We start from the raw sequence: 128,328 nt of genomic DNA, 5'->3' as shown, positions 1-128,328 counted from the left end.
GGTAGAACCCAGATCAGACATTACAGAGATTTCATGAGTGTCCTTGTGCAAGTTATTTAATCTGAGTCAGTTTCCCTGCCTGTGACAGGAAGAATAACATTCAAAACTTTTTTTTAATATGTAAAGAAGCATGAGCGTGTCAGATTAAAATACTTTGCAAATAATTTTATAGCATTAAACTGAACTTTCTGATTCTGTGTTGGCTTTCTTTTTCCTTTTTTTAGTTGGAACTACTATTGCTCCAACTAAACTACTATTTCAAGCATTGTTACTATCTTGAAAGTTCTTGTAAATTTTCTGGAATTACTTGCTTTGCTCCACTGGCAGGAGAATGAGGTAGGTGACCCATTTTATATGAAAATCAGTCTTGTTCAGCTCCTTGGTCTTGGTCGTCATCTGCTAGAGATCTGAGTTTGAAAGATTACATAGAACAAAAGTCTTCCATGGAGCCCTAGAGCAGAAGCAAGGAAAAGAACTAAAGCTTTTAGACTTCTGCTTGATGTCTACTTGCTCTAACATATACTTACCTTAGCAAGGGCAAACATAACTGTCCACAAGGAGTTTTGAAAGAATGTTTTTATTTAATCTTTTTTAAAAAAACTAGGTCCACTAGTCTCCTCACCATGTCTCTGTTTTTAACAGAATAAAAAGTGTCATCTTCTATACATACCTAGTCTCTAGGAAATCTCACCACAGAAGTAATATTTTGTTCAGTACTTGAAATTTTTTTTAGATTCAGTCTCTGTCTGCAGCCCTAAATATAAATTTTCCTGATTCAGAGAAGGTTGACATTTAAACCTTATACAGTCTACTAATACTCATGCAGGTTGACTTTGTAAAGTTAGTTAATCAGTTCCTATGCATAGTGGTGGTCAGACTAAAAGGAATTTATCTGATATATTTTTCCATGTTCTGGAGACACTTCATCCCTGCAGAGTACTGGATAACGCACATGACAGCTGCCAAATTGTAGGTAGTCTGTGTGTTTTGTTGGGGCTTGCATGCTGTCAGAAAGAAAACAATGGAAAGCTTCATTAAATATTGTATGACTGGTATCTTTTCCTACTACTTAGATTAAAACAAAAAGGTAGTTATTTTACCTAGTGATTGACAGGAGCGTACTCTACCCCCTTCAAAGACCCGTGTTTTTGTATAGAGCCAAAATATGTTCATTCCAATTATCTAAAACAGTTCTAAGAAAAGGGACATCTCTAGAAAATATTTTAGATATTAACTGTACAGTTAGGCTCCTGTCCTGTAGTGTGTGAAACTCATGTTTAAGTGCTTTCTTTACCACATCTGGAATAACTTAGCATAGAAAAACTGAGCCAAGGCTTAAAAGTGAGTCTCTTGTATTCTTCTCAGCAGTGTATCCTGACTGGATGGGGGCTGAAGGTAAGCATGCGCATGTTTTCTTGACACACATCTATTTCATGAAAAAATCCTAAAGATTTTTTTTTTCTTTCTTCAAATCAGGAGAGGAATTGTTTCGAAACCTGAAACACTTAAACAGACAAACAAAACCCTAAAGCAGTCAACTTCTGGTCGTATCAGCTTTGTAGCCTGGTAAAAAGCATCTTTTCTGAAACAAAATCCTGTATGTTTTCATTGTTGTCATGTGATCTGAACTTCAGAAGCAAGATTTTTGAAGGGTTTGGGGATAGTAGTTAAAGTAGCACTTAGTAAAAAGGCACTGTAAATTCTCTCAGCTTTGTTCTTCGGATGGTCAATGAATAGAAAATATGAAGATACTGTATGTTTATATAGCTAGCAGAAAGAGGAAATCTTTGATATTAAACAAAATCATAAATTCAAAATAAGCGTTGAATAGTAGACCAAAGGTTGGAAGAGAATGGTGCTCTAAGCTAATCCAGCATTATTTGCAACTCCGAAATTCTTTACACTGGTTCATGGAGATTTCCTACTGTCTTGAACTGTTGCTTTTTAAATATGGAATATATCTGGTGACAAATGTAGAAACCTGAGAGATTTTAAACTATGATCTTTTTTTTCAATATCTTCCTGACAGATGATAACCCCTTAAGCAAGCTTTGTCATTGTTTGTAAAGAGTTGTCACTTAATGCAAATGCTCTTTAGACTTGGACTGTTTGTAAGCTAAAATTTAATGGCCTTAACCTTAAATGACAAAAGGTCTGCATGTATATTCTGTGAAAAAGGACCAGGGAATGGCTATGACTTTGAGGGGGAAATTTCACTGCAGAGATCTAAATATGCAAATTATGTAGGTCTTGCAAAAATAAGAAGACAGTTTCCAAAACAGTGTGTGGCAAAACTGTAATATATGGGAGATAGGGGAATATTATCTACTATAAAATGATGTTGCTTCCTTGTAGAAGAATTTGCTATTGCTATTCCTCATTTGAAATGGGAGATTCATGCTTATGATCCATGTGAGAGTGGATCAAGGTGTCACTTGTTAGAATATATAGATGTTAAAAAGAATAAACACAATGGAAGTGAGGGAATACCTGAAGTACCTATTTCTCATATCTTAAAAATTGAACAGAAAGAGGATATTATTGTAGTGTTTGCTGAAATATTTGTAGGATATAACCTATTTAACAACTCCAGTGCTTTTTTCAGCTCCAGTCCGAATTAACTGTCAACTGATCCTTGCCTTTGCAAAATTTTTTCTTTTGATTAATGGCTTAAATGAACTATTCTCTGCCCTGTTATTTAAAATAACAACTCATGTTGTAGAGATAGTTAACTAAATCATGGTGGTTTTGTTTTCGCTCTTTCCCCCAGTCCCGATAGTGTTTTCAAGACAGCTTCCTATGTATTCAGTGATTGCTACGCCTACCTTTTGACATTCTTCAGTGGTTTTTTTTTTTTTTTTTTTTTTTTTTTTTTTTTTGAGATCCTCACACAGTTCCAACACAGGCTCAGGCATGTAGATCCTTCAGAAATGCTCAGAGAGAGTGGCCCAATTTAAATTATCTATTGAATGCTGAAACACAAATTGCACATGAAATCCCCAAGCTTCTAGGGTCTCTGGCAGGTCACATCCTACCAGTCACTCAAACATTTAGTCAGTGCTACCCCCATGCACCTATGAAACTGAGGCTGTTTGACACCTCTGAGAATATTTCTCATGTTAGATCTGTTGTAAATGAGCACATGGTCCAGAATAATTAATGGTAACACTTCAGTCCTTTTTTGACAGAGTTGTGTTTCTTATGCAGTTTGTGCTGGTCTGTCTATTTAACTGCAATCAGCCATGCCTGAAAGACGGGAAAGAACAAGACGGACAAGTGTGTCAATGAGTGAACCTCTTTTCTGTAATTAGAAATGCACAGGGAATAAATTATTCTCTAATTCAAGCTGTCCAGCTCACACTAATAATAACAACCCAAGAAGCAATCTGTTTATAAAAATTAAAGCTGAATTTGTGAGACTCTTTAGTGCAGTACAGGATTTACTCTGTAGTCTTGTTCTAGTTTATCATGCTTAAAGAGCTCTATCAAGGCACTGCAAATGTTTCAGGTTGGACTACACAGTGATTTCGGGAAGCATTTTTATCGCACAAGTCTAGCTAAAACTGCCTTAATCAGAGTTAACTGTAGCAACTCTGGGCCAAATTCTTCTCTGCCAAGCTAACCATAAATATGGAACAAATGTCATAGAAATGAGGTATGAGCAAACTTGGCTGAAGACATTTTTACTTCTGTGGACACCTGAATACTTTTGCAATCAGTTGTCTTTTCAGTTTGCAGGGGAAAAATCTTTTCTGTGGAGGTGCTAGGCAGAAACTTAGCAAAGCTTTGATGATTTCTTTGTTTGTTTGTTATATTTTTCCGAAGTATAGTTGAGGTGTGATTGTGGTAATTCTCTGTAAACACTAGCAGGCTGTAGTTGTATGTCCAGTGGCAAAAGATTTAATTTAGGGTGGGCCTTAGAATTTTCAGACTGTGATAATATTAAAATTCAAGAAATCGGGCAGGGTATGAAGGGTCTTAGTTTCACAGCCTTAAGACTAATAGCTAAACTCTTTCTTCTCTGGGCTCTTGGGCAAAGAGAGTGAATGGGATCATGAACTTTGAAGACAGCTTGAACTTTTGGGCTCCAAAGTGTCTGACCTAATGGACTTTAATTGTTTGTTGGGATTTATTTAAACTTAGGTTTTAATTTTGGCTAACTTCCAATTGTAAAATCTGATAACAAGATGCAAGAAGTCCGTGCTGGTGAGTGCAGAGCACTCTTACTTCAGTTTGGAGTTAAGTGGAAATGTAACATCTCGCAAGTATAGGAGGAGTCAGAGAACTAGCTTTCTAACAAAGAGCCTAAAAATGAGAGTACACAGTCTCCATTTAAAACTGGGAAAGTAATCAGGTCTTGGGATTAGAAATTTTACTTATCCTCCTTGAGAGCCAAAAGCTATCAAGAAACTGCTCAGAATTTGAACAGCTGTCATAAAGCATCCCTGACATTTTTAAGCAATCTCAGATCTTTTGATGAAGAGTCATGATAGTAACTCTTATTTTTGGAACGCTGAAATATACACAATGAATTCTCTCTGTCAGATAACATGCCTAAAAAAAGAATATTAACTATGAGAAGTCAGCCTAACAGGTATTGACTTTTTTTTTTTTTTTTTTTTTTGTAATTATTATTATTAAATCTCAGCAAATCACTTTAGCCATTTTATTCTTCATACAAAGTGTATGCATTAGGGTCAGTTGCTGATCTAAAAGTATAGAACAGATCTAAGGGAGGGACCAAAAGCTATCTAGTTTTTTTGGCACTTGTATATACATTATATATGTGTGTGTGTGTGTGTGTGTGTGTGTGTATATATATATATATCGTGTATATATACACACACACACACACATATATCGTTTCAAACAGAGTAGAACAAGCTTGAAGAGTCACTGGCCAATAATTCAGAGTACCTAATTAATTTAATTGCAAACCATGAAATTCTCAAATTAATTTATTATTCAAATATATTCATGCATTTCTCTTCCCCCAGGGCTTTCCCCCTAAAAATCTGCCTTTTCAGTGCAGCTCTGTTTTGTGAACGTCTGAACAAAAGAATAGCCATGCTATAGTCAAACCAGTGATCCTTCTTACCGTATATAAAGGAAAAATATAGAACAGAACACGATATCCTTGTGGTAAACCCTTCCAGGCATTTAAGCTTTGGGAGTTAGCCTGTGTTCTGTGTTTCTCTTTGTTTGAATAGCTTCTGTAACTAAATGTTACTAATTGCCAGTTTAGCATGTTACAGTTAAATGTGCAGTTTAGATATTTGTATTCTGTTCGTATTTGTGTTCAGCATATCTGTGCTAGTACTTGTGCTCTTGCAGGTCTTTACACCTTGCTTTGTGATCTAAGATAAAGTCAGCTGTGGCCTAGACTTTCACTGATCAGGCTTGTAGAAATAGGAGGAAGGACAGAAAGGATGAAGAGAAAGGAGTGACAAAACCCTTAACTTTACAGGGTGAAAACTCTTCAAATATTATTTTGCAAGAGCAACTGCTGTCTTTCCTGTAGGTTTGCAGTTGAACAATTAACATCAGTGAGCTGTGCTAACAAAAGGAGGTGGGGACAGAGGGGAGGCATCCAGAGCTTTTCAAGGTGCAGCCTCTCAGTACAAGTGTGGGGTAAGTCATGTGCTATCAGAGTTTGAGTTTTTCCTAAGTCTGCAAAAAAGACACCTAGTTGACTTGAAATTTGCTTTTGGATCTATTAGTAGGAAATTCTTTTCATAACAAATAGTACAATCTTGTTCCTTCTTGTTTCAGTAAAGCTATGCACTTGCTGTTTTTCTGAGGAGGAATTGGGACTGACCTTTTGTCACATGACAAAGCAATAAATAAAGATGAGTGGATGCTAACACCTCAATTTCCTATACCTTCACATGGACTTAAACCTCTCATCTGACCTAACCTCAAAAAAGTGTATGTGACTTAGTCTTCCCCCCTCCATTTTTTTTTTCTTCTTCTTCTTCTTCCCCTCCTTGCCTCGTCCAGTGAGTTCCACCTCACTAATGCCTTCAAACAAAACTCTCCAACTCAGGCTTCCTGCACATCTCATCAAAAGCACTTCTGCTTTCCCGGCTCCCTGAGAGGAGCTGTCACCCAGCCTTGCTCACCGTTGCATTATTAAGCATTGACTAGAAACTAAGAACTCGGTGGAAACTGTTTTCAAAGAGTGTTTCTTTTCAATGTTTGTGAACTACTCTCGAATTTGCTTCTGTGCATGCAGGTGTGCGTGCTTGCATTCAGTGGGGATTTGGTTACATATTTCTGTGGGAATCATCACTACCTACATCCTTGCACGCTCACTGCTTTGTCAAATTCACTGTTTTTGCAACTGCCAGTTAGATGATGTCTCTGCTGCATTTGAGGAACAGTGGGGACATCCAGTGGTCACATGGGTTATAATTAATTACTCCAGATCCCGTCAGTAAGTTCAGATTTCCAAGCTTTCTTGTTTTCTCAGTGTTTGACTTGTTTTTCATCATAGCTCATTATGCTGTAAAGTGCCTGACAGAAGGTTGGGTTGACTTTTCTCTCTTTTCCTTTTCTCTTCTCTCCCCCCCTCCCCCAATGTCATGTTGTTTCATACCTATCAACAGCTGAAATCAGGAAATATGGTCTTTCTCAGAGGAAAATGGGAATATTTTTTAGTTGCATTTGAAAAGGAGAAGGTGGGAGAAACAATAAGGAAATATTAGCTATCATTTTGAATGCATAACACTGGAATAATTCATCAATAAATGTTATTGTTAGGGGTAATAAGGAGTTTTTTCAGAAAAAAATTGTTGGGAAATCACAGCTGAAACTTCTTATACAACTCTTTCAAGTTATCTTATGCAAGACTCATTGGTTCATGCAGAGTCTGTAGTGAGACTGAGAGGAGCTGTCATTCGCTTTTGTCTTCGATTCTGGTGGTGATCAAACTCAGGCACTGCTCGTTAGGGATTCTGAATCTTCCATTTTACTGACTGAGTGGGCTCTTCTGGAGTAATTCTCAACAGGTTAGATAACAGCCCAAAAATTATTTTTACTTAGTTGTCATAGAATAAGAACGTCAATGAATTTCAGACATTTACTTCATAGGATGGAAGAAGTTTCCTGCCCAGTTCTGTTTAATGGCTACGTGTTGTATGATTGTGCAGATGAGTCCTTCATGCACTTAATACAGTTTCAGAAATGGCACTGGCTGATCTTCAAGTTAGTAACATCAGCATAGCAAAATGTCTATCTGCTGTGCATCAGTATTGCCAAATTTGCTTCCTGGTTTTGTTCAGAAATATGAAAAAAGAATATTAACACCTTGGGATCAAGAGAACACACGAAAATCTGTTTTTTTTTTTTTTCTTTCAGAAAAACAAAACAATTTGTGATAATTTGCAGTAATATTACTATATTCCACTTACTCCATTTCATAATGGAGAATGTGATGTTTTTCGTTGCCAAACTGCAAATTAATTGAAATAAAATCTAATTGTCCCTCTGCAGTTTTTTGTTTCCATGTTGAGATAAAATTGATGGACACAATGGAAGAAATTTGGGCATAGGCTTCTGGCATAATCATAAAATTTATTTAGGTTTTTTTGGAAAATTTTTTTTAATATTAAAAATTATTTTAAAATGTTATGATCCTTTAAGTGGAGTGCTTTTGGATAATTCCTTCTGGAAAGGATCTAATTGTCTGATGAACACTTTAGAAGGGAGTTCTGGTGCATCTCTTGACAACTCTTCATTAGGCTTCCATGTTGCACCTCGGTGGCAGGGACCAGTATTAATACCTTAAATGCGTGAAAGAAATATAATGCACAAGTGAAGCAAGAGGGAAATAATGAATTTAAACATAAAATTGATGAAAGATTAGGATGAAAAACAGGGAAAACCCTTATAAAGGAAAAACATTTATATAAAATGCATTTGTCATGTGCATGAGTTGTATTGAATTTTCTTCAGTTTATTTGTGAAGTGGCATTTGCCTTGTGCCAGCGTAGCATGATGGTCAAGCTTCAGCACATCCTTGATTCTGGCTGAGTGATGGAGAAGATGGGAATGCAAGGTCGAAAAAATTGCGGTCTTCTCCCATTTTTCTGTTCTTTGTGCATGTTCTCCCATACAAATTCATATTCAATCCCTAGTTCAAAAAGTTGGATAAATGTAGTAAGATAAATAATGGAAGTGACTGAATTTATGTAAGGAATGAGCACATACATACCCACCTTAATTTCTAAAAACACTGTTCTCTTTAGGCCAGCCATGTGCTTTTTATTGCCCTATAGAAATCATCTGAATATTGGATTGTTCTTACTGATACCCACCCTCAAAATAAGCTAATTTCTAAAGGCTGAATAAATTTTATGTACACAGGTTTTACATGTTGCTGACAAAGCAAAATTGACTGTTTTCATTATTCCTTTAAGAGAAAATAAAATTCTAGGGTATCTGAGGGGCTGCTTAGGAAAATTTAGGGCTATACATTCTGTGTACCAGGCCATAAATCAGTTCAGTAGCAGAACTAAGACTACAAGCCAGCTCACCTGTTTTCCTCCTCCACTTCTTTCTTGAGGGAGCTGCTGCTTATACTTAGTGTCTCCAAACAACCTACAATGATATGCATTTGAAGTTCTGCCAAAGGAAAGTGTAACAGTGTTTGACAGTAGCAGATATTGTGAAGATAGGGGGGTTTTTTGTTTGTTTTTTCATTTCTTGAGATAAGCCTTTCCATTTTTGCTTGAAGTTTTGCTTGATTAATGCATTCATTAAAGAGGAGTGACGGTAATGATTAAACAAAAACATCTTTAAAATGCAGAGTTCATTTCAGCCCATTTGGTTTTGTTGCACACAAATTGGATTGGCATTGCATCCTGCACAGCAGGTACTCCACTTGAAATCAAAGACAGATGCTTTTACAGGATTAGAAAGGATATCTTGAGGGGTGGAGGAAGAGATTGAGGTTGGGGGGGTTGGGTTTTTTCCCCCACTTTTTTGTAATAATGGTAAATGAATTGTGATAATACTGCTGTTCTGTCTGCCTCAAGTACTAATAATATTGTTTGCTTACAATTAAAAGGAAATAAAAGCCCCATTGTAACTTGAATTGTTAACAAATCAAGAATATTTAATTATAGAATCTTTCCCTCATAAATAGCTAATGATACCTGAGTCTATTTGAATTTTAATGCCAAATATCTCTGAATGAAAATATTTGACTGCTGAGTCATATCAAGCAGGGACATTAAATGCTTTTTTTTTTTTTTTTTTTTTTTTTTTTTTAATCCAGCAGTGTAAATGTCTTTTAAGAATTTCTCCAAGAGCTTAACCTAGTCTCTGCTGAAATAGAAACCTAGTGAGGGGGCTGCATCTTGTAAAAGATTGTAGCTGGTTATAATAAATACAATCAAAGCAACCATATCTTGCATGGGAGATCTCAAAGAGCAACTGAGTTTTGTGTGGGAAGTGCTAATGGTGCTGATCTCCTGCAAAATCTCTGCAGTAAGCTGGCTAAAGGAGCAGAGAGGGGGACAGGTGTAGTGTCAATTCTGTGGTTGGGGCTGCATGTTCCAGTTGGAGTTGCCATTTGGGTTGCCCTCGAAGAGGGGTGATCTGCATGAGGCAGAAGCATGCTGTGAAAATCAAGTCTGGGTGAAACATCATATTGAGCACTCAGAGCCCGTTTGGCAACAAACTACAAACCAGGATTTCCTGCAGAAAATTTTGAGATGGTTTGGCATGAAAGGTGACCATATCATCGTGTTGTCTTATGGGATCAGTACGCTCCTGAGTTGGTGTATATGTCTAGTATTCTGCTGTACCTGCTCATCCAATATCTCTGCACATAACCACCTTTCTAGTAGTAACCACTATGGCTTGTGTTGTTCACTGCTTTCCACATAACTGTTCCATTCCATGTTTATGGCTTTCCAAAATATTTACTTAATCTCTTTCTAAAGATATAGTTCAATGAGCTGCTTCTGCCTCTTGAGACAAAAAAGCATGGAAGGAGAAAGGGTTTTCCCATTATAAAGATAAAATTTGCACAATATTATACAGGAAAAAAAAACTGTATTATCTTTAGTCAAAACTTGGCCTGACCAGCACAGAACAGGTTTGAAGGGAGGGGTAACTTGCTGAGAAAATTCACTCTCTTTTAGTGTCACTGTTAGAATTTCCTTTTTTTCCTTTCTATGTCCAAAGATTCTGATTATGTTTGGGATTCATTTCTGCATGTGTTGTTCAAGTACAACAGATGAAGTTTCTCTGACCCCCAAGACTTATTGGTGTATTTTGAAACAATAATAAATTAAAAGAATACTGAAAAATGCAAGAGAAAGATCACTTATTCAACCAATTCCAACTGTTAGTCAGTTAATGCATTTTGATAACACCATTTTGTGTAGTTTGAGTTTCACCTCTGCTGCTTCTACATAATCTCAGTTATTTCTAAACCATGAAAATCATGGCTGAGTGTACTCTTGTTCAGGATTTAAGCTGGGTTCATTTTGCTGCCTGACTTGGCAAAATGTTTAGTGAGGATTCCAGATGCCTGGCTTGCATGCCTAAGTGTGTGGAGTGACCAGTATGGTTTTTCAGCCACAGAACTATAGCACTATGCTATGAAGGAATTTTATTACTGTTATTACATTTCCTGTGTTGCCTTTTAAATGTATATGGTTTTTGAAAGCTAAAATCTACATTTAGTTTTTGATGATCAAACCATAGTAACATGTGACATTTAATCATTCAGGACTTTACTGCTGTGGAATACTGAAGTCCAGAGATCAGCAAATTAAAATTACAGCCCCAGACTCTTACCTGACTTTTCTTCCAAAGCTGCTCTCTGTTGCAAATTTAACTATGCTTTTTCTTCTCCTAAATCATGCCTTTTTGAGATTGTCTATCATTAAAATCCTTATCTGTTTTCAATGTAAATTCATAGACTGGTAGAGTGATTTTTTTTTTTTTTGTATTTCCTTTTTTTTTTTAATCTCAGAATAAAGGATCAATCTTAACCTAAATAGTTCACACAACATAGACCAAGGGAATAAATCAATCAGCTTCTGTCGTGTACTTTTTTCTTGTTGTACTTGAGAAATATACTTTGTCATTTAACTATATGCAGAGCAATAACTATTTGTTTTTCACAGTAACTTTTTTCATTCAAGTCTTAGATCAACCTACAGATTCCTGAGGAAGATATTCATTCCTGAAGATGACAGTTTTAAAGCAAAAATTTAGGTCATTTGGAATTGCAGAGCTAGTTTTCCTATCTGTAATGGATAATAATGATCAATATTCTTGCCTAAGAAGTGACTCTACTTTTTCTTCTCCTGTTATTAGTATATGAGTTCTTTAAATGTCTGAGACTTTCAAAAAGACCTTATTAATAAATGTTTGCTTTCCTTTGAATGTTTGAGATATATGGTGCATTCTTTTAAATTCATGAACAGAGAAATAGTTTGCTTACTCAAGAACAGCACCCCCATTGATGAAACATGCAGTATTTATCATTTAGGAATCAATTTAATTGCCTTTGATTATGAAATTGGCTTGGGTTTTTGGGTGTCAGCCACCAGAATTTTTAATAGCACAGATGAATTTTTCATAGAATGAGAATGAAAATAAATTTAAAAATTATGAACTTGAAGATAGTTTTCCACTGTGTATTCTTCTGTATTCCTGCTGGAAATCATTGAGTCATATGGTGTTGTTACTTGCCAGAAGACCTGTCCAGGTGGGAAGTCCTTCTATCTGTATTAGCAGAGGCTGTAGGATGCCAGAAATAGGGAAATGGAGACAATCTTGAGATTTCCCAAAAGTCAATACAAGAGGTATGTGATCAGTCTTGCACAAATACGTAAGAAGCAGCTTTACTTCTGCTTTGGGCCATTTCAGATCCACAGCAGAGATATGACACAAAATGTTTGTATGCGTGGTTACAAAAATGCACATAGACAGACACACTACAGAATTTGGGGGGGGGGGGGGTATCTTTTTTGAAAGGACTTTCTTCCTTTCTCCTCATTCTTTCAGGTTCCCTCTGCATAAGAACCCATGTGTTTCCTGTTAGACTGATCTGTGTGCTTCCTAATTGTAAACACTAAATCTGAAAGGGTAGCAGAAGCAACTGAAGAAATATTGAAACTTTCCTAAAGTCACTTATTAGCATCATGATGGCATTTAGTATCTGAAAAGAACCTTTACTTTTGCTAACTTGGAGCTTTTTTGAGCACAAAATGTGTAGGACTTCCAGTGCCTGTCACTAAAGCAGTAGAATCCCCCTCCCCACAGGTATCAAGATTAATTCTCCAAGAATGGATATTTGCATGTTGGAGGAGAATCTACATCAATATGAGGCATCTTTATGCCATTTTATTTGTGACCAACTGATGGTTGGTTGTGGCATAATTTTTTTTTTTTTTTTTAATAATGAAAAAGCACCTCTTAACCCAAATTTATTTGCTAGTACAGAAAGTCAACTTTTGCATCTGGCTATAGAATCACATATTCATAGAATTTCAGTGCATATTTTACGGTTTTGTTTCTTTTTTTCAGTCTTTAGTTCTGTGGTCTGAATAATAACACCTCAGAAGTTACATTTAGAGAGATTCAGGAGATTTTTAAAAAATGTTTAAAAAAACCTTTAAAAAATAAAGGCTTTGAAGATTATGTGGGATTAAAAAAAATCATAATAGTAAAAAAGCTCTGTGCTGCTGCTTCTGCTGTTTGAGCATTGATTTCCTGGCTGGATTTGTTAGGTGTGTGTTTTTCTTGTTTGTTTTTTTTTTGTTTTGTTTTTCTTAGTACTAGGGGAATTTATCATGCATTTTTTTTAATGCTATTGATTTTTATGATCATATTACTGTGAGACTATTCAGCAGAATGCCTTTTTGTAGGCTTTGGGAAACTATTGCTTAATTCTAAATAAAATTTTTAAATTCTTCATATCTCACACATAAAATACAGTGATAAAAGTGAGGGTTGCTATTGGATTTCATGTTCTGTATTCCAGAAAAAGAGAAAAATTTGAAAACTTATTAAAGTTTTTTGCTTGATATTATTTTTGAGAGGGAAAAGCTGTCATGAGAAAGAAGGAAATAGGCATTGGTGTAATTGCTTAGATTTAAAAACTTTGTAAAAGTGGTATTTTTGTAAGTTATGCTGAAAATGGTCAGAATCTATGCTTGCCTAAATGCCTCTAAAATTTAGTTCTGAAGCCAAACTAATTTAGAATAATAACCAAAGAAAATCTATTTAACTGACATATTAGTAAATGCTGACTTCTTTTAGTGGTAAATGCTGTGTTTGCTTGTAGCTGTCATAGAACCATGTGGATATGTTGTCTGATAATAGCTGTATTTTTGACTTACCTGTCAATTCTGATAGGATGTACTGATGGTAAGTATGATTTAAAAATGATATAAGGATAGCGTATATGTCTGCCAAGGACAGTTGATAATGTATGAGTTAGTTGTATATTGTTTTGTAGTAAGGTAAATTTTTAATCACATTGCTTATATACTTCTTCGGTGAAGGAAGTAATTGATATTTGGGACACAGAGGGACATAAATATTTTATTCAATCTCCTAAAAAATAAAAGGAATCATGTGGGTTCTTTCATGAACTTATATGTTTATAAGTTTTAAGATGAAGGAATTTATTCATGAATGTTGAGAAGCAAAGATACCATCAGCAACAACAGCTGCTAAATCAGTTGAGACGGTAGTGACTTACATAGTTTTGTTTTAGATCTGCTTTTACTTTTGTGGGAAGAGAGCTTGTAAACACTCTTCTTTTGAAAATAAGTAAAAATCTCTGGAGGTGGTGACACACCTTTTTCTCTTAGTTTACTAAACCCTGTCACCAATGTCTGTGTTCACATCCCTGTTTGGCACTGAGAATATGGTATAATGTTATCAATATGATTTGCAAGGAAAGTATGGATTTTTTTAAAGGAACTTTTTTTGAGACACTAATTGGTCTTACCTTGACAGAGCAAGGGTGGCTGAAACTAACTGAATAATATGTGCTGTTTTCTGTTTTTTATTTTTTTGTTTAAAAAACAAACAATAAAACAACCTGTGCTTTTTGTAGACTGAAAAACCTTGCTACACTGAAGCCATGACTGGTGCTTCTGGACACTAATGTGACAGTAGCATTATGTACTTAATATGATTGTTGACTGTTTTTAAGGCTGAGTATTCAACTATTCAAAAACAAGAAAAGCATCAAAATGATAGAACAGTATTTAATTGTGCAGCTAAGAGTGGCAGCAAGCTACGTGCAAGTGGCAAGCATTAGACACTATAGGTCATTCAGAGTTAGAAAATAAATACATCCTCCAAACCCCTTTTACTTGCATCCCAAATTTCTCTATGAAACTTCTTATAGTATTTCTTAAAGCCCTGCTCTTTCTTTCTCTCTCTCTCTTTTTTTTTTCTTTTTTCTTTTTTCTTTTTTTTTTTAATGGAAACAGAAGCATGAAGGCTCTATAGGAAATAGTTTTGCTTGTGTTCACACTAGCTATGCCAGGCCACATCTGCAAGCAGCAATTAAGCATTACTATAGCTAGCCCTGCTGTAACGTACCAGCTTACCTGGGAGAGAGCTTTGCACCTGTGATTAGGGGCAATTCTGATTACAGTTAGAAACTGAGATGATGCTGCAGGAGAAAAAAAAACAAGAATTCATTCTAAAGGGTTGCAACTGCCTTCTTCCTTCCTTCTTTAAAAATTAACTATTAAAAAATCTCCATCTATGCATGCACAGAGTCTGACACAGCCCCACGGAATGGGAACCAGTGAGGAAGAGGGAAGGTAGTATGGATGCAGGATGTGATGTGAAGGTGTAAGCATCCTATCAAATGTTGTTAAAAGGGGGTTGTCAGCCCTGTTAGAGCCTAGCCCCTTCCCATAACTGCTTGCCTAGCTGGGTGAGAAATGTTGTTGTTTTGAAAAGCTCACCAAAAAGCCAGTATAATAGGTTCTGTTCACTAAATCTGCTGAACACATTGTGTTGTCCTCTACCTGTTTATCCAACTTTGGTAAAACTACCATCAGTCCCTCATGAAAATCTTTTGCTTAAAATCTGTGGTGTCTGTAGCCTCAATTTTTTTCCCTTGTTACTGCTTGCTGCCATTTGAGCACAGCACACTGTTCAAAAAGCCTCTGAAAATATAGATTGGGTGATCTGTCTCTTTTAGACCATTCAGTGATGAAATTTCTACTGTACTACTTTATTGTGACATTACCTGACTAGATATAGCCATTTTCTGACCGAGAAGGGAAAGAAGCTGGCAATGTCTACATAAATCGTGTAACTCATTTCATGCTGAGACAGAGGTTCCCAAAGGGAGATCCTCTGGGACGTTTCCCTCCTCGACAGACAAACAAACAGAGACACAGCCTGTTTCTGAAGGACAGAGCTGATCGGTTTTATAACGTTGCTGTTATTACAATAAACATTTGTGGCTCAACTATTGCATTTTATTTTAACAAATATCTCAGTCGCTATTAAAATTAAATTTGAAAGAAATGCCCCCTCCTTGCATTCCTGCCTTCCTCCAAATCACATAGTATCACCATTGGACTCCAATTTGTGGGAAAGAATGGATGTCTTAAAATAACATGAAGCAGGACCATTCATGCCAAAATTACTACTTTGTCTGGCCCATTTCAAACTTATTGTCCAATAATAGTGTGGCAGCTGTCAGATCAGTTTGTGAAACCACCACTTTTGAAGAACTCTTACTTTGTGAGCTGTTCACCCATAGATCTTAATGTGCTTCTTATAAGGAAGGTAAAATTTATTATCCTTGTTTTGCAGATGGAGGATGGCAGTCTTTAGAGATAACTGAGTAGTAGAACTGGACAGGATTTTTCGCAAAAACTATTTCTTTTCTGAAAACATTGATTCATTAAAGCTCTCTTGCAAAAGCATATGCCTTGATGAAACTTCTGGCATAGAGTTTTTCTTAAGTCTGGAATAGAATTTAAAGGCGGAATTTCTGTACAAGCAAAAATGCAAGCATGGATCCAACCCTCCGTCACTATGCAAGGGCCTGAGTCACCAAGCTAGCCAGTCCATCTCCTATCAGTCAGAGCTGTTACACGCTGTATAATTTACCGCCCATGACAAGTGGAAACTGTGTAGCCCAGTGGGTGATTTTGTCTCTACTTTGAGTCTGACAATATATGGACTTGAACTTAGGTCTCTAGTTACCCATGTTCACATCCTAAACTCTGAGCCTTTGGCATGTTGCACCTTTTTCCCCACAAATTTTTAAAGTTTTCTTTTTGCTGAAAAGCCAGTGCGGCCCCCTGAGTCTCCCCACCCCCCAAGAGTTTGTTTATTTTTCTTAAGCCTTTGGTATGGCATCAGCATCAGAGCTGAAAAGAGAGTGCCAGTGCAATGCACTGAATCATGGAACAAGGCTGCCTGGTACCTGCAGAATGACCCATTAAACCCCAGAGCTGCAAAAGCCACTCTTCCCATGGCTTGCTGCTAATTCCAGTGAAGAGACCAAATGATGAATGAGCCTCAATATGGTCCTTCAGAGCAGACCTGTAAGGCAGCTTGAAAGAGGTTGCAGTTCTGCTGTGTATGATTTCGGCTGCTCTGTAAATGCACAGAGATCGTAGTTCAAGGTGCAGTATTATCTAGGGTTGTTGCTTGCTGTCCTCTCCAGATCCTGTGATTTGAGTCCTCTCCGTGTGATGGAGAGTGGGGAGGGGATCAGTTTTCCAGAGTCTGCTTTGTAAGACCTGTAGTCCATTCCTTACCTGTAGGCTGCACAGGGCTCTCTTCACACTCTCACTAATCAAATTCTTGGGAATTTCTTTTGGGAAAAATGTAAAGCAGTATAAAATAATGTAAAGCCATGTAGATTGAAGAGTTAGAACTCAGATACATTAATTCATACTTGACAAGGAAAACACTTTGTTCTAGTTCTGTCCTACTTGTAGTTCCTGGGAAGCAACTACTGACAACACATCCTAGAAATCAATAACTCTGTGTATGCATGGTATTTTTGGTGAAGTTGTATCAACATCCTTACTGCTGTTCAGAGCCTTTAGAAACAGGCTATTACTTTTCTGTTGGAGGCTTTGATCTGCGATGAACAGCCACAACATTAACAATAATATTCTGCGCTTTCATCGTACCTGCTACATAAAGAACTCCAGACTGCTTTATGGGAACTGAATTAAGTAACCCGATACATCTGAACTGTGGATAGGTTTGTCTGTCTTTTCACAGATGGGGGAACCAGAGATCTGAAAGACTAGGTGATCCTCCCATGGTCAGGTGGGATGTCTGTTGCCCACCAGGGACTGAGAGCAGGAGTGTCTGCTCCTCCAGCATGCCAAGTGTGCTCGTCTGCCCTTGGCACCTTGCAGGACAGTGCTTCCACCTCCTGACACTCTGTTACCTGCCTTGCCCACATTACTGCTATTCCACAGCTAGGGGCTCAATACTCCAGGAATAAAATAAAATGTAAAAAATTGCTACCTTTTACATTATAGCTGCTTTTTTCTTTCTTTTTTTTAAGCAGGCCTTTATTTTACTTTTTTGCATGCCCACTTTTTGTTTTCCATCTCTAGCCAAAATACCTGGGACTATGTAGCTAGCAGATTGGTGTCTTCTGGGGTCTTTTCTCCTTTGATAAAATGCTGCCAGCTGTTCTGTATCTGCTACTTTATATCCTTCCCCCCCTCTCATATATAGCTACCTATATCATATAGGAAGGATCAAACAGTTTTGATTTTCCCAATGATACTGCGAAATGCAATATTTATCACAGGTTACTCACAGAGAAGAAGAAAGGAGAATCTAAGACTGTTCCCTTCAGCTGTGTTTCTGTCAAGGCACAGTGTATGTCCCAGTCCACTTCTGTTTTGCTCAGTGTGTTAGTTCTGCTCACTACAAGGTGTAATGCAGCAAGACTGATAAAGTTGGTTGCCCACTGGCCATGCGAAGGAGAAAAACAACCAAGGCTGGTTGTTAGTTATCCCCACTAAAGTGCTAAACAAATCTCCCAGCAGCTAAACTCCCTTCCTTTTTTATTACTTACTGTACCTTGTAAATCAAATATTTATTAACCGAAAACAGCTTTGCTCACTGACTGATCTTGCAAACGTGGGACAAATCCACCACAGCTGGCTAGTAGCCAATTGCTTATTCAGGCTGCTAAAGGAAATCAGCCTGGTGGAAAGACAAACTGTGTGATGATTTTTTTTTTCTCCCTCCTGTCTTTCTTCACAGGAACAAACTGCTAACATCACTACTTTGTCTGCCATATTTACCTTCCATGGAAATGAACATGCCTGAACGAGGTCACTACTACTCTTTTGAAGAAGACTTTATTTTTATCGTGCCTGTGTCAAAACAGAGCTTTAGTGGTTTGAAATCGAACGAGTAGACAGAGATATTGTTTCAATTAGCATATCAGGTCCATCACCCGGTGAAATGAAAAGATCCTTTAAGCAGCTGTTTCTGTGATTACCCTCTGATCATCTCTTACTGTCTTCTGTCTGCTTGTGAATCCGTGGGGGTCCTCAGCAGTCCGGTTCCAGCAAGCTGAAGCTCTTGAATGTTGAGGGATAGCAACAAACAAAGAACAAAACTAAATGCACACTCACTTTCTCTTTTTCTGGAACCGAGGCTCTAAAATTCAAAAGGGCTTCGCATCATTTCAGCCCTTGATTTTGTTTGCTATAATGGAGACAATTTGCTGGCTATTGTCTCATGAGTATCCCTAGAGGTCGGTGAGAGGCAGCACAGTTGCACTCATTCACTGAAAAAGAAGCAATAGAACAAGTGGGGATTGTAGACATTTGAGCAACTCCAAAAGGAATAGCCCATGGATACTGTTTCCATCCTCAGTAACACCAGAGTCAACTGCTGTAAGCAAACACATTCCAGTAAACAGTCACGCAGGAGGCTGGTGTTGTCAGCAAGTCAGGCACTTAGTTTTCACTGCCATATTTTGTGTCTGAGGATCCAAGCCTCATGCCCTGAAGTTCTGCTCACTAGCTCTGCACTGGTGCTCCTGTCAACTGTGATCGCAGAGATTTCACAAGTTATTGCCAAAAGAACTTGGAATTTTATCAATGCTTTGCATAATCACCTTCATTCTCTCTGGCACTAAGGTAAGAGGGTATACAGAGGTATACCTCCGAGCAGCGTTTTGCAACCAGATTCTTGGTGTACATTTCTTTTTTCCCCAGTGTGCACTGGTTGCTCACTTTCCTATGTGAGGTGCCATTGAATTGGTAAGTCCTGATGTGCACTGGGAAGTCATTTCTTGCAACTTTTGCTGCACTTTGAGCTTTTTAGTATCTCTTTGGATCTGTATAGCTATGTGGAAAGTAATGGTCCTTCCTGGTAAAGCACATGGGTTTGCCGGACCACAGTATGAACCTCTTCTCTCAGCCAACTGAGGAGCAAGACAAGGTCATCAAAGGCTAACAAACAGGTCTTCTGACCTGTTCCCTTTTGAAATATTGCTAATATTTTCCCTGTTTCATTTTTTAACCTTTGGATAGTTGAAGATGGATATCCTCTCTCTCTTTAATCACTTGCTAATCTGGAAATATTTATATATAAAAAGTCTAGGTTTTCTATTTGTGACAAGACACATGAGCATTACTGAGTAAGCAGTAACTGCAACCACCACAAATCTCTGTGTTTGTTTTATATTCACCAAGCAAAGGTAGTATATTTTATAGTGAGTGTTAACAAGATGGTCATCTGAGGCTGCTCATTCAGATAGCAAAATAGCCACCAAATCACTATTGCTTTTTTTTTTTTAATATACTTATTCAGTGTGTAGGGACTAGTATGTTAAAAGATCACTGCATACTTAAGAAGAGTGGAGTAGAGAAAAGCAAGAAATCCGTAAAGAACTGCTCACAATCAGAGCATATTCTGTTTAAGGACATTTTAAGTAGAAGATATTCTATTTAAGGACATTTTAAGATTTATGTAATATTTTTCTGCCCTTTAGTATTTAAAAACTTTGTGATACTTTTCAATGTGATATTATCCCTGGCTCCATTGCAGGTTTGTCTGTCCATGAAAGCTGATTTGATTGATGAAGGCACAGATATAAATCACAATAACTGGTTAGAATTCTCCTATGTGCAAATGGTCTTCTTCTGTACTAAGGATAGGTTTCTTCTTTGTTTAACCTGGAAAATAAGAAAAGTGAAGAACCTCTTTCCCAACACAAGCATACATGCTGAGGACAGTACAATTAGGAAGGGAGAAGCTAAACTGTCTGCCTGTTTCCTCACAATTCCCCAGGTTTCACTTCCAGGCTGTTAACATCTGTCTGTGTACAGTGTGTTAGTTGGAGGACAGCACACCTAGACCTCAATGGTATTTGCCTTTGAGGAGCCATTACAAATATCTACCATTTTCTTAGTTATTGGTTAACTGAAACAGGATGAATACAGTCTGCTTACAAATCCCAATTCCTGTCCTATCTGATGAATACTGAGCTGCCCTGCTGGGGCCAGGATGTTTGTCTTGCCTAAGGTAACTGGTGAATGAGGATGTGATGGGTGTCCAGTTGTACAAAACAAAACAAACACTGAAAGGTCAAAGCCCTGAATTTATTATGTACCTATCCTGGGTGAGAGCAGGTTTATTCTTCTGCACAATTTTTAGATTTCAGATATCTTTCCACTCCATGCCAAGACATCTGCCAGCAATTTAGGAAATGTTTTCAGGAAAGCTCAAAAGTGTGTCCAGAATAGTCTTATGTTTACACCCATGGGACACTTACCTAGAAATGCAATTTTCGATCTTTGTTTGCCTACTCCAGACTAGATGTTTCATCCTAGATAAATATAAAAACCGGAATGTTCTTGCATGAACTCTTCTGGTTGCCATGAATTATTGCTTTGTCAAAAATAGAAAAACCCTTCTTGTGTCGTGTATTGTAATGAATAATTTCTTGTGTCTGGGAACAGGTCTTGTGTTCAATTAAACTAGATATCATCCAAAGGTTCAGTGCACCTCTCACAGAAATGTGTATTTACTTATCATATGCCGTTAATTCTGAAATTGTATTGTGTTCTTTAGTTTTTTTTTTTTTTTAATTTGCCTAAAAGTGTTCCTGACTTTCTTAATAGTGCTCTCTGAAAATGGAAAACACCAACCATAGGACCTCTGGGACCTCTTAACTTTGTTATTCATAGTGTTTTGGCTAAAAGGATTTAGGTTGGAGCAGAGGCTACTTAATTGTTTTAGTTGGAAAGTGAATTCCACACGTGAGAAACAAGTTGACCCTTGAATTTTTCAGTTTCAACCAATCCATAGGTGTGCTACAGCATGAGACTGCAGGGTTTCTTTTGTTCAAGCTCCTCTTTTTCTATAAATATATTTATGAAAAGGCCAAACTATGCCCAATTTGCACCTGAATAACCCCAGGGAAGTCATCTAATTTGTTCTTTGTAAATATGGGGGTGGAATTTGCCTGGAGGACAGGGGAGAGGAGAGAGAGGAAGGTGTGATGAGAGGGCTCTCACTTGTGTAACACCAAGTAAGGAAGGAGAAACACTTCAGTTGGGTGTCAAAACCAGATTAGAGAAAGAAAGCATTTCCCACTAATTGGTTTCTAAGCGTTGTTCATTCCTCTTGTCACCAAATTCAGTCACACCTCTGGGAGCACAAAGAGCTGCAGCACGCCTGAATATGGCTTCGTCAGGTTTCTTAGCATACTGTCAGCGTCTGTGCTGTTCAGTGACTGTGTTAACCTTCGGAGCATAATATACCTTTAATGCAGTTGCAGGAGAACTCCTAGGATATGTACCACATCCGTGAGGATCAAACTGCTGTTCCTGGGGGAGCAGATGGCTCAGGGGATGCTGAGCGTGGGGAAAGAAAGCCTTTCACCTCTGCAGCAGGGAGTAGGGAGCTGATGGTTGTGAGCTGAGCTGGGGGCTCCTGTCCAGTTCCCAGCAGACAGCCCTGTATCAAAGTCTGCTGTTTCTGATGCCTGTATTAGCAGCTAGAGAGCCGGCAGGAGAGCTGGTAATGAAGACTCAGGCACTGATTTCTCATTCAGCGGTAGCGCTGCTTCAGTCCTGGTGAGCAGACCTGACCCTGGCTGCTCGCTTCTGCCCCTTGCGTTACTCTGGCACAGGGGTGTCTCTGGCCAGCGATGAAGTGGATGAGGGAACTGATCCAGCTGAAAAATAACCTTGGGCAGGGCCTGGGTTGGCAATGGTTGTTTGCAAGCCAAATCAGCTCCTCGATGCAGCTGACTATGCAGCCAGCTGTGCAGCCAAGCAAATAGGTATTACCAGCACGGTGCAAGGGAGGAGATGAAGAGCAATCGACCCCATGTGGGCAAGGCAGGAGGGTGAGGGCTGGACAAACCTGTTCGATTGCAGCAGAAATGTGGGCTTGAGCTTGCTGAAAGCACCATCACCCTGAATTAGCTGGGGAGCTGCTTAGCTCAGCAGACAGAGGAGGTTATGGTGCTGCTGCTCATGCTTGTCCTGTCCTTGACTGAGCAGAGGATTTCTGCTTCTAGGCCTGCCTTGTGCTTTTAAGGAGCATGAGCCAGTCCTTGCAGGAGAGGAAAGAGTGGGAAGGCAGAGTTTGCCTGCTCTCATGTTTCACCAGTGCAGTGAACTGGCGTAACCCTGCAACCCGAAGGCCGCTTCAGCGTCACACTCGGTGATAGATGCTCCACGCGTGGTACCCTGCTTCATTTATCACCATGCTGAGGGGAGGTAATGCTGGCACGGAGCAGCCTCTGCAACTTCTCCCCCTCCCTTTCAAGTGGCATCATTAGCTCAGAAAAACTTCTCCAGCGTCTTTCTCTCTGTATTCAAGAGGCAGTCAGGCTGGTATCCTCCAGGGAGGGGACAGCAGAGGGAGGGAAAGAGTGACAGATTGGCAAAAGGAGCATTGTAACTCTGACAGCTGTCGGATGTATGGGAAACAGCGTTGGCAAAAGGCAGCATTAGATGTTCCTGCTGCCAGCTAATGGTGTCCAGTCGTGTGGGTTAGTCTAACAAAGACAGATAGTAATGGATTAGCTGTACTAGAGCAAATGCGTTATTGGCAAGTAACCATTTACAACCTACTGTGCTCTTCCACCCAGAATTTTCCTACTAAATTTCCTGACAAACCGTTGCCCTAGCACCACCTAGCGTCCAGCTTGGCAATTCAGAGGCCGTTAGCTGGGAACTGGAGCGAGTTGGGGAGGGAACAAAAATAAAATATAGGGATTTGTTTTCGTTTTTCTAAGCTGACATAAGACTCCTACAGCAGTTTCAAAAAAACATCAGTTGTAACTACCAAATGACTGCTTTGGTTTCCAAATCCTACTATCTTCTTAACAAGATAGTCTTTCTCAGATTTCTGAAGTCTCTCCATGTAAAACTGGGTAGCAGGTGGGGACTGCACTCCCTCAGTAGGGAATGAAGTTGAAATTTTCTTTTGATTGAAATATCTTGGTTGAATGAATGAGGAGCGCAGAGGTATCAAGAAAAGATTTCAAGAAAAACGCAGGTTCTTAAATGTAAGTGGCAAGGCAATACAGTGGTTAAAATTCTGCTGCTTAAGAGCACCGGATTATTTCCAAGAGGCTGGAGCAATGGAGAGCAGTGTGTGCTGCAAAGAACTGTAAAATTAGACCACAGTACACCTGGCAGTACTAGCTGGCATGTAAAGCAACAGAAATTATTGCAAAATGTCCTACTTCTTCTGAAATCAGAAGCACAACAAGAATGTTGGCACTTCTGATTCCAGTCTCCAAGCAGCGCCTGTCATCAAACTTTACTGCCAAACACCAAGTTTATTAGCATTATAGAGCCAGGAGCATGCATTTATATCCCTTCTGTTATATTACATCTACAGGGTTAAGTCTTGCAGTTTGTAAAGTAAAACTCTGTGGAGCAGATTAATTACCATACATAAGAAACGACTAAAATCTGACAGTCACATGTGTCCAGGGAAAGGCAGCCCATGAGAATAAGATAACAATGAGAAAAGCATTGCTCTGGGGACAATTTTACCAAATTTTCTGTGGTTTTGCTATGGTGTGCCTCCCCCTCATGTCTGATCATAGTCCCAGACAGCAGAAACAGTCTTTCACTCACTTTGATGTATGCAACTCAGGATCCCCTGTGAGCATATGGCTCTCAACACCAAAGCTGTCTGCTTATGCTGTCACCTGTGGACAGGCCTAGTGGTTTGGCGATGAAGGTTTATTAAAAACATGAAGGCTCTCGGTAGGTCCAGAATCAATGCTCTAAGGATTCTTTGTCTTGCTTGAGTAGCAAGCTCTCTGGCAATGTCCACATTAACTTCTAAAGGGAAACCCTGCTGGTTGCCAAAATCTATTAATTCACATCACTTTGCCCAGATCTTGCCATCCCCATTCCCTGCCCTGCAGAGAAGGGGGGAATGCATCATGGAGGAAACCAGCACTGGTTACCAAATATTTGGAGGACATATTTTAAATGATCTCTGCTTTAAGATGGAAGAGTAGAATAGATTATTACAAGAAGAAGAATTAATTTCTGAAAGGACCTTTCTTTGATGATGATATGCTTTGGAAAGGAGAAGAAATAATTACATGAATAAGATATATCTGCCCCTTACGAAGAGATGGGATTTCTGACGTGTGGTTACCCTAGCCCCTGGCAGCTGCTGAGTGTGTCTGTGCTAGCTGACATGTATACACTCCATCTGAAGTTTGTCACTTCACAAGTGAGATTGTTAAGATTTCGGGTGGGGATTTTTCATAGCAGATGTTTTTCTTCACTTACCATTTGTTTTAATTATTCCTGATGTTTTGCCTATCAAATTGCACACTTCTTCAAAGGAAAAGGAATAAGCAGTTGTCATAACAACAGAGCTCTTCATTACCACAGGAACCTTTGACAGCTTTATTTAAAACATTTTAAAAAATTAAAAGAAAAATCCAAACAATTATTTTTATCAGTCCGATTCATGTTCTTCTTAAACAGATTACTATGTGTTCTCCAGCAGTTACACTGTGAAGGGGAGTATGGCATGAATATTTATTATGATGTAAACTTCAGAAAAAAATAAAAAAGTGAGTTTGTTGTCTTCATGAGCTTCCTGTGGCAATAGCTTGCCTAGAGTTTTGATTAGAGTGTTTTACATGAAATTTAAGGATGGATTTTGTCTTTTTTTCTCTTCAGTACACATGTGAAGTAAAATGATCATAGTATGAAATAAAAATACCAAGATAGTCTTCTGTATATTCCAGTCAATGATGTCTTCTCTTTTCTAAGCCAACAAAGGGCTATTAGAATCCTGAGGATAGAGGAGGAGTGTTTTGTTTCCTAAAGGTAAGGAGCCATTTGTGTTTGCAAAAGTTTAGAACTGAATCCTCATTTTAGTTTTCAGTTCTCTGAAGGAGATTGGGAAAAAAGATGATAAAGTTTTGCTGAAAGTCTTAGAGAAGAGGGAGCCATAGGGAGCTGTTGCTTACTGCTTACCCAGGCTACCAAAAAGTAAATAGTTAACCGTGAGGTGCAACCCACATGGACAGGAAGAGGAGAAAGATCTGAGAAAAGGGCATTGTCTGGCCAGATGAGAATAAGAGGGAAAATTTCCTTCTTTTTTAAAAAAAAAACACAAAAGGGGTAAATAGCTCCCAATTCCTCCTGTTTAACTTGTGCTCTCAATTTTGAAAGATGCTTTTCTTGATTCACATTCTAATTTTTCATATGAAATAAAGGCTCAATGCCTTTCATCTGTTCAAGGCATTTATAGTATCCTTAGCAAAAAGATTTTTTACAGTAAAGTGAAGGATAATACCAGAACTGTTAAACTCATATCACTTAAAATAACTTACATTTGTCCTCAGTTTGATCAGAGATGTTTCTTGCTGGGCGTAATCAACAACTTAATTCTCTCTCTAAGAATGAATATCTGCAGAGACCTATCATTCTGTCTTCCATCCATAAAAGAATATAAAAAGCAGCTGTTGCATTTATCTTAAGAAGATGATAGCCATAAATTGCCTTGTCTCACAGGCATTTCTCCTGCAGATGTCCATATCTCCTCTGTCACAGTGATGACCATGAAAAAAATAGGGAAAATTCCAAAAATATAAGGCCAGACACCTTTCTTCACAGAAATAGATTGCTTAACATTAGAGATAGGTTGACCACAGTATCAAACAGCTTTTGGACTGAGCCAGTTTTGTTTAATTTTTAAAAAGGACCAGCTACACACAGGAGAAATTGTTTCATTCCAGGGAGGAGGTGATGGGGTGCTTTGCATGTTAGTTTCCTTATAGCCTACTTTATCTACCCACAAGTCGGGTCTGACTGCTTCACTCTGATGGGAAATATGGCTGTGGCTCTCCTGTTACATGAGACGGTGTAGGGAGTTATTATTTAATTATGACAACTACACGCATACAAGACTTTGCATTAGGAAACACACATACACCATCTGCTAGATACCATGATTTAGCTGTAGGCGTACAAGAGCAGAGTCTTATGAGCATTAACTCTATTCTAGGAGACTATAAACGCAGGTCTCCTTGCACAGCACTGCCGAGGGAGGCATTCAGGGAAAGAACATTCCTCGATGATATAGTCATTACTGTTTCAGAAAGACGTTAATTTTTACAATAAATAAGCTTAATCTTTTTATGCAGATCATTTTAGAAAATAAACAGACCATTTTTATGAGCTACTTAGAACTGGGGCTGGGCTGGGATTTGCAGTAAGATCCTGCATACACTATAAATTGTAAGCAATTTTTAATTCCTAGGGCACTCACTGCAGATCATTATTTGCTGTTGTTTTCTAAATAACATATAGATGCAACATTTTTGTGTGTGTTTCAAAGCATTTAGAAAGCTGAAACATTGGTTAGAGGAACTAAATTGCCGATTACTAAAGAAAGAAAAGGATTACAATCCATACTCTGAGCTTGTGGTTTTAATACAGGATCTTTGTTCCTGGAGAACTTGTATGGAAAACCCCTTGAGTTTCAATCTGGTCTCCTCTGCCAGCCACTTCTGTAACTTCAGCAGAGTTTAGCAAACAGACGGTCAATTCTGGTACCTTTAACAACTGACCTCATTTGCAGAAAGTAAATAATAAGGTAATTTTGGACTCAGGAGAATATTAGTAACCTGTCTTACAAGGGCTGTAAATAGTAACATTTAATGATTGTATGAGTCTCATGTGAATTGTTGATTGAAGTTTGCGTGATTGATGAATGGGTGTTATCTTAAGAATAACAGAGATGCTGTCTTCTTGATGAAGTATTAAAGAAAGAAAGGAATTTACTGGCCATAGCTAGTCATCTAATGTCTTACAAGCAAATCTTGACAGGATACTGATTTTTCCTTTTGGGCAGCTTGAGGATGAATGCATTTACATGACAGTCTCTGTTTTTACACTGGATATGGTATCATTTCCTGGCCAGTAAGTTTTACAGGTTTGGTAAGATTCTGTAAGGAAGCTATATCATCCATTACCAAAACAGCTTGGCTTTTGGTGGGGAAAAAGTGGCCTGCGGTTTGAGCTGCCATGGCAGACCTTGGATGACGTGGGCTTGGTTCACTGATCTGCTGTGTGTGTGTGTTTGTGGCCAAAGCCTGGACAATGCTGTTTAGCCTGAGCCTCAGTTCCTCTCTTGTAAAAGCGCAGATCTCATTATTTCATTTGCTCTAACTGTGAGAGTGATGCTCAGGTGCTGTGGAAAAGGGGATCACAGGGATGCTTCAGTAGGTTGGTTTGGCTGCTTGCAGCCATGCAGGTGTGTCATTCCACCCCAGAAGTACCCCCATTTCCACAACTACATGTTTATGTTAGTTGTTAGCTACTTTCATTTGAACCTGTGGCCTGAGTTTCAGTAGGATTGCATTCTTCTTGCTATCCCCTGGCCAAGCACTTGTGTCTCACAATTAAAAAAACAAAAAAAGATATCAAGTGTGCCTTTATTATTGGAGCCTAAGGAAATCCTTGTGGCTTCTGACCCCTGCCTTACCTCTCCAGTTAATACTCCCACTGCTGGATACGTGATCCTACATCAGGCAGGAGCCTGGGCTTGCCCGTCTAGCCCTAGAGATAACAACGACTAATACAAACACAAACATCAGCTAAGGACCTGTGTTAACAACCCGAGCAGTGAAACCAAGGCTGGAGTGAACTGGCACTGAACTGAAGCACTTTGCGTGTCTACTGGCTGTAGGGACGTACCTGATATGTGCTGAATGTACAGCTCTCCTTTTACGTTGTTACGCAGAGTAATCCGGGATTCTCTAAACCATGAAATTGTCCAAAACACTTACTCATTTTAAAAAATTAGTTTTAAACAAATCAAGTTCTAGTTAAAAAAACAAGCACAAGTAAATATCAGTGGGTTTCTTTGATAAGGTAGGTAGAGGATTTTTGCGTTTTTTTAAAGTGTGTTTTATAATGTAAATATAACCTGGGTGAGAAAAAGAAAAAATGTTTTCATCATGAAAGGGACTGTAATTCCCAATTAAACAATGTCTAATAAATGTTGGTATTGTTCAGTCACTGTGGAGGCCACCACTAACATCGCACAGTGTGTAGGCCCCCAAAGCTCTCGTTTGTTTCTAAAGCGATCAGGTCACACCACTCAGTTCCCCCCAATTTATTTAAATCTGTTACTTTATTTCAAGTGCTAATTATCTCTCACAACAAACAGAGCCTTGTCAGCTGCAATTACTGGCCTTACAATAGATTATCAACAGAAAAAATGTGTCTTGAAGCAAGAAGCGTTGCCTTGGTTACCAACCCAAAATGCTCCTGGATTGCATCTGTAACCACCATTTCCTGATTATACCTGAAATATTTCATCAACAAGGCCCCTCTTTTCCTCCTATATTAGTACAGCGTATCATGAGCCAAATTTTACCCTGTAGAACTTTCATTTAAATTAATGGAAGGTGCAAGTTTAGAGCTGGCAGTAGATTTTTTAAAGTTCAAAAAAAAAAGTTTTATATTTTACATGAGTAGAGGGGGATGGATTTTGCTCTTGGAATTAGTGTATAAAGAAATAACTCATCTCTCTTCGCAAGTGTTATGCCCAACTTGTAGAAGAGAATAGGCTCTTGTCCAGTAAACCAAAGCAGGTGTGCTTACTAAGGGCACTCTCCCTCTACCAAACTCTTCAACTTGTATGAAGAGTTGGCATAGGCTAGAGAGCCTTGGCCTCGTTCTAAATCCAGTTTTGAGGATATTTATGGGAGAGGCTTTGATTTGACTTGGCATAGGGATAAATGTCAGCTGTGAAGAAAGAGTGAGTTTCAAGTTCAGATGAGAAGTTTGTAGGTTGGGTACATCTCTGATTTTGTGTCACAGAGCCAAAAGTTAAATGCCTGTCATTGCCTAAGAAATGTGTGCTTGTCTTCCATTTCATGTACAGTTGCTTAAAATAAAAGGGAATCAAAGTTAGTGGAGTTATAGTGCTAAAACTTAGTGACCCTGTCACTTGAACAAGGTTTCAGGAATGGTTGTGGAGGTGTATCAGCCTCTAAAAAGGAAGGTCCAAAAAGGACAGGGATGCCTAAGCAGTAGTTCCGTGAAATGTAACTGCGTATATCCTAAATTGAAGTACAAAACCCCATTTATTTGGACCCCAGCTTGTCACTCACAATCTTTTATAGGCAGTTCTCTCCTTATAAGCTTTCCAAAAGCCTCAAGTTCTACTATCGCACTTAGAGAAGCTTCCTAGTCTTAAAATGACTGAACAGCTTGTTGCTTGTCTTTATGCCTCAGCCTGGTCAAGGTTTGCAGACTATGTATTTGTACGCTTGCTTCTCCTGAAAATTTTGAGAGTGTCTACCAGATTGGATAAAATGCCATGGAAGCCTCTGCTTTCCTTTAAATTCTGTCTTAAAGTGGAGTTTTTCCAATCCTGTATAGTGGCTGAGCATTGGACCATTTGGCCAGAAAGCAGGTGTTGGAGTTCAGTCATCTCCTCTGCCTGAAGACACTCGAACCCCTTCCTCTCATTGCTGTATGTGTGCCTGCATTGCCAGGATGGGACCTGCATTTCCTGGCCTTCCTGTGGAGGCTACGCCACAGCATAGAAGAGAATCAGCAGTGAAACGGGGCAGAGAGAGGGAGAGAGAACATAACTAGCCTTGTGGTTAGGGCATTTAGCTTTAAAGAGGGAGTCCTGAGTTCGCATCCCAGCTCTTTCTGTATTTTACCCATGTAAAATCCATGTAGTGTAAAATACACCAAGTTCCAGGAGGATGCACTGGGACCAGAAACTCTTCCTCTCAGAGGAATGCTCTAAATAATAATCTGAAGAGTCATGTTCCCTCTTGCTTATGCACACTCTTTCTCCTCTCTCCCCAGCCCAGTTAGTATTGAAGCGCTTGTGCTTTTTAGAGGAGAGCTTGAGTGGGAAGTTCCCCCTCCTTCACTCGCAGGTGTGCTACGGCACCCAGACGTGCACACGTGCTGGCACGTACACGTCCTCAATACCAAACCGTAGCCTGGTGATTAGGATAGGACATGTGGATTTGAGTCCCCTTAGAGTGAAGAAAGACTCAAGTCTGGATCTACTGAATCTCAGTTAAGGGCTGAAACACTGAAAACTGTACAGATAGTGGTAGCAAATAAGGATGAGTCCTGCTCCTGTACTGGAGGCGTGAAGTGAAGTTAACAGCTGTGAATTGCGTGCAGAGTAGTGCTTCCCCATACTTATGGCCCTCTGCCACCTAGCTCTTGGTTAGCTTCTCATTGAGTGTGTTGCTAGGTTTTTGTGGATGACAGTCTGATACCTGTCACTTTTTTGGGCTCTTTCAGGTCATTTAATGGTGAGGCCAGGCATGTCAGTGTCAGGCAGGTGAAGAGCTGAGGTGCACTGACTACTCAATGCTAAGTGCACTTGCTTGTTCCCCCAGTACCCAAACAAGCCTGGGCAATTGTACTGTTTTGCTTAAGTCCCTTTCTGCATAAAAACCTTAAATTGGCACAGGTGGAACTGCTCTGCCTTACACAGCTGGTTTACTTTGTGTTTATAAGTAAGGTCTCATTTGTGCTCTGCCTAGTACCACAGTACCAACACAATTCAGAGAGAGTGAACATCATTCAGTTCACCCATGTGTGTCATTCACAGAGCTATTTGTGATACTCTGAATCTGTTGCATTTGGACAACGGGATTGACCAGCTACTGCTGAGAGCCAGGCTGGCCAGCAAAATGCCTCTTGTTACAGTAATGCCTAGGACTGGAAAGGCATAGCTCAACTGTCAGTCCAAGCCAAGTGATGAATTGTCATAAATGAGGGTATATGTATTGATTTCCATTCTGTGACCAGTGGGCTCTGGCTCACATCACAGAAATTATTCATATTATTTACTACTTTTTTGGGGTAACATTAGCAGGAAACAGAGACTAAATACAGAGGCCAAGTCTGTCCAGTTTCACAAAGCTGTTTGAGTTTCTTCTCAGACCCCATAGGTTCGGGGCATTCAGACAAGAGGTGTGGTTTCTCAGAAGGGCTCAATCAGTGGGGCTGTTGACCGACCAGCAATCTGCTACTGATGTTTCACTGCTAAACTGGACATGCAGGGTCTAACATGCAGCTCTGAAGTCACTGCACATCCATCTCTGAAGTCTAATGAGCAACTGAAGAAGTTTTGGTGCTTCAGTAATGTGCTATTGTAAAAATAACAGCCCTATTAAACCAACTCCCTTCCAGTCTTCCCAAAGAGGAAAAATGAAATGTAACTGTGGGAGGCTTAACCCACCTGTCTTTGTGGGTTTCTCCCTACTTATGCAGGCATGCAGCAGAATGCGTAGGTCTTCACCCAGTGCACCAGGGCAGTGACTGCTGCCACAGCGTGCAGCTGCTTTCTGCACAGGTCATCTCTCCTCAGCAGCATCGTGGAGCAGAGGAGGTGACCCCGGAGGGGCAGGCAAGAAAGCTCATAGGCATGGCTCCGTACTCTGTGAGACCACTAAGGGCCATGCCAAACCTGCCAGCAGAGAGGAGAGCAGCCGGAACAATCTCCCAGTTGCGGCTGCTAAGGCAGCAACCTTGACCCAGCGGGCAGTGTCACTACCAGCAACTTTATAATAAGAAAAATGCAATAAAAAAATGCTGTCAGGTCCATTCTCCCCTGGCGCTGTGCTCGCAGACCCTGCTCCAGCTCGTGCACCTGCTGCCCTGGGCCTTCCCCAAGGCAGGGTCCATGCCTGGCCCGGCAACCTGTGAAGGACAAGGGGACCCTCTCCCTGCTGCTGCCGTGGCCGAGGCCAGCTCACCTCCTGCCCTGAGGTCATCAGCCATCTCGTGAATCAGTCCTGAGATGCAAACTGTTTGGGCCCTAACCCTTGTCACTAGGATTATAACTCCTTGATTAGGTGCCTCTTCCTGGAAACCATAATCCTAGGACTGAAACTGCCCTCTCAGCAATTCAAGGCCAAAAAGGGTTGCAGGTAGGTGCTCGCGCCCTCCTTCTGCTGGCTGCACCCTGGGGGTACGCGGATGGCTGCAGCTGGTGTTGTCTGCCTAGATGAGCACGTTCTTCGCTTTTTAAAGTGAGAAGTTAAATAGCCAACAGTTGCTCTTCTGCTCAGGTGAGTTGTGTTCCTTTTTTTTGCGAAGATACCAAGGTTGATTATGAGCATTAGAATGTGGAAAGCTTCACTTTTTAGCACTGAGCAAAAAATAGATGTGAAGACAAAGAACTTCAGTGATCTTTTTTTAAGATAAGGGCACGACAGCATGGATTTTGTAATGTGAAATTGTAACCCTCTGAGGACTGGATTCAAAGCCTGTTGAAGATGATGGGATCCTTTCAGTGTAACTTCATGGTCTTTGAATCGGCCTCTGCATAACTGATTTGCAGAAGTTTCTGCAAGATTCAAATTCCCTCATCAACACTAAAGGCTGAGCTGGGACAACCCCCCACTTCATGGAATTTGGTTCATCTTTGGATAATACTAAATCATCACTGACAGAAACATCACCCCTGAGTCAATCAAAAATTACTTTGAGGAACAATTTTGTATTTCTTCTTTGGAATCACTAGCTAGAAATAAATAGAAGGGGTTGGGGTGAGGGGTCTGCAGATTATTGGGGGGTATACTCCAGAGTTCCCTCTTTGTTTAAGTTTTTCATCCCCTCGATTTTCACAGCATGAGCACTGATCTGCACTCTCTGTGTGAGTAGCTGGAGTCTTTTTATCCAAGACCAAATATAAATATTTCCATAAAGATGAAATTTTAATGTAAAGCTTTATGACAAAGGCTGTTATTTCCAGGCTGGCATTAACAAAGAAGAGCTGCTGTGGTTTAAATGGAAAAATTTAGAGCTGATTATAAAATTTCACAGACACAGCTATGAAAAGTTGATAATACTAGGGAGAAAGTCCTGTCAGGGATCAAAAGGCAGACTAGGAAACTGGAAACAAAGTACAAAAGTGCACAGGTAGAATCCAGCACGGAGTCATCATGAGAATGTCACTCTTGGTCGTGTAATAAGGCTCTCTCAAGGTATACATTTCTTTAGGTTAGTCCAGGAAGCGAATGGAGCTGAGATGCAGCTCCTTCACAGAGATGTTTTGGCTGTTCCAAAATGTAATTTAATAATTCTAAATAAACAGAAGTTTAAATAAAAATAGATTGTTTTAAGATGAAGTAACTAGGACTGAGGAGGAGTGCTAGGGAGAAACAGTAGCATCGAGAAGTCTGGAAATACAGAGGGGATAGATTTAAGATTCATTCATTATGCTCCTGCCAAATTAGATTCTTCCCGTTTTTTCCTAACCTGAGCTTTAGCACTGTTTTCTATAACACCTCCTCAGATATTCTAAATGCATGCTTGGGAAGTAATATATATTAATTCCTATTGGTCCTTGATATTTTGTGTGTCTAATAGTACTCCATGCCTCCGAGGAGGATAGTTGACCGCTGAGTATGACTTACAGGACTGCTCGCAGAGGAGGTGGACATAAGCAGGTTTGTGTGATTGTTTAGATGTGCTTTTTGAGGGGCTTCTAATGCGTTTTGTCTGCATGGACCCAGCATTGGAATATGTCTAAAAGGCCCCCCTATTGCTGTGCAACAGGTTTGCACAACCACTGGCACGCGAAAGAAGAACAAATGTGTGATTTGGACCATTGTTGTGGACTTTTTTTGCAAAGAGAATTGTCACATTGCAAAAATGGGAAGCTACATACAAGAGGATGCTGACAGCAAAGTATGTTAGAGCCATACTCTCCTGTGGTTTCTCTATGTCACTATGGCTGTGTATTTACCAATCTTAGATTGCCAAATCATGGAGGAGAGCAAAGCTACACAAAAAACTGTGCATGTCTATAGCAAAACCCGAACTATATGAGACAATGTTACTATATGTAAAAACTGTAGTGAGAAATAAGAAATTTACTGTGTATTCTTTGGCTGAGATCTGACTGTTTCTGAAACTGTATTTTTTGTTTTCCTGTAACAATGTTTGAGTGAATTTTTAACAAGAGATAGGTGTCAGTTTCCCTAGGCAAGCTGAACAAATGTTTTCTGATGATTTAATTAGTAGTGATGGTGTGGTCTTCATGTAACTGTATGCCTAGCACCTAGAATGAGGTGTTGAAATTAATGTGTTGTGCGCCTTTAAAATAAATGGACAAATAAGACCTAATTAAATGAAAAACAAATTTAGGCTGAATCCAAAACCTTTTTTTTCCTGTGAACAGTGGAAGTTAAAAGGAAAAGGAGAGAGTGGCTAGAAGAGGAAAAATAATCCTATTGTAATTGATTGTTTTTCTATTATAGTCTAAAATTAGCAACATGGCACTGTGCAAGCACAGACCAAAGGGAGCATCTCTGCCCCGAAGAGTTTACAATAAGAGAAATGCAATAAAAAATGAAGCCAGGTTCTTTGATTTTCTTCATTTTTATTGCCCTTTTCCGAACTTCCTTTAATTTTAGCTTTATTTCTGATGCTTCATTCTGCATTCCTTACAAACCCAACATTCCTCAGGCCGTTGATTTGGGATTTGGGGGCTCTTGAGAACTGTAGGATTAGGCCTTCGTTCTGTTTCATATCGAATATGCTCACTTCTCAGATGGGGAGCTCCTCCAGAATAGAAATAACTAATGATAGTGTGACTACTTGAAAGCCACATGGAGGGAGGGAGGAAAGAGATGGTATTCACTTCAGCAGTACAAATAAAGCAAGAGCTTTCTTTCTACAGGCATGTGTGGGAAGGGCAACAACAGAGCAATTACATAGTGGGTGGGAAAGGGGATTTTGTCACTTTGGCAGTGCTGACAGATAGAAATAAACTGCTTCTAGGGGGATAGCAGGGTAAGAATTTGCACATCAAGAGCATAAGCAGAATTAAAATGGGCCCTTAAGGGGATTTATTGAGGGTTTTTTTTTTTTTTTAAGTGCCTAAGGCCCCTACTATTTCATTGTGTGCATGCCAGGAATCAGGATTGGGGAGAGAGTGAGCAAGTTATATCCAAAATAGTAGGAAACAGTTCTGGCTGCAGCAATATGATTGCAGCCCTCATGCAGCTGTTCCAGATGTGGGCAAATGGTGGGGTCAGCCTGTAGGACCTGCGAGGGAAAGAGGCATGCTCAAGAACACAGCATGGAAGCAACCCCCCGACCCCGTTCCCAGTTTAAAAAAGGGGAAGAAATTAAAAACTTTCCAAAGCAATAATAAAGTCCTTTTCCTTCTTTTTTTTTTTTTTCCCCCTCGTGTGCATAAAAGCAACCCCATGTATTGATTGGTGTCCAGAGAGGTGCAATATCGCCTTAGGGCATGTGATACATTGTCAGGATGAGGCAGTAAATTATTTGAATGACTCTGAATTTAGATACATGGTATTTGAATTCCATCTATCTGCGACAGACTTTCCTCAGAGGATGCAACTGAGCTACTCCTCCTTCTTCTTGATTTCCATGGAGTTCTGTATTTCTCGTGAGGGCAGATGGCAAAATCTGCTCTGCTTTGAATGCAAGAGGGGTATGAAGCCTAGCTCCTCTGTATCTACAATTGCAAATTGCTGTCAGTGTTCTGCAGCAAATAATACTATTAACGTGGGTTATAATAACAATAGATTGCTGACATATGGATTCTGATTAAGGAGATGGTCTTGCTTTGTTTTCATCTTTTCTGTTAAAAATAAAACAACCAACTATGTTCACCAACATAGATTGACACGAATAGTTGCAACAGTCATTCTTAATTCGCAATAGTACATTAATGTGTATGAAATATATAGACCGTGTAGGAATATGTTCGTACATCACAAATTCATTCTTTATACTTTGTGCCCGTTGCAGAGGAACCCTCTAATATAGCTCTTTCCCTTCCAAAAGAGGTTATGAGATGGATGTAGGTCCTCCATTCCAGTGTGGAGTTCAGCTGAGGGATGGATTGTGGAGAATCCCTTCAAAGTGTAAAACGTAATGCTATTTCACTGACCCAAGATCTCAGCCTAGGTGCCAAGAACCAACTCTGGGTCATCTAGTGCTGCCAAGACTGGGCAACTCCCTGCATTCATTTGGTCCAATGTTGCCTGTAAGAGCAGGCTGTGTTGCTGCACAGTGAACTACAGCTAAAAGACAATAAGCCTGCCTTCAACAAGACAGTCTTGAGATTTTTTAGGTGGCAGATGATTGGTGATGTCACATAAAATTGACAGCTCCTCTGACAAAAGGAAGAAGCTTGACTTAATGAGTTCTTTGGGTGGGTGTATAAGCAAAGACTTTTCTAAGAATTATCATTACCTGGGAAAGGCAATTTTGAGCTGAATTGACATTTCAGTAATTAAGGGCCAACTTAGAAAATCTTGGTCATTATAACTATTTAAATTTCCAAATTGCTTAGTTTAGAATTGCTTATGGCTGAACAGCTACTGACAGTTCCATCACTTTCTATTCTTAGCAAGCTTGATGGGCAAATTGATGAGGCCTGCAGCTCACATCCATGGTTCCATACTGGTACCAAAAACCGCTACCTAGAGCAGAACAAAGAATACCTGTTGTGGTCAGATCATATCACAAGCAATCCAAATTTTAATTTCCTTCTCTATAGTGTATACTTAATGCAACTTGTCACGGGGTGACAGATGCTTGAAAAGCATGGTGTTGTGTAGTGTAGTATTTTGGTTATTTAAATTTACCCAATTGGTGTATAGTTTGTATCAGGCTACTTGGAATCCTCTCATTTAACACACTCTGCTGGGCTATTACATATTTTTTCAACTTTCTTCCTCAGTGTTGACATCCTCAGATAGACAATACTTTTTAAATGCCAAATGCTATTTTGGGCTGGTATGAACTTTTTTCAGTGAGGTGGGTAAAAGAAACATCTGGCCCTTCCGAGATGGCTGCATTATGTCTTGAAGCAAAGTTACTAATTTTGAAAATGAACCATTGTATGTTCACACTGCCAGTTGTTTTAATTCTGTTGTCACACCAAAGCTAAAGAGACCGGGAGAGAGAAACTATATTTTTATTTTTTAACATTTTAGAAGATTTTGTGCATTATTCTGCAAGAATGAAGGCACTGGATTTCTTTTAGCTTTAGCGTGTTGGCCTCTTTTCCCCCCGTAGAAATGTATTAACTTATCATGTACTTTGTTCTATCGACTTGGAGACAGAATTTTTTTTTAGTCCCTCTTCCTCTGTACTGTCACTTTTGATTCACAGTTGCTAAGCGTTGCAAAAGCTTACCAGAGGGACACTCTCATAGTGTGATTTGCAAACTTTGAAATAACACCCACCAGCAGAAGCACCATATGCTACGAAGTTGCACAATAAACTGACAGCAGTATTTCATTTATAATTTGAATTTCCAAAAATGTCAGCATTTTTCACATCAACAAATGCTTCTCAGTTTGCAGTGCATGACTCTTTCCTCTAAGTGGACCTTAAATAATGTTAATTTTCACTTAAATTTCTACAGACTTTAATAAAGACAGCCATGTTAAAATCAACTCATTTTATTGCAGTAACTTGTGGTACTGATACAAAATACATCCGTGAATTTTCCAAATATGTATCTAGGTCATTGGATTTATATACTATAGAAATGTGTATGTGTGTCTGCGTGTGTGCGTGTGTAGTTTATGGCATGTGGACTACGAGGCTCTCTATAACACTGATAATCCAATGTACCCTTTTTGATAATAAAATAAAGAACCAAGGAATATTTTTTTAATCAATCAAAGGCAGACTTCACATAAAACACAAGCTGTTCCCTTTGTGGTTAATTTTCATCCAGCTGCACTTAAGTACAACAGAGCCAGCAGAGAAAACTACTTGGCAACACTTCCTAATTAGGGGACGTTAATTACAGCTAAATACTATACAATTTCTATGTTATAAGAGTTCATCTAAATCAATGTTATTATGGTACTAACGGAATTAATAATGATTTCATACTTAGAAACTGTTGCCAAACTACCCATTAGTTCAGAGTTTAAAATGGCTTTAGAATGAAATCTCTAAATCTGCATTACATAAAACACTGGAACATTCAGCGCCAATCACACATGGCACGTCTATTATGTATTAATAACTGTGCCTGATGGCATCCCTTTTTCATGCGGAGTGTTGATGGGTGAGTAATAGAGAGAGTGAGGGAAAAAAGGCCCCATGAGATAAAGCATATATCCCTTCGACCTGAGAAAGTGCGATCTCTCTCGGAGAATGGAGATTGGTCCCCTGGGAGTTTTGATAGTGACTTCGGGCTAGGGGAACTCACAAGCCGGCCCCCCTCACAAAAATGCAGATACTCTGTACACTAATAGTTAAAGCTCTAGTGTTGAAAAAGGGGTGCTTAGGCTTGTAGCAGGGGGAACTAATGGGTTACAGGCCAATTCACTGCGGTACATACAGCTGGCTCACAGGCCATCATTTCAGATGTTTCCTCTACCCTCAGGATAAAGAACTTGGGATAAAGCTGATCCAACCTAAAATGTCCTTCAGTGGTTTTACTTGTTTGAAATAGAACTGAATGATTAAATCACTTTTTGTTGCATCTTGGTTTTCTAGCAGCATCTGCCTTGCTTAAATTATGAGCTAACATTTCTAAATCAACCCAAATGATAAAAGATGAAGAGCAGCCCTATTTTGCAGGTGGAGAATCTCTCTCAGGTTTGCTCTTATTAAATAGGGATCCACAGGTGCCCATCACTGTCATAAAAGCCAGTGCCTGGCAGCCTTGTCTTCTCTCCCATCCGGAGTTGTTGCTACCCTGGAGGACACTGAGCCATGCCCCTCATTTCTGGGGCTGTGGGAAACCACCCCATTACCATCTTTTATTCCATGTGATGGATCAGTCAGGATTCGTACTAATGTTGGGGATATCTACTTTACAGCTTCATTGGTCTGTTTCTAAGAACTCAACTGAAAAAATTGGCACTGTTGTGAGGAAAAACTGCTCAGCTCCCATGGTTTAAAGCAAATCAGGATTAAAGCAGCTTATTGATTTATTAATGACATGTAATTAACTGCCAATCAGTGACCAATACATTCAGGGTGAATATCGGCAATACACCAGATAAACCACAATACTGGACACTTACAAAACGCCAATAAACACCTATAAATGTAAGAAATGGCTTCTATAACTGATCCCCCAAAGTTTTAATCCCATGGCTTCCTCACACACAGATTCACAGAATTACGTGTCCCTAAGAGGGTCAGGACACCCCCCACACGGTCAAAAAGTGTGCCAGGGTGTGGGCCCCCCCCCCCCCATGCAGCACCCCAGGCTGTGGGGCCACTAGCTGGAGTGCTGGCTACAGGGGTGACCACAGTGGGGGGACGCTCGGTCGTCCCTGGGCCGAGGTGTGGTGCACCACGGGGGCAACGGCTGGCAGTGTCAACCCAGGTTTTGACAGCTGCTTTGTTATCCTCTTCTCTCTCCCCGCTGTTACAAATTTTCATGCATCGTTTATGCATCTTTTCAAGCTGACGCCTTTCTTTTCTTCACATGTCTCTTGGTAATTCCCTGGTTACTAGTGAATCCAGGCTGATGGGCAACTTTCTCTTTAGTGTTATTGGATTTTAGGCAAACAAACGTTTTGGGGTGCTCTGTTCATATGCACTACACTCGTATTTTTATCTTAGTTTTTGCTCTTCTGGCCATTTTGCCCAGGTGGGGCTGTGTGGGCCCTCCAGAAAGGGTGAAAGGAGCTTGCAGGAGTTTAAAGAACAGCAAAGGAAAAGTCACTTTCAGCAAACACTTGCAGGATATTATAAGACAGCTCCTGAATTGCTGGCTTTGAAGCACCTACATCCACCCAAGTTATTAAAGTTGTTCTGCTATGCTGCCCCAGGACTGGGAACTGCAGAAGGATCTATAGCTAGATTCAAAATTAACCCTTCCTAAGAAAGGGTCAGCTGTGAAAACATTTGCTGCAGAGGCAATACTTTAGATCGATACAGGTATCCACAATCACTAAAGAAGACAGGCAACAGTGGGAGATGTGTAAACCTTTTAGTAAAGTAATCACCCACGTATACTATGTTTTTAAAAGTTTTGTTCCAGCTGTGGCCATAAACAGTAACGATCAGTGAGCCTTACTAATCTGAGTGGTATCCATTGCTAGAGCGAAGACCTGCAGATGTTGAAACCAGCTGGACCTGCTGGGTACCCACATATGACACACGCACACGATGCTTTGTGGGACACTGGGGAGGGAATGGCGATGCCATCCCAGAAGGAGGAGAGGCACAAGGCCAAACACCTGCCAGCATAGCCAAGGAGGAACTAGGAAGGCAGCAGCACTGCAGCTAAGTCTGTAGCCACGGCCTGTGGTATTACCTACCGGCTTGGAGCAGGAGAAAGCGTCTCGCTCATATCCAAGCTAATAGCCTTCACTCACGTTGTCACTGCTGTGACAGCAGACTGTTATGCCTGGAATCCAAAATCTTTTGCCTTTCAATTCTACTGAATTCAGTTTTTGTTTAAGAAAAATATTTATATTAGTACTAAGATTGCGTTTTAGTAAAATGCTTAGCAATATTTACGCTAGAAGTGCACTAACAGATACTGTTTTATCTTTTACGTACAGAGCAAAGGGCTGACTTGCAACAGACTGCTATTTTGATAAGAATACCTTCTGCTTAAGAACTAGTCATACAGTTATTTTTCAAGTGTTATTCCAAATCCATGTTATAAAATGTTTATATGTGCACTTAGGAGCTGGTTATGGTATAGCTGTAAAAGAAAAAAAATAGTGTCTTTTCACATACTTAAAATGTCAGAATCGATTTGCAGTTCTCTCACCCTTGGGCTGTGCAAAGCTAACCCTCAGAGCCAGCCGAGTCCTGCTAACATGCACATACCCCAAAAAAGCAGTCAGCGTCTTTCTGTTGCTCTTGCCTCCACACCTCGTGTAGCCAAGGGTATCCCGAGGAATTCAGCGCTAAGTCGAGTGGTTCTGACACTGGAAGGATGTGAAAGGAGATGTTCTTATGACAATAGAAGCACTCCTAAGTGCGTCTCCAATCATAAATCGTTTTCAAAATTGTTCCTGGCTTTCTAATTTCTTTCATTTGTAGGATTTATAACACACTGACATGCTAGAGTGTTTATTCCATGGTCTGCCCATCACATGGTGCACTGTTGGCAAGATACCAGATTTTAGTATGCATTAATCTAAACCTCTGCAATGATCATTTGCATTTTCTAATAAATGACTGATAACTGTATGTGTAATGCTTATACTGATTAAAGTTACCATCAGTATAGAGGAAAGACTGTTTCAGACTTTTTGACTCATATTTGCCATTTTTCCTTTCTAGTATTGCCATCACTGAAACAAAAAGCTTCTTGTTTGAAAATTATTTATGGAGTGTTGCAGAGCTTTATAAGATTTTCATACACCACTCTGCAAGCTGGTATCCTTTTGGATTAGAGTGTACTCTCAATTTTAGTTCACGGATGAGAACTACGTGATTTCTTTTCATAGTTCTTAGCTCAAGAAATGTGCATGAATATGTATGGCGTCTTTTGACAAACTCCTTTCTGCTGGCTTTTGGGGAAGGCTGTGAAGAATCACAGAAGTTAGGGCCGGAGTGGACCCATCAGACCACACAGCGAATCTGCCTAGTGTTCAGTCGGGTCCCAGCTGAGGGGCTTCTGTTGCTGCCCCAGCAGGCTGCCAAACAGCCTAGTGCAACTGCTTATGGAAAGGCTTGCTAGCACTCATCCTAAATCTTGCCTTTTTTTATTCTTGCTGGTGCACCCGATAGTATCCCAGCATTTTTGTGTTAAACAGTTCTCCTCCGTTGTTAGAATTCCCATTTCTGCTCTGTTGTAGCCTGCCTTGCTTGTACTCGGTTGTGTCTGCATTGCTGTGGCATGTAAGAGTGCTGCTCATGAACCATGACACGATTGCGGCAAGTGCTGCGCCAAAACAGAATAAAAACCAATCCCTGTCTCAGTAAGTTAATTGCTCAGGTGAGTTTAATTCACGTAACCGACAAAAAGCAACCAGGAGGAAACACTGAGGTTTGCCCATGCCACCATAGCTCAAAGTCTGTAAATGCAGTTTTTTTCAGTGCTAATGTTGTCCCATGGACTGTCTGTTTCCCTTCTGCCATTCCCAAGATGAAATTCTTAGATGAGAGATCAGATCTGTGATCCATTTTCTTTTGGTGTCAGTATCACATCTTCCTGACCAAGCACCGTTTCTCTCACGGGGTCACACTCTCCTCTCCTTGTCCGGTTCACCTACTTCTTGTTGCGTAGCCAGGTCCAATTTCAGGTTTTCTGTGCATGTTGAAAGGTTGAGCATGCTCTACAGAGCCTCTGCAGAGTTGCTGAAGTCTTGTTTGGTGCTAAGCTGAAATCTGGTGAGCACCTTTAAACTGATCTTTTTTCCTCTCCAGCCTCAGGGTCACATTATCTCGACACACCTAAAGGCAGGTGTTGAGCATAGGGGCCTTTCTTTCCCCCTTGCCATGTTTCAGGTCCACACTTCGCAGTGCAGGAATTCAATGGAGTGCAATCACCAATGCTTTTCAGTGCGGGCTGAAAAACCCTAGCTCACTCCATATTTTTGTTCAGCTTTATTTTCTGATTGTTTTTCAGTTAGAAAGAAAGTTCAGCTAAGAAGACATACACCTAAACAATTTCAGCCCAAGCAATTAGCTTGCCAAAGCCACAATTTAATGAAAATGGGGCATAATGGAGAATATAACATTTATGATTCCTGTAAGTGGTAGAGCGCCTAGCCTCTGCCTATAATAAATGTGGTTTCTAAGGAAGGATTTAAAGCTTTACTTGTGCTTCGCTCATGCACTTCACTACTCTTTCCTGAAAACATACCCTACTGACCAATTACAGCGTGTTCAAACACACAAGTAGCAATAACTTACTCATCTGCCTTACCTGTCACACGTGTATTTAAAATTCTGTCTTAGGATCTCTCAGCTTCTTAATGTTGTCAGCAAAACCCTAAGCACTGATATATTCTAAGGTGTTGTACATCTTTTTTCTGCGTTGCACCAGTTTTACACCCCATTGAGTTCAGGAGCGCTATACAGCAGGAAATTAGGCCCAAAGTACATATACAAGTTTAAATCCCGTTGTGTTCGAAAATATTGTAACATACTGCTCTACAGCCCTCTAATGGAGAAAATGTCAGACACGTCCAAGAAAATGAAATGGAATTAATGCTTAACAAAGAAATTTGCCCTGGAGGAGGCAGCTTTGAAAGCATATATTCAATTAAGAGCAGACAGATATTTTCCTGTAGCTGAAGCAACTTTGATTTATTCAATTATTTGTTTGTTTTGAGCAGAAGGTCATGAGTTCTCTTTTTAGTGAGAACCAGGGGGTGGGGTGGGGGATTGCTTGAATGAGATTAGAGGAATGAATGCAGGTGAAACCTCCTGGAGGCTTTGGACTCAGCACCTCCAATCCCTGCATGCTTGGGGCAGTGATTGCTACTGCGGCCATCAGTGCTTTTTTCCTGGGGCTGCTCAGAGCCAGGCTAATTATGGCTGTGGGCAGCAGTGATATGTGGCCAGTTAGTGGCCCTCGATACTTAGTGCTCTTCTCTGAAGACATCATACACTTTACTAATACAGTCTTATTCGATTATATTCTAATACAATACCCATAACAAATACAGTAGTCTTACACATCACAAACATATTTATTAAAGCCCAACTGGCTTCAGGTTACTTCTCCTCCTTTCTCTCTGGCAAAGCCCAAAACAACATTAATGACAACCTGCTCCGGCTCATCAGTGTTTCTCATTAGAGGGACTCTATTTGGGGTTTGGCATTTTCAGGACAAGTCCAAGAAAAGTTCAGGGGAATGTGAAACAACATGGCCTTCAAGCTGCTGGGAATACCTTTTCAGGGTGCCTTTTACTTTTGTCTCCACTATCTCCTAGTTAGCTTAAGTGCCTGAAAGAAGTAGGAATTGCGGGAATGCATTCAAGATAACCGTAGGGAAAAGTAATGGTATTTCTCAAACACTGTAGGAATATGTCCTCTCTGGATCCCATTGGACATTCACATTATAACATTAGCCAAAGATGTCTCTCATTTTTAAATAGTCAGGAGACTCTTCCTGTAAGCTGAGGCATTAGTTATAAAGAGATGTGCTTTTTTTAAAAAAAAAAACAAAAAAACAAAAAAAAACAAACAAAAAACTCCATCCCACACTCAGGATTAAAGGAGCAAACCATATAAAGGTTATTTTTATTTCATCAACTAATTTGAACAAGCCGCACTACCCATGCTAGCACTCCAAAAAAAGTAGTAGTTCACGGTCCAGCTTCCGCATGTCTTCAAGGCATTTATTTAAAGCTTCTTGACTTTTAAGTAGGTGCTGGCCTGGTCATCTTTTAGACTATGGATTTCAAAGAATCATTATGAGCCACAATTAGCAGAAGAGACCCAGGCGATGCTGTTTTACAGACTAGAAGCAGTATTTTTGCAGATACTTGCCATCTCCAAAGATCAGTGTGGCCTGGCTGCCATGAGGGGGAAAAAAATACCTGTTTGTGTAGATGTTCCCTGCTTCTGCTGTCATCAAACACTGAAATAGTCCATTTAAAAGTATTGAAGAAACTAGAATGAAGTCCCTAGTGCCTAGATCTGTAGTTACAGGGGCATTACAGGATAATGTGATCCTACCAGATTGCAGGGTTTATTTTTTTAAAACATTAGAAGACCGATCAACCCTGAAGGGACTGAAGGGAAGATGGAGAGGATGAAACTACCTGGATATGCTGTGCTGCAGGTTTAAAGCTCCAAGTCCCAGAGCTCGGCACACACAGTGCATCTGTTTAACATCCCTGCCACTTCTGGGATTTGCCCTGAGACTTGCTCCAGCACTGTGCTCCACAGCACATCCCCCCTGTGCTCACATTAGGCTTCTCTTAACGTTCAGAGGGAAACAACAAAAGTTTCCCTTTTCCTTTACAGCTCTTTTACTTTCTGCCTAATGAAGGTGGAATATAAAATGTTGAAGGAAAAAACAGTTTTCCCCTACAGTAGAATTTCCTTTTCAGTAATTTTTAATCTGACATCTGTTTTAACATGCAGTCATACACTACATTTATTTTAATTTTTTTCCTCCCTTGTGTTTTATTATTTACCTCCTGTTCCAAAGAGATCACAAAAGATTACACTTCTGTGAAGCAATAACAGTGGCGGCGATCATCTCTCTCACGTCTCACAACTTCTCTTTTCACCCCTCTGGTTTTTGTTTACCTACCTCGCCCTGTCACTAACCTTCCAGGCGCCTTGTTACAACCACTGTCAGATGGGGTGACCACACTTACACGTTCAGAGCTGGACGAATTTGTGCCAACCCGAATACAAAGTGCTTCTTGCTCCGAGCCCAAATATTCATTCTTTGTTCTAGTTCAGTTCAGGCCCTTAAATAAGTTAGAGCAAGGAATCATACGCTGGGTCAGGTGGTGCCTGTGCTTTGATGAAAGCCCAAGACTCTGCTGAATGCTGCAGAAACCAGCCAATGGTGAGACGTGCCAGCCTTCAGCCAAGGCCCTGACACGATGCCGGCTGAAGGTTTCAGCTCCCCTGGAAATGAAGATAACATCCTTAATCAACTTACACGTAATTAAATGAAATCATGGAGAACATACATTCTCCAGCTTCTCCTCGGAAGCTGGTTGCTAAGTTCTGAGTGTTAGAGAAAAAAATATTCTCAATGGACCAGTAATCGCTAAAGACAGTTTTGCACCTTCCACTTACGCAGCTCCCTGGCAACCACGGGGCAACTTAGCAGTCCGCAAGACTGCAGGCCTGATCTGCACACCAGTCATAACTAAAGTCCCAATGTCACGCTTGTTTTATCGCACTGGCAACAGACAACACGGTGGCCCTTGAGGAGTACTGCGATTCAGCTGCAACCACCACTCCTCCGTACATCCTCCCCCATGGGGCTGCAAGCCTTGTGCTGTACCTCCCCGCTCACTTTCCTGTTGCTTCTGAGCAGAAAAAGTGCGTCCAGTGTGGCTCCTACGAGAGCAGTGCTACTCTTTAGGGGACAACTCTATATATTTTGCCAACAATGCAGATTTACACCCTTACGTAACCCCTTCCCTACTGAACCATCTAGTTCAGCACCTGCATGCATGAGGAGCTGTCAGGCACGGTGCCTTGCCTGTCTTGCACATCGGTTCTCCAGCTGTGGCAGTGACGGGAACCCTTCACCAAACCATCTTTGTCACTGCACTGGAAACTGGCCTTGGCTGAGCCACGGAAAGTAAACTGGTTGGTTGCTTTGCTTGTTTGTTAGATAACATCAGTAAGTAGGTGGTAATTGGTTTAAGTCTTTGAATAAAAACAGATCTCATGCCATTAATGAAGTGGAAAAAAAGAGTTTATAGAGGTTTCACTTTTTTTTTTCCTTAGGCAAGCCATCATGCATTTTGGTTTTCATTGTATACAACATTGTACCATATGAAAACTACATTAATCTCTCCCAGCTGGGCCTGCAAAGCTCCTTTCTCTTTTTTAGAAGATCCATTGTTTTCATCTCAACTAAGGAAGCAACTTTTAATTGATGCTCTTACAATTCAGTGTTTTCAAACATCCCTTGTAATCTTGGAGATTTGAAACTGCTATGCCTCAGGAAAGCTTTGCTTCCAGAATATGAACTTTTTCTGCAATTTCTGAGAATTAAAAATCCACAAGATGTCCCCAGTGCTCAAAACAGAGCCCCTCAAAATCAGTAGACTCATTAGGAAGGGTTGGAGCATTTTGCTGGCACTCCTTCTTCCATCAATGTTAAACTTCATTAAAGGATATTAAAACAATTTTGTCACACTTTTTCTCAGTAAGCAGTTACTGTAGGTCTTCACAGAAAGGGAAGGATCTGTAAATTGTCTAGAACAGAGATAAGGTCACCACAATACAACTGGTTTGGATTTGATGGTCACCCATCACTTGCTGACTTACTCTTGCCTTTAGGCAGTACAGTCTGCAACCTTTTTTAATACCTTTTCCTCAGTCTCAGCACTGTTTAAACTAGCATAGTTTGGACTCTGAAGGATTTTAATTAAAATGTCCAATTGGTAGTTTTACATACTGTGTCTTTGTATAGTAAGAATATTCTTATCATTGTCTGCCCTAGTAAATAAGAACTGACCAGATGGACATTTCTCTGTCTTTCTCTCCTGGGCAGGTTGAATCTAATTAAAAGCAATTCCCTCCTTCTACACACTTTATATATCATTCAGATGTCAGCACTGGTAATTTCAGCAAAAGCTCACCAAGATTTGGATACAACTTGCTGCATTTTTCCCAGGGGAGACAAAGAGCCAAAGTTCCAACTGAGCAAAATAAAATTAAAAGGAGATCATTTTTTCTGTCTCAGTAGCATGTGCTATGGTACATAATGTGTGTTCTCTGATTCAGAAAGGGAAGGAATGAATGAACTTGTAATACTGATGAAATAAAGATATCAAAGTATTACATGCTCCAGCTCATAGGAACACCTCACATGTAATTACTATTTACTATCTTCTTGTTTCCTACAAGCCCTGAAAATAGAAGCTGAACCTCTGTCTCCCAATTCCCTCCTCTTCTAAATACATTGATACAGAATCTTCTAAATTTGCAGTTTCTTACTTGATCCTCTTCCCCGTTTCAGCCCAGCACAGGGTCAGCAGTCCTGGCCCCACAACACCCCAGTGGTGCCAGGCTCCAGCCCTCTGTCTGGCTGTACTTCCCAGATGGATGCCAGACCAGTGCTGAGGCACCTCGGCCCCCGGATGGAGCCCTGGAGCTTGTCTCCAGCCCCACATCTGTCCCCGTCTCCTGCCGCCCCGACCGGGCTCCCGGGACGGGCCCTGGCCTGGTTCATCCCTTGGCTGTTCCCGGGATGGCTGCAGGACCCTGCTGTTGGCGCCTGCCCTTGCTGCTCCCCCATGTCATCTTCTGTAGGAGGAGTGAGGGACGAGCGACTGGATCAAATTTGGGGTCCACGTCCATAGGCTGTATGGGTACAACCCACCTGAGCCACAGAGGAGTCAACAGACGAGGAAAACTGGTCACAACATAACACTAAGTAGTATGCTTAGTCCTCCAAAAAAACCCAGAACAATAAAAACTCAGAGTCATCTTTTGAATCAGTTTTATTTTGACACTTTTTTCAAAAAATCACAGGTTTCAACACATCAGTGCTTAAAATTTGGGGAGACAGAACTTTCTTAGGAGTCCAGCTTCTTCCAAAGCATTGGTTGGCTTGGAATTGCACAGTATTTAAAACTGGCTTGTTTGTAACATTCACTAAAAAGGGAAATAGATATCTTAGACTTTTTGGAAGGGCTGTGCATCTTTTAAATCTAGCTTAATCTCTCACTCTGCAAAACAAGTCTGTTCCTGCTCAAGCAAACTAACCAGCACCAGCACAGGTGCACCTCAAAACGAGGGGTGGCATCACCAGAAATATACACATTTCTTCTTGGCAAGTTCATTAATCCACACATTGCTCTCATGAAATTGGTGAACCAGGTTCTCCAGTGGAGGTACTCACGTTAAATGGCAAAGCTGGACCTTTGTTAATTTTAAGAACCTAAACAGAACCCTTCATCGACAGACTGAAGCAACTCTAAAACAGCTTCTAGATTCTCACAAAATGTCCAAAAGACAACCGAAGAAACCAAAACGTCTCCCAGACACATTGCCTAGATAGCCTGGGAACTGAAAAAAAAAAAAAAAACCCAAAAACCCAACCAACTTTGCAAGTGAGGTGAACTTCTTATAGGCAAGTATTAAAGGCACTCGAAACACTTGTATGGCTAGATCTAAACAGTAGCAAAATCCAGTGGGAACTTGCTGAGAGGGTATGGCAGAGGGTCACCTTGATAGGCAAAACATGTGAGGTGACTTCATATAATAGGCTATTTCTGAAATTTCAGAAGTAGAATTTTAGCCTAAACAGGCAAGTAAGCACTGGATTTTTCCGTCAAGAAACTTGCAGTGAGATCAGAAAGAAAATCTGTGGCAAAAAGGGCCACCTTCCATAAAAACAAATGTGTGAAAATATTGTCACAGCTTAGTCTACTGAGCCCTAATTTTGTATATTGAGACCTAAACCAGAAAAAGCCAGAAAGCCTTGTATGAACTACTTTCCAGAAAATTAAAGCATATTTTTAGTACCAAGCGTTGCATATAGGATTACATTTCTGTATATGCTGTATTCTCTAATTTCTTTTCCCATTTCAGCTTTCCTATCTGTCCAATGTTTTGCAGAGCACTAGCAATTCAGGTGGTTTAACCAGATAAATAACTGAATTATTATCTTTGTGAAGCAAGGATCACTTTGTAATAAATGTACCTTGTAGCCTGATTTACAGCAAAATCCTCCTCCTCTTAATTCCCTAATGAGACCTACTTAAGTCAGTGAGACTAGTCATGATAAGATAATTAAGTTTTTAGTACAACTCTGGTTAGTGAGTAGAATGCAGTTCTGAAATAATGAATCTACTAGCTGCAGTCTGATAATCAAAAGTTGTTGATGATTTAGGTATTATTAACGTGCTCTGAGGAAAGTACTTCTTACAATAAAGGTGTAAAAGAACAGGGCGAACCCTGTGTAGGACACAATTCAGATCACCTTTTAAATTACAGTTCATTTTAGATGGTGAAGTTGAAGTTCAGTCAGTATAGCAGTGACACCTGCAAACTGACAGTCAAAAACCCCTATATTAAAATGGAAAGATTTACATGAATGTGTTTAAAAATGAGTGGAGACAGGAATGGGAGCTTCCAAGCAAGTTAGACTAAAATTTTAAGAGTGAAATGCCTAAAAATAGGGCCCTGAATGCATAGTTAGGCACCTATATAGAGGCTGCTTGATTTTCAGTTGTTCTGATCACCCAGAGCTCCCATTAACTTCAGGAGCAACTGTGGGTACTCAGCTGTTCTAGAAATCAAGCCACCTTTATTCAAGGGTCTAAATATGGATGTCTGTGCCCACGTTTGGGAAAAAGAAATACAAAAAAAGGGTTTTGCTACAAGGACATTGTAGAAAAGAAAGTAATAGCCAAGTTTCATTTTTTTCAGGTTACATTGCTTGAAACTGAATCAACATAACAATTAATAGTGCAACATATCCATGGCAGAAGATTTAGCTGGAGGTGAACGGAAAGCTGTTCCAAGAGCTGTAGCTCTTAATTAGCAATCTGAAACATTCCAGAGATATTTCATATTCTGCAACTGCAAAGTGTTACCAGGCCACTTAAATCTTTTTCATAGTATTTCAGTGTTGCCATTAATAAGCTTTTCAGGCTAGCCTGAGAAAGACTTTGCAAGATTAACTTTGCAAATCTGTATGTATTAACTATTTAACTATTTCAGAATTGCCATTTTTTCTACTTTCGGATCAAGCACAACTGACAGACTTGAGCATATTTTTAAATACTATAAAATATGAAGAAGGGAGAATTAGCCCCTTAATTCTCTCATATGCACTTGGTTGTCAAAAGATTTCTGGGTGTTATTTTCTTAAAGATCTCTTTTATAAAAAGTAATCTTGAGTTGATTTTGTGCCTAAGCCATTGGCAGGTCATGGTAAACTGGGTAATTGCCAGTCACATGGTGGAAAATCTGCAAGAAAAAAGAAAAATTATGATGGACTTATATATGAGTATAAATTTAGAAGTGTTAAGAAAGTAACAACTTAAAGGTGCGTCAGATGAAGATGACAGATATCTGTTTGTGTATGTGTGTATGCATATAAAAATAATGCAGTGTACCCTTTTATTATTGTTCATAGGGTCTGAACTGAGGGGTCTCGTTGCTTTGCTTGAAGCAACAAGATTCTTGTTGCTTTTAATTAAGCTTTCAAAAAGAGCCAGGTAGGAGACAGCGCTTTACTCTCATCGTAATCTGATTTTAACAATTTCAGTCTTATTTCTAATATTCAAAGTATCCAATAAGGTTTATGCTCCCTTCAAACCATTCTTTTAACTCTACTGACTTGGGGGATCTCCCCATTTTCTCTGTTTTGGTATAAACCTGCTTGACTGGGGCATTTTATCTTCCATGTTTTCAGATGTCCCAGTACTGCAGAGCTTTGATCATGACTGGGGGCTCAGTGCAATCCTCGGCAGGTAAAAGCATGACACCCCTCAGAAACCAGCACAAGTAGTGCCACACGCACTGGCTGTCTCGTAAGACGCGGAGGCGATGGCAGTGGCAACAGGAAACTTCAAGCTGCCTTATGACCAGGGGCATGATTTTAGGTCAAGAGTGAGGCAGAGACAGTCCAGTAGTGAACCAAGCCAGTTATTCTCATTGCAAGAGGGAAACGCGGGTTTTCAAAAGTCATGAATATTCACCTGACATCTTCCAGCTATTCTGTATTTCTTAGGATGTGTCAGTCTTTCAGATGCTAGGGAAGGTAGGGAAAGGGAATAGACTGATGCTTTTTTTCCCCCCAAACCACCTACATCTTGTGTCCTCCCACCAGCAGCAATAGTTCAAGGACTCGTATACTTTTTTCTTGCTTGGAGCTAATACCATCTAATCTCCTGGGCTTAATGAACATTGAAGTGAAGTTCAGCAGCCCTAATGGTTTAGTACTTCTTAGGACATTACAATGTGTTCATCTCTGCTGTATCCTTCAGGGATAGATCCCGGTGAGGTAGGTCACAGGTAGATAGGTCAGAACCGTTCTTCCTATTGGGAACTACACGTTGCCACTGCAATTGCAACTCGTACACTATTTGTCTGCTAGGTTACACTGTGACCTGACCGTATACAAATAAAAGCAATTAGAAAAGTGAGGCAGTGAGGGATGCAATTGCTTTTGTTTCCCCAGGAAACAGTCAGTATGTAAAACTTCTCTGTCAGCAGTATCATACATAGAGTGAGACATGATTTTTTCCATAGCATGGAAATACAGGGTGAACAGTTGCAGCACAGTGATGTGGAGGTTTGCAAGGTATTCTGAAGGTCAGCTGAAGTGCCAACAGCGAGGAGTGCAGGTGAGCATGCTACCATCCCTTTGCAAAAGACCCTGTCTGTGTACCAACCCAGCCTCTTTGCTCACTGCATTCGTGAGCCTGGCCCAAGCAATTGCAAGCTGCCTGCAACACCGGAGTCCTGGATGCCTCCCCGTAATGACAGGCTAAATTTAAAGAAACACTGGGCTGAAAGTGAACTTGTCACTAATAACAAATTAGATGTATGTTCCATTATCTTTCAAAGAGGACAAAAAACATATTCTGCAAAGACAGTAAGCCAGCACATGCAGAAAGATAGCTTTTTCTCTCCACCAAGCTGAAAATTGTTAATAACTCACCTGTTTCTCAATATCTTCCAACAAACTACTGGCACCCAGGCGAAAGAGCTCTGGTTTTAGCCACTCCACTCCTAGCTCCTCCTTCACTAGCATAAGCCAAGTAATAGCTTCTTTTGCCATCCGAATGCCCCCAGCAGGTTTAAATCCAACCTTTATAAAGAAAAAAGAAGTGGAATACATGTATTTTCAGTGATTATTGTCCCTAGAAGGGCAACCAACATCTGTGCACCTGCAGCGTAAAAATGCCCACGGTGTATATATATATAACAAACTCTATTCTGGGTAAGTATCTCATTGTAAACCCTATAAAGTCTGGACTAGTGCTAAGAGCCATCAAGCCTCAGTCAGCACTGCAAAAGATAAAATTTTCATCCTGCGCTGTTCTGAATTACCCATTCTCCCTCCAGTCCCCAGCTCCTTGCTGTTGTGAGCAATGGCAAGTGGGGAAGTAACACTTTAGACCTTGCTTCACTAAGCATCGGGAGCTGGTTTCAAGGTCCAAAAGAGGACTCTGCCAATAGCAAATATTAGACCAAGGGCTTTAGGCAGAACCTAGCATAGCTGAGTATCACCTACTGCCCACATTGCAGTCTAGTTCCAAACTTATAACAACAAACATATATGCAATTATATAACATCAAAGATGCTGAAATAAAACAAGGGATGTGACTGGACTCGTGTGGTGAGCAGTGAGAGATGACTGTACTTTGTAAAAAGCCTGTGCACCATAGTTATACACAATTGAGGCTATAAATGCAAACCTACTTAGTGCTTTAATTTTTCACTAAAATTAATACACCCAAATGGTACATTTGCTGACTTTGTGAACTATTTTCCAGGTGGGAATTGAATTGGGTCTGACTTCACCAGAAATTGAAAGTTTTGTGCTTCCCTGGAACCACAAAACTTCCCTCCCACCACATGCTGGATATACTTTCAGCCCCTTGATAAGAGATAGGTGTCATGTTTGGTCAGATGAACTGCCATGCGTGTCAGGACACACATGCCAGGAAATACCTGTCTTTAGGGAAACACATCTTGAAGCCCATGATCCAACCTCCCGTGCAGAACCAGCAACGAGGCGACTCGACAGGTACCCCATTAATGCCAGTCTTGTGGTCATGTGCCATTTAAACACATCTCATCCTGAGACAGAGCTTGTGGCACAAAGCTATCAAATGCCTGTTTAAAAATTGCGTGCAGCAGCTTAATAAATCCTTGGAAAACAAGGAGAATTGGCAACAAGTATTTCTGCATCAAGTATCAGGAAAATTTGAACCATCTGTGTAGTAGCACATAGTGATTCTTTTTATATTCCCCTCTGCCATAAATCTTTATCTTGAGGAGTCCTTTCCCTTTAGCTTCCTTCTGCAAGAATTATCATTCTGATTTCTGTGTATACGCTCCTGAAACCTCACTGCCTTGAAGACTTCTTTGTATCTTATAGTTATTTTAGTAGAATCAAAAAGTATCTGTCATTTAAATATCTATGATAATTTTTATAGTGATTTCAGGAAAAACAAACATAGAATAAATCCTTCTCTCACACTGAAACATTCTGATAACAGTATATTTCCAATAAGATTATAAAGAAAAATAACAGGAAAAACTTGATAAATTCAAAACACAAAGACTGTGTTTATGTGGATGGATGGATGGATGTGTGAGTGTATGCATGCATCTGTTAACAATAGATTTCCAAAAGGAATTTAAATCACAGCAACTGGAAAAGCATCTTCTATACAAAAAATGAAAATAATACGAATGTGTTTTCCCTTGGGAAGAGAAATTCTAATCAAATTCACATTTATATTTCTTCCTGCAAATATTATAGCTCTTTGAGATAATTTGTAGCAAAACCAAGTAAAACTCAGTTAATAAAATAATAAAAAACACCATGCAGAATTTCTTCCCCTTTAAGCAAATTCGGAAAGCTCTTTTCTTTGCAAAAAAGCTGACAAAGACAAGCCTCTCCTCTCTTCCATTTACCAGCTTTCCAAATGGCACATCTGACTACCATAAAAACGCAAAAAGGTGTGGGGGGGAGGGGGCAGCATTTAATTCAAGAGCAGTATAAAGTCCAGCTACCACTTTCCTGCTGTTTCACAGCATTTCATTATTTTGCTTAATAAGTTCATCTCCTCAAGAATTTTCTCTTCACCTTATATTATTAAAAGTAATAAGTTTTTCTGGATTGGGGGTTTTCCCAACAGAAAAACCAATTTATGTATGCCCTTCAATAATGACAGGAAAAGATTATTTCCCATTATATTGCACACTTTTCATATCACCACCACAGCTTATCATTCAATAAATGTTACTCTGCAACTTGTTCCTTTCCTCGAACTAGTTTAATTTCTGCATTAACCTGTTTTTCCCAGCCAACGCCTTGCTAGAAAGCATCTCTACAGCAGCAAAATTAGTTTGTTAAAGAAACCGTTTAGAAATCTCTTGTCACTGATAATACTGTCTTCAGTTAATAAAAGCATATAAAGTCAGTTTACATTTAATTCACTCACACACTTGCACACAAACACTCATTCTTAATAACACATTTTATACCATGAATGCATTCTTTTAAAGCAAAGGTAAATTCAACATTTATTACCAATTACACCTACAAAGCTTGTGTTAATGTAGCAAAGCCTCACCTTTGGCACATAGTTTCTATAGCCTGCACATGTGCTGAGGGGAGGCACCTGGACGGAGGGACCTTCCTGAGGCTGGCAGTGATGCTGTTCTTGCACAAGCAAGTCTACGGGAGCTTCTGGAGCTGTTGTGCAGCACAGGCAGGTGCAGGCTGGGGACGGGAGGAGTGGGAAACGGCCCAGGAGTCCACACTGGCCTCACCTAGACTACTGCAGAAAGCAGAGGGAGGCGCATCTCACCTGCTGTCACGTGTCCCACGAGCTTCAGCACCCGCCAAAGCCAGCTCAGACTCCATCCCACCTCTCAAACCACGCCCTAACATCATACTGCCAACAGCCGCCTGCAGAAGGGCCAGCTGGAGAGGTCCCCAGAAACCAGGAAAGCATCTAACTTAATGACATGGTCTCCTCCCCCTCGGGCACAGGCATGGAGAGAGATCACTGCCAAACACCTGCACCGGGTCTAAATGGCGGGTTCCCAGTGGTCCAAGGATACAAGAGGTGCAAAGGGGGCTTAAGGCTTCCTCAGATAACTTCCTCCTTTCTTCCTGCCCCGGTGCACAGATGGATGCACAGACAGCCCATCACAGGGTCTGCCCTAAGCTCCTCACTACTGCCCACCTCCACTGACATCGCGTGACCACGACCTGACGGACACACGGGGTGTCCCAGGACGTAATGCTCCCCCTGTCCCGTTCCTGCTCCCAGGCAGCTGAATCCCAATGGTTCTGCTTCGCTCCCAACCGTCCTGCCTCTCTGGCCAGGGAGGGAAAAAGCTGAATTTATTCCCTGGTAAAGTCAGAAAACACAGCTGTGTGCACTGGACAATGGCTCTAAATCTGTACAGCTCCACAGAAGTTTATGGAGCTGTGCCAATCACTGTCAACTTCAGATCAGAAGTTACCATTAATTGAGGTGACCATTTAAACACCCCAAATGGTGAAACAAATTTCAAAAACAAATGCAGCAGGGGATGAATTAAGATTGCATGTGCTTTCAGGGAATGAAGTCACCGCTAGTCATGGGAGGAAGGGCAGAAAGGCTCCTTGGTGTTTTTTTTTTGAAAACTATATAATTGTTAGCAAATGAAAAGAGGAATGTGAGAGCGAAGCCCCATTACCTATTGCTCATATTATCACAGAAGCTAACACAGGTGGATTTATATGCTCTGTATTTTGAAACTGTTAATCTTGTTTCCTTCTGAATAAACCTGTTTGGTCAATCTTTAGAAAGGTAGCAAGAATTACCTTGTTGCCAGTTTGCCAGTAGAAATCCCTAATGGCTCGCATCATGACTACTCCGACTGGAAGGGTAGCATTTTCCACTTCTTTTCCTGTAGATGTCTTTATAAAATCAGAACCTTAAAGGAAGCAAAAAGCTTTATGGTAGTTTCAGAACAACAACAATTCTGCGCGTATATAGCTCATGCCCTCCAAGCATGTCCTCACACCTTATAACAGCTCTGAAGTTTTCCTTTACCTGCCTCTGCGGTGCTGGTATTAACCCTACTGTGGCTGAAGCTAAAACAGGAGACTAAGGTACCTGTTACATTTCAGAGCAAATAAGACATCCTGGGGGCCAAATGAGCACCTCAGCGCTTAACTCTTTGCTCCAGCTATCACACCAATAATCTCTTCAAGACACTCACATATACTCTATGTACATGTATGGACATTCATATATATATGTGTGTGTGTATATCTACATATATATATGCAAACATACACATGTAATAGGAATTAATCACAATAAGGCAGATGATTTCCTCTGAAAAATGTTTGCATATAAATCAGCATTTTAATATTTCCACAAAGACCTTTCTGAGTAGAAACAATTTTCATCTGGTTTTTAATTTAACTTTGCATCCATTTAGTCTCATATTGGACAGTCACGTAACCTATCTCCCACAGCTCTTTAAAGTGAAAAGAAAGAAATCCCATGTGTATTTACGAAATCACCTGTAAACAGAAAAACTCCTTTCTTATGTATTCTGCAATTGTAATATTGCGATTTACTGTATTTAAAGCCATGGACTGCTACAATGCAAAAACAAGGTCAAAAGCATCTGTGCTATTTAAAGAAGCAGTTAGTGTTGGCTTACTTTTTTTTTCTGCTTTCTCATTTGTGTACACTACTGTCCTGTCCTACTGTATGTCCTGAACTCATGTGTAGTGGTCTTATATACTTGCTGTTCCGGGTTGGCTTAAAATGAATCCTGCAACACAATATTCTGTTTCTAAAAAGCTAAGAAACTCCCCACCCAAAAACAGTTTGCAGTGTCTGATCCTGCATTGACACAATACAATGACAAAACTTCTTTAATTGCATTAGGGCGTACTTCATCCCCGGGGAACCTACTTCTTGGAAAAGGTGTACTGTGGGATCATTAATTATCAAAATTAATGGGGAGGAGAAGAGGGATAATTCAAATACAGTCCAATAGTGCATCAGCCACTTAAGTCAATTGGAACTGCATCTGCTTCCACTTCAAATCTGATGTAGAGTCCGTTTTTGCTCTTCTTCGAATGATGACGCCTCTACAACATCCTCTAGAGTAAGAAAGAGAAGTTTCACTCCTGGCTCTAAGGCAAAGAGTTGCCCGACTACATTTAGACTGTGTGCTGCGGCACACTCTGCAGCCCTGTCTCTCTGATGAAGGCTGGCACACAGCTAGGTCTCAGCCTAATGGGAAGTTGGGACAGAGCCAGGCATGTTTCTGGGCCCTGTAATTTAAGTATAATCCAACTGTATCACTAACATTGTGCCTTGTAACAACCAGGTTTTCTCCGCAGGCTTCCAGGCTAGTTACTAACTCAGCCCATTGGTGTTTAAATTGCACCATCCTATGACAATTCCCTTTTGAAACAGAAATGACTGCTCAGGAATGAAGATCTAACCCCAGAGAAGGTGCAATATGAAAAAGAGGCAATTAATAGTTACCAAGTTTTGCAAAGAACTGTGAACATATGAGAGACAGTTGAGTTACTACTTTGGAGCTACTCCCTTTCAGAGACGTGCAGTGGACATCTGAAAGTCACGTTAAAACAAATAATAGCGGCAGTGAAACTTTAACATTGCCAAATTGTATTTTTAATTTCCCTTTTGAAATGCAGTGCTTAAAGTCCTTCAGTGCAATACTTCTCATTTTTTTCCAGCATAAGGTAAGTTAAAGCTTTTATAAGTCTTATAATTACAAGTCTCTATGGTACAGTTTCATTAAAAACTTTCATTAAACAACAGCTGCCCTTGTATATGGTCTTCTAATCAATTTGGTCAAACAGAATGACTTCTAATCAGCTGTTGATAAAAATAGAAGATGAAATTTTAATTCTAACAGATTAGCCACAAACTCAAGATAGTCTTCAAAATCCATCTAGCTCTATTCTCCAGTGGATTTAACGACTATTCAGCAACTCATTACTAAATAGAACAAGATGAACATTTTCCAGTTCATTAAAGAAATGTACTATGTATTTTTGCATTGTCCTCATGATTCGTTACAGGGAGTCTTAATTACAAGATAATGGATAATGGTTATTAAATGCAGACTCCAGTAATGAAGCTCTATTCATTTGCGAGCCTCAGAGACTGCAAAGAGGGGAAAATAAAATTACTAGCTTCAAAAGATTAACGGATCAAATTATTATTCAATTTTGAAAATCTCATTCAGACTTCATAGAAACAAGAAGAGATTAAAAACTAGTATTAGTACAAAAGTACTGCATTTATATATTTATTTTTAAATAATATCTTAAGGCTATTACCAGAATAATCAGCTTTAGATGTGATTATTAGACAAACATACAGCCAATTTAGTAGCATCCCCTAACAATGGAAACAATGCATTTTTACTTCCTGAACAAATTCTATTTATGCTGCACTATGAGCCAGCTAGCAGGATCCCACACAGAGCCTTGCAGAGCACGGAGGACATACGCAAGCAGAGAGCACTACGATGCAAAGTATTATAAATGTTTGTATCTCACTAATGAAAAGAGGGATTTAAAAAAATCAACTGCTGCTTTAAAAAGCACGTCATTAAGAAGAATTTATGCCCATCTCGTAATAACAATGGAGTTTCATCAATTCTATTTCTTATTCATGTTTGTTTAAACTAAAACCTAAGGAAAGAAATTCAGCAAGAGTTTTATCTGGAAAATTAGGTGATGGTTTAGAACCTGAAATTTATCATCCATTCTCCCATCATCTTCTCATAAATGTATAAATATATAAAAAAAGGCTAATGTTAAAATATATCCTGCATGGCTTTTTCCTTCCTTAGCATAGGTTACATGATTCAATGAAATATTAAGTCGTACATTTAAAAAAAAAAAAAGAGTACGTCAAGGTAGATTTCTAGGACCAGTAAGCCTGGAAAAGGCCAAAGAAAAATGCCAGACTCTCCCAATGTGAAACCACAATAATACATTGTTTTTCCAGGGAATTTAGTATGACTCACCGAATCAGTAACGAATGCAGACATCAAAGCCTTTTTGAGACACAGCAGCACTAGCCACCTGTTTCAGTGGGCTTGTTGCAAATGTACTAAACCACCTGCATGTGATACATTACAGCACCGAAGCCCATGAAGCACAAATGCATCAGCCTAATTTAATCAGAGATGGAAAATGAATAAGCCTTAAGATACTGGAACGGTACCACGAGCCATCAAAAGCAACCGAGTTCCCAGCCCTGTTGACAGCCAGGCCACTTGGGCTGTAGTCATATGTCTTGTGAAATTAGGTAGAGTATTTTAAGACATTAATTCCCCTCTTCTCTTGCTTTCTCACCCCTCTGACACTGCACTCCAGCAAAGGCTGTTTAAACTAAGCCATCTGAATTTGCACATGCTAAAAATAAAAGCAATGTCTTGCCAGCTTGTTCTCTGAGTCAGTACCTAGAGGTTAAGATGAACTCCACTATATTATGTCTGTTTTAGGTATTTTCACAGGATTAGTTACTGTGGCACCTGAGCAGATGTGTAGAAGTGAGGTATACAGAAGCCAGTGACTCCCCCAAGGCCCCTTCGCAAGCGTTTGGCAAAGCAGGAAAATAAATGTCCTGGTCTCCCAAGGGCCAGAACGGAGCTGCCACGACTGGCCCATCCCACTGCTATCCCCCACATCATTTCAAAACACCACAAATGTTCCCAGTCTGCATAAAACGGGACCAGTCAGAGCATGAGAACTGAAGAACCTTGGTTAGATGACAGCATTCGGGAAACATATTATGGTTCCATAATTAAGCAATAAGGAATAATAAGCAGCATAGCAATCGTAGAGTAATCACAACCTTTTGGTTGTGAAGTGCCTCAAATGCCCTTGGGGAATGATTATCTCCTGATAACTGCAGACTCTGTGCTGTTGCTTTACTCTTAATAAAGAACAAAGATGCGTTTGGCAATTTTAAACAATAGTTCAGAGAGAGACACTTGCAGAGGGACAATTATGCCATACTACTTTGTAAGTACTCACAACGAACACGGATGTATCTTGGTTGCTGCAAGTCAGATAAAAGTATTTGGCCATACAGCGTGAATATATGCCTTTACAAGACCTTCTAGGACCAGCGGGAAAAAGACATGCTGCTGAGGGGATCTTCCTAATCCCCTACTCTTTCTGCTGACATTGTAGCAATGACAAAAGATATATATTATCAACTGTGCATACAGTTCCAAGAGCAAGTCACCTTTTTATTTTAAGAGTACCTAAAAGTAGGGTCTTAAGATTCACACACGATCAGCCTGACTAGGAGCTACTAGGTTATCAGCCATCTAAAAATGAAAGGCAGAGCAAGACATAAAAGATATAAAAGACTAATTCCTGTCACTTGAGTCCTAATTGTCCACTTACATGCCCTTATCCTATTTCAGTTGCAAGGCAAAATATATTTCCTGCTAGCCTAACTTTGCCACTGAGAAGGACAAGAGAATACACAGCTGTGACGAGTCAGTTAAGCAGTAACTCTCCAAGTAGCTTTAACTCCATCACACATGGCTACACTCCCAGACCACTTGTTTAGCTACCTGCACGTTTTCACGTGCCCGTGTCTAAGCTACCATTCTTGAAAATCCTGGCTTATAACTTGGTCTTTTGCGAACTGGATATTCCGTATTTCTTTTCCGAAAAGTGACTGCAAGAATTAAAAAAAAAAAAAAAAACCCACATCATGGGGCTCCCAGTTTAATGCATGCTTACAAATAAGACCTTTCTAATGACCCATCCTACTGTCTTTTTCTGGGTTTCAGGACTCAGAAGGGATGCTTCCTTTCTTGTACACCATCTCCAGTAATAGGCATTCTGCAGGCCAAATGATGCCCTTAGGAGTACTTATGCACACACATGAAGGGACAAATTATTAAGTCCATACTTACGCAAAATTCCCTGCAGATGATGTCTGAGAGAATTCATCATTGCTGAATTATGCATAGCTTGCAAATGCACTATTATAGTGTCTACCACAGGTCTCCATAGGATACTATTGCTTAATTAGTATTAGTTTCTTGGGTGTTCATTTAAAAGACTCCTTTAGAAAGTTCAAAAGAAAGACCTATACCACCTTCTGTCGCTGTGCTATACACTATCAGCTCTTTTTACTTTCAGAGCATTTCTTCCAATCCAATGCATATTTTGTATGGTGAAAGAGATGATTAAATAATTGACATGTGGTCCAGTCTCAGAGGCCCCAGCTGGAATCCCAGTCAGTGGTAGCTCTTGGCTTTAGGCTTCAAATCACACTCAAGCACAGGAGGAAACACGCTTCCAGGCCCCGCTCAAATTCTCAGGCCCAAGCAGCGCTGGGACACGCACAGGTGCAGGAGCCGTTTAGACAATTACACGGTGCTGGAACAGCCAGGCCTTGCCCTCTCCAAAGAGGGAGCAGCAGGACACCCTCCCAAGAGCTACCAGCAGGACCACAACGAAGCTTAAGGAAATCCTGAGTTGTTATGCCCTTGTTCAATTCCATGTTTTTTTACTGAGATTATAATTTTTCCTATTTCAAACTGTGTACCACAAATTACACCCAGGGGCTTTACAGTGCATGACCTATATTAACCTTATTTCATTTTGCAGATGGTATTACTGAAACCAGTTAAGCAGTTTGCCTAATGACACACGACAAGCCAAAGGCAGAGAGGAAGAAATAAATCCATACATCCCAACACCTACTCCTAACCTTACTACAATCACTGGGGAAAAAAAAGCACACATTTCCCCTCACCTTATCCAGTCAAAATGCTTTTTCCTTTATAGATTATTCTGCATGGCTCCCCTCTGTTTTTGAGCACGGGCAGTATGTAGTAGCTCCTGGGCAAGGCAGCAGTGGAGGCTGAGCACTGAGCCCATGCTGGACAAGTTGTGTCCAGGGGAGAGAAAGGAAATATGGCTTTCATTCCCATCACTTGACCAGTGACGGCACAAGTTGCTGCCAAAAAGATACTGGAGCAACATAAAGGTCGTCCTGTCCTTCCAGATTAGAGGCAGGCATTAAGGTTCTCAGCACCAAGCCAGGTGTTGTTGCTGGGCTGGGTGAAGAAACAAAATGTGGGAGAAAATAAATTTGATTTGAAAATCTTACGCATTAAGCTTCTTGTACAAATGATGCACCATTTGTGTGTTCACATTTAAACTAATCTAAACAATGATAAACTATCATAAACTGTGACATAATCAAAACAGCTCTGATCCACATCAGGCTTCTCCCTGTTGGCATTCCTGATTTTGGATCAATACATCTTAAGTCTCTCAAAATGCTGTCCAGCACATGATATATTACAAACTGAGGCTAAAGCCCTGATATATCTACCCGTAATAGCACTACGATTTGGAAGAAAATAATAAACACGTACAATTAGCTTAGAATCACAGCACTGCATGGCATATTGCATATCATGTTTTAGCAAACAGATTTAGCTTTGTCCTTTTTAATGCTGATGGCAACTTTGAAACAAATACATTAACACTAAAACTCAGGTATGCTTATGCATTGTCTATTAACTCCTGACGAAATTATTCAAATTGAAGAAACAGCTCCTTAAAATGCTCTTGGAGATACTCCACACTGAACGAAGCAACTAGAAAATTAGTCTACTTTATCAAGATTAGAAGGTGCTATGAATTTTAAACATTTTTTAAAAAGATACATAATACAGCCAAAATCATGACACTTCAATGTCACTTTGAGTGGTTTTCAACCTTTCACGATAAAAGCAGTTTAAGATTCTGTTCTGACTCTCATGCAGAGGAAGGCATGATTGATTTTTGAGAGTTAAAAGTCAGGTCTTAAGGCCACAGCCAGAACCTGTCCAGCATCCAGCCTCCTCGTCGTGCACAAGACAAACGGCCAGCATCAGCCACGCTTGCCCGCTGCTCCCTACATGCAAAAGGCAGCTGGCACGGAGGCAGTTTTTCAGCACTGGGGAGATTTCCAGTATCAAAGGAGTTTCCCGTGAGCACATTGTGGCCAACATCTTGCCTTTGGCTTTGCTTGAAAAAAGGTAAAGTGCCAGATCTCACCAGACTCCAGCTTGTAATTGTCTTTGTTGCCTCCTTGCTTTCATAAATGAGGCAGAACAGGTTCCCTGTGGGCTCGCACAGAACACTGAACACTCCAGTTCTAGCAATCATGTGATTACTAGGAAAATGTTATGTATTTAGTTTAATTTTTGTGATACTTAAAAGCCTTCAATACAGTCAACTTAGAAACAAAGAGATGCTGCTACGGACCTCCTGGATGCACGCGCTGTGCGCTCTCCTGGTGCTACAGCTACCAAAAGGGTAACACCCTGCAAGGCCTCCGTAACACATACGGTAGCATATTGCGAGGCACAGTTGTTAAAATGCATTTCACAAGTTATTCTTTCCTTCCCAGTTATGTTTATTTTTAAAAGGCACCTTCCTCCCTGGCAGCTTCTCCTTCCAGGAGCCCTTCCTTCCTCCTTCCCCACCTTGATACCGCAGCACCTGGTAAAACTACCGAAACCCATGCGTGGGGGCTGCAATGTGCGGGAGAGCATCCAAGAACTCTCAGCTAGTAACAGATGCTCCCACCACTACCCGTAGGGTTGTTTTAGGAGGTTTCTAGCTCATCGGTTGGCCAGATTACCAACCTCCCCCTGCCTTCCCAAAGCAAATAACAAAAAAAAACCCCAAAAACTGCCTCTGCAACCACACTCTGTAGGAAGCAAGTCTCTGCTGGGCATCAGGGAAAGACAGGCTTTTTTTTATTATTATCATAATTTTTTTTTTAAGAAACCTTCCCCCCCCAGCTATACTTTTAACATTGCTTACATGGCAAAACTAAAAACTTTATTCCAAAGGGATGCTTTACTGAGATCTGTTGCCGATAAATTCAGTCAGACTTTTCTGGCATGACAATCTATTGAAAACTATTTTAAAAAAATGAAGAAAATCAAAAGGACCCTTAAGCACCATCAGAAAACGAGAGCAACTCATATAAACGTACTTAATATGCTGGGGCATTGTTTCTCCATATGCATTTGCCAACAGCCTACGTCCTGATCTAGTGACAGACTGCGATCATGGTGAGCATCTCAAAGCAGGTGTATCAACGATCTGATTAAACAGCTGCCCGAGTTTTGGTGAAAAATAATTGAAACCGATACAGAAATGCACTTCTGGTTAGTCCACTGGCAAAATGAAGACAATATTTTAATCTCTAAATCCACATTTTATATGTAGATTTTACAACTGAAAAACCTACACTAAATATATATTACCACTCTATATTTTGGCATTTCATTCTTTTTACTGAAATTCTGTGAATGAAAGTATTTGAGTATCAAACTCTGTGTTAGGTGTATAAATCCTCACAGGTATTTAGTGGAGAGTTATTAAATGTCACTATTCATTGAGACAGTATATTTAATGTCTTTCTTACAGAAAAAAAAATCTATCTAAAGTTTGCAGCTTTGCATAGAAATATTTAAGAGCCTCACTTTGATAACAGCAGCTTCCTTCATCCACATTTGTATCTTCAGAAATAGAAGTGGCAAGGCAAAACATTACGCTGCCTTTACTGAGCTGTCACTTGGCAAACCTGCAGCTGCGGTGATGACCTTGGCGTCACACCAGGAAGCACCATCCCTTGGTCTGTCTGTCTTTCTGTGGACCCAGGCTTCTGACAGAAATGCAAAAAGTTGCAATACTGTCTCTCCACTTAGGCTTGGTCCTAAGCCCACTCTGTTCAGCTTACACACGATAAAGCGGCCCAAGCTGCATCCCAAAGAAACGGGTACTCAGTGTGCACAGACAGACCTAATCCCTAAAGCATCGCAGGCTCCACACCTTCAGCCATGACTTCCTGCAATATCTAAACTGGTATTATCATTTTCTGTAGCGATCCATGATATTTAGTGTCAGGAGTGGGATCATGAGACATACTACGGCATTTTGTGCTTTCCTCACACATAATCTGAAAGAACTCTTTATAAAAGTTTAAACATGATCTGTACTTTTTTCAAATAATAGTTAACCTTAATTAAGTAAATTTTGACCATGCCATGAGGCCAAAACTCAGGAACTTTAAAACCCTGTGACTAGCCTCCTCCCCCCACCCCAACAAAGAGAAATTTGTGCATTTCAATAAGCCAACTGCTTTTCAGAGATGCTGTATCATAACTGAAGTCACAAAGAACTATATGCACTCAGCATTTCTCTACATCAAACCACATACATATAGAAAACACTGGTCTGAAGCGGGGTGCATCAGTGTTGCATATACTTTGTCTATAAATAAGCATACTACCCACTTTGCTAGCCATCTTCTGTAAAGTGCTTTAAGGCCCCCAGGCATTAGCCCAAAGCAAAAATTAGATTGTCGCCATTTAAATACCTACCTTTTAAAACTTGCTGCAATCAAAATGACAGAATTAAACAAAATGGTTACTAGTAACAGGAGACAGTTTTTAGCCAAAAAGCTAAGTTGAGTGTGTGTGTGCGCGTGCAGAGTGCAGAAGTACAAGCAGATGTTCCAAGCTGTTTGCTTCTCCCAGTGTGACTTTATAAAGCAGTGTGCAGTGCAGTATCAGGTGAATTAGCAAGAATTAAAATGATTAAACTCCCAGGAACCAATGCAGTCAAAGAGAAAATTCCCACTGACTTAAAATGGAAACTGGATTCAGCCCTAAAAAGATAAAATTATTTAACAACTTTATTAAAACAGTTCATCATCACAATTAAAATCCAAGTGCCCACAAAAAAGTGGCACAAGAAAGGTAATTATTTATGAGGAGATTTTTAAAAGCCATTTATTGTGAATTTGGGAAAGAAAAGGTCTGAAAGAGTTGGTAGTAAAAAGAGATTGTTTGTTTATTCATAAAACTTACTTTGGTCTAGCATACCACTAAGAATGCCTAACATCTGCTCAATGGCAGCTGTAAGTAACATTAGGAACACTCAGCCAATTTATATCTTTCCTTTTTATTAAAAAGTAAACAGGTCTTTTTAAATTATTCACTAGTAAATTAACATAAAATCAGTGCTGTAGCAACCCACATTTTGTGGAAAGGCATTTGCAAGCTTTGTATCATCATGATGATCTAAATCCTTTCTACGTTTCACTGACTACTTTACTCTTTATGTGTTGTCCCACCTAATTTAGCAAATGAAAACGTAGAAAACCTACATGCCATATCAGAGGCATGGCCATGAATAATACAAAATGCATCACTGATGCCTCCAATGCCATTTCAGTTACTTCCTTCCAACCTGAACCATTTCTATTCTTAACTTCCCTTTGTCTGCCACCATTTAAATATTCCCCTCAAATAAGCTCAGCTCCTTTCTTGCTTCGGTCTTCCAGGTACCAGATATTAGACAATAACCTCAACTGCGGAACTCTCCTCTGAATTATTTCTAATTAGTGACATGGAGCGATGATACTAATTAATAACTCTTTGTTCTCATCTATAGCATTTCCATATGGAGACTGCAAAGTGCTCTGCAAGTTCCACTACAGCATTAGTGTTCCTAAATGGTGCAAAAGGCACAGGAACCCCTTCAACCCTACAAAGCTTCTCTTTACTCCTCAGTTACATATTTTTATTTAATTTCTTAGACATTACAGGAGAAAAATGTATTCCTTTCTTCCTAAGTTTCTCTCATGCATCCACTTTTATTTCCTAATATAAACAAGTTTCTGCAAATGAACTCATCAAAAAGAAGTTCAACAGCACTGAGCAGCTCTATTTATTTTACTAGGGCTTTTTGGTTTTACTTTTAAGAAACAAAAGAGCATTTTGCAGTTCACTCTGGAGATGGATAGTTTAAACCTACATGAGCTGTAATTCTAATACAGGCGCTGGAAATGGCATAGCTACAATAACACAGAGTCTGTTCAGGAAGAGTCTGCCCTGAAGCTACAACAAAACTGCAACTGATAACTAAGCATATTACTCTGAAGCGAAATCAGTTACATCCACAGAAGCTGCAAACATGGTACTTGATTGTAATACGACCATAAGCAGCTAGCTATCAGCTGCACATATATGGCATCTTGTTATCAGAGCTCCACGTGAAAATACTTCTCCTCCTCTTACTGGGGACTAAAGGTCAGGAGAAACGTGGCCCTCCCTGGCATGATGCCCCACCAGGCTGCTTTCTCATCCAAGGGCCTGGATTCAGTTTCAAAGCTCCATTTTTTTGTGTAAAGCTTTGTGTTTCCTTTGAGCCCTCTACACAACCATTTTCCAGGACCAGTGGGAAGGAGGCTTTTGAAGATACAAGATTCACCATTTTGTGTTGCATAATTTAAACCTAATGTGCTGCACAGAATACAGAACGCTGTCATTTGTTTCCCTTTTGGTCCATTAGAGACCAATTAACAAATCTTCCTGATAAACTACAAAACTTTACCTCTGTGATGTTTGGGATAGGCTGATAAGTTAGACATGGGATTGGTGGTGTAATTGTAAAGATGACAGAATGAAGACTTTTTCTTACAAAAAAGTCCTGGCATCATCAAGGAGGATGTTTTTCTGCATCTTAGTTTTACTGAGAACTCAACTTGAGAAATCTGTTGCAGCTGTACGCTGCAGGGAAAGACACTTTATAGCACAAATGCTAGAGGGGGAAGAAACATCAAAAGGGGAGATGACCATCAGATGTCAGATCCCTGTTGACTTGCCAGGAAGACCGCGGACTTTGCTGTCATCTTTGTCTTTGAAAAAATCTCCCCAAAAGTAAGACTATTACAGGCAACTCAGGGAAAGATATTGTGGGCTGGTAGCTATAACGTAGGCATAGTCAGAAATTAGAATTTGACTGATGCTGAAATTAAAAACAATCATGTCAGAAATGGAATAAAATATACATATATATATATATCTTATAGCAGAAGAAGGCAGAAGCAGAAGAAAGCAGCTGACACTACATATATATATATATATTTATATATTTATTTATATTTATATAAAAACCAGTAATGTTTCCCAGGGACTGAAATTCCAAAATGTAGCTTCAAAGAGGACACTTTGCTTTCCTTTCAACATCTTCCCAGCCTGGCTTGCACATTGGCAATATGGAACTACAGGAACTGAGAAAGCCTGGGAGATAGGCTCTAAGTAATTCAGGTCCCTTTGCAACCCACCAAATGTACTCCAAACAACCAGAGAGGCAAGCTGGAAAAAGCCATGGAGGCCTCCTTTGGAGCATTACTGAAATAAACACATTCCTGAAGAATATTTCTATCTTCTACGGCCATATCCTGACAGAAGTATTTTCCTCTGAGAAATGACTAACTCTACTAAGACGACCTTTTAAATTCCAGTTAAAAACTCACATTTTTGAGGAAGGGAAAATCATAAACACAAGCTCAAATGTTTGCATCTGAATAGTCCTGTTTAGCTCAGTGAGACCACACACATGCATAAAGAGGATCCTGGGAATGTGTTTGCCATATCATGCAACCTAGCAGCCAGCTTGAGCATTCAGCCCATATTTCTGCACTTGACGAAGTAACGCTTCGAGATACAGTGTCAGCACGATTAGAATGTGGTCTGTTAAAAGTTAGTGGGTGTCACTATACTGATCTTGGTATGTTTTAAGATCAAGCTTCTTGAATAAGCAGACTATTCAAAATCTCCTTCTGACTAACTTCTTGTTTCATCTGACTGTAATTTTTGCCCCACCTTTATGTCTCAGCTTGGAATTCCTTTATGTGTGTGTCCATCTCTTGTTATGTTTCTTTGTTTTTCACGGCACTTCTTCTTTCCTTATGAGTAAACAAATAGGTTTATTTGAATGTGTCCATAGTGTTTCAAAACTGCCCGCTGATGTTCAAGATCACACATTCGTAATGTATTTTTCCATTCAACATCTTTCTCTTTAGAAGTCTAATTCTACGTTCTGCTATCTTGGGCAAATATCTTCAAAATAATTTCAGATCAGCTAAGCATGATCACTGGGCCTTGCCACCTTAAAAAGCAACAAAAAAAAATCCCAGGAGCTACAACCCTAAAATCACGCTTAGTTTATTTCCACATCTATATCAAGTTTCTGTTAAGGGACTGTATTTCCAGCTACTGCTCCTACTTGCAATCTCTTAAAAGATACTTTAATATTTCATGAGCCAATTTTGTATAATTGATAGATACAGTAAATTAAATATTTATTTCTATTTTTCACTTGTTTAGTAGAATTTAACACCTGCTGCTAACAAAATAAAAAAACAACCTGAAATATCAGAGAAATAAGTAGTACCCTGTACATCTATTGATTTTACATAATATTTCCATGTTTTAAAATTACATTCTCTCAAACCATTACCTTCAATACAGGAGCTTCACAGATGCTAAGTTTCTTGCTATGAAGCCGTGTTATTTTGATGGCATGTTTGACTAGAACTATTCACTGTGCAATGATTTCTGAGTCTGAGGCAATATGAAACTTCAAAAGTTTTAACTCAAATTCCAACAAATTATTTAACATAGAAACAAGGTTTCATTCATGAGGAAAATTAACACAACAGGGGTGCTTTCTCAGCTCTCTGCATCAGCTGTCATAAATTGAAAGTATACCATTTAGGTATTCCTTAATTAACATGCTTTGCAAAGATCTTGAAAATCAGCAAAAGAAAAATGCTATTCAGGCATTTAGAAGAGTTTGTTAATAGAAGGCTGACCCCTCCCAACGGTATGCCATGCTGTCAGTACAAGGCTAATCACTGTAACCTACTAATTTACAACCACTTTCAAAGGTTGAAGTGTAAAGAATGGCCACTTTCTCACAAATCAAGCAGCAGAAATCTGTGCAGTTCAGGGTTTAAGCCCTTACGATAAGCCACAACCCTAAGGAACCTAAAGTACTTTGAATACCAGCGTAGAGGAACGTGTAACATCTATGATCTTTACTTATCCTGTTGCATATCTCACTGCAAGCTACGGCCCGTCCTGCCTTCACTACTGCTCCCCGGGACTGGCTGCGCTGGCAAGTCAGACTCAGCAGCTCCCACCAGCAAATTTCCAGGCTTTCTCTTGCTCAATTTGCTGATTTTAATTGTGACTGAGTGTATCCCATCTTTGTGCACAAACAAGGAAAATGCCTTCTAATCGGTGGAATATATTTCCTCTTACGCCTTGATTTACCAGACCTCATAAAGGTCCTATAAAATGTGCAATGTCAATTTTACACATGGAAAACAGAGAAGGTAACTGAGGTGTGAAAGGTGATAGCAAGTCAGGAGCTGCTCTGCTATCTCAGACAATCCTACCCATCTTCTTCTTCCCCGGCCTAACTTGGTATTCTTCTGTTACTTGCGAGCTGCTCGGAAACAGCACTGTTTCTGTTTGGAAGTCAGGGCGAGGGGTGGGGGTGTAAAGAAATGTTTTGGATGCAGCAAAATCAAATAAACAGGTAAAGAACAGTCAGATCACATCTGTTTTACATCTGTATTTCTTCTGTGACTTGAGTAGAGGCTTGACATTGCAATTTTCTAATTACAGTAGAACACCATTAATAGAATAGACTTTCCACAAAATTAATGAACTTAATGAGTCACCAAGAATCCTGGTATGACGAATATGAACTACCCCAATAACTGTCTCCCCTTAGATATGACTGCATAGGCTAGCTAGTGCACAGTTCAGTAAGCACATAAATAAATGCATAACAAAACATAGCATTGCATGCATGTCTGGGTTTCTAGCTTAACAAAGTGCAAACAAATGAGATTTTACTGTGTACCCTCTAACTCTGTTTTCCCCTCACAGATTCTCTATATTTTTCAACATTTTTGTTTCTCTGCTGTATTACTTCAGTCCTCTGCTTACCCATATGGGCTTCTGCTGCTCTTTTGACTTTACCGAGAAGACTTTTCATTAGACCCTGCCCTAGTGTTTCTTAACCACTTTCCATTCCTTCACTTCTGATTGCCGGTATATACATTATTGAATTCCACACAGATTGTTAAGTCTCATTTTGCATTCCTTCAAGGTCTGCTTTATTCAAGCCCAATATTTTTTTGTGTTACTGCTCTTTGTATGGACCTTCATCAGTAATTCAAACCTGAGGACGGTGTGATTGGATTGTTAGAACTTTTCGACTCCAACCTTACCTATCATGCCTACATTATCTCCAGTGATCAGCTGCAGTATCACTGTTAAGCTTGTAGGCAATTACATCATCTACAGGAGCAGCCTTGTACTGCCTTACTGAACATGCAGCTATCTGCATTTTTATACTACTCGGTTCTCTTCTTTTTTTTTTTTTTCACTCTGTACAAGAATAAATGAAGTGACTTGTTCCTGTACAGACCGATTATATTTAAAGACTTTCCATTTTGCCAAGAATATTTTTTGATCTAATTCCTAATCCAAAAGCATTTTTATTCCATAACATCATTCAAAATTTTGAGACAGAACATGCCATTCTGACCTGCCCTGTATCTCGCTTTTCCACAGCACACATCTTCAGCTTGTGTTTTGTGCTCATTCCTTGCACTGAACTTCCAGCAATCTTAATTGGAGTTCTGCGTGTGCAGAACAAGTGCAGACATGCAGAATGCAAGACATCTGCTGCAGCAGAGAGGAAAGTTATCAACTACTAATATAATTCCATAGAATTACTGTCCTGATGAGCCTCTTACAGCTGCCACACTGTAACCACTTCTACATGTCCAAGAAAGCAAGTACAGCTATATTCCTAAAACTACATACAACTCTACATCTGCCTGATGCAAAGTGCTGAAGTAGCAAAAATTCTGCAAGTTCAAATGCATCTAAAATTTTTGAAGGAATGGGCAGATCTTAGGACAAATGAGGTACTGTCTGTCTACCAACAGGCAGAAGAAAGCTGACATAAACATCATATTATGTGCTCTCAGTGAAATGATAGAAATTCAGAAATGTGCTGATGCCCATGCTAGATCTAAACTGTACTACCAGATGATCACAGCCTAGGAAAATCTGAGATTAATCTTTACCGTCTGCTAACACTGATGGGAGAACTCTGTCCCTCCCTGTGCTTTGCTCTGTGCAGACAGGTAGCAAGAGGCAAGAATTCACTGCATCTTAACATCTACCCTTTCCCACAGCTCAGCCAAGGTGGAACAGCAAGCCATCCATACTTTTCCTTGGACTCATGCTGATTCCTTCTATGTTGGAAGGAGAGAGGAGATGGCCACCAGGCTGGGCCTGAGAAGGCCTTAGTTATCTGCCAGAGAGCAAGTCCTCTTCCCATACGTTCAGAAGAATAAGGACTTATTGGTTGGTGCCCAGCCCTGTACTGATAAGTCTAAAATCACTTCCAGACCAGAGCTTAACATCACCTGTTGTCTTGGAAAGCAGTCAAAGCCATTTCACAGCCTTTTAATTGTATAACGGAACTGACAATTTTAACTTGCTCTGCTCGTGGAACATGCCAACCATCCCTTGCCCCTAATTTCTGACTGTCTGTTTACAGGGTAGGAGGGTACCCTTTACAGATACACTCAAAACTCAATACAATTGGTTGTATTTCGTAAAACAAGACACAAATTAGAATCATTGTTTTATAGCTGTTACCAATTCTCTTTCCTGCTTTTCTTTGCCTTTCATTTGGAAATGCTTTGGACTCTAATAACTGACTCATTAGTTTCAAATTACAGCTAAAATTATAGACATGCAATAAGTCAGGAACCCAAAACTTCTGATCTCAGTTTGACTTGTCTATTACGATCTTTGCCTTGTACTTCACAGGGGTATTGTGAGATTTATTCTGCTAATGTCTGTATACACTTTGAATACGTAAAGTGCTATCTAAGTGACAAGAATTATTTATTCACTAGTCTTGATTCCTACATTAGTAGCATGTACACAAAGCATGCCCTAGCTTTTCAGTCAAATTTTGCTAGTTTGGTCTCCTCTCTTCTTTTAAATTTTTCATAAAACGGTTTCTTGGTAGAACTTCTGCTTTCAATCATAGCGGTCCACATCCAAGAGTAGAAAATGTATTCCTAACACTTAGGCAGCTGCTAGCATGTTTACAGCCACACCATCTAACCCTGTTCAAAACACATCTTTGCAAGACAGCGCTCAAAACAACAGCTACAGGTACATTTGCAAAAAAAAAAAACAAATAAAGAAAAGCAAAAAGAGCCCATCTTGTTTTATAAACCAAAGACAGGGTTCATAAATAGAATGACCAGGAGCCTCAATCCACCTTCTGCTTTCATAGGCAAAGTCTTCAGCCAGCCTCTCTCTGGATCCAGGACAAGGCCAACCTACTCATGATTTCAGGTTTCAGAAAGGCTTTGTGAAAATGGTAAGCGTATGTTAACTGGAACCATTCTCATAAGCCATGATGAAGCCTTCAAAGACTGATAGTGAGCTCCCCTGAGAACTGTGAGGCAAAGCTTTTCTTCCCCATTTGGCTAGATTATATCTGTTCACTTTGGAATGAACAGTATCAAAGCATCTAAAAAAAAAAAAGCCTGCTTGCACATTTCATGTGTTTTAATGTTATCCTTCTAGCCTATCAGCATCATTGTTGCTGCTTTTCACAGGGTTTTCTTTTTTGTGCTAGCGACTCTAGGTAGTAGGGGGGGTTATCATTAACTCAACCCCTTTCTAAACTCAATTTTTACAGGAGCCTGTATCTCAACTTAAAATTTATTTGACTCACTGCTTAATGACCTGTGATTAAATTGTTTAAAGCCTGCATGTTTACTAAAGTTGCAGTAGAATATATATCATTCCTTCCTGATCTTTGCACAGGTACTTGTTTAAATATCTATAATGAAAACAAGTATCTTTCATTTCACTGCTGTGTTCTCCTTAGCTTCCCAAAGAGCGAGGTAAAAGTAATTCTACTGTGGAGACCAGCTTTCACAGTTTAAATGACAGAGAGAAAGTTTTTGCTTTTAAAGTAATTTACTTAATCACTTCCTCCATCTCTCCCTCCAGCTTGCATATCATAATTAATATGAATTTATACATAACAGTAAAGTTTTTATAAAAGGTAATATAGTTGAAATATGATTTTCCAAAGTAAAAACCTTATGTATGACTGAAATATGCAAGTAACAGTCATCCATACCCCTTCTGAAACTTTTCTCTCCCACTTAAAAGTTTATCATCTTCCCCTTCCTTATCTGGCTTCCTTGCAGGTTCTGATGTTTGGGACCATATATATATATACACATATACATACGCACACACTATATATATATTTACACATACACACATACACAAAATTGGCCTTCTCACAAAAAAGCTGTGTACAAGATCTATCTTTTAAAGACACCAGGATGAAGAAACAGTACAGTTCCCACCGTAGCGGGGCAGTCTGGCTGCCACTTGTGCTCCTTCGGACTGTGTCTTGCAAGAGGTTAAAAAGATACAGACTTGAGTGTCTCCTGCAGAAATGGACCTGACTCGCACAAATACCCATCAAATGTGGAAGACCACTCACTAGTTTGCTCTGCTCAGTGCCTGTAAGCTGCCTGGGAGAGTCAAAGACGCAGGCAGTTTCCCCCGAGAAGCTCATCTACTTAACCCCCCCTTGAAGACTGAGGGAAGCTCAAGAAATGGCAGTGGACAAGATAAACAGACAACAACCAAAAATTCCCTGTTTGTCGCACAGACTTTCTCACAGTCAGCTTTCCGAAGGCGACGTGCTGCTTCGGCAGCGACAGAGCCAGTTAGGCGTGCTCCCACCTGCAATTATTTCCTCCTTAACACTGCAAGAATTGCTCCTGCCAGCTGACTCGCTGCCCCTCCAGGGCTGTCAGCCTCTTTCCGTGCAGGGCTCGGAAAACAGGTTCTTAAATATACTGCAGGAATTTTTAGCGGGTCAGTCAAGTCTGTAAAGGTGTGGTTAAAAGAATTTAAGAGAAGTGGGTGCCTGTCCCCATTGTGATGCCTACCTGCCTCTGTGCTGTGCTAGAGAAGGAGGAAAAAGCAGGCATGGCACTTTGGAGATACCATTTCAGACACAGGAGGAGCCAAGAGCTACTGCTTCAAACAGAAGCAAATTATTATCTTACTTCCCTATGAAGCAACACTTTTTCCCCAGTTCTTGCAGGTGCAAGCATTAATGTCTTGCACGCAGACATGTTGTACAAGGGCAGGGGTCCACAGCAGCGTTCCTACAACTGGTCCCCTCCTCCTCCAGTGCACTGCTGAGATCTGCAGGTCTCACCGGGCTCAGCCTCACTTACTGTTGCCTACTCCATGGCTGCTGCTGAGCCCTGCATGCACTGCGATTCAAAATGCAGCTGCTTGCCCACACAAGTGGCCTGCGCAATCTGTTTTGAACTTAAAAGTGTGTGGGCACGCCACCTCACCTTCAGCATGGCCCTTTGCATTCTCTGAATGTCCCAGCCAATGTGGACGTGCACATTTTTTGACCTTTTACCACACCCTTTCAAGTCAGTGATTGGCAGCTGGCGTGGATCCCTACTTGCTAGCTGAGTCAGACTAAGTGTAGCATGCTGGTGTTCCCAGCAGATACAAGTAATTCCTTAAGCCAGCACAAGGAAGACTGTACACAAATTTTGGAAAGTTACTTAGAGGGGAGGCAGGTGGATTCTGCTGCGACCTCAGCTGGGAGTTTGTGATCCCTATATCATAGCCTTATATTGTGCTCTGGAAAGTAAAATCAGTTTAAGGAGCACATGCCATTTCCTCAGTTGCACTGGTACAACTGCATGCAAGATAAGGCTGTCAACCAGATTGCTAAGGTGCTGAACATTCGAAAAACATAACCAACCAAACAAAAAAGAAAAGAAAAGAAAACCAACAAACCAGTCACCTCTTTTCTGGAGTGATTTTCAGCTGCATTAGTTTGAAAACTAATTTGGGGTTCTCAGAAGTCCTCAGAAGTCAGAGCCTGCAAATATGGCCCCTCAGTACATGTAAGTAATGCACCAATAAATTCTGTTTTCTTACACCTACCCACAAAGAAGAAGCAAAAGGCTGAAATAAGGAAATTACCATACATATTCATATGAATAATATCTTATAAAATGAATAACTATGTTATGCAATGAAAATCATTAACAATAGAGCCATCTGCTGTATTGCAATAAAACTACATCAGTAAAAAATCTGAAAATGTTATAGCACATTACAAGTTGAATTTTTCACTACTTCATATTACAGAATGTGATCATAATGATTAGCATATCAGTTTAAAAGACAGAATAACTTTCTTACACCTCTTTTAATTAAAAGCAATGTTTGCTGGCATAATAATGATCCTTTGTATCTAATGACACTGACTTAGTAGCTGAGCATGTAAAAAACACGAAATGCTTCCCATTCCATTTGAAGCAGATAAGCATAGTGTTGTGTAAGGAGACAATGCAATCAGCAGCAAGTTGCGTATTTATTTACATATTGACAACTAAGACTTGGGTGGCTTTTCCTCGCTCTAAAGCAAAAGTATTTCCAGGTTAGAGGACATTACAATAGGGGGAAAAAAAAAAAAAAGAACACAAAAAAGATGGAACATTTAGAATTCAGACCAACCCAGTGGTTCTCAGCACGTAATTACATTTCCCTTTGTTAATATACTTGAAGTTTCCTCTTTTAGGCACTGTGGATGAAGCAGATTTATAGAAGGGGGTTCAAAGAACAGAACCTTTTTCAGCTGATTCCTAGTTCTGCATCTTAGAGGTGGTATTAAACTGCAACCCTAAAATCTTGGTTATACTAGGGCAACTTGTACCAGTGTAGGTCCCAAGCTGCAGAGAGAATATATTGCTATATATCCGACCTCAAATGGGTGCTTCGTCACATTCGGAGTCCACAATGGCTACAGCTATGCAAAGTAATACCTACAAACTACAGGCAGCTCCTAAAAATCGCACCTTGCTCATGGGAATGTGTTTCTTTAGCTAAAGGATTCAGAATAAAAACCAGACTCCTAAACATCAAGTAACTTAGTTTTCAAAACCAGGAAAGATCGAACACTTTTTCACACATCCGTTGATGGCTGGTACTGAATGTCACTGCTTTTGAGTGCACCAGTTGGAGCCAGTTATGACCCCGCCCATTTTAGCACCTACTCAATGGATGGTGCTCTTCCTCTTGCTGCCTTTCCAGCAGAGTCGGTTTCCCAAATCACATCTCACAGATGTGGTTAGAGATCACAAAACACCAATGAGAGCTGTCAGAACAAATCTTCACAGGGAGGTTCTCCCTGTATTTAAAATAGGCTTGTGAGCCATCCACCTAAACCACATCTGTATGCTTTCCAGAACTGCCTGGATAATACGCACAAGTGTCCCAAATGTACGTGTCCCTAATTAAATATACCAAGGATCAGATGTTTGACAACAAATATTATTTGTTCCTACAATTTTTGTCATTTAGCAATTTTAAGTGTTATTTAACATTTCGTGCAGTTCTTCTAGGTTATATAAAACAAGTGACACTTTAGTACTACACCTGCAACTTCAGTAATTGCTGCATAACAGTTTTTGCCTATTATACACAAAACTAAACTTTTGTGACTAGAATTTTTAAGCTTCATAAATAATATAGCCAAGAAATTCTTAGCTTAAAAAAAACCCAAGCATATATTTACCTGCCATCATAGCTATCATACTGGCTTTGTAGACATTAGCAAGTGACCCTAGTTCACCTGTTGATAAGATTGTTTTCATATGAGCATCTCCACAGGCCTCACGACACTGACGGATCTCCTCATACAGATCTGTGGATAAAAGCATTTGAAAATGATCAAAGTTGGCTGAGAAACATTTTCAAGTATGGCTGTAATTTCCACTTCTAGATTAATTTCCAATCCTATAATTAGTCATAACACTCAAGAACTTAAGTTTCCCAAGTTCAATAAATTGCATGACTGGAGGTAATTAACAATGCCACACAGTTTCAGACTTAACTTAATAGCTATTAATGTCATTTCTCTCAAAACTAAGAATATGCACAGTATGCCGAACACTCATGAATATGTCAGGAGAAAAAATACTACAATATTGAAGCTTTTGCAGTATATTTTCACCATTGATTCTGAAGCAGCTTTTCCTGCAATAAATACAGTAGCAAATTGAATCAGTACTCAGGGACAATTACGTTTTCCTGTATACATCATGTCAGCAACCTCTCTGCCCCCTTCAACTATATCTGCCAAAGGCTAAGTCTAAAAAACAACAAAAGTGGGATCCACTGAGTGCCGCCAGAGATGCCCTGGCATAACCCACCTGGCTTGCAGCTGCCACTGAGGAGGGTCCACATGCCCCTCAGGTCTTCTGCCAAACCTCCTAGTACCACAGCACTATCTTGGGAAGTCTGAACTAGATGCTTGCGCTTAGGCACCCGAATAGCACGGTTTTCATTTTCCTGAAAATAAGAATTTTCTGAACACGTGCAGCCTGATCGACATGGGCTACTAATATCCCCACAGAGAGGAGACTGAAACCTCAGATTGTACCTTATCAACCAGAGACTCCACCCCATGGATCTGCATTTATAAACCTGCTTAAGGCGTTGCAGAGCTCACGGGGTTACCCAGGATATGGATCAGCACATAGTGATCAGAAACAGCTCAAAGAAGCAAACACCGCAGCGGGGAGGACTCCTGCAGGACCTCTCAGCAGAGAGCCAGAGGGAAAACGGCAGCCAGAACTTAGGTCAGCTCGGCTCAGCTTGCTGTGGGACTGCAGCATGAAACATGAGGAGCACAGGAAAACCTTCCCAACCTCTTTAGCAAAATTCATTGGTTTTCCATCAAAAAGCTAGAAATTAATGTATTTGCCAGAAGCTGGCCACTTAGAGACGACTTATACTCATCCAGTGTTAATGGTAAGGAGAAAAGCAGCAGATCTTACAGTGTACAGTCACCATTTCTGGAGTGCAAATAAAAAAAGCATGGAATAAGGAAACAGAATTCCTTATAAGAGGGTCCTTTTCATAAACTGTACTCACTCTTTAAACACTTAATTGAAAACTTAACTTAGGCTAAGGTTAATTTTAGGCTAAAATACAGCTTTTAACATGCCTTTCTTGCCAGAAATGTCCAGGATACGGCTATGTGAGACTAAATTTATTCAGAAGTACAACCAGCTTTCTTTTCCCTTCAGTCCTCAAATGAGATTTGGAAACATCCAGGAGGACTGGCTGGGCTGCTGTACGGCTGGACCTCCCCTCCACCCACAGTACCACCGAATCCTATTGATGCCATTGGCACATCAAGCAGCAGGGGCTGGGATCACTGCGGTGGTCCTCCAAGACGTACTATGCCCATTAGTAGACAACGGGCTAATGCACTTAACAAGTCCCTTTATAGACTCTGGTCTTCACCTTGTTTCTTCTCACTGTGTACCAAAGGTGTGAATTAATCAGTACTAGCATGCAGTCTAACATGTTTTATTGATCAACTGATGATACTCCAGAAACCTTCTACATCAAATCAAGACTCAAAAAAGAAATACAAAGAAGTTGTGCTATTTTCTTGTGCATTTGATAACGCTGCTCGTGTTAAACCCAAACGCAGTCTCTTTTTGTGGAGTGATGCTTTTCCTTTGGAAAGCCAGAGAAAGCAGCTCTCATGTTCTTCTAGTTTCGGTAACAAGAAGAAAAGACGCCAGTTTTCTCTACCTTTAAGATATGCCGCCAAAAATGTCAAAACAAAATCAAGAAAATGTGCATTTAGGTTGGATGCCATGAAAGGAAATTATATCTTCATAACTGTTGTTCACTGAAGTTAGTACTGCACCTACAGCATCCTCCCTATTGTTGGAAGGTGCTCTTATACGCAATTAGTGCCAAGATCATTTGAACAGTCTCACTCTCTGACAGCACGCCTCAACCCACGGGCAGGAAAAACTGAGGCTCTTCAATCATCTGCGTCTATCAGGTTATCCAAAGTGATGGCATAGTGGGCATACTTTAATGGGGCGTGCGTGTAGGTAATAAAAACTGTTCCCTCTTCAGAGAACAATTATCACAGACAGTATGTGGCATTCATAGGACATCCTCAGCCCTGCAGTAAAAGCACAGATAGAAATGCAACTACCTGTGGGACAGAGAAAATTAAGCAGAGCACCCCAGCCTGAAAAAAATCAAACAGAGACTGCTTTGATAAATAACAAATGCAAAAATTTCTACTTCTTTAAGAAACAGGAGGTTTCATACTCGCTCAGATTTAGGTCAAACGACAAACTTGAATATCTTGAAACTTCTCGTGAAATGTCTAAAATACAGCCGGAGTTAACCACACCTAGGCATGCACTCAGGGTTTCAGAGTCCTGAGCTGCTTCTAGCATGGGCTGTGCTTGCCAAAAAGTCAGTCACTTAATTACTTAGTTCTGTCAAGCCCACCAGCAGTAGGAGTCTCAACAGGATGGGATCTCCATACTATTAAGGCCAGCTCAAGCAGAGTTGGAGGATGTGGTTCCTGAAATGACTGTGACATAGATAGCGCCCCAACAGTTGATACAGCAGATAGAGCTTCTCTGGTTAGCAGCAGTGGCAGAAAGCTTTGGAGCAAACCCTCTATCACAGAAAGCCTCGTAGACATATTTTCAGCCGTGAGCTAAGACCATCATGAAGAGGTTGCAAGAGAGTCTCAGTTCTGACTGCTAAAGACAAGGAAAAAAAAAAAAACCTTAAAGCAAACTGCCAACACTGCTGTAGCATTGAAAGATGCTGTAGCATCTTGAAAACAGAGCACTATCCATATTAGAAGTTGTCTAAATCTTAAGCCAAGGGGGAAAAAAAAGGAAACAAGCAAACTTGTATACGTTAGATTTAGGGATAGGTGCTCACTGATCCCTATCATTATCCCCTTACAGCTGGGTGTAATTAGCCCTTATAGTCTAGATGGTCAGCTGTTGTGATACACCTGTTCCTAAAAATCACATAATAAATGGAGATAATCCATACCTTCTACAGAAGACATGAAAACACTACTGAAAAAAATCACAGCTTAAATTTTTTATGAAGCTCTTCTCCAAATATGTGGTGATAAAACACCAAAAAAAAAAAAAAAGGTTCAGCTTATTTGCTGTTTTTATCTAGCCAGTCACATTGACTGACGTTAATGGCAGCAATTGCCATGAGGAGGGAAGATGTTTCAATTTTTGCTAGACCCAAAGATCAAGGTAATCGTGATGGGAAAGTGGAGAGTGAGCTGGAACCCGTTCCGTCTGGCACATCAATGGCACGTTTGTTAACAAAGTGACAAGCACGAGGCTATCGGCGCAACACGGCTCCACCAGCTCTGCTCGCAGTCGCATATGTGCAACTCCCGGCTGCACGGATTCACGTGAAACCGAAACAGCATTTGGCCTCGGGAACCCGTGCTGCTGCCGACAACGTAAGACAGAAATAGCACAGCTGGACTTTGAGGTCCCAAGTCAGGCTGCAGATCTAGAAAACAGTAAACCTAGCCATAATGTTTTTGAACAACATGTGCGGTCTTTTTAGTGCCTGCAGCAGGGACTGTATTTTCTTTGCACTGTTTATAGACAGCTTTCAAAATGAGGATATACCTGACATATTTCATGGCTGTAATCATGTTAAAACTTCTTACAGTGTATTTGTTTTTTTCCTTTTTTTAGAGGAAACAGCAACTGACATAGCACAAATGAGCACTCAGAAGCAGCTGATGCTACGGGATGCAGAGCTGTTTGCTGAAAGCTGTGTAACTAGTGGGAACATTATAGCATCTCAGCCAGCTTCACTGCAACTCCAGTGTATTTATTGATAACAGCAAAAGAAAATCCAGTGTTCTGTCAATAATTTGCTGGTCAACTCCATAACTTTTTACATACAGCCTCCAAAATTCTGCTTTTAGAGACACTTTAAATCCTGCTTTTTAACCTTAATTCATACTTTGTAAAGTGATACAAGGCAATGCTTGAGAAAACTACTGTAAAGTATTATTGCTGTAAAAGATAACAGTTTTTAAAAGGAATATATGTGTAAGTTCATAAACTTAAATCTCATTTAAGGTTATTTTTCAACCCCAATTAGCTGTCCAATAAATTTGCTTTCATGTTCAGCATTACTAAAAAGCTCTTAGCGATTATCTCATAAAGAACAGATCTAGAAAATATATTGTGAATGTCATAATGAGTTCCAACAATATTTAAGAACAGCTTTAAAATAACTTGACATCATTGGATATACACTAAAATAATCATACAGCAAGCTTTTGAAACAAATCAGAAAACTCGCAAGAAATGCAACACTTCTCCAACATGGTGACCCCAATTATTGCACAGCCTAGGAGAAAAGCTAAAAAAATATATGAACAATAAAATAAAGCACTCTACCACAAAGATAGTTTTGTCAATAATACCTGCAATTTTGAAGAATGACAGCATGACAAAATAACCATAAAAATATACTAGTGTTATAAGTATTAGCAGAGGTTCTGTCATAACTGCAAGGCAGCTAAAGTTTATGAAGTACCTTGAACGCAGACATAGTTACCGCCCTAGACGCTTTTTTCAATTTTATATAATATATGGATCCTGCTTACAGAGTTCTTCATCTCTTCTTCTAGCTCCCTCAAACACACTTTATACACTGTAGTGTATCAAATATAACCATTAGGCACACCTAGAAAACTACAGCTTCACACAGGTAGCATACATCTATTGCAGGCTAAACAGGGAGTCACAACACTAGATTTTCCACAGAAAAAACCCCAGACATCCTACTGAAGTAATTCTGGGGGAATGGGCAAGTTAAATATTAGTATTTTCCCCCCACAGCATCATCATCATTATCAGACAGCAAGTAGATTCTGTTCCTGAGGTTGTTTTTTGTTCCATGACAATGTAAATACATGCCATACACACAGATTCACATTCATAAATAAACTTTGAGAAAATATTTGGAAATAACTTCAATTCTGCCCTCAGTAAAAGAAATGTCAGCTAACCATTCCTAGAAAAGGATGTGTTCCAAGCTTGTCATGACTTCAGCTTGTGGATAAAAGAATATGCGTACCAAACCAAAAGTCAACTATAATTTACTTATTTAGTAAATTCTCTCTGGATCTTGGATCTATCTCTGGATTTTTTTCTCTGACTTTCCTTGTCGTAATCCTGGGCAACATAATCTAGAGACCGTATTTGCAACTGGCTGCACGCAGTAATTTCCTGACCTCTGTGCTATGTAACTTGCACTTAAGGGCTGCTTGTACCATGAGGTCTGAAGCATGGTAACTATAGTCATGTCCAAAAATTGCCCTAAGACAGTGACAGACTTTTTCAGACACAAGTTCAAGTTGCTGTTCAAGTCCAGTTTGGTGGCCTTTTTTTGGTCATGGTGACAGATCACTGGCCCAGCTCATTTTGTATCTAAAACCTGTATGTGTGCCCAGCGTGTGTGTGTGTGTGCGTGTGTGTGTGTGTGTGTGTGTGTGTGTGTGTGTGTGTACGCGTGTGAGTGCATGCGTACGCGTGTGAGTGCATGTCGGGGGAAGTCTTGCTGCCAGCTGGTACAGAATTTGCATCACTATCCTGTCCTATTTAAAACCCCTCAGTCAGCCAGTCTCCATCTTCCAGCATTTTCTGAGGCTGGATACGAACTTAATCACACTGAAAGCAGCAAATGACGGGGACAATGCCCATCATCAAGAAGGCACACATCTGTAAAGCTGCATATATTTAAGGGCCAGGGGATGGAGATGGTAAATGCTACAAAAGAGGTTAAGATGCAAGAGCAACGGGAGCTAGGATCACAGTCTTGAAGGCACAAATGCAGAAAGTTGTTATTTTTTTGTTCTGTTCTAATTGCTAATGGAAGGAAGCCCCAGATCAGAAAATATGATCTGTTACCATGATGATTAAATTTCCTTAGCCAAACTCAGGTGCCAGGTGTCCTTCGTGAAGTGTTCCAATCAACCAGGCTATTACGGTACTGCGGTACTGCAGTTATACAACTAAATGGAAAATTCATTCCAAGACAATGATGTGTTTACCTTTACATAGAGATTAGTTATAGGAGCACTGTCAGCACTTAAGGCAAACCATTCACAGTACATTAAGAGAGGCAATTAGAGCAAAAACCATCTTCAGCATTATTGTTCTTACTAATTAGTAGTTGTTGTCTAGAGACACAAGAACATCAATAATAATACAAGCAGTGAATTTGTACCCTCAACTTCCAGGGAACAGAAAACAACTAAAATACATATTTTTGTCAAGAACTGAAACATGTATATTTAACAAGATATCATCCACATTATCAGCCCCTTGGGGGTTTTAACAAAACTGTTCAAATAATTAGACCATAGGCATTCACTTTTCTCCCATTTCACTTACTATTTTTTAATACTGTACATAAAATCCTCAGAGGCATAGAAGAAATGGACACAGTTTTTCAAAACAAAGCCACTCTGAATACCCTACCTGATGCAACTCGTAATAGCATTCTTTTCAAGAAAAATCTGACTGTTTGTCATAAATTAATTAAACAGCTTTTATTTAGTGCAATGCCCCAAATTATCAATCACTCTTGGGGAGGGACCAAATTCTTCAAGGACTGAAGGGGGGAGTGGGGGAAGAGACAAAGACGGAGCTTGCATGAGCATATACACAGGTTTAGGTCTCTTGCCTAAGGGTACATACCTTCCCACTGGCCAGTCAGCACCAGAGTCCTGTTAATGACAATATCAATCTCTCTGGCACCATATCCCACAGCTAGCTTTATTTCATCCAGTCTGGTTTGTAGAGGCATCTGCCCAGAGGGAAAACCAGCAGCCACTAGGAAGAATGGGGGTGGGGAGGAGAGAAAAGTTGTTTTATAGACAGACCATAAAACTGCATACGCCTCTAATACATCAAAAAGTTTGTAATCTATTCTTTTTTTTATCCCTACCATAGATTCAAAAATCTAAAGGCACCTCATCCTTCCCTCTCTTCACTGACAAGAAGCATTAGCTCTTCTCTCAAAAACTGGTAATTTGTCCAGTATTTTACATGATGCTAACTGTACCTTGTAAAGTGGTCTCTTTCACACATCTTAAATTTTCCCAAAGCAGCCTAAGTAAGGAAGCACTGTATCTATTCCCTCAGGCAGAACTGAACAAACAAGGATTGAACTCATATATGGAGCAATATACGCTTTTTTAATTCTGTCCAATTCTTTTAAGTAGTATTTCAGGTTAAATCCCAGTAACATTTTTAACAGCTAAACCACAATATAGTAAAAACTGTTTGCAATGAGGTCTACTTAAAATTACCTTTATAATGTTTCAGTACAAAACCCAAAAGTAACTTTGGAAGTGGAAGAAATAATGGCTTTGCTGGAAATTCTCTTTCTCTGACAGACAAATGCATTTTGTATTTTTTTTCCCCACACACAACAATGAAATAAACACAAAAAAAATCCAGAAGACATGGATATCACCATGAATCACCTGATCTAGCTTCAAAGCTAGCCCCTGCTTTGAGCAGGAGGTTGGAGCAGATGACATCCAGAGCTCCCCTGCAACCTGCATAATTGTATGATTCTATTGCTTGCTTATTGTCGATTCAGGACTTGTACTCTCACTTCTAATAGTCTCCACTCACTGCACAGGAGAGACAAGTCCTGATCCTGCAGATGCTCAGCAGACAGTAACCCTTGCCTCCACACAGCATCACTGAATTCCGCTTGTAGGATTGTACTGAAAAGCCAAACAACTGATAGGGGAAAAAGTTGTATCAGAACTCTTTAAATCTCATATTTCGGTTTTGTTAATAATAACAGCTCCTTGTTGTCTAACGATACTTTGTCCGGCACACTATCTCAATCTCTTCAATTCAGGTGAGGGAGACATGGATATACGTCTTAAAGACCTCTATGAAGAGCTTCCAGCAAAACAGACTTAGCATAGCCTTGAAGTCAAAGTAAAACAAAAGATTACAGCAAAAGCAAATCCTTCCTTCCATTCCCTTCTTTCTACCTGCTACCTTTCCATCTTATGCTCCAAAACAAGTCCCAACTTCCACATTTTACTACCTAATTTATAGCAACAAAAGATTTAATTGGGTATAAGCCTCTTATTTGAAAACAAAATTCTTACCTGAAGCTACTGGTATGTTACATCCAGCAGCCTTTAGGGCATTAACAGCATCAGTGACTCTAGCAGGATATACGCAGACGGCCGCAACAGTAATACCTGCAAGAGTCAGAGTTCACTTGTATATAAAAACATACATATATATATATATATATTTCACTGTCTTAAGTACTAGCCATATTATGAGCACACGTGCAGTGTTGGCACCTCCCACTTCTGTATTCTCACAGGGATCTTCAACACCTCTACTAGGGATATCTGTTTTATTGCTCAAGCAGTTCAGGTGATTCTCCGTATTGTTACCTCCCTCATGCTCTTTCACCTGACCCTGGGAACAAGTTTGCATTAGCAGGAGTTAAAATATCAGGATTTTTCATTGACAAATTCACTGCTTAATGGTAACACATACAGTTAAGATGCGTTTAGTCAGCAATTTACTATGAGAGAAACTGTGCTGCCAAACTGTCCGTACTTGCTGGCCAGCCCAAACCCAGCAGCAACTGAGCTCTCTTTATGCTAATGCAGTTCTACTGCATTTCTAGTTAAAAAGCTATTCTCTCAAAGTCTCAGATAATTGGCCTTATATTTAATATTTCAACCATCTTTAGTGTCCATAAATTCAAGTTTTAAAAAAAAAGACTAATCTTTGTTATTTTACATGTATGGATAGAAACCAGATTCCCCTTTGGTTTTACACTATATGACTTCAATCAGTGGACCAATGCCTGCGTAAAACTGAACTATTTCAATAGTAAATGCATACCCCAAATGTCACCGAGTTCCTTTTTACTAGATCCCCATAAGGCTAACATGACAGGACAAAAGTCAAATGATATTCACTGACACATCAGTGATTTCGTACACCCAGAAAAATTCAAAAGGGCTGCTCAGATATGAAGAGGGTTTAACTGATTACAGAGAAGTATAACTTTTCCTGACAGTCTTAATTTGCTGTGAAGTTGGATCTGGTTGGGTGTAACATTTAGACTTCAGATAGGGTCTATTTGAGCAAGATGTTTAGTAATGTCAACGAAAGTTTTACTACTAATTTTTAAGGGCTGTCCTTTGCCCATTCAGTCCTGTTAATGTTGCTAAAAGCTCTGTTTGTCTGTGCACCACATATATGCACACATTTATACATACACTCACTGTAGGATCAATTCCTTAAAGTAGATTGAGCTGCAAAGATGTCTCCTATCTTAATTACTGAAATAAGCAGTTGACAGATAATGTTTTCTGAAGGAAAAATATAACAAGCTTAGAACAGTGGAACGCATCTTTTCCAAGAGGCAAAGTGGCGGGCTCTGTAGTTACATGGAAAAACAGCAACTAAGCATGAAATCAAAAGTAGTCACATGAACATCCCTCCCCCCTTCTCCAATTTAGAAAGGACATCAGCAGATTAACGGAATACTCGAACAATTAGTTTCACCCTAGCGCACTGTTATTAAAAGACATACACTGAGGTTACACACTTATGGCTTCCATATCAAATTTGCTCATTATGCATCATAAATTAGAGTGTCTTCCTGAGTCCATGCTTCATTTTGGTTCCCCAAAAGAATGAATTTTTTCTCCTTGTATTCTTTTATCATCTCAAAGGAATAGATATTTTGTAGTTAGACCTTGGAATAAGACCACACAGGACCTAGCTTATTGCCCTCAGAATTATTAGTTGTGCAGCGCTGCCTACCACAATTGCTTCCGCAGTAGAAAGATGCCATTTTTACACCTGAAGACTGCAAAATACTGAGAAAATTTTCTCTACACAATAAAAAGAACTAAAATCAACACACCTTTATCATGCATGTCCATGGCTTTCAGTAGATCCTCTCTGATGGGATGTTTAGCTTTGTAACACATTCTGTGAACATTTGAAGGAGTATCATCACCTGAAAGAGTGGTAAGGTCCATGCAGGTGACAGCTTTGAGCAACCAAGCAGCCTACATAGAGAGCGAGGAAATGAAAACAGTATTTTAGCTTATTTTTCCAAACCAAAGTGATTTAGAAGTTCTAGGGATCAGAAGCTTGGATATCACTGAGAATCAATTCACTTTTTAGAAAATAATTGATCCCTAAGAATCAGGAAACATATGGGATATAACATCGAAGATATACAAAGAATGGCTTATGGGGATGGTAGAAATTTGTTCACGTCTGAAGCAATATGTAATGGTGGAGAAAGGATTTGGAATCAAAAGTCCATTGTCTCATAACTAAAGGATCAATTCCAATTTTTAGTACACGATTTTTGGTGCAAAAGCTAAGTACCAAACAGGACTCTTCGTAAGAACCAGGTAGATGTTTTTAGTTGGATGAAGAGCATCTTGTTTCACATTTACTTCTACAAAACAAAGATAAAACCACCATCTATCTGAGCAACCCCATTATTATAACATGCTCCCTTCTGTACAGTGTGTCTCTTTCAAAGCTTGCATGCCTTTCAACATACATGTGTGCTTCCAAAGGAACACAGGCTTATGACTGCAAATAACCAGATGAATGTGCACATCAGCAACTTGCACTCTTGCATGCGTTTGGAGGCTTGTCCTCCTGCGAGAGGAACATATGCTTCGTAAAACCTGGGGTCGAGTCGCCAGATGTTTCCACTTTCTTGTGTGTGAAACTGGGATAAAAACATCTGTAACTATTTGGTGCAAAAACCAAAGATATGAAATATTTATTGAAGCATTTCCAGTGAGTTTTCATCTACAGGGCCAGTTTCACTAAAAGGTGACATCCCTTAGCAGGCAGTTATTCAACAAGGGAAGAGCTTGCGATGGCTAGAGGGTCTGTAAAGCAGCATCATGTGGTAACGCCTCCCCGGCACTCCACTCCGTGACATGACTTGCCAGCACATGCAGCAAAACTTCTTTCTGCATGGAGGTATTGCCCTGCAAATCTTAACAGGCTGTCCAGTCTACAAATCTTTCACACTTAGTTGATGGGACTCTTCCTTCTGAACTGGTTTATATTAGTAAATTAATTACACTGAAATCTGTTTGGGGGTTACTGAATTTCAGTAATGTTAAGTGAATGACTGTTACTGTCCTCTGTTAGTCTGATAAGTTTGACTGCTTGTTTCTGATTTCTACTTTTACCTTATAACACTTTAAAAGGTTTTTCACTGTAAATGGTTTTCAGTTTCTTCTGCTGGAATTTTTTTATCCTCCACTCAAGGGAATTTTTGTCTCATCTCTTAAGACATGAATCATAGTCATCAAGACAGATGTAGGAAGAGAGTTCCAAGAACTGGTAGGAACTCTATTTTTTATAGGCTTTTTAAAATGTATATTTTGAGATACAGGCTTGAAACTTTGAATCTGTAGTGTTACTTACAATCAAACATGTAAAGGTTCAAGCTCATCTCTGAAATAAACAGCACGTGACTATCCTGCAATGACAGCGTTCATATAAGGTAGAGAGGCTCCTGAAAATAATCTCTTGGTATTCTTCACAGTAAATCCACACTTGCATAGCTCAATATTGGCGTTACCGCATGGGAAAGCAGAGATGTGTTGGTAATGATTGAACATTTGTCTTACAACCACGTTGAGGGAGTGACAGCAAATCCTTTTCTTCCAAATGATTCCCTCTTTGTAATCAAGGATGGGTTCTCTATTCCTTTGTTCTTTATACAGTCATTTCCGCCAAATCGAAAGATCGGTTTTTTACATATGCTGCACCTGAAGTATCTGAAGATAGCCAAGGTTAGGAAATACCCTCGGGATTTTCTCACTGACACTATTTCCCAACCTAGAGCCATAGCCCTATTAAACTCATATCAAGTGACCTTACATGTGTAAGAAAGTCTTGGGAAATGCTGAAATAGTATCTAGCCTTCCTCAGCTTGGGTCTATTTCTTATTTAATCATTACATTCACAGCACAGACTCTCAGGTTCATGTAACAGGCAGGAAGTTGTTTTCTATCACCTTCCGGTAGGATCTCACGCAGTTCTACCAAATTATTCCTGAACTGCAGCCCACAGCATTTCTGCTCATTGCAAATGTAGCTTTGGCCACCCCAAAACTATGCTAAGCTCAGAAGGCCAACTACTTTGAACAATTATTTGAAGAATTCAGTACAATTAAACAAATCCTTCTGTGCCCTATTATGTTGCACTGTTACCACTGAGCCTCCCTCCCCTCCTTCCTCCCACTCTTGGGTTATCATTGCAAGTAAACAAGCGTGACATATTCATCCCTGCTCACTGTGCACTGGAGAGGAATCACACATTTGCTTGCAGAAGAGCTGCTCGGTGAACGTCAAACCAGCTCTCCTTTAGACACCAATTGCAACCCGCAGCCAAGGCATGGTAACTGGGAGCTCCGGCTCTGTCCCAGGGCATTTCCCAGACCTGGTCCTTGCAGTCCTGCTGAAGGCTGCTGAAGCACAGCAGTCACCCCTGCTCTGTCCGTGGTTTCTCAGTTTCCCTTTCCTGCAGCTGAGGTGGCCGAACCCAACACGTGGCCACGCCTTTCCTGCTTCATTTCACAGCCCGGAGTATTAGCTTATTAGCTGAGCCTACAGGTTCACATTAAGATCCCAATCTATGGACTGGAGAAACTGCAGTGGACCTTGGGTCAGCTGGGAATTGGGTCAGCAGGGCGGTAACAGCTAGCAGAGGCTGACGGTAACTTTAAAGACACTGAAAACGAGTATTCAACAAATGCAAGACAGAGCTTCGAAGAAAATCTTTACCAGTGGCTTACATGAACCTATCTTACACAAAGATGGACAACAACCAATCACTTACTGTATCTCAGCAGTTGAGAAGTCAGTCTCCTTAACATTAATTTCCTCCCCCAGGCCCATAACCAGCTAAGTATTTTGAGTTTTAGGTAAGAAATGGTTAAGCAAAGGAATCACACATGTTGGGGATCTTTAAGTAAAGAACAATTATCAAGGTTTAGGTCAAACTTGACAGGGACCATGATCATATCTTACAACTCCAGAATTAAAAAATAAGAAGGCTGGATGCAGAGAAATCTGTCTGGGAAACAGAATAAATGTGGTAGGATAGTAATATACAATTTAATCCACTCATGAATAAAGATGACTTAAATTCATTTGTGGTTTTGCCACTCATGAGTTATAAGGTTTTTAACTTGTTTGGATAAATGCATCACCTTATTCCATCCCATCATCATCAAACACAAATTATTAAAATAAGACATGGACAAGCACAATCTTTTGAGTGTACATGCATCTTGAACAAAATTCAGTATCGCAGCCTAGAGAGGGAGAGTGACTGCTTTAAAAATACAGGAACAGAATGCATAAAAAGAGCACTTACTTGCCAATTACTTTTCACAGTTCTCCGCGTTTGAATTCGTTCTGCATGCCTCAGAACTGCAGGTTGATTCACATGCACTTTTGAGATCCAGCCAAGTTCTGGGGTGGAGGGGAAAAAAAAAAAGAGAAGTCTCAGCTATTTTTGTGTTCTCTTAATATACTGTGTGGGACTTCAGAAGAAAGTTGGAGCTCGGTTTGGGTCCTCTGAAGGCAGTGTTGTGCTTTCATGTCCTTTTAAGGTCTTGCATACTTCTCATCAGTCCAGAAATATCATAACAGCCTTAACTTCTGTCAGGGATGGTCTGTGAACTGGGTGCTTCACACAGCATGTTTTGTTTGCCATCACAACTGAATTACCTTACTGCTGGTGAGAGATGCTATATTGCCACTCCTGGACTATAAAGTCTATTACACATGTAGTAGCTAAAACATACAAAAACAGGCTTCTGTCATTGCCCACTGATGTACTTCTTGACTCTAGAGCAAGATAACATTTTTTCAGTCCTTGGCTGTTCTGCCTGCACCCAGCATAAAATAGCAGTAATAGCAGTTTGTGTGCGTGTGCAAACTTTTGTCTACAGGAACTGTATCCCACATGGTCACCAAAATCTCTTCAGAGACCCTCATGCAATAAAGCATCTGGGTTGTTATTATCTAGAACGAATTTTACTGAATTTTCTAGTAGGGTCTGATTAGCTGCAAGTTTACAACAGCATTTAAGCCCTGGGCAACATATCTGCCTGGAGACCGCCCAGATACGTGCCTTCCTTAGAGCGCTTGCCTTTCTAAGCGCTCCAGAGGACTCAGGACAACACGTTCGATGTGCAAATTCATTCAGATGCCTACTGCAGACAGCCTGGCTCTCACTTTCCGTGAGTTTCATTATCCACAAGCAATAATCAGAGTCAAAGAGAAATGGGTATTCAACATTTTCTAGAAGTCTACTTTTGAAACTGTCCAAAAAGAGAAGCACCAAAACTGGACACCTCTGAAAGAAGGGTAACTGAGTGACAAAGGAGAACTGACAGCGCAGGCCTTGAATCTTGAAATTTCCGCTCAGTAGGAGAAATCAAAGGTATAATTTTGCATGTGAATGAACTCAAACTCAAGTCCTCCTGCTCACAGAACATAAAAGAGAAAAAGAACATCTTTATACATTCCTGATATCCCAAAACATAGCTAGCTCTTCTAAATACTAATTACATAACTAAGCCATGAAAACACTGTGAAGACAACATCAATGATCATCAACCACCAATCATCAACCAATCACCACCATCAATATCAATCATCAATTACCAATTAAGGACAGTATAAGGACAGAGGTTCAAATGCTAAGAGATAATGAATAATTCTGGGTAATAATTTTAATTGATTAATAAAAAATTAATAATTTTAATTAAAAAAATTCATAATTTGTTGACAGCATCTCATCTCTGAAAGTCTTCTTCATTACTGTATTAAACTTGCAGTTCCTTCAAGCACGTTCATTAAAAAAGGTTTAATACTTAAGGAGTGGGCCAAAATCTTAGGGATTCCCTATTTCTTAGGGAAATCTTGTCCCCTCATTTTTTCTTCCCGCTTTTTTGTTTTAACAATATATAGAAGTGCAGAGCTAATATACTAGCTAAAGTATGTCTAAACACAAGCTTGTTTTCCTAATAAGATTGAAAAAGGCTCTGGAGAAACCATGCTAGGCTAAAAATGATGCAGTGGAAATGCAGGACAAGGGCATGAAAAACAGCTAAACTAAATCTTGTTATCAGTATGGTAAACCACTTTGCTACAACTTTCTTACTACCACATATAAGTAAATAATTAGCATCTGCAGGGACAAAATGCTGGCCAAAAGCAGCAAAAGTAAACCAAATAAAGAAAAGGGCATTAGGAATTTTTAGGATTTCCATTACAACTTAGTATCAGTCTCACTGTATAGTAAAAAAGAAAAGGAGGAGCTTCCAAAGTTGCAAACCAGCCTAACAGCAAACCCTCATTAATTCTCTTCATTTGATAAGCCACAGGCTTATTCATTCTGTCTCAAACGCCAGAAGCTCATCTGACATGTAGAAAGCAGCTGAGAAAAGCTGTTGCTACAAAACCTATGGGAAGAACTCCCTTCTTTTTTAATTTCAGTAGATGGAAACCATATAAACACAGTTTAAGTACAAACCAGTGAAACCTCTGCGTGCTCTGCAGTCACTTTAAGGTCAAGCCTCCTAAATGATCGGCACAGAGCAAAGGTCCCTCCCCAAAGGGGCCATTACAAGCAATTGTTGACAAAGCCCATGGAGGAAGAGAATAAAGAAAAGAAAACAAAAGGAAACACAAACCCTGTGCTGTGATTCTCCCACTACGTGCCAAGTGTTCAGGTGGAATCATTCGATCACAACACAATTTATCAAGATAACTTTAGAACCCTACTGAGTGTGTGGTAACCTTCCAGCCCTTTCGGAAAATGTGGTAAAATCAAAGAAAGCACTTGAGGAGCTCAGCTTCTAGCTCTCTAATAAGGATCCAGAGGCTTCAGTTACTCTACTCTAACCTACTCTTTCTACATTATGAAAGACCACCAAGAAAGCCGACTGAGTAATTAATCTGTAAGAGCTAATGCCTTCTTTGGAAGAGTTTGGAAGAATCTGAACACAGCCTCCAGTTTGTTAGATATCGGAAATTTATATCTTCTTGATTCTTGGGGCGTAAACCTGAATTTGAATGAAAGGAAGCAACTTCCCCCACGAGTAGATTAATCCTGCATTACTTATTATTTGGAGAGAATTCACTCTGATTCACCTTGTGCTGGACTCTGCAAGAAACATACTATCGTAATTGCCAACACACAGCAACTCATGAAGGTTTAGTAGCTCCTTTTTGTGTCTGAGTCCTAAGTTTCATTGAAAGACAATAGAATTTGGATTCCTGAATTGTTTTTGAATGTAAGACACTGAAATGCTGTGCACAGAACTGTCAGAAAACTTAAAACAAAAAACAGGACTTCATCCTTGCTATACAATTAATGTGAGACATTATGTAATTGTAACTTATGAAGAAAAATTAAAATAATAAGAACACATAGCAATAACAAGTAAATAAATGGTAATAAAAAGAACGTATGGCAAGGGAGGACAAAGGTTCTGGTAATAAGCAGCAGCAGATGGAGACTTCTGTATAACACAAATCTTTTACGCAAGCCCACTTCTCCATTAATTAAAGCAGTGGGCAAGTGCAAACAAATATGGCTCAGCATAATTGTCTCTAAATAGACTTTCAAAGTTTGCCATGTGAGGTCTCAGCAGACCTTTAAATGTACGGGTCTTTATTCAGAAAAATCAGTCACAATTCCAGCTTTTTTTACATTAAAAATGAGAACAAAACCATCATTTGAGATAGAACTGATTGATTGCCTTTGGATTCTTCCCCTCCCCTATGCCCCCAGCTTTATGATTTAGTATGTGGCTAAGGAAAACTATATTTAATTAGGCTCATTAACCTTGCAGTGTGAACATGTCTTTTTTTTTTTTTTTTTTAAATAAGTCATCTGCTAGTCATCTGCACAGTCATGTGGCTTCAGGGATAAAAGTAATTAAAGCAGTTACACTATGTCTAATTAGCCAATGTTCTGTAATCACTCTTGAAGTTCACTTTTTCCTCTGAAGACATTTGAAAACCTTTAAAAATCATATTCAAAATCTCACCAGGAAATTCTCCCTCCCTTGAGGGGCATGAATCCAAAACCATGAAGTGTTTCCTCAGAAAACACAAAATAGAACTGCTTCACTACTACAATTACATAAATATCTAAGGTACCTAATACCTTCCTCATAAAACAGACTAAGTTTTTCAGAAGGGTTTAACCTTTAACAAGTATTGATGGTAGCCCTTCAGATGGTGAAAGGGAGAGCTGAAGAACACCCGAGGCTGCAGTTTCACAAGCATTTCAAGGCCACATAAGCCAGCACTCTCCCCAAAAGAAGCCGTCCTCACAACTATTTCCTCCTCCGTGCCAGAAACAGCATGTGGGCTCCTGCGCTTACCGTGAACACATGATAAACTGGGTAAGGGAAGTGATGAAAGCTATTAATCCTGGAGAAGCTAATAGAAAACTGTGTCCTGAATCTTTAGCAGAGAAATAAGGTATTTGGCTGAAGACAGGCTGAATCCAGCTGGCCACGCATAGCTGAACGATAGCACAGAAGATGAAGAAAAGGCTTCAGGATTAGACCTTGTAAAAGAGTTATATAAAACTAGTTACCAAATAAGCTGATTAAGGTTTGGGTGTTTTTTTGTTTTTGTTTTTTTTTTTTTTGAGATAGAAGCTGTAATTATTTTCCCATAGCGATTCTTGCTATAGACCTACTTTATTTTCAGATAGGTCTTTCTTGTATGACAGAAGTTGAGTCTCCAAGTCACCAGCATTCAGACCCTCCAAGGCGGACAAAGGCACGAGCCCTGAACTAGAAATCAGCTCACGCTGTTTTGTAACATTAGAGAAACCACACAATGTTGACCATGAATCACGTGAAATGGATCACACCCCAGTGCTCAAGGTGGGCCATATGGAGCCTGTACGCCACACTGTTACCTCTTTACCTTAAAACAGAAGCCAGGCATCACACTGCTACTGCCTGGGGAGCCGGCCGTGGTCAGAACCTCAGCAGATACGGCAAAGCAGGCAAGTCTGGACCCAGATCAAACTGCTCTTGAAAGCACTGACTGTGATGGTACCTGCCAAAATGCTCTGAAAGCCTCTCAAAAGCTATTTTTTTAGGAAGTAGGTTGTTGCACAAGCTGAAGAGCACAGGAGCTTGGTTTCCTGTGGGTCTATGTCCTCTGCCTGTTCCCTCTTTTCCCCTTGCTCCAGAAACCTTTCCTTACTCCAACAACCCGCCTGTCCATCATGGTCTTCACGACCATTGAGTAAGACGAGACACTTGCATGAAACCAAAAAAAATGTGTAATGAAAAAACCATGTAATTGCTGAACTGTGCCTGCCTTTCCCTCAATGGACGGACTAATTCGGTCACTGAACCCAGTGATCAATTTCTTACAATTTGTAGGAACTCACTTACCTCTGATATATCTGTCTTTCTTTCAAATTTGATTAAAGTTAGCCCCAACAGGTTCAAAAAGAAACAGTGAAGAAACAGAGCCAATGTACAGGCATTACTTCCTTAGGAAAATGGCTAAAGCCAGCTATTAATATATTAGAACAGGATTATGCTGTCTTGAACAGGGATGCAACACGTCATTATCTAAATGCCACTTACCAACAGGCTAGCTCTCATATGTAAATGGCTCAGAAATATCAACTATAATTAAAAATATCAATTGAAACATAATGAATATATTTCTGGCCCTTCAACTAGAGGGGCTGAGCAGCATGGATGGATTTTTTTATTTTTAGCATTCATGAACATACTTTGCAAAACAACAGTAACTAATTATTCATTGCTCAAAGAATATATATATACACACATATATATATTTAAAATCATATACTCATGGAATAATTTGGCTTGGAAGGGGCTACAGTAGGTCACTAGTCCAACTTCCTTCTCAAAGCAGGGTCAGTCATGGGGTCAGACCACGTTGCTCAGGGCTTTATCCAGTCGAGTCTTGAAAATCTCTAAGGATGGAGACTGCACAGCCTCTCTGGGCAGCCTGACTGTCCCTATGAGGAAGACGTTTTTCCTAATAGCCAGCCTAAACCTCTCTGTTTTGATTCAAGTCTGTTGTCTTTCTTCATCTTGTCATGCACTGCTGCGAAGAGCCCAGCTCTGTTTTCTTAATAACCTCTCTGTAGATGTGGGCAGACTGCTATTAGGTCTCCTGAAACTGTCTCTTCTCCAGGCTGAACCAGCCCAGCTCCTGCAGCCTCTCCTCACAGGGCAGGTTCTCCAGCCCCAACCATCCTGGTGGCCCTCTGCCAAACTCACGGCAGTCTGTCCATCTTTCTTGCACTGGGGGGCCCCAAACCGGATACAGAGGCACTTACAGAGGCACCCTAATGAGTGCTGCGTAGAGAGAAGATGATCCCTTCCCATAACCTATGCTGTGCCCCTATTCAGACAGCCCAGGAGGCAGTTGGCTGTCTCTGCTCCCAGGGCCACTGCTGGCTGGTGCTCAGCTTGCTGCCCACCACGGCCCCCAGGGCCTTTCCCGCAGAGCTGCTCCCCAGCGCTCAGGCCCCAGCCTGTGTCGTTGCAGAGCTCTTCCTTCCCAGGGGCAGGGCTCTGCCTTCTGCCTTGCAGAAGTTCACTGAGTTCCTGTTGGCCCATTCCTCCGGCCTGTCTGAGTCCCTCTCAAATGGCAGCCCCTGCCCTCAAGTGTAGAGACTGGTGCAGCTAATTTAGTGTCATCAGCAAACTCTACTAACAAGCACCGTTGCCTCCTCCAGCTCACTGAAAAAATGTTGAACAGGGCAGGTCTCAGGCCAGACCCTGTGTTACTCCACTCGGCAGCAACCTCTGGGAAGGGTATGACCTACTTACCATTACCTTCTCAGCCCAATGATCCAACCAGGTTTTTACCCATGTAGTTGTCCATCCACTCAGACTGTAACATCCCAACTTGGATACAAGAATATTGCAAGAGACAGTATCAAAAGCCTTGCTAAAGTCAAGGTAAATGACACCACTGCTCTCCCCCTGTCAACAAATCCAGTCACTTTACTACAGAAGGCAATCAGCTTGGTCAGGCACGATTTACCCTTGGTAATAGGATAAATGGTAAAACTACGTGACTGGCAGTAAACTCCGCTGTTGATTTGCCATGTAACCTTGGGTTATTCTTCAGGCCATTCCCTCTTCCTCTCTTCCCCAGTGAGTTGCCTAAAGAAAGATTTATACTTAGGCACAAGTTCAGGCTCCACACAATCAAGCTGTGTTATCTGCTGGATTTTAAACATTTTCCTCCTCTCCCCAAGGTTACTGAGCGTCTGTCTTTCTCCATGACTCCTGAAGCTGTTGCCTCATAATTCCATCTGCAGGGAAGGTAAAAGCCATGTGGCAAACGTCTGCACCCCTGCAGTTAAACCAGAGGGGTATGCCACTAGCTTACACTACAAAACAGATACTCATTTATGTGTTTTACTATTTCCCTGTGAAGTGGCATTAGAAAGCTGCAACTGATGCTTTACTGAAAAGTGATAAAACATATGAAGCACTTGGTCCATTATACTCCAGCATCCTTGGGAGCAGAATAAGAGAGGCAAACTCCTTTTAGCCCCTGTAGTCATGCTGCTGTACCTGAGAATATGAGAATGATTCCCCAAACTTTCCCTGTGCAATGACAAACTTTTAAAATTTTTCATTCACTTTCTTTACAGGATTTTTTCATGGCAAATATATTAGAACTGCCAATATTTTAGATTAGTCGGCCTCTGACTCATTCATACGAATCAGTGTCTTTTTATCTGTCTCCTCTAGATGTACCTGTTCTTTATTCCAAGTGAACTCTTTGCTCTTCTACTGAAGAGCAGTGATGAGAAAAAAGAACGGATGAATTAAGGGATTTATACAATAATGTATTTATTTTACTGAAAAAAAACATCACACAGGAAAGCATGTGCCATGATTTGAGAAGAGCTGTCTTGGCATTCATGAACAAACAGATGCTAATTGTGGTAACAGAAATTTATGTCATAAATAATGACATTAGGTAGCAAACACAGAAACAGTGGATACAGAAAAAAGGATTCAAATGAAATAATGCATATTTAAATGGCAGATATTTCACCACTAGGTGTCCCTGTTTGAAAACTCCTGTTATCCTACTGATAGCACTGTGGTGTGGGACAAATCCTCTGAACTACTGTTAAGTGTGTTGGCACAAGCCAGCAAAACCTTCAAAAGGTAAAGTCACAGCAGCGGTGTGTATTGTTAGCTACCACAGAAGATAAAGTGTGTAACACATCTTTTTTGACTACTGCTACCAGCTAAGATTCAGCACTTAAAGTAAGACACAGCAATTCACTTTAAACAAGATATAGCACTTAAAGTATTTTAGATGTGTGTTCAATAGCAGGGAGATTCAGTTCTCCCTTCAAACCAGCCAGCAAAAGCCAGCTGCTAGAAACAGCCATAGCAGGGCACACTGCCGCTTCACACAAATACCGTCTTGGCCACACAGTTTTCCTGCACAACTTGGGGATATGTCTGCCCTGCACATCCAACCCTGTTCATTTTGACTGCAACCAAATTAAAAAAGATCACTGGGAAAGGATGGTAACAAATACCTGTGAATAAGCTGAGAGCAGTGACCTTTCCAGGTGACACAGCTGCAGCTAAAAGAGGCCACTTCATCCAGCTCTTAAGACATGCCTTCTCTGTTAATAGTCTTGCCCACAGGTTAATGCCACCTCTTGGGCAGGAGAAGGCTATTTATGAGAGGAGAAAGAGTAACATGTAGGAAATATTTGGGACATGCTCAAAGATTGTTTTAGTAGGTGGAAATAACAATAATTATATTGTGCTGATCAGCTGCATATTGAATAGTTTTTCTTTCCCCTTGACTACAGTTGTACAGCAACATCCAACCAAATGTTATGCAGGTTGCCTCTTCCAAAACTCACAGGGTTGGCAGCACAGCCTTCCTTACGTGTATGCCCATCTACTGTAGGAAAATCTTTTGAAAGGAGCTGAAGTACTGCAGGCTCATTTGAGTTTCTGGAGTGCTGCGTGGCCTCCTGAACTCTGCTAACGCAACCTCAGAGACCTCCACGTTCCCTGGTCAGCTATCAGCAACCCCCTCCTTTCCCTAACACTGTCCCTGTATCTCCTGCACTTAATTTACATCTAGTTGTATTGATCCAAATCATCACACCCCTAAAGACCAGATAATCAAGAGCTGACTATAAAAAAGCCAATCACCTTAATTCAACCCACTGCTGCGATGGGATTTTACTGTGTGGAAAGGTCTGAAAGCTCTAGCCATGTCCCTTTCCCACCCCCAGCAATTACTAGAATACAAGCTTCAAATGGGAAAAGGCAAAGAAAACTTGTATTGGCTGGATATCCACCTTATCTAAACCATGGCATCCTTTCAGGCCTGGAGAACGCCTGTAAGACTCTGGAAAACCCTGTTCAGTCTTCAGAGAGGAAGTAAGAGATGAGAATGATAAGGAAAGATAATGCCCTGAGTTTGCAAATCATAATCCAATTAATGATAAAAAAAATGTTTTGAACCCCTTGGGAGAGAGGAAGAGAGATGGGGGGAAGAAAGGTTTATTCAATCAAAATCTGAGATGCAAGAAAGGACCCGATGCAGTTTTGTGGTGTGATTGTTGTGGCTACAGCTGCTTGTCTACTGCAGCACTGCCAGTCTTGTGAGCTTGTACCATTATTTTGCAAGGTTGATAATCCATTCAAAGCCCCAGCCTCTGGAGTCAAGGCACTTTATATGACAAAATCTCAACTTCTATTTAACCATAAGAATAGAAAGGAAAATAAATCTCCTGTAGGCTGCCTGGTTGAAAAGAAAGTCTTAAAAATGTGTGACGAACATATTTTAAAGGGCCTAAAGTAATTCTAAGTCTATTTGTAATTCGGCCTTTAAGAAACGCGCAGTACTTTCAATATTTTGCAGAAACTTGACTCCTACTTTTTAAATTCTGACAATTTACCAAATGCATTCAGAGAACATGATTAGAAACCAGGTTTAAAAACCGCTTTGATTTGCCTGTCTGTCCCATATTGCACTTTCCAGCTGCATTTAACTGAGGGAGCAGGGGGAAAATCTGTGCCACTGAGAAAGCATGTAAAAGTGGGGTCAGTCACGGAGAAAGAAAAATGGCTAGGCAGGTGATCAGGCGCAAACCTTCCCAATCAGCCCCGCACAGGAAGGACCCGAGCAGGCAGCGGAAACCCGGTTTCGGACCCGCCGTGGGCTCCGCCCAGGACTCCGCAGCCGCTCTCGGTGAGCACCGCCTCGGCTAGCAGCGGCCCCCGGGCTGCCACCCGCAAACCCTCCTGCTGCCGCTCCGCACCAGCGGCCGCGCCGCTTACCCAGCCCCGTGCCCGGGTTTCTGGCCGCCATCGCCCCGCGGAGCCGGCCGCTCTCCGCCCCCCGTTGGGCGGGACGGGGCGGTGCAGGTGGTGCTGGGCCCGCCCCGACGCGGACGGCCGGGAGAGGGGGAGCGGGGAGACAGGCTGCAGCCACACCTCCCCCCCGCCTTTTTTTTTTTTTTTTTTTTTCTTAAGCGTTGCAAGCAGAGACCCCGCAGTTATCGTTATTATAGTGGTAACAAAACAGAATCCAGGCCGCTTCTGAAGTGCTTTGGAATTGAAACGAAGCTTTAGATCCAAGCTCTAACACTTCAAGAACAAGATCTGTGAAAACTTGATGTCAATCTTGTAGTACTTCTTGCAGTACTTGGAAAATGAAAATTTAACAAGAAAAATATTGACAGTTTCACAGCCTTTGCATTTTTTTTAGGAATGCAATAACACAAACTTGCATCAAGTATTAAGTGTTGCTAACATTCTTGCTTAAATGAAACAAATGTCTTGTTACCTTATGCCCACTCCTTCAGGGCTACCAAACACACTTTACAAACTTGTGACATCATGTAAAGCAGCATAAGGATCACAGCTCTTAAATTTGAGGAATTTATTCCAGACTTTCTATAAGCCTACTCACAATGAGGAGCAAATAAGTTTCACCAGGGGCAGGGGGGAACTTTTTTTCTTTTTTTAAACACATTCCTCAGCTTGTAAAGTGAAAAGTTTTTAGTGTGAAGTACTAGATTTGGAATTCTCATGAGCCTTAATAGAATTAACGAAAACACTGAAACAAACGCTCAACTGTAAGCAACTCACAACCCCGATTTACTTCTGTGATAAAATTCAGATAGGTATTTCCAAATTGAGTTGTAGAGTTCAGTCAATGAAATAACTTACTCTTAATATTAACACTGGACTAACAGAAATCAAGACTCATTGCATCATTCTTTATTTTCCTTTATATTACTCTACTTCTTTTGTATTCAAAATTTAGGTTTTACTTTTCTTCTAAGCTGATAGATACTATTAATTCCTTTGGGGAAAAAGCCAAAGAGAATATTGAAGGGCAAGAGAATATTAAGGACAAATCTGAATATGAAAAAATAAAAGGGAACATGAATAACTTAGGGATTTACATGGCAAAACTAGGTAACATTCAGGACACTAAAAGCTACTCCTATAAATCAGGGCTTCAATATCATCCCTTCATAATATTCCTCTTGAATTCCTCCTTTCTGTATTCAGTGCATTTTAAAAAAAAAAAAAAAAAAAAAAAACTTTTCAGCGTAATATCAAAGGAAGTGACAAGTGGAAGAATGGCAATATTTTCTTTAATGAAGAAAATATGATGTATAATCTTGAAAGAGTAACTTTTTAGTCAGTCTAGAGGACTAAACCGAAGCTTTGTACAGATTCATAGCCAACCTCTAGTACTTTCATGTACAACCAAATGTTTCAGGCAGTACGTTTAGTTTAGGAATTCGAGGTTTTGATTTTAGAGACTCATTTTTACATTCAAACTTTAAAGAATAAAAAGACAAGGCTTATAAATCAAGGAACTTGCCACTTGCTGTCCCAACACTAAAACACTCTTATTCCTTTCCCTCTTTGTTTAGTATACAGAAAAAAAAATAGATGCTAGAAAGGATTATGCAGTAACTTGGTTGCTTTTCCAGGAGCCCAATGCTAAACAGTAAGATACAAGTTTCAAGAGGCATTTTATTTAGACAACTGAAAACAGTTAAATGTTCATAAGCAGTGTACAATGAAACAAAATCCAAATTGAATACTTTAGTACATAATCCCTTCTTTACAACTAAAGCCAAATCTTCCAACTTTCAAGAAAAAAATGGGTAAAAGCCGTTATATCTCTTCTCCATAGTAAAGAAAACACACTACAATGAGTCTAATTGAAATTGGAGAGACTGGATCTTGGCTTGCACGCTTCATTCAAAAGACAGTAGGCAGCTATGCTAAGAAGATAGCAAAACTCTACTACTTGTCTTTTTTTTTTTTTGGATACTCAGTTCTCTTACAGACAACACCTAGCCAGTTCCAACGCATTCTCATCAATTACTGCCCATCTTTGCCTTATGTAGAGAGTGCACTCTGGAAGGCTGCCGCTTATCACTGTTCACTTGATATAGTCTCATATGTCCGTATGTTGCGTAGCAGTTGTGATACTCAGGCCTTAACTTCAGGAGTTGAGCTGTACATTGAATCTGAGTTTTCAGAGGCAAGATCTTCTGCAATTAAATAAAAAGGGCATTACTTCACCTTAGATATATAAATAAAAGGAATGTTGAAGGGATTCTTTTACAGTAAAGATCAGACTGTTTTCCATTTAACTCGATTCAATTATTCTACCAAATCTGTTTGGACGGTCTGCAAGATTACACAGCTCATCACTAGTCTGACACTTCCCACATAGTTTCTTTGAGGAAAATGCAGTTGAAGATGTGAGAAGAGCACAAAATGCCAGAAGGTACTTGGGAAAAACTAACTCTCCCATACTAAGGAATGCTCCCATCTTTACTGATCTTTTAACAGTTAACCAATTTGAAGTTGGCAGTTCTGTGCATTACCTAATTCCTCCTCTGCAGTTCCTGGAAGGGTGGTCCTTGCTTTTGCTGCTTCTGCATTCTCTTCTTCTGTAGGAAGAAAAAAGTTAGTATCTTCAGTTGACTCCCCCAACCCCATCTATGTGCCTAAATCAGAAAATAAAGCTTTCACTTATTCATTTAGGGCCAAAGAAAGAAGAATTGGGTAAGAAATTCCATTAATGGATATCTGCTTGCAGTTTTCTAGATGCTTTTTTTATTATTTTTCCCTAAAGTGTAGAGAACCTAAGTGCATATAAAGTAGATAAGTTTATCATCTGCACTTTTTTCTAGAGACTCCTATATCCTTAAGTATTTATAAAAATGGGATTTCATATTTCTTGCTCTACAACATCAAAATGTAAGACTACTTGCGTAAATATCTGCAACATGTCTATATTCAGTAAGCTTATAGGTTTGAAATTAACTGACAGCCACAGAACCAAATCCTTATATCCATCACGCAAGAGTGGGTGTTAAGACAGTACAGACATCATAGGAAATTCAGATGTTCATCATTTATGCTATTACTTCTAGACATTATTTTCCCATAAAAATTGTATTTGTTTAACAACTTTCAGAAGTGCACATGAAGCAGCCAAGTTTCACCAGGAAAATGCACACACACTTACCAGGAACTACACATTTCCAAAGACCATAGGTTTTCCCTACTGTTGTCTGCCACAGCCTTAGTGTACCATCCTCAGAGCCACTGGCATATAACTCTCCATCAGGGCTAAATCTCACACAGTGAATGGGACCAAAGTGTCCTTTGTAAGATTCTAGAAGAGAATATGTTGGTATGATTTTCAAATTGTATTCTACAAGTGAAATTAGTAGGTAAAACTTAATCAGAAAAGAAAAAACATTGATGGGAGGCACTTTTCCAATATTTTACTTCTGATATAAAATAAAGCTTCTATTAATTGGTATCTCAGTGCTCTCTAATTTAGGTAACATAATAGTAACTTATTAATTGCATGAAACAGGTGCTTATTTATTCTAGGCAAAACTAAAAAGCAAGCCAGTAGCACACAGTGCACATATTCTGGTTCTCCAACGACTCAGTGTGCACAAAATTCTAAATGAAGATAGGATCAACTAACAAACTTACATTCTCCCCCATCCCACCCCAACTCATTTCAGAACTCATTTTTGATTATAGAAGACGAACATACCTAATTCTTCTCCTGTATTATAGTCATATTTATAGAGTTTAAAATCTTCACCACCTGCAACCAAACATTCTTTCTCAGGGTGAAGTGATGCAGAATTGATTGTAGCAGGAGCTTCAAATGATTTAATCTGCTCTAGACTGAAGGAGAAGTTTGTTAAGATTTAAAAGAAAAAAAAAGAAAAGGTCCTGAAAGCGAAGAAAGTTTGATTCTACAAATCACAACTGCTTTTAAGAAAAAAAAAAAAATACATCCACCTACGGTTTCTAAAACAAGTTTTAATACTTGCAAGTGGAGCTTATTAAGTTAGAAACAAAAAGATTCTGCAAAACAGAGGTCTCACATATTTAGAACTACTTTATGGAATCTGCTTAAGTGTGTAAATTGCTTCCTTAAAACAACAACTAGTTCTCCAAAAAGCAATAAACTGAACCCTGAATGAAACTCTTATTTAACTACAATGACAATGAGTATGAACAACAGCAGTGAATATTTACAGTCTAGCATCTTACAGTTAGAGATCATTATTTTTAGAAAAGGGTAGATGTGTTGCACTTTGCATCTGACTAGACGGCAAAGATATCTACTGATGCCAATTCTGTGACTCACTAATTTGGTTTTGTACAGCCAACTCTACCAACATAACCAAACCTATTAATCGACCTATGAAAATGCTCAGTTTTAGACTCACGTTTCTGCACTATGAAAAGCAATGGTCTTCCCATAGGTTATCACAAGTATCTGTCCTTCTGGAACATACTCCATGCTGCTTACTGACATTGCAACATTTAATGCCTGTACTTCAGTCATGGTATTCCGGTCCCAGAGGCTACAAAGAAATGAGACTCTTAGATTACTTCAGCAAATCAAGCAGTTCTCTACCCCCATCCATGGAAAGCTCCGAATTAAAAAAAGCCACCCAATAAAGAACTTCATTTGATTCCATAGATACATTGGATATTCAGTGGTATTCTTACCTTAAAGTTTTACCCAACAAAAAATTAAAACATGCTTACATTATAATACCACAACTTTTGAAACCTAATGCAACAACTTTAAATGGCACACATACCTTTAAACTATTCAAGGATTTCCTTAGAGATTAAAAAACTCGTTTCAAGCCTCCTGAGCAATACAGCTTTCTAAAAGCAAGGCTTGAAGATGCCATTCTGCCTCTTAACCTCAAAAGTAAAAGAGGTACTAATGCCAATTTATACACAGAATACAGCTTCATTTAATGCAATTTAGTGCCTTATCTAGGGATGCAACAGCTATCTAAACAAAAAGCAAATGGACGTTGCTTTGCTATGACAAATAAGAAGTTTTGTTCATTAGATGACCGCTACATTTCTATCTCTAAGACTCAGAGAAAAACCAAACAAAAACACACAACACAAGGCTCTTGTTCATCTTGAGCACTGGGAAACTGGAAAGAATTGGAGCTAAAGAGACTGCAGGGATATGGCACCAGTGTCCTCAATCCCCCACCCCTTCTACAATCAGAAAGCCACACTATTTCTCTTTCCTCTGTGCATAAATAAAAGAATGGTGAGATGGCTAGGCATCATATCATACTGGCTGTAGTAGCCAGAAAGCTGAGGAAGCAAAAAGGTACTTCTCCCATCTTTTCTGGGCAGCTTAGTTTGAGGAATGGTCTTTGCTGATCCATCTCCCCAGCATCCAGGTTTGTCTAGGTTTCAGCTCATCTCCTACCAATTGGGCATAAAGTAAACAAAACACCATGAATGGATGAGCCCTCTTACACAAACACTAAAGCCTACTCAACTTATCAGCATGGCAGAGAATAAAGGTTAAATTTGTCAACAGTGCACTGTTTCCAGATACTCTCTCTAGTCTTTCACCCCAGCTTCTCGCTAGTCCTTGCCTTGTGCATCTTTGAAGGCTCACTTGTGGAAGACAAAGCCAGCAATACCTCTGCACAAAGCATACTCACAAGACCTCATCTATAAAGTCATATTTTCTAAATTTACAAAAGACATGCATTAATTCATTGTGACTATGAAGTTCACAAAAAGAGCTCCTCTTCTGGGGATGCCCAAGGTTAAGGCATTTAGCACAAACTATTAGATAGCAGCAAATGATTGTAAGAAGTTACTCTGTTGCTACAAGATTACGGGGTAGATTAAAATTGTTACAATATTAAAATGCCCAACAGCATAAGAGAACTACAATAATCTAGAATCAAATAACTGACATTATCTCTTTCTGTAAAAGAAAGTAGTAATGATATTCTGACATAGATTATAAAACAAACAAACAAACAAACAGTGAGCTTCTTCAGAAAACTAAAAGTTACTTTTTCTTACCGGACAGTTTTATCATCAGCTGAAAGAATCTGTTTGTCATCGCTGCTCCATAAAGCCTTTTTAATGCCAGAAGTATGCCCGCTGATAACCTGAGGTTCTTAAAATTAAAGCAAGCATTTTAGTACATAAGAAAATAATGCTATACAGCAGTTTGGGAGCTCTATTAATCTACATTGATTTCCATTTGCCAGAAACTGTAAAATTACTTCAAGCACTATTCATGGATCTAATTCCATGAAAAAGATAAATGCAGATTAAATTCAGAGAATCAGATATACAAAAAGCATCACTAGTTTAACAGCCTTCTCTAGCTCAGTATCAATCTTCACTAGTTTAATATCAATATTAATATGAATTTTAATACACTGAAATATACAGAAACTTGCCTCTATTATCAGGTGGCTTAATTTTAAATGGACCCATTCCTAACAGATTTGTGTTGAACTGAAACATGCTATCCTTGAGATCTTATGCCTCAAACTGTTTTACTTTTAAAAAGCTCTAGCTCACTTGTGAAAGGATAAGCTTAAAATGTTACAGACTTCAGATTATCTTACTATAGTAAAAGGTTATATTTACCATCTGTGTGAAACAATCTTGAATTTTGTCCTTTGTAATTCATAACAGAAAGCAAATCTGAAAGTTCTAAGAAATTTCAGAACTTGTATTTAATTATTGAAAACAAAAAATCAGTTATAAAAGGAGACTCACCTGCTTCTGGCTTACTCAAATCATAGATACGCAACAATTTATCTTGTCCACCTGTTAACAGATAATCACTATCCTGAAACAGAAGTTACAAAGAGTCAGCTCTATTTTGAATTGAAACATCAGCCTTCATCCATGAATCTTAAAATAACAGTTCTTTCTCTCAGCCTACTAACACCCTTACCACATTTACACTTATTACATTTAAGTTATAACCTTAAAAAGCCAAAAGTGACATGCTAGAATATTTGCCTGTTAAGCACACATGAAAAAAAGAAAAACAGCAAATACCAAAATACATTCAAGTGCTTACTTCTCTGGCAAGTAAGATACAAAGCTTTTTCATACCTGTGTAAAATCCACACTTTTGACAATGTGCTTGTGAGCCAAAGTGATTAGCTCATCCCCTGACACAGCATCCCACACTTTGCTAAATGACAAGAGAAAACATTTAAATTTTAGTAGCACTGAGACAAAGTCAGATTAGCTTGTAAACAGTCTTTCCCGATGCCCTTGTAACTTGTCAAAAGTACTACGTTCTGATAAGTAATAACCCAGTTGGTCAAGAAGAATACTTTATCTGCTTTTATTAAAGCTTTTTTGTAGTATCTTGACATTTTCTTTGTCCCTCTTCTTCAGTATAACACAGAATTATTACTATTTTAGTTTTAAAGACAGACAAGTGCAGCTGTCCTCTGCAGCTTAATATAAAATATCACCTACTAACAGGAGTTAAAGTGCCAAATATTAATACACACTACAGACAGTAAAAAAGAAAAAAAGATTTTTTTGCAAGAGTTTTCTGGAATACTTGGTATGTTTTAAAAACACAAAATGGTAGCTATTATGAATTCTACGATGCCATGAAAATTTTGCTGTTACAAGCTTATTTGCCCCAGCTACGAGCAACAGAAAATAAGCGAAAAAGTGGCTAACTGGAAGGAGCAAAATAAAAATCACTCTTTCAACTCTGATTTTAGCACTCTACAGTGCTAAAGATTAGAGTTGCATAAAATGTTATTCCAGCAAATGATTATGGTAATTAAGTATTGCGATAAAGCAGCAAGCACAGTTGTCCAACATGACAAAATTAACTGCAGCTACTTTCAAGCATCTAAAGTTTTAGGCCCTAATTTAAGCTATCCATAAAAGAGCTTAATAATTTACCAAAGAAAAACAGCTAAATCAGTAACTTATATATCAACTACATGTCACAGAAAAAATATCATTGACCAAAACCAAAACACAGTGAGACTTCAAAAAGCAGGTAATCACTTACGCTGTAAAATCAGCTGCTGCTGTAGCTGCTTTAGTGGCATCCTTGTTCAAAGTAGCACCCCAAACAGCACCTTTATGCCCTAGAAATGTTCCAATCCAGTCTCCTGTGTCGCCTTGACGTAGCATAGGCTTACCATCTTCACAAAAATAAAACCAATGTTCAGATAATGTTATCAAATAAAATGAAACTACTTTAAGAAGATTCTTTTATACAAACAGGACAAAAAAAGAATCTGTCAGCAGACACCTCCCTTTGGGGAAACATCACATATTTTATGATGCTATTTTTTGAAAAAGAGTTTAGCTAAAGAGCTTAGCTATGCAGCTGCACACACTGTGAACATCTAAAATTCTATATAGACCATAAAATACTATCGCAAAGTAAATAGAAATTTTCTTTGTGTTTGTTTATAAGAGCAAAGAGAAATAGAGAAGAAGAAAGGGTCATTTAGCTTTGGTTTTACTCCAGTCAACTCTACAGGCAGTTTACTCCAGTCTGCTCTACAGGCAGAGGAGCTCTTTTTTTTTTTTTTTTTTTTGGAAAAAAGTTTTCAGACTAATATTCCTCAAAAAGGAGTCTTATGTCTACATGTTCAAAATATATAGAGAAAAGTTGTAAAAATGAAATGGAATTAGAAAGCCTTTCCTATGACTATTTCATTTTGGGTGGCTATAAAAAAAAGGTTGCTCCCACGAGAAGGAAAGCTGAATGTGAAACACTCCAAGGCAGGGAGGGAGAGCCTTTTAAGTTCATGAGTACATACATAAGATTAATATATGCACGTATGAAGTCAAAATGCTATTCTCAAAATGAGCAGAAGAAAGTTCTCATGCAAAAGAAAAGTGACATCACCAGTCTACATCCACCATGACAGCCACCTTGATTAAAAAAGAACCCAACTTAAGATGCACACTACATGTGGGCAGAGGATAAAAATGGGCTGGTTTAGAAACAAGTCTTTTTTACAAAGCTTTATTTATTTGGACCTGGACTGAATGAATTCTCAAAGTGCAGCGGTTAAATTAGTAACTAAACACCACAGTCAGCTGTCAGGGCCCTTTCTCATTCGGTAAGGTTGAAACTAGGTATTACTATCAGGGCCCACCGTCTCTCTGGGTGAGCAAGGCACCCCAGCCCAGCTATCGCCGCTAACGCGGGCCGCTCGGCCCACCTAGCGCGGCCTCCTCCCCACACTCCCAAGCAGCGGCCCCAAGAAGGCGCCCGGGACGCAGCACCGCCTCCCCCCTCCACACGCACACGGACACCGGGGGCGAGGGCGGCCCTTGGGCCGGTGCCGCCCCCGCCTCACCTGCCCGCCGGGGAGGCTGAACAAAGGGGCCGGCGCCGCCGCGGCCGCCCCTGCGGGCGCTCCCCGCCCGCTGGAGGGCGCTTCTCCCCCCCTCCCCGCGGCCGGCGGAGCCCGCCGCCTCCCGCGGGGCCTCACCCTTGCAGGCACTGATGAGGAAGTAGCCGTAGGGGGTGATGCCGCTGAAGGCCAGGTCCACCACGGGCCGCGTGTGCCCCGAGCACGTCAGCGGGGTCTGTCTCATTGCCATGGCGGCGGCGGTTGGGCGCGGGGCAGCGGCTGGGCGCGCGGGCGGCGGCTGGGCGGGCGGCTGGGCGCGCGGCGGGGCGCGCGCGCGCAGGGACGCAGGGCAGGGACACGAGCCCCCTCCGGCCGGACAGGAAACAGCGACCGGGACGGCGGGGGAAATGACGCCGCGGAAACGCTTCGGACCGGAAGCTACGTCGGCCGGCGGGGCCGGGGCCGGAAGCGGCGCTGCGGCCGTTGCGTGGGGGCGGTGCGGCGAGCCCTGAGGGGAGGCGGTGGGCTGGTGGGGGGATGCCTGTGGCCTTTGCCCTGTTACTGTCAGTCCTCTGTGCCCCCACCGCTGCTCTTCCGCTCTGACTCCTACAGCAACAGCAAATCAACCTTGCCAAAATGAAACGCCTTTTTGGGGGGTGGCGGCTCGATCGCAACATGGCCGGCTGCAGGGCCACGTAGGCCTTGCCTGCAGAGGAGGAGGTGGGGAGACACTGAAAGTGAGGAGCCCAGGACACATAGCAGTGCCCATCTGGCTTCGCGTAAAATACAGGGCTGCCACACTGATGGGATTTTTTCCCAAAGAAGCATCCAAAGATGGCATCTGAAGTTGAAGGAGCCCAACAGCCTTATCTAAAAAATGGGGGAAGGGGTGTTTCTCTTCTCTCTACCGACTGAAAAGTTAGACTGGTACGGCACTGTACCTGTTCCTGACAAGAGCACATAGGCTGTCACTCATCCTCTTTTTTTAAGTGTTAAAACTAGGAGAAGCATTCATGTTGTCAACAGATAATTGAAGTTGAAGGTAACTTCAGTCTTCCACTCTTTCTTTAAAGGATAGGCAGCATATTTCACATTCTGACTTTCTCGTGTTCCAGCTTTCCTGAGTGTGTCACACATAATTGCTGATGATTTTGTAATTCTATGGCTCATGCATGCTCTCACTGTAACTGATGTTCCCAGTTTTTCCACATGCAGCCACAGATTACCACATGCAGTTTTTCAATATTTTTGAGATTTTCCAGATTTTTTTCTTAACAGTGATGTCACTCTCACTGTGCTTTGTTACACACCTATAGCTCAATCTAGGAAGTCTTAGCCTACAGGTTATATTCATGGGGAGTTCGATGCATCTTTAAAAGCTTTTAAAGTAAAATTAAAAGTTGTATTTAAATATAATCCTCAAAATGTGTGTTTCCCTTGATAAAACTGGTTGTGACTGTGTGAGGAAGGTTCTGTATTTTAGTCCATCCCTTGGGAATACTTTGGGAGAGCTTAATGTACATAATATTTATTGAGTTGAAATGCAAAAATCAAACACAATTTTATTATACTTTGTGTTATAGCAGTGTTTCCAAAATGTTTGCTGTGGTATGTTAGTCTTGGCATTCTAAACCTCATGTATGTTCTACATTTGTCCTATCCCATGCCATTTTTTTCTTCATCCAGAACTACATTTCTTGTTGGGACTTCAGTAGGGCCATTACACACCAAAAGGTACATTTATAGGAGTGGGGCAGAGACTAGATGGAAAGATAATAGATGGAGATCCCTTATCAAATTTTATATTTAAAATACAACTAAACAAAAGATTTATCACTGATAATAAAATACTTGATTTTAGAATCTGTGTTGTTGATAATGTATTAAGTATCAATATTAAAGGTATTTCTGATCCACATTCAAAGTCTATGAGCCACATTCTGGCTAGTGCAGCACGTTAACATACTTTCTTACTTGCTTTGTTTAAATAGCCAAAAGCTTACAGGGCACTTGAATATTTTTTGTGCAGCTAAATTTTCATTTAATACATTTATTTTTATATGTATACATTTTTCAAATGCTAATATAAATGTAGATCTCTGTCTCCTAGTTAGTGATGCTACTTGGTTTGCATTTTAAAAGCACTGTTCTGGTAACTGATGATGCAAATTTTTCAGTGAAAAAGATCTAAGGGTCAGTAAAGATAAAAAAGAACATTAAATCAGTTACCTACTTAAAACTCAGTATTGAGGATGTTGAGATGTGCTTAGGACAGGGTTTTTTTAATGATTTTGTAGTTTTGATTAATTTAATCTTCTGTAAAATTGGAGTGTAGTTTTCATCCCACACAAAGCAAGAGTATGATATCCAGTTAGAGAGATACAAAATTTGTAACAGATAGACAAAGGCAAGAATGTTTGCAGTTTGATGGAAAGTAGGTGAAAATCATAAAAGGAAATAAACTATGGAGATGTAAAACTTATAATATCCATGCTGAACTAAAAATCTTACTAGGCCCAACAAAATTGTAATTGCATTCCTAAAATCCTAAAAAGAGAAAATTGGTTAATAGTATGAATGAAATTTTCTATATTCTGTGTTTTTAATGGGCCAAATTTTAATCTGTTGCATAGAATCACAGAAAGGTTGAGGCTGGAAGGAACCTCTGGAGGTCATCTAATCCACCCCCCCTGCTCAAGCAGGGTTACCCAGAGCCCATTGCCCAGGACTGTGTCCAGACGACTTTGGAATATCTCCAAGGAAGGAGGCTCCACAACCTCTCTGGGCAACGTGTTCCAGTGCTCTGTCACCCTCACAGTGAAGTTTTCCCGCATGTTCAGATGGAACTTCCTGTGTTTCAGTTTTTGCCTGTTGCCTCTCATCCGATCGCTGGGCACCACTGAGAAGAGTCTGGCCCCATCCTCTGTACACTCTCCCTTCAGATACTTATACACATTGATAAGATCCACCCCCCCCCCCAGCCTTCTTTTCTCCAGGCTGAACAGCCCCAGCTCTCTCAGCCTTTCCTCATACAAACCTGTGGGTAGATTGTATGTTATCAGCTACTGCTCAGTTTTATAAAAGTTATAAATCAGTTGGTCCATGGACTTAGTATAAACAGGCAGATGATCACAAAAGCACTGGTCCCACATGGTGCCTGTTTTTAATTACAGCATTAGGGACTTGACTGATTTCCAGGTTAACTAGAGCCTGATGCTTCCCCATAGGTCCCAGCCATACCCTCTCTTGCCTCCTTTCCCACCCACCGGGTGCCCTGTACTGTACCAGATGATGGCTTCCAGAAAGTAACTGGCTTTAGCCTTCCACGCTGAAGATGTTTCCATTACTACTACATTAAAAATACAGCTTGCATTTTATAACTTCATTTTCTTCTAGGGATTTCAAATTTTTAAGTAATTAAAAACTAGGGTATTTATTTTTAGTAATTAAAAACAAACCTCAGAGTGCTGTGCAGCCACTATTAGATTATTATAATTATATAGATTATTATTATTATATAGATTATTATTAGACTATTAGTGACATTGTTTAGCAGAAAATAAATTACCAATATGATTAGAGTGGGAGAGAGGTCAACACTGAGAAAACTATCAAAAATACAAAAGATGGCCACATAGCTGGACAAAATCTTTACTTTAAATATCTCAGGCATGGGAATTTCCTTGTCTCTTAACCTTTAGAGTCTAAATTTAATAGTGATACAGAAGGATATGACTTTTTAAGTTACAGTTCTGGGAAGTGGGAAGTCCTTTTATTATCTGTTGGACACATGGGTAAGGACATAAGGAAATAATACTGAAAATAAGGGTATCTACATGTTTTCTCAAACCAAGGCTTTAGTAGCTAGAGAGAACATAATAATTAAAAGTCTCCCAAGTTTATCCTAGGCCTAACTCAGTGTATATCTTGCATGGCATACTTCAATAAGCCAGTTTGTTTAGCAGTGGTCATGCAGTCTTTTCTTCCTGTCTTCCAGGGTAAATTCTGCATCTCTAGCCCAAGTCCAATGGAGAATTTTTTATATCACATTTCTCAAAGTGACCATGGGGAAGGGAAATACTACCATGGATCGTGTCTGGGTTCGAGGAAGGAGAAACGCTGCCACGGTGCCACTGCAGCTGGAATGAGAGATGTGTCCAGGAGGAAGTGTTTCAAGCAGGACCAAGAGCAAAGTGAGAAGGGAAGAAGCAGAATACGCACTGGGCAGGAGCAAGAGGAGATGCTGAACCGATCCAACACTGTTGGAGGCTCTTGCTGAGAAACAAGATCCTGATTTAGTCCTTCCTATCAGCTGTGCTTCCTCTGCTTGTGCTTGGAGCAGCCATTTTCCTATGATGGGGCCTGACAGCCTTTGGCCCTAGCTGTACCTCCTCTGGCTTTACCTCCATTACCCTCCTTTTAGCTGCCTAGTAACATCCCCATTTAAATATATTTATTCCTCTCAGTTTGAAAATCTTTGATTTAGAGATACACTAATTCTGTGCACCCAGGCTAGACTACTTCTACTAAAGAGATGGTTAGAGAAGCTGGGGACTGTTAAACAGTCATTCAGTTTTCCAGAAAAAAATAGAGAATAGAGAAAAAGAAGCAAAGGTGGGAGAAGTAGTTACTTATAAATCAAAGCCTAGCAAACAGGAAATAAAAATATTGAGGGGCTTTGTCTTCTTTTTTTTAAGCCAAGGTGATTATATATCAGTCTCCAATAATGTTACAAAGCAAAAAAGAGACAAAAAACTTGTTTATGCAAAGTTTCATGTTTATTTATCTATTTATTATCCAAATAACTGTCTTGGAGAGTTAACTAAAGTAAATATTCATCAAACCCAACTTCGGTCAGGAAGTAATCAGGGTCTTGTAATCATACAGATTAATTCTCATTACTGCACAGCATAACAAGTATGCCAATCATAGATTATAAAGCACCTGGACAAGACTCTCATTCATTTACCATTTATAATTCAGAGTGTCTGCTTGATTAAACAACATCTTTCCATAGCCAGTGATTGAATTTTCTCAGAAATTTTTGCTGAACATGAATAAAGCTATCTTAGTGGAAGGTCATGATTCTAGTGCTTTGATTAAAATGAATCAAGCAGAGATGGAATTAAGGAGAGACTGTTTAGTATACTTATTTATATTTTCAGAGGTCTCTTCCTCTCACGTTAGATACCATTGTTGGAAATGTCTTCTCTTGCCACTAAGTGGAGCTCCTTGCATATCTATTAATATGTTAGCAATACTAGCTGGTAGTGAGATGACATCTTGATGCTTATTTCAGCTTCTACATGGCCACTTTGTGGACACAGTACTAAGGAGGTTACTAGATGCTTCGTTCTCTGAAGTATATTGTGCTACATAGGGAAATGGAAGTTTACCTGTGCCTCAAGAGAAGACAGCAGGGCAGTCATTTGTTAGAGGACCTTGAATCTGAGCTATTCTAATGTGTTGCAGATTTGAAACATTCATTTTGATCTGTAGGCATCTTTACCTCTGTCAAGTTTTTCTTGGGAGAAGTATGCCTTGGTAATTTGTACAGCTAATTTATGGAGAAAAAAAAGGATTTGCTTTTTGTGGAAGGATGCTGTGTTACAGATGCTGTGTACAGATATGAGAGCAATTGCAAAGCCTGTTGCTGTGTTTTCGCTGGGGGGATAATTAAAATTGAGTGCCAGCCTTGAGCAGTCAATTAGCACTGAGTAACTAGATGAAAGATAAAGAGCAGATGTAATCATATTTCGCAAATAATGGAACAGTGTGTGCTTCAAGTCCAATAGTCCTGTCTACATCAGTCTTTCACAGCAGGTGACCATACTATTTCTAGTTTTGTAAAACTTCTTTTAACATAGGTCTAGGGAAGGTGAGGGTTTGGCCACAGAAATTTTTCTGTTGGGTGTGTATGATAATATACTTTGTGTGTGTGAAGAGAGGGAGGTGGGATCAGACCTGGAAAGGGGTTGTAGAGCAACTGGGAAGAGTGTGAAGAGGAATTTGAGGCAGCAGCAAAAGAATGATAGAGGTTTAGCAGGAAAGATATCGCGCAGGGAAGCTGGATAGGAGAGGGAATAGGAAGTTTAGCTCTGAGTCCAATTACGTGCCTTATGGTGGGATTTGTACCTTTTTTCCTTTCCCTTACAGGTGAGGTCAGATATAAGATCATTTCTTTAGTCATCACCTGTGTGTCAGCATCCCGAAAGGATTTACTCCTCTGGGAAGAATTTTGTCCCTAATCCTTACATGTCTACATGCAAGTTAGACCCTTAGGAGCCTTTCCCTCTGACTGGAGGGCAGGGATCAGGCATGTTCAGAGCATGCACTAACCGTAGAGGGACAAAACCAATGAGGGAAATGAAAATTTGTTTTATCTTTGCTGTAACATCTTCTCTGATACTCAGTCTTCTGGTCCCATTCCTTCTTTTGAAAGGAAAAAGTCAGTGCTGGACAGATAGGGGGGAGACTGATAAAGTAGCAAGTAGTTTCACTGAAAAGATGAACTACTGCAAAACCAAGGGAGCAACAATTGAAGAAGTGATTAAAACAAAAACAAACTAAGAGAATGAGATGCTTCCCCAGTTTTAGTACCAGCTGTTCCCCATCACTTCTCAGAATGCAGAGAGTTGCTAAAGTTAACCCTCAGAGAATAAAGGAAGGCAAAGTAACTGTATCTGTATTTGGGGAATAGGCTGAAAGATGTAAAGACACAATTGGGGAAACCTTGACAGAGTGAATAAAAGGAATTTATGTAGAGAAGACAGAGTGCGTGTTTTTCAAAGTCCTGTACTGGGGCTAACTGTGTTCAGTTACGCCAGTATCTATGCTGTGCATTTATCGAAGAAGCAAAGATCAATGAGAAGCATCATAGCAGCTCACACAGAACTTGGTGGGATGGAAAGGAATGGACTATCTTACAGTGTTAATAGGGGAGACAGGGGGAGGAGAAATGGAGAGGAAGAGAAATACACAATTCTGTTCCCATGCTTGAAGTTACTGTAACCAAGATGAATGGAAACTGCCAAGTTATGGGTGCCAAGTTATGCGTTAAATAAGGCATTTCTGTATTTTCTTTCTCAACCAGAAGCTTCATCCTCTAGACTGTTCAAAGTATGACTGCACTGTAAAGGAGGAAGAACAGCTGGGAATAACATAATATTCTTTTCCTACCTCTTTTCAAGCCTCAAATCCAAACCACTTTATAATTCAGGCTAGCTAAATAAGCATTTACCCCTGCAAAAAGAATTTTGACTCATAATGAAAGTGAATTAGATTATAAAAGATTTGCTAGAGGAGAATTAAAATCACTTGGCAGTTCATTTACTTTCTAGGAAACTGAGTTCAGCAAAATTCTTGTTCACTAAATATCTGTCTCTGAGATTACCCAACCGTGTAATACAATTTTTTAGGAATGAGCTTCAGCTGAGTTAATTCATAGTTGCAAGCTGCTTTGATGTTTTCACTTGGAAGGTATTCTCACAATGCAGGATATTTATACTTACTGTTCTAGAAGGCTAAAGTAATTCAGACAACCCCTGAAAATCAACAATAATAGACAGCCTTAGTCTAATTATCCTAGGAGTAAGTGAATTGGATGTACACAACTGGGACCAGACAAGAGACATCTAAGGATGCCAAGGGAGCAGATCAGTGTCATTGCAAGGCTGCTCCCTGTCACCTTTAAAGGTTGTGGGGATCAGGAGAGGTTCTTGATGACTGGAAAAAGGTAAACATCACACCCATCTTCAAGACGGACAAGAGAAGGATCCAGGAAACTGCAGGCCAGTCAGCCTCCCCTATGTTCCTGGGAAGCTTATAGAGCCATTTCCAGACAATGAATGACAAGAGGGTGATTGGGAGCAGTCAGCATGGATTTATCTAGGACAAATTATGCCTGACCAACCTGTGATGAGATGATTGGCTGTGTGGACGAGGGGAGAGCAGTGGATGTTCTATACTCTGACTTCAGCAAGGCCTTTGATACAGTCTTCCATAGTATTCTTAGAGGCAAAATAGTGAGATATGAACTGGATAAGTGGATAGGTGAGTGGAAAATTGGCTGGATCGCTGGGCGAATGGGGTTGTCATTGGTGGTACAAAATCCAACTGGCAGCTGGTTACCAGGGGCATCCCTCAGGAATCAATGTTGGGGCTAATACTGCATAATGTCTTTATTAACAACCTGGAGAATGGGATAGAGTGCGCTTTCAGCAAGTCTGCAAATGATATTATAGGTGGCAGAGGGAAAGCAGTCAGTACACTGAAGGACAGAGCTGCTGTTCAGAAGGACATTGACAGGTTGGAGAAAGGAGCTGTAGGGAACCTCATGAAGTTCAACAAAAACAAGTACAGTCTTGCCTCTAGGATGGAATAACCTCATTGCAACAGGACATGCTGGGCTCCAGCTGTCTAGAAAGCAGCTCTGCAGAAGATGATCTGGGAGTCTAGGTGGACAACAAAGACCATGAACCAGCAATATACCCTTCCAGTGAAGGAGGCCAACCACAACCTGGGCTATTTTAGCAAGAACGTAGCCAGCAGGTCACACACTATTTGGCACTTGTGAGACCACAATTGGAGTACTGTGTCCAGTTTTGGGCTCCCAGTGCAAGAAAGACTTTGACATACTGGAGTGAGTCCAGTGGAAGGCCACTGAGATGATTAGTGTGTGGTTAGTCAGGTGATTACACATATGACTGTACAAGGAGTGTCTGAGAGAGCTGGGTTCATTTGCCCTGAAGAAGAGAAAGCGAAGAGGGTATCTGATTGCTGTCTATAACTACCTATAAAAGAGTATAGAGAAGACAGAGCCAGACTCTTCTCAACAGTGCACTGTGGAAAGACGAGAAGCAACCAGCATGTGAAATTTCAAGCAGATGCGAGGGGAAAAAAAATCACCACAAGGATAATGAAACACTAAAACAGGTGAGAAACAGCCAGAGAGGCTGAGAAATCCCCATTCTTGGAGAGTCTCAAAACCTAGCCTGTACGAGTCCCTGAGCAACCTGGTCTAAGTTAGCCCTCCTTTGAGCAGGATGTTGAACACAGTTACCTCTGGAATTTCCTTCCAACCTACATGGTTTTATGAGTCTATCTCCTCTGAATGATGGTTTCCTATGTGTGTACCATACATACATGCTCTCAGCCTTGTAGAGTAAGAGCAGGTTCCAAAATTGTCTTCTTTTCTAACGCAAATCATTGCATGTCAGATGACTGGGAGCAGTTATCTAAACATACTTTATAATCTAGCACTGACCTCATTTCTCAGGAGCACTTAGTGCTCCACTGCTACATTTTATGAGCCCTTCACTGTTAGCAGTACTGAGCCAGGATGTAAGATACTAGAATCTCTGAAAAGTTAAGCTTAGTTTGTAACTTGACTGTAATCTTCTCTCTTCACCATACAACACGCTGTTTGCTGGTTTATCAGAGCAAGCTGTGCATCTCAGAGACCTAAAACATAGCAATGTTTTTCTACTACTATTTGTACAATAAATTAAGTTTGAAAGAGTAGAACAATTTTAAATTGAATTTAAATTTTAAATTGAAAGTATTCTGTATTAGACCATCTTTCTCTTTTAGGACACACCAGAAAAGTAGGTAAATTTGAAAACAGAATATTAAGAAATAGATTATAAGAGATAGTGCTCATATACAGAAAATTCTTGTGTTATTTAGAAAAACACTAGATACAATTTCTTTGCATAGACATCAAATTCATACAATTATCTCTGCCCTAAGGGCATAAAGAACTTTTAAATAAATATTATTCTGGGATTTGAAAATATGTTCCATTTCAAAACAAAATAAGGCTACATTTGTCTCCGGACTGAATCCACTAATGTTATCAGCATTAGATCATGGATTAATTTGGCTCATTGTATTATGCTTGGAATAACTTCAGTTGTAGGTTTTTGTTCTTTGCCAGAATCAAACTTTGAAAGAAATTAGTAGCATCGATGGTAGAAGAAACTGACACTACTTTTACAAGTATAAGACATGCCAGGGAGAGCTGCAAAGGTTTTTATTTTATTGAAATTTGGGGTAACAAAGATTATTGACCCAAGATGCACAATGATTGTACAACTCCAAATAACTTAAAAAGTATATAAATTAAATGTTCTAAAGCATGCAACAGCAGAGAAGTCAAAATGATAACAAGTATATTGATTATTCTTGAATAGAACTTTAATAAGGTTTATACAAATATATGGAAACTTTTTAGTGAAATGAAGATATTTGTGAGTTGTTTCCAGGAGATGTTCAGGTCTGGAGTTGCATGTCATACGATCATGTCATCCAAAATACAGATTTGGATTCCAAGAGGACTATAATTATTTCTTTTCTTGGAGTATAATTATTTCTTTTCTTTATTTCTTGATGGTGACACAGGAACAGGTTGACAAGTTGGAGGAAGGCTTAGTTCATCTCATAGACATGTCTGTACTTTTCCAAGCTAGTCCATACTAGTAGTGCATCATCTGCGATCACTATAGAGTGCTAAAACCAAAATCTTATTTAAATGTGGATGCCTGTATGACCCAGGTTTTGCATAACATGTAGTATGAGTGTATTAATAGCTATATATGAAAAAAGAAGTTTAGATCTAGGCTAGAAATGGCTGGTTGACAGACTGGATAAAAATAGAGGTAGAAATAATCTTGGGACACCCGTATGACTTGATTCCAGGTAAACCTATCATCTTTGTTTACATAGTTACAAGCTTGTTAGCTGAATGAGTATGAACCAGGAAGAAGTCACAAGTTTCCAAGGTAGCTAGACCCCTTCAGATCCATCAAGGTCCTTTAAAGTTTAATGCCAAAGTCTAACTCCAAGGGAAGAAGTATGAGATGATAGAAGGAGAAGTCACGAAGTAGTTAATCTCCTTTCTTTATCCGGAAAGTACTCTCTCTCTATGGAAACTGAATACTTGGCTCTGAATGTGAGAGCTTGTCTTAGGAACTCATGGTAAGAGCATCTGAGCAAGTAGAGGTGTTCAGTTGTTATGTTTAGGCTAGAATTGTATTCTGTAGATGTTTCTACTTGTGATTTTTTTCCTTCCAAAAACCTTGACCTTAATCTTTTCTAAAAAAAAGTTAAGTTGTGCTTATGTTTTACAGACTTAGGTTGCTTCATCTTGTGGAGGCAGTAAATCCAAAGAAAGCATCAGACATCTCAGAGCAATTACCTGAAATAGGGCACTCTTGGTCTGCTGAGGTGTAAAGGACCTGTGGGAATACCATCAAATGCAAAGTTTGGAATGGAACTTTTCTGGCAGACAGAAAACATCATTTTCCTTAGAGAAAGCAGAACTAGCAACACTTCACAGCTCCTGCAAAACCCTTGAACATTCTGACTACTTAACAGTCAACACATACAAATACATCACATACGAAACCCCAGATCATACTAGCAGATCTGAAGACTTCAGCTAGTCTGTTTGGGTGAATAATAAAACAATACTAAAAATAATTAATGAGTATAAGGATTATAACCGATAATATACATCTAGTATCTTACCTATTCAAAGCACTGAACAAATAAGCAAGAACACATCTGTGAGGTGAAAAATGGGAGTAGAATTTGGAGGTTAATAACAAGCAACCTGCAGGAATACAATGAGTAATTATCTTTTTACATTGTAGTGTAACAGCACATCAAAAAAAAGATTCCATTAAAAAGCCACCCTGCACCCAGGAATGGGGTGGCTACTACAGCTGACAAGAGCTACAGAGATTTCCATCTGTGGATCATTAACCAAATCTTGAAAGACCAAAATGTGCCATCATTTAACTTGTCAAATTAAAAAAAAAAAAAAAAAAACTCTCAAAAGTATTAGAAAGCCCTCTTGTTGACAGCTTCACTTGAGAGAACAAAGACAGATGAATCCTATCAGCTGAACAATTTTTCTCCTGTGAGAGTTAAAATACGCTGGTGGAAAAGTAATGTTATGCATTAGTAAATTCATTTCATTCTACTGAAAAATGGACTTATTTCATATACTCCATTAAACAACTGTCGGCTGATAACTTAAAGACACTGCTGACTGTAGCTGAGTGTGAGTTGGTTGCTTGGAAGTGAAATATTTTGTTCACTATGATAAATGAAGTAACCCTTAGCCTCCTGAAGGCCTTCAGGCTTCTGCCCTGTGGGTTCTAACCAGGCTTTGATATCTACATTTGCTTTTTCTGTTACCTGTCTCTTCTGCCATCTCATCAGCTTCTCCAGTCAAAGCCACAGCTAATTTGCTGGACATTTTTATCCTTACTGCTTTACAAATGGATTGCTGTGTGTATTTATTCCTCTCACTGATTTTCCACCACAGAACTCGATGGCAATACAGAAGATTCCAGATAAAATTCACTTTTGTGGTTTTATATGCAAGCTTTCAGTTCACTACATATATGAGTTTCTTGGTCTCAGGAGTGCCAACTGCTGGTTTGACCCTATCTGAGAAACTCAGAGCTGTAGTAAATGAAGGGATGTGCGTTTGAGAGGAAATGCAGTTACTGGGTGTTTATTCAGAGCTGTAATGTAAGTGGGTAAATACAAGCAAATATATCATCCTCATATGCTATGGATCTGACTGCAAGTACTGTGGAAGACAGTAATAGGAAGCAAAAAGATATCAGGAATAAAATCTGTATTAATTCATTTGGATGGGAATCTGAACAGATATTTCAGGGAAATAATTATGCTGTACTGTTATCTCAACAAATGTTACTCAAAACAGCTCAAATTCCGTGTCCAGATACCACATGCCTTTGATGGCATTAAGCTTGTAGTTAAAAAAATGAGTTACAAATCGGTTTCTACTGTATAACGCCTTGAAGCAAAAGCCTCAGATCCAAATTGCCACCCCTAGACCTTGAAGTGTATATCTGGATTTTTTTCATAAAACAAGCTAAAGTGAGTCTAAAATTTTCTAAAGTATTTTCCAGAAAAGTAAATTTAGCTGTTTAAAACCATCTTCATGCAAAAATGATACTTTTTTTTTTTTTTTTGCTTTGAGATTTTGGGTTCATTCAACCCTCCCGAAGTCCTAACGTATGCCTGAGCCAAGAACCCATAAAACAACTGTTCATACAAACTCCTGAGAACCAAATCAGCTGACTCTGGCAGAGCACAAATGTGTTTTAAACTCACTTCAGCTTCTTTTATGAAGATAATCCAAGCAGTACCAACTTGCTCATTCTGCAGACATCTTTTCTGCTTCTCCCAAAACAAAATGATAACATAGGAGTCAAAGACTTGCAGGATCAGAGAGTCATGGCCTAGAATTTTTTTTTAGTGTGTCCACAGAATCACAGGACAGCAAATATTTGTTTTCTAATATGAAAAAGGATGTTGGAAAATAATTGAAATCCTCATCTTTTTTAATTAGCAACAGTATTTTAGAGAAGCTTGGAATGCCCCATCTCTAGCCAACATAAATGTACAGTACTCTATTTAACATACTTGTCTTATTTATTTTGTCTCAGTAATCAGCTGCTGCCTTTCAGAGGATAATAAAATTAGTTTTTATTCCCACATACAAATACAAACATACAATGTAATGTATTATGACTGATTTACTTTATTTCAGAGAAGCTAAAATCAGAGAAATACACAAAAGCACCCTTGTTTAAATAAATACTGGGCTGTCTGTATGGAATAACAATTATACGCTGAAGCTAGAGCAGATGTATGGGTGTGAATCACATAAGGGTAGGTTGGGGAATTATAATCAGCCAAGCAGACCTAGGAATCAGTCAGCAGTGCGAATTTTTCTGTGGTCAAACAGTGTTTTTTTCTAGCAGTATTATGGGGCGAGACAACGAACGGGATTTTCAACCTGTGTTTTGGTAAAAATCTAGTGCAGAAGTTCCCAAACTGTAATACGTGCCTATTGGTATATAAATGCAAAATGTAATGAGAGCTAGAAGCTGCCATTGGCAGCCACCATTAAGACTGCCGAAGAAAAGCTTGCCCTCATTTAATGCTCTGCAAGAACAACTGTATAGTTAAGCCTGAGGACTAGGGGGTGAATGAGAGTTTTCCTGCTTTTGCCATACACTGAGATAGGTCAGATTTAGAGTGATTTGCACTGCCACTGAGTATCCAAGTGTTACCTAGGCAGGAGAAGGAAGCTCCTTTGAAAAATGGGGTCTGCTTCTATGTTTCAAATTACTCTCTCATGCAACATAATGGTAAGTCTTCATTCACAGTTACGATGTTCATTTGATACTTTCATGTAGAAAGTAGTCTCAAAATGCTGTTTAATACAAATGGCATGTTTGTGTGCATTTCCGCATCATTACTGCATTATCCATAGCTCATTCAATGTCTCTGCCAGTGGTGTATTTATTACCACTTACTCTCTTATTTACAAAACAGATAGCAGTTTTAGTTGGGGAATAAAAAGAATAAAAAGGATGTTTTTGCCCACTTTCCTAACATGTCTGCTGAGTAAGAAAAACAATTTGAGATAGGTGTTTTGCGGGCAGTCTTGGCTGAGAGTTCGAGACACACACGCAAAGGAAGGGAACGCAAGGCACCATGAGGGTGCTGCAGGGAATGCCAGATCTTGCCACCACTGCTTATGCTTGCTCTCACACCTCTTCCATGTAAGACAGGACTGTAATGTTTGTTGTTGTCAGACACGTGTTTCGTCAGAAATACATTCACTTAGCAAAATAAAGAGAAGCTTATGTTATATTATACTCAGCTCAGAACTGAAGGAGGTTTCTCCCATGTTACCCTGTATATGGAAACTTCATGTGCATTAGCTACCTCCTGAAAAGCGTGTAGCAAGTCCTGGCAGTTGAGTGTTTTCTAGCCCCTCAGTTAAAATAACTCAAAATAATTTGGAAAATTTGTGATATTCCAGATTTTTAAACAACTTAAGAAATATGAATATATTCCAACAAGTATGGCTATATCTGCAGGACATGTTTATGGAACTTATATCTGATGACAAAAAAATCAAGCCTTTCTATTACTAGTGATAGCTGAAATACGTGTTCAGACTTGTTTCCAATCAAGCCAGTGACAGTTTGTACAATGATTTGAATACAAGTGGACCTTAATTTTTTCCACAATTTTTATTAGGTAGACTTAAACACCATGTAGGACTAAATTAATTGAAGAAAAAATAGTGCATTAAAAAGCAGACAAAAAAGCTACTGATTTACTATTTTGCTTTAAAGATGTAAGAGGATTACCTGCCTAAATACACCTGAAACTTTTTTTTCGCAGCTGCAAAAAGCCTCTGTCAGAGTATACACCATCTCCTCTCTAGAGACTTTTTTTTCTTGCAGAAATTAGAGAACTTTTCTTCCAGAAGCCTAACTGAGAAATTCATTTTGTGAATTTATACTTACGGAAATAATTAAAAGGCAAGACAATAGCAAGCTAGGGAGAGGATGTGTGGTAGTTGAATCTGCTGCTGATACAAAGAGCATAAGATGGCTAAAGATATCTTAATGCATTTGTATGTCCAGGAAGTGCATTTTCAATTTGTGTTCAGCTCTGCTCCTTCTCTTTGTTAGAAGAAATGGAAGACATATAGCATCTCTATTTCAAATAACTTTTTTTTTTTTTTTTAACAAAACTAGGCCACCTAGTGCCACTTCTCGTTTAAGCAGATCTCTTAGCTTTTTATCCTATTGTACTAACTGCATAATCCAACCACAGTATTGATTTCTGGGCTGAATTTCAATCCTATTTGACAGACAGTATCAGCCAAGTAGGAGGGGAACTCCCAGAGGACAGAGGGTTCCCACCTCCGCAAGTTCATTTTAGGCACGTATGAGCCTTTCACAACATCTGAGCTGCAAAACCTGGCAACCTGCAAAACTAGACTGGCATGTCATCTAACTAGTAAAAGTTGAAGAAATATTTGTTTAATAATGAAAATGATGAGCTTCGGAGAAATAAGATCCCCATGGATCTGGTGAAAGCAGTAGGAACCAGAGGATAACAAGGAATACAGGAAGCCTCCCCATTTATCACGCTCTTATTATCCTCCTATTTTTTAGGCCAAAATCATCATCAAAAAGTAATAATGCTTGAAGATACTCCCGTTGCTGGATTAGCTGGATTTCAGCAAGAAAGAGAGAGAATAGTAGTTGTGCAAAGAAAGGGCAAGGCTTTCTCATGGCACTGGGTAGAAATTGTACCTGAATAGTCAGTCTTTTTATGGCATTCAATATGGCTGACCATCAGATGCAGCAAACCTGTTTACATTAGCAAGTGAAACAGGAACAATTTGCAATTTGGCCACTCAGTGCTGAAAGGGAACTAGTCATTCCTTACCAGCAGGGCTGTGAAATCCATGAGGAGCAACACGTCCTGTTCTGCTAAGAAATCTTGCTGCAACAGATGCATGATTCCATTTGGGAAAATGGAGTCATATCAATCATGCATTAGTTATAGTTGTCTGGATATACTGTTTTCCACAGAAGTATTTGTCATCAAAAATTCTGCAGTATAGAAAGAAGAATTAATGTATATATGAGGAACAGTTATTCAGATTAAAGGAGTACCAGGCCAGAGAAATAGTACCTGTCTCACAGGGCCGAGCTAAGTAGCTAGAATATATTTTCTTCTTTCCATCCAGATGTTAATGTGATCAGAAACATCAGCCTGCTCATGAGCTCGTAGGCAGAATGGCCAAAAACTCCTTAAATTTGATCCCTTTTCTCTCTGGCCTCTTAGAAGAAGCCTTGACCACAGTAGCCTA

The 128,328-nt window shown here is 39.9% G+C and overlaps 2 protein-coding genes and 1 long non-coding RNA gene across 4 annotated transcripts; 1 reads left to right on the top strand and 2 right to left on the bottom strand.

Moving 5' to 3' along the window:
- Positions 1-48,580: 48,580 nt before the first annotated feature.
- On the bottom strand, positions 48,581-102,343 carry DERA (deoxyribose-phosphate aldolase). 2 transcript variants are annotated; one of them, XM_026116982.2, is made up of 9 exons: positions 102,205-102,343; positions 92,205-92,302; positions 88,702-88,849; positions 86,909-87,004; positions 85,470-85,604; positions 78,449-78,577; positions 56,669-56,781; positions 52,774-52,923; positions 48,581-51,074 (listed from the first exon to the last, which is right to left on the bottom strand). In XM_026116982.2, the coding sequence occupies exons 1-9, from the start codon at positions 102,233-102,235 to the stop codon at positions 51,018-51,020; spliced, it is 957 nt and encodes a 318-aa protein (XP_025972767.1). In that variant the 5' UTR covers positions 102,236-102,343; the 3' UTR covers positions 48,581-51,017. The 2 variants fall into 2 exon arrangements, with proteins under 2 accessions (XP_025972767.1, XP_064371656.1); XM_064515586.1 differs by having other exon boundaries at positions 78,506-78,577.
- A 1,172-nt stretch (positions 102,344-103,515) lies between these two features.
- STRAP (serine/threonine kinase receptor associated protein) lies at positions 103,516-112,002 on the bottom strand. The gene is made up of 10 exons (XM_026116995.2): positions 111,735-112,002; positions 110,291-110,426; positions 109,360-109,441; positions 109,015-109,087; positions 108,304-108,400; positions 106,668-106,805; positions 105,980-106,116; positions 105,434-105,583; positions 104,787-104,852; positions 103,516-104,447 (listed from the first exon to the last, which is right to left on the bottom strand). Exons 1-10 carry the CDS (start codon positions 111,844-111,846, stop codon positions 104,386-104,388), a joined length of 1,053 nt encoding a protein of 350 aa, XP_025972780.1. The 5' UTR covers positions 111,847-112,002; the 3' UTR covers positions 103,516-104,385.
- Positions 111,962-116,061, top strand: LOC135328992 (uncharacterized). Its single transcript, XR_010390113.1, has 2 exons — positions 111,962-112,638; positions 115,594-116,061. It is a non-coding gene; the product is annotated as an uncharacterized LOC135328992 (long non-coding RNA).
- Positions 116,062-128,328: the final 12,267 nt, after the last annotated feature.

This window comes from Dromaius novaehollandiae, chromosome 1 (assembly GCF_036370855.1).
Source record: "Dromaius novaehollandiae isolate bDroNov1 chromosome 1, bDroNov1.hap1, whole genome shotgun sequence".
NCBI classification, from domain to species: Eukaryota; Metazoa; Chordata; class Aves; order Casuariiformes; family Dromaiidae; genus Dromaius; species Dromaius novaehollandiae.
This window is presented reverse-complemented; position numbering and strand designations above follow the sequence as displayed.

Excerpts from the sequence above, each read along its gene's own strand:
- DERA (XM_026116982.2), bottom strand. The coding sequence starts at position 102,235 with ATGGCGGCCAGAAACCCGGGCACGGGGCTGG. Across the intron at positions 87,005-88,701 it reads CATGGACATGCATGATAAAG|GTATTACTGTTGCGGCCGTC; the intron begins GTGTGTTGATTT and ends TGACTCTTGCAG. Across the intron at positions 51,075-52,773 it reads TGGAAGATATTGAGAAACAG|ATTTTCCACCATGTGACTGG; the intron begins GTGAGTTATTAA and ends TTTTTCTTGCAG.
- STRAP (XM_026116995.2), bottom strand. The coding sequence starts at position 111,846 with ATGGCAATGAGACAGACCCCGCTGACGTGCTCGGGGCACACGCGGCCC. Across the intron at positions 108,401-109,014 it reads TTTGAGTAAGCCAGAAGCAG|AACCTCAGGTTATCAGCGGG; the intron begins GTGAGTCTCCTT and ends TTTAATTTTAAG. Across the intron at positions 104,448-104,786 it reads AACTGCAGAGGAGGAATTAG|AAGATCTTGCCTCTGAAAAC; the intron begins GTAATGCACAGA and ends ATTTAATTGCAG.